Source organism: Drosophila grimshawi, unplaced genomic scaffold, assembly GCF_018153295.1.
Source record: "Drosophila grimshawi isolate 15287-2541.00 unplaced genomic scaffold, ASM1815329v1 contig_1367, whole genome shotgun sequence".
In the NCBI taxonomy this organism is placed as follows: domain Eukaryota; kingdom Metazoa; phylum Arthropoda; class Insecta; order Diptera; family Drosophilidae; genus Drosophila; species Drosophila grimshawi.
Window position 1 is genome coordinate 2,481,586 of NW_025062889.1, and position 134,315 is coordinate 2,615,900.

Sequence of the window (134,315 nt, forward strand, 5' to 3'; positions counted from 1 at the left end):
TCTGCTAGTTTAACATATACTATTTAACAGCGACTGCTCTCAACTCAAGCGCAATAAAAGCTTTCGTTAAGCTTTTACTACACTGCATACAGTTGCCGCTTTCTGGCAACGCTGTGCGCACAATTTTTATGAATGAATAAAGCACACAATGCACGCCCGGTCAGAGCTTTTACATAGCAGCAAAGCCAAAGCAAAAACAATGCAGCAATGCAGTGGCCCAGACGGATGCTACAATGAAAGCGAAGAGCGGGGAGCTGATGTTGTTAGAAGAGAGAGGCAGCTGAAGTTGTGATTTGGCAGTGTGAGTGGTGCAGAGAGCGAGAGATAGAGAGAGTGTGAGGTGAGCGGCGTGCAATTGTGCTCTGCTTTTGCATTTTGTTTTGCATTTTGTTCGGCTCGCAAGACGAGAGGATGTCGGCTGCTGTTGCTGCTGCTGCTGTTCAGTTGATGGCAGGACTTTGACGGAGCAAGTTGGCTGCACGCGCGCGCTTGACTTGGGTTTATTATACGTCGTCGTTGTTGCTGTTGTTGGGTGGCTGCTGGTGTTTGTGTTATTTGTTGCAGCGTGCGAATGTCGTGCCAAGTAGGAAGTGAGCAAGTGCAACTAAAGTGCAGTTAAAGCTACAAAGAGCGCTGCCTCATCCTCTACTAACAGTAGCCAATAGAAGCGAATACCCCAAAGTGTTTTGCATTTTTGTAAATTCAGCTAATCCTTTTTTGCCATGTGCCTACAATATTTGGATTAGTGGCAACTCCGCACTCATCCCCCGCCCGCCAGTAGCATGGCCAGCGAGCGTTTAGCCGGCGGCGGCGGGCGTCACTCACGTGTCAGTCCAACGCCGGGCCGTGGCAGCAAAATTGCCTACACTCCATGTCCCCGCTCCGAGCCACCACAGGATCTCGATCTGCCCGTGACGGGAAGGAATTGCCTGGCAATACCAATGTCCTCGCTGCAAACGGCTAACGGACCCAACAGCAACAAAGGTGAGTGAGTGAAATGCCTACATAATTAGTTCTCTGTAAATCTTAACAGTGACTGCTAGAAAAATGAGAACGCTTGAGAATTATTTGTCTCCTTGTTATTGGGTACATTAAAAGGTATTAATATGTTAAAATTACAATTTAAAATTGTGCAATATTGAAAATAATTAAAATTATTGACTTTGCTGCACATTGAAAAGAAATATTCCAATTGCTGTAAGAAATATTTTTCTAAGCGCCACTGTAATTAGTTTGCTCAATGTTAAAGAATGGTATGCGTGTTAGCCAGAGGGGGAGGGGCAAGGAGAAGTGGCACAGATAGAGAATAATTTTTGGCATGCAATTGTTGTCAATGTTGATTGTTGTCTATGTCTAGAAATCAACGCAGATAGGGCAGCTATTTGTGATTGCAGCAGTTGTGCCTGGCAATCAAACAACAGAGTTTTTTTCCCCTCTATTTGTTATTCTTATTTGTATTTGCCTTGACATGTTTCGTGTGTTGTGTTTGATGACTTTTTGTTGTATTTATTGCTCGTTCCCCAATCGCCTTTTATCTTTATCTGTATTTTGTCTTCCGCCTGCTCTTCTCAAGTGGCAATTTGCATGCGAATTTCGCAGCTGCCGATTGATGTTGTTGTTGCTGTTTGTTGTTGTTGCTGCCAACACGTGACTTTGATGGCAATTTCATTGTCAATGCGAAATGCGAAATACAAATGGTAAATCAATTCAATGTGTAAGCAGAAGAGAGAATAAAAAAAAGCGAAAGGCGAAGGGAGCAGAGTTGAGTTCTAACAGCGAGAGAGAGAGAAAGAGCACTGGTTTTTTATTGGCTTAACATAGCTTCGATCAGTGTAAGTGTCCCCTGTTATGTTGTGTGAAATATGCAATTGAGAGCATTTCATTGGGAAATTATTCAGCAGCTGCGATCGTAAGAGCTTTAAAATATTTCCCTCTTTCTGTTTGGCTCTTCTGTTAAGCTGTGATATTTGCACAGTAGCAGATTAAGAAGAAGAGGCAGAAATTAATTTGCATTTTGATAATTGTCAGCCACAATTTATTTTTAATTTAAGGCGCAATGTTAACAAAAGCGACGCTAATGCTCAAAAATGTTCATCACTCATAATTAGCCATGTTTTGTGTGCCTTCAACACACAATTCGTCCCTTTTCCACCTCCCTTCACCTGTTTTGTTTGACAGAGATAATAAAAGAAAGTGGCGAAAAAGCGCCGACGGGCAAAATGCAACAATATTTAAAATTTATGGTGTCGCTTGGTGGCACGAGCAAGCAAAGCAGCCCCGTTGCAAGTGGAAACTGTGAAGTGACCCACAAAATGCTACTTAAGACTTGTAGTCGCAATTTTGACCCACTGATCGATGTTGCAAATGTTGCAGACGACCCACAAAGCACAGCTATTTAATTTGAATTTATGCACCACAGGCAACAGAAAAGTAATGAAAAAAATAGAGGATGAAAAAGTCAATATAGCTGACAGCGTGCAACGTGCCACATGCAACGCGGCGTATAATTTATGCAGCATTTGATGCTGTTGCATATGCATGCAAAGCGAACTGAAACTCAAATTGCGTATACGCAGCATTTACCAACAGCCAACAGCTAACAGCAAAACAAACTGCAATCAAGGATGTGCTTCTAGTCCGTGTGTCTCAGTATGTGTGTGTGTGTGCATATCCCTTCAGCAGACTGCCACTGATTGTTTTTCTAGGATGCTTAAGATAAATCTGCAAGAATATTACAAATCGATTTTTAAACCAAAATGACAATTTTTTAACAGCTAAACTTTCCTTTAAATAGCAGCACTTCAACCATAAACTATCTTGCATTATGTTAAGCTTATGCTAACTGTTAGCATGAATATTTAGCATTGTGCTGTTAAAAGCTAAATAGTTTAAGTGCATTAATATCTATAATGTGAAAGTAGCTGTCTTGGAACTACCTAGCAGTTATAGCGTTTAGCTTCAAACTTCAGGCTTTATCTTCATTATCACATCTATAAACTACTTAAAATTACAGTTTGCCCACTTTGCAGAGCCACACACCTTTAACATGATCCTCATCTCAGCAGCACATAACATTATGTTAACTGTTGTATTAAACTGTTAAGCTCTTTTGAGCACATCACTAGCACTGATCTGTGGAATGCAATAACAGCAGCACGTAAATAATATGTCGACTGTTAATCAATCAACTTCTGGTAAACAAAAAGGAAAAAGCAGAGAGATGTTTAAACAGAATTAAATAAGCACTGTTCTATTTAATTGTCACTCAGTTAATTTGCTTACAGCACCTTAATTAAACAATTTCATTTCTCTTTTTATAGCACTCACTATGCAGGCCAAGCAAACAGACACAAAAGTTAAACTCAAAAAGCAACAGTCACCAATTTGTGTGTCTCGTTTTACTTTTTTCTTCTTTTTGGAGTATATCTGTTTGCCTCTGCTGGCTGCCTGCCAAATGTTGTAAGTTATAGTGCGGGTGGTTATTCATTCCCCCCACTGGTCACTCTCCGCTGCTTGTTGTTTGGCCAAACATTGATAAGTAGGCTGGCAACATTGGCAGCTCACTTCATTTATCACGATTTATGGCCGTGCGGACATGCCAATTGGGAAGCTGCAGGTGTTTTTTTTTCCACTATTTCTTTCTTTTTTCTCTCTTCTTCTTTTGTTACGGGTAAGTTTGTTTCGCTCGACTGCGCATTATTTGATAAATTTGTGCTTGGTTTGGCTTGGCTCCTGCACTTGGCCTTGGACTCTTTGAGGGTCAACCAATTGATTTGATTGTCCATGCCACAGATTTGGGGGTCTATCTTAAATATTAAGTTGTCAGCTCTGCCAAAAGCCAGCCGAAAATTTAGTGCTGCATCAGTGTTTGTTCTGACTTGACTTTAGTCCACTCGTCTAATCTTTGTTGCATCTTTGTCATGTCCTGTGGCTTCCCTTTGAGTCGGATAAATCAGTTTAAGTCTTACGACTGACAGCAGCTGAAAAGGCTGTTTATTAAAGTGCCTTTCATACATGACACATATTAATTTTGAGGCTTTGTACAGAAAAAGCTGATTATCCTTTTGTCATTTTGTCATTTTTGCCTTAATCAATCTTTTGCCGAATGCGCTGGAATCTTATTAAAGAAAGTTACTTTTTATCAAATTTTTTCATTGCTATTGTGCTTTATTTGATTTATAAGAACTATAAATCACATTTTCATTGTTACTGTATTCTCTCTATTTTTGTTTTTAATTTGAAAAATTTTGTTGCAAAATTGGATTATTATTCCCAGGTGGCATTAAAGCAGCGCTGTCAACAGAACGTTTACGAATCCAACACACAACAGAATTGTGAAATCAAATGCTCTCCAGAGAGGGTGTAAACATGTATGTGAGTGTGTGTGTGTGTGTGTGTGAATAGACTCGTGTTTGCCAGCAATAAAACAGTTTGAGAGTCAGTCGGGTATGAATAATATGCGAAGAAATTTACTCTGATGAAAGCTGGGAACAATAAACTAATGGAGAGATATGTGCATAAATTTTACATGTAGAATTTACAACAACTACAAGCCAAGAATAAACTAGCCGCAATCAGTTTAATTATGGTAAAATAATGACAGTTTTATGTGTGGGACGACCAGTCCTAGAGACTTTAAGACTTTTCTAGGCAAGCCGAAGATTGCATGCCCTTTCACTGGTGAGTTTTGTCATCTCGATAAGTAGTTAACCAGAAAAGTATTTTATACAAGAATTTATCGATAGTTGGCAGCTTTATGATATAGTAATCCGATTCAAATAATGCGTTACAAACTCCACGACAAAATTATAATTCCCTCCACAAGATACCCAACATATGTTGCTATATCCATGCCTGGGAATCGGAGCTACTGTTTTATACTGGCTGTTGGCTAGTTTAAATTCCCAACTAATAGAATATATAATTTTTTAATAACTGTATTTAAATGCGAACTGTATTTAGTATTTAAAATGCTCGATTGATGCTAACAGTTTGTCACTTTCCACTGCAAGAATTCTCAGATACTTTTCTCCTTTGGCTAACTTGTTAAGTGGATTCCCGCCAACCCATCCTCGGCCCTTATTTTGCCCTCTTTTTTGTGATGTTCTTATTTATTTATGCGAAATGCGCAAAATGCCATTAAAATGTTGAAAATATGCTAAAGCAGAAATTACTTTTCATATGGGCCATGAACAATAAAAATATTTAATGCATATGCGAAGCATTTCACTAATGTCATTGTTTACGGTGTACGGCATGGTTGCCCCCTCCCCCTGCCCCTGCCCCTTCCCAGCCCATCCTTCTCGTCCTGGCATGCACACACACCCCACAGTAACAATTCAAATACAAGAAGTGCTCGTAAAAACCCCTTTTTGATTTTTTTTGTTGCTTTTTGCTTGCGAAGAGCTCTATTTGTGTAGTTGATGCAAGCGAGGGGGGCTGGTGGCTGAGGGGTAAGTGGCAGTGGGTGGGTTTGTTGTGCACATACGTAAAATTTATGGGCTTGCACTTGCCAATGTGCCACGCCTATTGAGCCGCTTTTTATGCTTATCCGCAGTCCGCGGCATTATTTTTTTACTACTCGCAGCGAGCGGCGGAGCGAAGAAATTGAACAAATGCGCAAATAAAATAAATGCCAAAGATGTTGACGACGACGACGACGAGGAAGAAGTAAAAGGAGTCGTCTATAGCAGCCACCCTTGGCCCACCCCTGCTTGCACCCCTCTGTTGCAGCACCTCCTTTGTGACAGTCACGTTCTTGGCGTGGCGTGGCAAGTGGCAGTTGTCGTTTTTAAATTATTCACATTTAATTAAATATTTTCTATTTCCCGACAACAAGCTGCTTGCTTCAATTGCAACATTTAATGTGTGTGTTGCATTCGTTACAAAGCTGAAATGGACTTTTTATGTTGTAGCTAGAATAAATTTAGATGTTATTTAAATCTGCTACGAAATAAACTTTTAATAATTATACTAAAAGAAGAGAACTATCAGTTTCGAAAATATTTGTTGGACTTATTTTACTTCTACTTGACAATTTAATAAGTTAAAACGCCTGTCGAATGGCAAACTCTTTTGTCTCTATGAGTTTGGTTAATCCAACTCGGTGATTCCTTATTTAAGTATTTACTTGTGTAGTTATAAGTATTTCGCCCATGTCAAATTGAAGATATTATAATTCAGTGGGCTTTAAAAATTCGACATCAATGTGATTTCTGATCATGTGCCTGTTGATAAAGTCTATTATGCCATTGACAAATATAGAGCAGTTGGCCTTTGAACTTGTGCTAGATAGATGTGTGTTGGGCCAGGTTAGGTTTCACTGCACAGGCAACAGGCGAATTCCGTTCAATATAATCAATTACATGATAATTAATAACAAGTTTCGCCCACCTCGAAATTCAAAATAGCTTTAAGGAATGTTATAGAATCTGGGTTAAAGTGCGCATAATGTTTCCCTTCTTTGAATATTCAAATGAATTATTTGTACTAATTTGATGATAGTCTATTAGCTAGAAACTTATGCAAGTCCAACTAGAAATTCACTTATAGGAAAATCAATTTTCTATTTGCACTTGTATAAGCTGCTAATCAGATTGCAGTTGCTTTGCTGAGTTTTCCACTAAATTGACAGAACGGAAGAACAAATCGAGTGCGAAATTATTTGTGCCAAATTATTTGCAGACCATAAGTTTGGCCAATGTCAAATTGTACTTGGCCATAATTGCCAGCAATTTCCCATCGACCACAAGCATATTTATTGTCAAAACAATTTCGCAACTGGTGCATAAATAACAAGCATAATTAGCAGCAGCACAGGAGTATTGGCTATATATAAATAACATATAAATAAAATATATAAACTAATACGAGTTACAACTCAACACATGTAATGATGATCAACAGGAACTTAGCTATAAAAATAATTTATTGAATTTTATGTTGATTATTTAAATATATTATATTATATATTATATAGTTGTATTCAGTTTTTAGTTGAAAAGTTCTTAAAAATCTATCGATATTCTGAAAGTTAATCGAAACTTGTTTTAAGTATATAAAATTAATGGGATTGTAGACGTAGACTGGGATGTCAAATAAAATTAATTATTTATTGATTTCAATTCTGGTGCATAAGTTTTCGATAAAGCTTTAAAAACAGTTTCGATACATGTCTATATATACGGTCTATATATACGGTATTATATGGCCTAGTAATTTCGGTTCCCAAAGATCCTATGAACTTAAAAATATTGATGAATTTCGGCTCTGTTCTGGAGCTGACTTGCACACTTCTAGGTAAGCCTGACTATCGAGTCTTATGATGTCTCTCTCTTTAGAATATACCCTCTTAACTCATCTTTGCAAGTACAGGGTATGGCAACTATATCACACTTGAGATAAAAACTGTCAGTGGCAGACAGCGCCTGAAAATATGCATTAATAAATTAAAATTGAAATTCAGCATGATGAAAGCTGAAAATATAAATATAAATAAGTATGTAATAAGGCCAATATATATATATTTTATGCATAAATATTGCATATTTTTCAATTTGAGGGCTGTGCATGAATTATTGGGCTGATTTATTGCTATTAAAGTTTTCAATGGACGCATAATGAATAATGACTACAAAAATTAGCATGGCATTTTTCTTTTTATTCTTATTTATTTCTATGTTTATGTGAAATGTTGTGATTCCTTTTTGGCCCATTTCTTTTGTGGATGGCTTTGTTTTTTTTGTTCCGTCTCCATTGATGAGTAATTGAAAAGCTGTCGTGCAGAAAGAGATACCCAAATGCCAATTTTGATTGACATGGGAGGCATTTGATGTGGGGGGCTTATCTAACAATACGCCGATTTCAAGCAAAATTTACGACAGACGCACGAGGCAAACTTTATCACAAAAGTCACCCAAAACCAAAAACCGAAAACCAAACAAAACGTATCTTTAATGCTAGCGAACAGACTGAAGACCCAGTTCAAACTCAAGTGTCTGCCAGTTAATGTCACTTAACCAAAATGTATCGCAACGCCATGCAGAGGGCCATCCAGTTGTCCAAATGGGATGTTAGCTTCGAGTTCGAGCCAAGTGTCCTAAACTGCGAGCGGACAGACACAACGCGCAGCAAGTTGGCCCAATTGATGCACTGGCTTCATCAGCTGCACGAGAAGCCAACGGTGCCGCTGCAATGCGACTACATGGGTGAGTGAGTGGGACATAGACTCAAAGTGTATATACACTGGGGAAAAAAAACGATGTAATTGACTTTGATGAATCAGCAAAGCTAGCAAGTCTTATCTGTTGGCAAGTAGATTGTCATTTTAGACTATAAATACTTATTTATGCCTCGAAAACATAGGATAAGGCTAAAATGAAGTTGTGGGAAAGTATGTAACTGACGGAAAGAGGTAATTTCGATTCTATAGGGTATGTATATGTTAGATCAGCATTAACAGCCGAGTCTGTCTGGCCATATCTGCCTGTCGATAGCAGCTAGAGACCTTAAATTTGGAATATAAGTTCTTGTATACTTTGAGCAGATCAAGTTGATTTCATTTTATCCAAAACTGCCTCTATTTTGCGAATATCGATACATATCGATTACTTGAACATCCGTATGACTTTTTATCAATATCTGTTTCTCAACCGTCAGCAAATCGTATTTTAATATTTACCAAATTGCACAGCAACAAGGGAAAGTATTTTTCCTATACACAAAGTTAAAGACTTCAGCACAGGGTATTTTCCAGTCGATTTCTGTCAACTAGATGATTTTTACTTGTTTTCAAATATTGGCTGTAATGGATTGTCGAACTTTTGTTTATGCGGGCTTAATAAATAATGCATCAACATTTTGGGATTGTTGATTAAGGACAAAAGGGGCTCCTTTCTTATCTATGATTGATGTACACTCGTAAATGGAAATTATTGCTAATAATAAATATAATCTTTCGATTTAAATCGAATTTTAGATTAATTCACTGTAATTTTTTAGGCTTATAAATCTATCCTTTTTTTAATTCGAACCCTAAAACTGCACACACACACACACACCCAAACACACACACCAATCAAGCTTAAATTTGTCCATCTGGTTTTTGGCCACATTTTGGAATTGTTTGTTGCCGATTTTTGTCTGCGTTTGCTCTGGCTGACCTTAGGACCAAATACACAAAAATAACCACACACACACACCCACACCCATTCATACACTCCAACACACACAGAGTGGGCGGGGCTTGGACATTTATGAAAGCTTTCGGTCAGCAGGCGACAAATTATTTAGATATCAGCATATTTGCTTGCCCCCAAAAATGCTTTTTACGACAGCTTCTGTTTGCATTTCTGTGTGTGTGTGTGTGTGTGTGGTAATTGCATATGTTGAGCACTGGTTGTGCGTAACATTTATGCAAATATGCAATCTGAAATGTGCTAACAATGATTGCCAATTTGTGATTTTTCAAATAATCAGCATTTTCATAGACAACAATGTTTAAGCTGCAATAAATTATAGTTAAGCATTAAAGATTTTAGATTTTATATGTGACCATCTATTAGAAGAATCTAAATTGATGATTAGTGATGATTTATATTCATTTCATATTCAACTAGAGGCAAGCTTCGAACCGGCTCTTCCATTTTTTGGGTGTATCATTAACCAACTAGAATTTCAAGCCGGAATCGCGTTTCCAACTTTGAATGTAGTATTAATCTTGAAGTCAAACCATGATTAAGGAGCACCGGTTTGTGAAAATCGTATCACTTTTAACAAAGTTATGGCGTTGGCAAAAACTAGCACATTTCAAAACCTTTTAAAACTTTCAACAGATGCATAATTTGAAAACCAAATGGAGTTTTCCCATGCATTTTAATGGGGCATGCCACAGAAACAAGAGAAACGCGAATGGAGGCTGCATTAAATGCAGATGGTGGCTGTTATCAGTGGGTGGTGGCTATAAACATGGCCATAACAGCCATAAAAAAAATTAAATCGTATATATAATGTTCTTGTAGTTTTCCGGGCGCGAAGTTTTCATTGCGTTTTCGCTTTCCTCGTTGATATTTTTTTTTTTTGTTGGTATTACGCGTAATTTGCACAACATTTTTCAATTTTATGAAGGAAATGAATGACGTTGTAATTTATGTTGTGTCTGTGGGCGGGCGGGAGTTTGGGTGTGGCCCAAAAAAAGAGTGGAGTGGTTTTTGTTGGTGTATTTCCATTCTGCTTGTGGGCGTGGCAAAGCAATAAACTGCCCAAAAGAAAATACCAGCTGCCAACACAAAACCCAAAAAATGGACACAAACAGATTTACTTGCAGTTTCAGCACTCTCTATCCCCTTCCCCCCATCTGTACTTGAATTGCCCTGTGGCCATGAAGTGTGTACAAGAAAGGGGTACATAAACTACAAGAAATGGAACGTATACAATATGCAGAAGAATGACTCTGAGTTGGTATTTGCAGAGTAAGGTATAGGCTTGGAGATCTGCACTTGTCCGCACTTTAATGGATTAATGGGAAGTCTTCTTATTCCCTGAATCCATTCAAAATGCGACAAATGTTGTGTAAAAGTAAGCATTAGGCAGAATGATGCTTGTCGGAGTCTATGGATGATATATATACTTGATAAGTTAACTCTCAGCTAAGTTAGAAAACACAGGGTATATGCGAGTCGATCCTCCCCTAGTTCTTCAACTCGCCTTCAGTTTAGTTTGTTATTTGGCTTTGTGGTCGTTAAATTGCAAATTTGTAGCATGTGGTTTTTTAGAATTTATTTTTTACATATACATTTTTGGTAAGCAGTAAGGAAAAGTTTTTCGTTATATTTGCGTTTTACGAAATTGAAAAGTTGTCAGAAATACACAAATACTTTGAGACTTTGCTGATTGGAATAACAGAATCGAAAAGTTGAGAGGGTGAAAACCCCCCACAGCCGACTGGCGACTACAGAACTATATCGAAGAACTAATCACATGCGGAACTATAGCGCAGCTACTATCTATCTATATAAGTAACAGTTGTGACAATCGTAAGTCAATCAAATTGGCCGCTTAACTTTATCACAGCACTTTTGACAGCTGCTTGACAAGGACAGGGGCGTGGCTTACAAGTAGGAAGGGGGGGCTGCTAACTTGGCAAAGTGCTCAACCACTGTTAATAACAACTAGCAATGCCAAGCGTCAACTTCAACTTATACAAAATTCAAGCACATCGTGTGCCAAGCACTAAACTAAAAGTTATGATTATCCCGTAACCCGTACACCCCCCAACCCGCCAACCCCCCCCTTTGGTATACAAATTTATGCACACGTTAAGCAGCTCATAATGGCTAAGAGTGTAAGAGGCAAAGTTATGCTAAGCAAGCTGCCATGCGACACTTTCGGCCCCCGGCCCATAAAAACTAATTCATTTAAAATTTATGAGCCATGGCATTTCATTTAGATCATTACATGCATTCTAGCCATGGCCAAAAAGCCACTGCCACTGCCACTGCCACTTTCAGTGGCAGTCGGCGACAGTCGACAGTCGACAGTTGGCAGTCGACGCTTTTTCAAATTGTTTATGGCTGGGAATATCCCTTTGGCTTTCTGGTTGCTTAGTTACTGGCCAAGTAGTTATGTCTACTTAAACATCAAGCGTGGCCACAATGAATTTTATCATTTGCCTTGCCGGCATATTATATATAATATAGCAAGAAGGAACGGTTGTCTTTTATCGGACATATAAGCTTTACTATAAACTGTAAGCAATCTGGTCGATAAATGGATACATTGCTTTGTAGATATACCGACTCGGCTATAGATGCTGATCAAAAATATATATACTTTGTGGGATCGTAGACATCCTTCAAATAACAATTAATGTTTTCTTTAAGATTAGATTTATGTTTCTTCAAAGTGTAATTCCAAAGTCGTATTACCAATTTCTGCCAATTTCTGTTGACTACTGTCGACTACTGTCTTCACTCTGTGGCTCTACGATAAACAATTGCATGTTGCAGAGTTGCGTGTCATCAGTTGTAGTTCCTCTTGTTGTTGTTGCCACTTTGCAACTTGGCTGCGAAACTTTTGTAGTAAAACACAGCACGAGTAAAAGGCAAAACAATGCAACATGAAATAATAAAACTGAAGTTGTGTTCTGCCCGGGGCAACATTGATTTAGCTTTAACTTTAGCCTCTAAAGCTTCCCCCTCCACCCTTTGATGCATGGCACATACAAAGAAAGCGCCGCACATCCTGGCTTGCAACGTGTGTGGCAGGATTAGGTGCGGCAGCGCACAGGCTGCACAGTTTCTCAGCTGCAGCTTAGACACATGTAAATCACGTGTTGTGCCTCTGCTGCATTTAAATGTGCTTGAACAACCAACACCAGCAATGTTGTGGGATTTAAGCAAACTAGACAAAAGCGGGAATTGCATTATAAATAAGCCATGCAGTTGGATAAAACTGCAGACTTTTCTCTAGAGTGACACGATAAATATAACTCAATACGAATAGAAACAGTGAAAAATACGTTTTATTTTGCTGTAAATGCTTAAAATTGGATTAACTAAAGAGAGACATTTGTTCAACCAGCCGAAGAAGACTTAAAATATCTTAAATGCCACCAAAATGCACAGCAAAATAATGTTATCTTCAACAATAAGATGTAGAAAATGGAAAGTTAGAATGCTCTAGTCGAGACAGCTTGATATATATATGAAGTATATATCTATATACTTCATGAAGTCGCAGTTGGTTTCTACTGTTTATTACACCCTTCACTGCACAACTTCATTGTGAGCATTTTTAAATGGTTCACTATTGATAAATTTGACCAGAAGTTCCTTCTCTTCCAGTCGAGCACTCCCGACATTTACATTATTTGCCGCTTTCAGTTTTAATCATCTATAATTGTGTGCGAAAACAGAGCTTTCACAAATTTAATGAGTGCTCATCCGTTTGCTGTGCAGCTGATTTCCGTGCCAGACAAGAGACATTTGTAATTGTCATTTTGTCGCAGTTGCCATTTCGACTTGCCACAAAGTGGCGGCACGTGGCCAAATTAGCTACGAAAATGGCCAAAAACTAAGTTCAGCGGTTTCATGGCTGCAAATTAGTCAGAAACCGCAAAGCAAAAACAATACAGAGAATAAAGCAACAAAAGTAGATTAAAAGCTAGGCAAAAGGCGAATGACTTCCGCGCTAGTTCCTAGCTTCCCCTCTCATCTCCACTACACCCCCACCCCCCTCCTCGGCCCACTCCCCTCTTCAATTCAAGTTGTCGGTTAGTTAAGGCCGGGAGCTGCGGGAATTGTCAGTTGGCAGCCTGAACACGAAGGGAGGAGGCGAGGCACAGAGGCAGGCTGTAGAACATAATCAATAAAATGCTAGCAAAAGCACGCAGGGATAAAAGCAGCAAAACAAATAAAAACAACAACAACAAGAACATTGAATAAACAATAACAAAATGCTCTTAGCCTGAAATACCTGTACTTGCAATAGCTTAATATGGGGTATAAATGGCTTTGTATCCAATTTGATTAAAAGCAAATGTTATTATTAACACGCGAGTTGAATTTAGATACTCAAACTGAGTTTATTACCTAAAATCACAAATCGGACTTAATCTGAATTTTACTGTATTTTCTAATTTTACTTTTATTTATTCTTATCATGTATTTTGTTCCAAATATTAAACGTAATTTATTTAAAGACCAAGAGAGTTCCTTCAGCTTGCTTTTAGATTCGTTCGGTTCTTTTCCCAAAATATTTCATAAGAATTATGAATAGAAGAATTTGAATTTGTTGGAAACTGTTTTAACTTTCAAATACTTAAAAAAATACATTTTTTGAGTGGGGTTTGGAGAACTCTATATAAGAAATAATACCCTTTTGAAATCAACCTTAAGCCTAGATCACAGAAGGATCAATGGAAAGCAACGTTTTTTGAGAACTCTATATAGTAAACGATTATTTAAATTTTGAAATCAACCTTTACCCTTGATTACAAATCGCGTATTGAAATCATGCTGAGTATTTTGAGGTCGCACCTTTTGCTAAGCAGCATTTACACTTATTTTTTAGGTTTTGTGGTGCTCGGTATTTATTTTTGTTGTGGCTGTGGGCATATCCTGAGCTTCAGTCTAGCTGTAAATATATATACATGCATACATACATTTATATGTATATATATATATATATATACATACATCTATGTGTATTAAACTGGCGCTACAGAATTTCAATTCATTCGTCGTTAATTTGTTGCGTTGTGCGCTGCTTTTGACGGCGTCGGAATAAAAAATCCATAAACTAAAAAAATGTATCATAAATATTTAATCAGTGACAACAGAAATTCAAGTGTCTTATGTGTGTGTGTGCGTGTGTGTGCGTGTGCGGGACACACACGGCGTATGCGCAACAAGTGACAAGAAAAGCTTTTACTTTCTTCATTTTTCATTTTTGCTAAGTGCACGTTTATAACATACACACATATATATAATAATATATATATAATTTGATGTCGTCATATATATTTGACAAGAGCAACCAAAAAGAGATCCAAAAAGAGACCCAAAAACGTTGCGAAAAGCTTGGCCAACTGTCAGTTGAATTCTTACCGCAACGCAACGAAGTCGAATCGTATTCGTTAAACGTATTTATTCCAATTCATTTGACGAGTTTGTAAGCAACAAAAATAAATGAAAAAAAAAATGATAGAGAGAAAAGTCCAATTCATATATCAACATGAATTATGTATATTTAGAGAAGGGGCATGGCCTTTATCTTTATCTATGTGACAAAAAATGTGGCGTGTGAAAACTCTCAGTGTGTGTGAGTGTTTGTCGTGTGAAATGCTTAAGGCGTCCAAAGGTGTATTCCTTTTCAGTTTTCAGAATATTTAATCAGAATTGTGTATGAACTGAAAGTTCTGCTCCATTTTTATACTTTTTTTCAATAGCATTTCTATTGATTTCCTTTGTGTCAAAGTATAATGCTCAACTGTTGTCGATAATTACTGTGCTAGCTAAAAAAGAGCAGCACTTAAATATTACGTAGCCGACCCGGCAGACATCGAAATTCGCATTAAGGCCCATGTTCTTGTACGTCCTGCCGCAGGCTAAGCAGAGTAAAACAGAAAAAAATAATGAAGTCTCAATCTACACTTTTATTTCTCATAGAGACTGTGTCGAAGTTGAAAGTGCTGTAAAATTAAGTATACGTCGGAGTGTACAAGGAAAGCGTGAAAAAAGTGTATATATAAATGATATGCAAGCAATAATCATAAATATGAATAAATCATAAATCAAATAATGTATATATTAATCATAAATATAAACATAAAGTCTATGTAAAAATATTTCATATAATTCAAAATATTCTGTGCAAATAATTATGTATTAAACAACACTTTTAAAACTAATAAAAAAAAAAATATAAAATATTGCACAAATTTAAAATGCAAATGGCTTTATAATTAAAAGTGAATAATTGATTTTGATCAATTTGGACTCTTAATGGAAAATCCCGCAATCATAAGTCAACAATTTAATTTTTTCAGCTTCTAATTGGCTTAACCCTCGAGCTAAGCACATGCATCTATATGTATGTACAAGTATCTAGCTATATAGTCTATATCTATACTTTATTTGATATAAATATTTGCAAATCACATGCCAAAACAATTACAACAAAAATGCTTTAAGTGAAATGCGACAAATAAAACAAACACACACAACACACAAACACCTCTCTCACACACTCGCAACAATGAATTTGTGTCAAACGAATATAGTTCTAACCTGCCGAATCATTCAACAACACTAACACGCAAGCATACACCCCATAACACCACCCACCCACACACACACACACATATACACATCTATTCACACTCATATTGGTTGATAGTACACACGCCCACAAGGTCAAGGGCCGTCTGCCTCAGCCTAGGTCATGTACGAGTACAACTTGAATCCAACCCTCACGAATATTCAAATTTACTTTTGACATGCTCTCTTTTTATGTATACCCTGTGCTCAGTTCTATATTAAGGCGTATTTTATCGAGTAATGCTAGGTAAACTCTTTTTTTATATAGATATTTATAAATGGCAATTAAATATGGATTCTTCAATCTCAGTCAGCTTAGCATTTATTTTGAGTATTTACATATAAAGATATGGTTTATACAATACAACTCAAACTAGCTTTACAGGGTAACAAATTTGACTTCTCTGTGCATAATGTTTAACTATTAATTCATATTATACTCGATAGCTTATCTTGAATTTATACTCAAACATTTATAAGATTTCCTCAAGAACTACAGATCATAACTATCTTGCAATGGCAAATACTCAATAGGGTACAGGGTAACTTCTAGTTGACTTTCCAGTCTTGACCAGCCAGGTTACGAGATCTGTACATAGCTACAAATGCTTCTATATGTATCGGTTAAAAATATATCTATATACATATATCTATATTATTTGGGTGTTTATTTTTGGCACTGCCACGAAATGAAATCGAGGAATGAGCGAAATTTAATTTCTATGTTTAATATCTTTCGGTCTTGAGGAGAGTTTTCTTTCCGATTTGGCTTGATTGTTTCATTGTTGTTTGTTTTGATTGTTGTGCGCGATTTAACGATGAGCATTATTGCTGTAACTTGTGTCGTAAAAACAATTAATTATAGCCAACGTTCAATATCCAATGTGGCAGGCACTTGAAAATGGAATGCTGTAAAAACTTTACGACCCCATTGCTTATTACATCGCTTGGGGGTGGGTTTTTAGTGGATGACGGGGAGGGGTGTTTCTTGGCCTATGTGTGTATGTGTGTGTGTGTGTGTGTCTGGGTGTGTTTGAATGTATTAAGTGCTGTACTGACAGGCAGCATTTTGTTGATGATTGGGAAAAGTACAAGCTGGGAAATATCACTCATACGCAATTTATGTGCCCAAGATATCTATAACAAGTTCTCGATGTAATGGGTTCTATATTCTTGGATTAATTGTGTTGAGAGAACTTATTAAGAGCTGCGCTTTGTGGTTTAAGCGAGATTACACATCAAGCAAGGCATAAAAGAATACATTCTTGTAATTCACAAGAGAATCTAGCAGAAGTTTAAAATTGCTTTTATATACACTGAAACCTTTAAAAAGAGTAACGAAGATTACAATTAAGTTTTGCCAGAGTATTTTATCGTTTAATTTTGTCCTTTACCCGAAATCGATACAAAAAATGTTAACGATGTCAATAAACTGCACAATTTTAACAATTTATCATTATACTGTGTGAACTCGAAGTTTCTTACAGTTTTTTCATCACTATATATATAATAAATGAATCGTTGCTCAAACAATTTCCATTAATCTGTTTTACTTATGCCTTTTCATTGTTCATAACTTTCCGAAACAGATTTTCATAATGTGTTCAAAATGTTTATTAAATCTTTTGCCTTATTTTCAAAGTTTTGCTGAAACTTTCTACCACCCCATTAAAACGTTTATATTTATTTTAAAATTAATCCACTTTGATGGGGCACTTTTAATACCCACCCACACACACAGAGAAAACAGCCTGCGATTTATGTTATAAATGACTTTTCACAAACTTTGCAATTTGGCCATTTTTTGGCTGCTGCGATTTCGATTTCGATTTCAACGATGCTGTGGAAATTTATCGTCCAGCAGCAATCAATAAGCGGTAGTAAAACTAATTGCGTCGTGTCTTGAACTAATTAAATTCACACACTGCCATACAAATCTTTCTCTCTCTCTCTCCCTCTCTCTCTATCATGCACTCTCTTTCTCACACACACACATATATATAGAGAGTGTGGAGAACCCTTTTTAGGGCATCGACTAACTGCTGACTCTTTGCAGTTTGATTTTCCGTTTTGGTTGTTCGCGTGACTACATAAAAATAAAAGCTATGAAGGCATTATTGTTTAAGTTTGTCGATTTTCAGATACCCTGCACAACTCATAAACTAGTAGAATTGTATAATTCAAACTTATAAAATATGGAAAAACTCTTGGCTTTAAAGTTATTGTTCCTAAAACATATATAACGAGTGAAACTTTACCCAACTTTTACACACACACACACACCCATTGAACATGAACACCCCACGTCGCACTGGAGCTAGAGGGTATTTCTTAGCCAAGAAATTAACTACTTACACAGAAGGAAACTTGAGGCTCGTTGCGGAAGGGCGTGTGTTGAGTAATTTTCAACTGCTTAGCAGCGGAAATGGCGAATTTCCGCAATGGTTTCCACTAAAAAAGGAAAAACAACAACATCACACACACACACATATACACACATTTGCTTGAGCACTCTTAACTTTTTGATTGACTTTTGTTGTTGAGTTGAAGCTGAAAGAAAAACTGCAAGCTGCTTAGCATTAAATGAAAGTAGAAACACAAATATATGGTTTTTTCCGAAGGCTTTTACTGAGCACACGTTTTTGTACATAAATTAATACTTGAATTAAAGTAAAACCAAATAAATACAAAGCACTTGCTTGTAGTTTAAAATATTCACTTTACATATAATAATAATGCACTGTAAAAATGAACATTTAAAATTCTTTACTTCATATCTATATATATACAAAATATACATATTATAATTAAAATCGTCTGTAAGTTAAGCAGATAGAATACTTAACGAAAAGTTGCTTTTATGTCTGCATAATTAAATTTTGGCTTTTGCTACCAATTAAAATATATAAAAGTCGAATGCGAAACAAAATGCTATGAAAATAAGCAGGCTGCTATAAATAGAATGAAAAGAGAATCACTTAAGTGAAAACTGCGCAGCAAAAGCATTTGAAACCAAATTGTGCTTAAGACCGGTGAAAAGCTGTTTTCTACCTGTTGCGACGTGAGAAGGGAAAACTTTTGGCAATGGCAACACTTCATTATCAGCCCAACAAGTTTGGGTCAAAAGCAAATAAATGAAATTGCCTGAACCTAAGGAAAATAAAGGAAAAGCAGGCAAAACAGGCAAAGCAAATGCAAATTAATTCTTATCTCAATAGCAAAGTAAATAAGAAAATGCAAGAAAAGCAAATAAAATACACACAGACAGACACACACACACACACACAGACAACAAGAGCTACACACATGAATGCCCTACAATTTGAATTCACTAATCAATCGTAGGCGACAACAATAAAACACAGCTCAATCAAGCGGAGCAGCCACCACCAGCAACCAACCAACCAACCAACCAACCAATCAACACCACAGTCAATAGCACCACTCAATCACACAGGACATTCATAAACCTCATTGCAACAACAACAACTGCAACAACAACTGCAACAACTACAACAAAAACAACTGCAACAATATGAATTTAATGTTTCGCAAGAATTTTCGCGAGGGCGCCAGCAAATCGGGTGGCGGCGGCGGCAAACTTCAATCGAAGGCGAGTCGCACAAAGCGTTCGAGGGACATGGGCCTGGTGCAGCAGCCGGAGGAGATACACTATCGCACCCATCTCTTCTTCTCGCCCAATCGGCCCGGCTATGATGTGGGCGAAGGTAACCAAAATTTTGTCGTGCCATGCGAACAAAAGCATCTTGCATATTCTCTCTCTCTCTCTCTCTCTTTCTATCTCTTTATCTGTATCTATCTCTCTCTGTCTCTTGCTCTTACACAACCATCTCTTTTAGTCTCTCTGTCTCTCTTTTGTGTTCTTTTTTGTTTGCTTTGTGGCCTAACCACAGCCTTCGTTATTTGCGCTCCATTAACCCATTAACAGCTCCTCTCGTCTCGTCTCGTCTCGTCTTGTCTGCTCTGCTCTGCTCTTCATTTTATTTACTTTTACATTTCATTTGCAATTCACATTTCGAATTTCTTCATCCATTTTACAAACAGCATCTCTCGTCATGGACCAAAGCAGCTGAGCTGGTTAGGCTCCAATAGGCGGCAATCAATGGGCACAGTACACACACATATATATATATATATAGATACATTTACACATTTATATACTCAATTAGGCAAAAGCATATGTGGCGTATACGTAATATGCATGTGTGCATATCACGCATACGCGGCGTTTGCCACAAACTGTTCACATTTCTACAGGCAATCGAGAGGATAATTGGAATTTGGACAATTTAGGGCCAGCATGTTTGAATTGAGATTTATGTTTACCTTTACATTAAATAGATTGGTGTAAGGGCACGTGTCAGTATTAAGGATTAATATTATATGTGTTGGTTAGTCTAGGTATTTAAAGTACAAGTTTGAAGAGTCTTTTGAATAAGATATTATTTTTAGCATAGCATAAAAGTGTTAGTTAATTTACTCATTCTTAGCATTGGTATTTTATTAGAATCCCACCTTTTTTCAAATCCTTAGATCCTAATTGTAAATATTGTAATTTTAAAGAATACACATCAAGAATTATTACCATACAATCGGTCGGGTTTTAAATTTACTGGTCTGCAAGGATACATAATCTTCGGCTTGCCAAAGATATTTCATATGTTACATTTATTATATCCCAATTTTCAAATTTCATTTTCCCATATATCATTTTCTAATAAAACATCTTGTTCATATTTGCCATTGCACATTTGCCAGGCTTTGTTAAGCATGCATGAAGGATTCATTTGCAATGATAATACCTCAATATATTCTTAAAAACAAAGCAGTTTGTAGTTTTGGCAAATCTCAATTGGAATGCTCACATGTCTTTCTTCAGCTAATCTACGTATTTCCAGTTGGCTTGGCTTTTAGGGCAAAAGACGATTTGATTCTATATTTCTTCTTTTTTTTTGTATTTGGCAATGGCAATTGGCAATGGCCTTGAACGTGCATATAACAATTGCATATATATATAAATATATATATATATATGTGTATGTATGTATAGCAAAAGGTCAAGCGAATGGAACTTATGTGTGTGTATTCATATATATAAGCCAGCTAACAGTTAATTGCAGTAATGCGATGCCTACTAAAAATACGATGATGAATATGTCTAGTCTTGTGTAAATAAATATGTATAAATGTGCCTAACTGCAACAACAGAAAAACAAAGTAAACTCAAAAAAATAAATAAATAAAATATAAAAAAAAAACAAACCAATCCAAAAACCAACCCAATCCCAAAAAGAATTCAATATCTAAATGATTATTTTTGTTTTGTTGTTCTTCTTCTACTACTTCTACTACTTGTGCTACGTTTTTGTTTTTGTGTTGTGTGTATACATATCGAAAAGAAAAGAAATATATATCGAGAGAATTAATTGCAGAACGATGTAGCGCACTATCGGGCATACCGAGTACCCCGACAACGACCACGTCCTTTACACAGCCCAGCAGCAACAGCCCCTACGAAGTGGATGTGCCGCAACCGTTAGTCGATCGATCCCTGTCGCTGATGCGTTGGAACAGCAGCATCAATCACGGCACCACTAACAGTCAGATCCGACTGCAACAGTTGCAACAACAGCCAACGCAGCAACAACATGCCGCCTATCAACAACAGCAACAACAACAACAGCAGCAACAGCAGCAGCAGCAGCAGACATTAAGTGCAACAAGTTGTCTGCTTACAGCTGCCGCTGCGGCAACGCGGCAAGGTTTGAGCCCAACTTGAACTTGTTGTTGTTGCCACTGCTCAAATAAAACTCAAAAAACTAATCAAAACCAAAAACAAAAAACAAAATACGCTCACAATCAGCATCTGTTGTGCCTTAGCCACACACACACACACACACGCACACACACAATAATACTTTCACACACTTTCTCCCTAACCTTTCCTTGATCTCTTTGTGTACTTCTCCAATTTGTTGTTGTTCTTTTCCTCATCTTGTTGTTGTTGGTGCAAGTTCTTTGTTGAAAACTAGACATGTTTTTTTCTTTCTATATACTTATAGACGCTTTGGCGCTTGATTGCTTCAAAATTTGACGAAAGCTTTGAGACAAGTGTTGTTAAGTTTTTAGTATTTCTAGCGAAAGCTTTGCTGATCAGCAAAGCATGCTTCTAACACAATGCTCACAACAAAAGCTTTCGAATAACCAAACAATCAACAAGTAGTTGCAAACTATTTTTCGAATAACTTTCAGCTCTATTTTTGGGGGGGATCTGCAGCAAAAGCTTTTGTGTGTTGCCACTAAAAAGCTCTCTAGCTAACTATAATCAAAGCTCTATTTATAATGGTACCTATCGTAATATTGTTGTCTATATAACTATCAATGATTTTTCGAAATCGTTTTCAATTACTAATATTGACAATGTTTTTGCGATTTTCAGGCAACTTTGGTGGTGGCAACGCGGGAAGCACTCGTGCAGAGCCCATCTCCTTGGCAACCCTGGATCGCGACTGTTTCATCATTCCGGTGCACAGTGTCGATCGATTTCTACCCGCAGGAATACCAGTAAATCACATTCATCAACTCTTGTATTCAACAGTTTAAAGCTAATTTATTTTATGAACACTTTCAGTTGCCTGCTTTGAGTGCGGATGGGAAGACTTCAAGTCCGCTCAGCGTTTTAGAGGTATCCGATCCCAAATTATGTATTCTAGTGCATCTGATGAGTCCCCTAGAGGCCATAGATCCCGTCATGGAATCACCACTCGCACATCCGCTGCTCAAGCAACGCGCCATTGCCTCGGAGCTATTAACGGAGGTGCAACAGGCCAACACAGCAGTCGGCGGCATGATTCTAGCCAACATGGAGAAGAACTGTAAGTGTCGCAAGAAATAATAATCAAGTTAATAATAATATTAAGAGAACTTTCCTTAACGATAAATGAATCTATTTACAATAGAAATAATTGTGTTTTGTCCTCTAGAATAAAGCTTCATTTAAATTTGGAAACACATTTTTAAATAAGCTAAGCTTACCACAGCCATAACTTTAGCTGCTTGATCATAGTTTGACCCATAGAACTATACCACATTCAAAGTTAGATTCTGGGTCGAAATTCATATTGAAATTATCATCTCTTTCTTGTTTTTGCTTACAATAATGATGTATTTATGTCTTTCTTTTATTTACTGCAGCTGAATTTCCATTTATATCGTATTATCTGATCAACACGATGCAAACGGATCCATCGAATTTCTATGCCAGCCTGCGGGTCTCATCGCTCTCCAAGTTTGAGCCCAAAACACTCAAGTAAGATAATATTTACACTTGTAATACATACTATCTGTTGTCTAATGTAACTCGATAAGATATAAAGTGGCATATTTGTGTTGCGCTTAGAACGAGGATGCTTTTATTCCGATTTCCTTTGAGTCATTTGAGATATTAGGTTTACTCTATGGATTTGTATATTATATCGTAAATAAATATATTTGCCGATTGTCTATACGCTGTTGCACACATATTTTGGTCATGTTATTCAATTAAGTTGTTTAAATCCCTCCCTGTCCCCGGAACAGATACACTGCCGCCCACACGTTGGATTTGTACAGCGAGGTGGCTTCCATTTGTCGGCCGCCGCTGGTGCTGCCCTCGAATGAGGCGGGCAGCTTTAAGAAATCACAGACACCCGCCACGGGCTACATTATCAGCGTGTTCAAGGTGAGCCAGATTGAGACTCAACTCGATGAAAAATTCAAAATGTAATTTGCAGGTCTTCGAGGGCGACGATGGCGAGCGCTTTGAAAAGAACTGGTTGTACTGGACAGGAGCGCGCATGCTGTACAGGTAAGTAAAGAATACTACAATAAATATATATATATATATATATAGTGTGTGTATATATATAAATAGATATTTACCACGAGCTGCTGGACTGCGTCGGATTGCGCTGCACAAGAGCACCTCGCAGAAGGGCGACAAAATGTATCTGTTGGTCTGCGAGTGTGCGGAACTATTGAAGGATATCTCGTTGGCTGCCTTTTTGATACCGGCACTGCGTGCTCGTCTCTGCGGCTACACAGGACTCTATCGACCAATACAGACTTTCTAAGGGCGAAAATATATTATAGAATTCTATATACATATATATTTTTCTATGCTGTAAATATTGATTGGGAAAGAATAATGTTGCTGCAACAAAAGGCAGAAGGCAAAACTGTTAAGTGATTCGATTTTTAACTAATTATTAACTGAAAACCAAGCAAAAGCAACTTTTTAATTCTAATAGGCACACATACACAGAGAGATAGGCAATATATCATTAGCAAGTAGACAATATACTCAAGGTAACTCATATCGTATATGTTAGCTTTTTCTATATATATCTATAGAGACGAAACACAAATAGGACCATATCTAGTGTGAACAAATGTTACAACAAAAAACTACAACTTCCATTTATATTCAGTGCATATATAGATTTTCAATTCAATTTTAGTATATATATATATGAATATATATATATATATATGTATGTTTATATATATTTAGCCAAGTTACGCTGAATTTTAATTACAAAGATCTTCGCGCTGAAATGTAGGCTATGGAAATTACAAGTCAATTCTTAATTCATTAGTGTTGATAGTTTGTATACCGAATAGATACATATATATCACATATATATATATACTGTATACTATACTATATATATATATAGAGAGAGAGGAGAGGAGAAGGAAATCACATTTTAATGGGTTTCAGAACTAATCAATGAAAAAGTGCTACACAAAAATGTGAAAACATTGCCCAAATCTAACAAAAATCTGCCAAGCAAAAAGATGAAATAAATATTAATATATATATATAAAGCAGCTCTATTAAGGCCACTTCTTAGCCAGTTCAATAAATTGAAAAGCAAGCCAAACAACTTTTAATAACTTTAAATCAAAATTTACATAACTCTATCATTTTATTCAATAGTTTAAACAAATTGCTTAGCTGCAGCCAAAACACAATATATAATTATAATTACAATAACAATAATAATAATAATAATAATAATAATAATACAAAACAATAAGTAGCTTAGTTTTTATGCATATAAGTTAGGAGCTGTAAATAATTGAGTTTAACACGTTTTCAACATTTTTGTTCGGCATAGTTAATATATATATATATGTATTTAATTTTGCACAATAATAAAAGAAATCAAAAAGTGCTGTGATAATTAACAAGAGATTTAAATGTAATATGTGAATTATTCGATGTGAAGCATTCGAATTGCAGCAGAATCGGAATTAATTTATCAAATATTAACGTAGCTTGTGTACTCAATTTTTTTCATTTGTTTAAATATTACATTATTTTTCTGTACCCTGAATAGATTGAGTGAAGTTATACAAAAGGCAGAAGGAAGCATTTTCGATTCAATATTTCTGTCTGTCCGTCTGTATGAACAAACCGATCTCAGAGACTATAAGAACTACAGACTTCAAATTTGGAATATCGATTTCCGATAGCAATAAAAGACATAATAATAAATATAGATGATTTGCCAAGAGATCAAATCGTATTTTCATAGTGAACAAACTAATATCAGGAAATCGACTAATTATGTATTTAGCTGTTAAATTCAGGGTACCAGTCGAGCTCTCTCGACTATAGAATTATTTGTTGTTTTACGCATGTTTTCTAGATAATATAATATTGCACCATCATTATTTCGACCATTAAACATCAACTAATTAAAGACATATTCTTAAATCAACCTTCTTTTCTCAATATAACCCTTTTTTTATATTTTTGTTAAATATTTATTTATTTTCTTCGTTTATTTTTATTTTTCTATGCATATTATTTGGTTTAAAATTAATTTAGGTATTACTTAGTATAAGTAAGTTATAATATTATAAAAGTCGCTGCTAAAATGCTAAAGCCTAAAATTAATATGATTAAAATATTGCAAAACAAAACTCTGCATACAAATGTTAGTTTTTAAAAATCTTTTCATAATTCAAGCTAAAAGCTTTGAGTAAACAGCAATCAATTAAAATCAATTCAAATCTTGCGGTTTTTTGGGGTTACTTCAAAACAAAATAAAGCGTACAAAAAGTATTTTGAAAATGCAGAAACCAATCACAAACTTTTAACTAACCAAAAATGTTGTCAAAAAAGAAGTTGCCACCACGCTGCTTGGCCTCAGCCACCCGTTTGCGGTGCAGAAAGTAAGCCTGCAGCTGCTGGGGCTGACGAGGACCCCAATCCGAGGTGGTTTGCATAGCCAATTTCAGTTTCTGCAGTAGAAGAAGAGTCATGTTGTATGTGCTCCATAAAGATTACAAATTCGAAGTTGCAATATGACTTACGGCTTTGAAGCTATCTCCCGGCTGCTGATAGATGCTGTAGAGTGCCCAGAAAGGCAGCTGTGCTACGCCCAGTCCCCAAATAAGCCAGCCAGCCATATTGGCCAACGGAGGATACTCCACTCCCTTGTACGTAAGGGGCTCATAGCTGACGAGCATGTAGACGAGGACGAGGAACATCAGACCCGGCGCCACAATTGCCCAACAGATGCGCCAATAGAAACTCGTCTTGATGCCGAGCATAAACTCAATATCGCTGCACAGACGTCGCACACCATAGATCCAGCAGACGGCCAGAAGCTCGGCTATCGCCAGCACCAGAGCAATGAAAGTGCAACCATAGAAATCCACCAGATTCAAAACGAATTGTCCACCCGGCGTCATATAGACCAGGCCACACACGAAACCAATCAGTGAGGCGCCAATGGCCAGCTGCCAATGGGGCAGATGGGGAAAGCGATCCTTGACCACATTGATCACACACGAGGCCATGCCAATGTTACTCCCGATACCCAGCACCAGCAGCATGAAGAAGAAGAGCACAGCAAATAATTGTGGCAAATATTTGAACTTGGCTATGGCCTCTGGATACGAGATGAAAGCCAATCCTGCCCCACCTTTGACCACTTGCGAAATATCCGTGGTGTTTGTCTCGTAAGCCAGATTGCCCAGAATGCCAAAGATGATGCAGCCAGCCAACATGGAGGTGAAGGAATCAATAGTGGTGATAATGATGACATCCCTGTGTGGGCAGAGTATGAAGGTTATTATTATATCTAAGAAAACTAGCTCTTCTAGCTACTCCCGCAATACTCACTTGTGGACACGCTTATTGAAGTCATTGAAGGAGGCATACATGATGAGGGTGCCAAAGCAGATGGCCAACGAGAAGAACATTTGTGTGATGGCCGAGTACCAGACATGCGGATTGAGCAACTGACTCCACTGGGGCTGCACAAAGTAGAGGATGCCCTGCCAGGCACCCGGCAATGTGACCGCCCTGATCAACAAGATCAGCATGATGACATAGGGAAACAGAGCCAGGAAATAGGATGCTTTGCCCGAGCTACGTATACCCTTGAACAAGGTGATGGCAATGATGATCCATGTGGCCATCAAACACAAGATCATCTCCCAGCTGGGCGTCCCAAGGCCCCCATCCAAATTTGGGGGTTCCCTGAGCACAGTGCGACTACAAACAACAATCAAGAGGTAGCTGGGAAGATTCGAATGTGTCAATCACAACTCACGTAAAGTATAACTCTGCAGAGGATACACCATGCATGGACGTGTTGCTGCTATTTGTGGCAGTTGCAGCTGTTGCCACACACGAACTGCCCCACTCGACCAGGCAGTATGTCCAGGGTAGCACCTCCGAAAAGGAGGCCACCAAATAACGTATGGTCAACGCCATGATGCAGGCATAGTAGGTGGTAGCCAGAGCTGTGGAATACACCTGACCATAGGCAACACCTGTCAAAGATGTCAAAGGTGGAGAGGGGGCAGGTGAGTCAAGCATGATACTCTCTAATTGAAAACTTAAGCTTTGAATCAGCTTTAGAAATTGGTTTTGTTTGAAAAACTTTCTAGTTTTCAGGTCGGTTTTCTAAAATTCAGGCCGACTTTTTTCATCAGTTTCAATTTTGGTGCACATACCTTTCATGATGGGTGCCAAGTCAAAGGCGCCTATGCAGCCCCGACTGCTGAACTGTCCGATTGTAACCTCCAGATAATAAATGGGTCTGCCCACCAGTACAAGCACCACCAGATATGGTATCAGAAAAGCGCCACCACCGTTTTCCAGTGCTATAAACGGAAAACGCCAGACATTGCCTAGGCCGACGCTCAAAGCAATGCAGGAGAACAGAAACTCAATGCCCTTGCCCCATGTATCCCGAGTGCGTAAGTGCTCCTCCTCTGGCTCCTCCTCCTCCTCCCCAGCATGCTGATCGCTGTTGCTATCCACACCAAACTATAATATTGGAATACATATTAATACACTTTACTACCAGTTTCTGCTAAGTTCTTTTGACCAACCAGCTCAGTTGTGTAAATCACGCAATCTTTATCACTGGTCAGTTTTGTTTTAAGATTGCCATCCATCAATCTGTTGAGCTTATCAAATTGTGTGGCATCCATATCGATGTACGAGCGGCGCACGAAGCAAGAACTAAAGTGCATCGGCTTTTGTAATGAATGGATTTTTAATAGAGGCCCTTAAGTGTATTACACTTATAGGGTTTACGATTCCAGCTGATATCGCAACAGATTTTGATAAGCCTGGAAAGAAAGTCAACATTGCTTAACAAATCTCAGAAGTAACTGTTTTTAATATGTATCTAGTAAATGAGACAATGAATATTTCGTTATATCACTGATAGGGCAAGAACTCTATGTGTTTAGGGTAATAAACTCTTAACACACTTTTCCGAATTTGTTTGACGAATTTCAAGACAATTGATTGAAAGAGTTAAACGATATATATATAAATAAGGTCCTCAATCTTTAGTCTTCCAAATACTATCAAAATATAAAAATAACTATTTTTAGCTGAAATCCAACATTGACTTAAGAATTAAGAAAAAGCTGACCATAAACTTTGGGGTCATAATGTCTGAGTATTTAAGACTGTGTTAAGTCTTAAATGGTATACAACTAGTTAGTATCAACATTATTCTTGATAACTTAATTGAGTTACCCATCAAAAAGTAACCCAATTTCAAGTTGTAGGTGCAAATTATTTTACTTGAATTTAAATCTCACTTACTTAACTTTATCAAGGGATTGTGTTAAGTAAATCTTTGATAAAATCTTTCTTTTTTTTGTCTCATTGTGCCCAAAATGTTTTATATTTGAGCAGACAGTTTTGTTTTCCACAGCACTAAGGCAATAAAAAATGTTGGTTTGGTATGTGATAATTCTTATCATTGCTTAAGAAAATGTAGACACGTTGAGCACATATTATATATATATATATATTTTGTTATAATAGTTAAATATATTTATTGTAGTTATAATAGAAACCGTTTAAAAGACTGGATTTTTAATATGTTAATCGTCCATTTTGTTCACCTTCACAAATGTTTATAAACTTTGCCTTGTTCAGATATTTAAACAATTTAAAAAGATTGTAAAGATCTTTTTTGAACTTAAGCTGGGGCTTTCTTTCAGATCACATACACTCTTAGTAGTCATATATTTTTTAAACCTTACAAATAGGAAGTACCAAAAAGTAGAATGAAAATCGGAGTGTTGCAACTGGTTTTGACGACTTGCCCGACGCGACTGATCCAAAACTCATCTGAGAACGTTTAACGAAATCTACACGAGCACAATTCAAGATAAATTAATCTTCGTGGTCGAATCTCTGGCTAGTTGGGGGCTGTCGAATGCTTTTTAAAGATTATGCCAAAGCTACGCCCATTTCTGTATCTGTATATCTAGTTAGATCTAGTTGATTTCAGTGTATTTGTGCAGCATTAGGCGACCCTGCGCTCAAAACGCAAATCAGTTCAATTAACGACTTTTCCATTCATGTGCCGACAATGCATAAACCGAATATTAACTTCTTACAGTTATGTATATGTATATATCTATTTATGTATATATATATATATATGTATAAAAAAAAAGAATGCATTTTAGTTTACATTGACAATAATTTTGATACACAATGAGCTAGTGGAACTAATGATTAAATGTACAACATATATAACTCTAATAGTAACTGTCGACAAGTCTTGCTATAAACATGTTATTATTCCAGTTGTAATTGCGCTTCTTCCCCCTTCAATTATTTGTGACGCTTCGAGCGAAGTCTCAAGGCCTCCTCAGCTGACACTGGCTCAAAGATATTCTTGCCACCATTGCCAGTCAGTATTTTGACATACGTGCTACTGCAAAATATCTATTTTAGATAAAGTAGGAATATGTGTGTAATATGTATTATGATTTTTTCTATATAGTATAGCTCGCATGGTTCGTTAGAATCGGTCTAAAGATAAGTTCTTGTATGAAAACCATATTTGTTTAACAAACTATTATAACCAAACTCTTCATAAAACTACTGTATCATATAGCTTTCATTGGAACATTTATAGTGAACTTTAGCGATGTCGACTCCAGTCTAGAAGATGGGCCGCTAAGCCTCTACTTACGCAGTGCGACGCAGTTGGTCAAGTTGTTCCTTGAGGATGACATTCTTTTCGCACAGTTTGGTGTTGAGCATCCGGTTGCGCTCATTGCTCTCCTCCAGCAGCTTGATTTCATGCTTCTGGCAGTGCAGCGTGGACAGATTGGTGGTAAGGGTGTTGCTCAAGTTCTGGCATTGTTCATTTTTGGCGGCCAACTCGTTGGTAATCTGCTGGCAACGGAACGCATACACATAGCCATACATCAGATCAGATATGGAGGTGTTGTTTGGTTTTACCTGGGTAATCACCGTGTTTTTATCGGTAAGGATACGTCGGTTCTCCAGTTCGCGCTCCTTCAACTCTCTGTCGAGGGAACTGATCCGCTCGGCCCTTGTGGTCAGCACCTGGAGTTCGTATTCCCGCTTCTGCTCGTTGCGACATAGCCTTAACTCTGCTTGGCTTAGTTGCTCCTGCTTTTTGCTCACTTCGCTGCGCAACTTTAGCTGCACTTCCTCCTGGGCCCTCAGCAGAGTCTCTTTGCTTGCCAGCTCCGCTTGCATGGCGCTGTGTGAGGTAGTATTTCAAGAAAAGTCAATTGGCCTATAATTGATAATCTGTTACATAATCTGAGTTTTCATTGTGTTATCCGCTTCCAGCAGCAGTGAATTCTCCAGATCTTGCAGTTGTTGCTCCTGCTTGGCCAGCAGAAGATCCCTCTCCGTTATCAGCTCATATCTCTCGGTCAACTGACGATCTTTCTCGGCTATCTTCGCGGCCAGCTCTTCACATTTCTTCTTCAAGAACGGGTGATACCTCAATTGTTCCTCCTGTCTGCTGTAGGCTTCTCGAGATTGTTCCAGCTCCTCGATGCTCGCCTTCATCAGCTGCTCCATGCCAGCCTTGCTGTTGGCACAAGATTATTTACACAAGTATACTTCCTTATGTTCTCTTTAGATTAATGTTAACTTACGTTTGCTCCAGCTGGTTCATGTTTGTCTGCTGATCAGCTATGATATCGATTTTGTCCTTTAGTAATATATTTGTTTGGGTCAGTTGAGAAACTAGATCGCCCCGCTTCTCCTCCGATGCCTCCAATTGTTTCTTGAGCTGCTTGTTTTCATTCTCCAACTGCAGATGGCTGTTGGGGCGATGCAGCTCACTATTCTTATTGCCAACATCTATTTTTTCGGGGGCACCACTACACATTCTCATAATCTCAGCGTCAACGGCCAGCAATTTGTCATTCTGTAAATTAAAGACTCATTGTACAATTGCAGATAGCTCTAGAACCTAGAGTCCAGACTTACCAGCTCCTCTTGCAACGTGACGCGCAGAGTCTCGCAAACAGCGGCTCCTGTTATATCATCCTTGAACAGCTCCAAGTTCATTATCTGTTCCGAAATAGACTTCAAGGTGGACTCAAAGAACTCATGACAGAGATGCTTGAAGTCATTTGCCGACTTGGCAGCTAATAATTTAATATATATATTTCTTTATTTAATATAATACAAATATAAAGTGTAAAAGCGTTCGAACGAACATTCCTTTAAAAAAGTTTCTTAAACATCTTAATTAAAAACTATGATCTTAAAACGGTATATCTCAGGTTAAAGATTTTTCGGTGAGGAAATCAATCCAACAATCTGATTGCTTAAATGAACTCTCGATAAACTGCTCAATTTCAGACCACTTTAGAAATATAGATTTGAAAACGGGAGAAGGGGAAAACTTACGTATGTTCTTGGGCAATTCAAGGAGGTCATCAGGATGCAACAGCAGCTTGCAATTGTCCGCATGCACAATGGTAACCAGCTTGTAGGTGCATTCCTGGCCCTGCTGACGACAGCTGGATGTTCTCTGTAGAAATTGCGACTGAACGTCCTCCAGCTGCTTTTGGAGCGCCTCCAGAGTCTGTGGAGTGGATATTTCCAGCAAATTTTTCTGTTGCGCTTCTGTTGCATTGGCAAAGGTCGAGCTTCTCTTCATGGGCACTTTTCTCTTAATGGGCGGCAAGGGTGGGAAGCTCCACTTCTTGTTAGCTACATAACAATATATGAGCAACTTGCTTAACATATGTAACCAGTTTTAATCCTATACTACCTACCAATGCAAGAATAATTGTGTTGCAGACGCTGTTTAGTCAGCTGATTTAAGCGTGGCTGGGTGAACTTAGTCCTCAACTTTGGCGCCACATCCTCAGAGTCGCCTCCATCCATGGAGCGGCGCGAAGTCATGCTCGTCGTTGAGGCAACTCTCGTCAAGCGATCTTCTGGTGTCGGTGACGGTGTCGGTGGTGCTGCAGCAGCGGTCATCAATTTATTATTGTAATTATTATTATTGTTGTTCTTTGATGGCTCATCAGCCATTTTTCTGGGCAGTGGCAGCCTTGACGGAAGCTATAAATTAGAAAAGAAAAAATAATATATTCAAAGTATTTTTTTCTGTACAGCTTAAAGTGTTGCTTCGCACAGGCTGAGCCTTGGTTGCTTCATCATTCTTGCTGGTTTCATTGTTGGCGGCGTCATTCAACTTGGCAACTTCAGCCCCAGCCAGTTTTTGTGGGTTTCTCTTGCCGCCCATTTTTTGCGGTACTGTAAACAAAATATTTGTTGCATATGTTATTTAATTTGATGAGTCAATTTAATTTGAAAATAATGCCACTTACAACGCGATACAACTGGGGAATTTTGCATTTTGGGTATATCCTAATGCCCTATGTCTTATTTTAGCGTAACAAAATCTGTAAAAAAAATAGAAATAAAAAATATTAATTTCGAATTACGAAACTCAGCGTTGTAATGTTTGATGTTGAATGAATGAGAATTGTTTATGAATTTTAAGTCACATTTAAATATAAAATATCGAGAAAGCCTGCTTTATAGATGAACAATTAGTGGTTGTACTTTGTGATTGAATGAAAATAAAGGAATATTTGTATGCCTCGATAAGAAAGACTTCTGCATAAGATAGCAGAGAAATCTATTTCATATGAATTTGCTAAATTTAATTAATTACACAAAAATTGCTCTGTTTCGCCCACTGTGCAGGAAGCACACCAATCGCTCATTTCTTGCTTCCCATCCGTTTCAGTTTCGTTGTAAATTGTTTAGAATTATGCGATAAAAACAAAACACAAAACACACACGCTCAAAGCAGAAGCAAGAGCAGCAAAAGGGAGACAGCAACAACAAGAACAACAATATTCTGCTATCGCTCCCACACTCCCACGTTCTCTCTCTCTCGCTCTCTCTCTCTCTATCTTTCTCTCTTTGCCCGTTGCTCTATCTCTCACATAAATAACTGCACATCGTCGAAATGAATTTACAAATTGAGCAGCTCGTGCAATTTGCAGTTCAGTTGCGATTCGAGCGCTTGGCGAGACGGTTGTGAATATTCATTAAAATCAGATGCGGATCAAGTGAATTTTAAGTGCAAAGATAATCCGCATTTCAGCTAATTTACTAGACACATGAATATAGGACATTTTTGCTAAATGTATGCAAAAAGTTTCATCATATTGGTGATTTTTTATTGATAATACGTAAGTCGTTAGCGAGTGGATGGCAATTGACTTGAAGGTGTCGCAAAGCAAAGTGAAACACTTTTAGAAACCCTAAAAGTGATTTTAATCATGTTGTTTTTCTATTGGCATTTGAATTTGCTTTCGTTGCTGCTGCTGCTGCTGCTGCTTCTGTCGTTAAGCTCGACACTTTTTATTTTACTTATTTTGCACACTCGCCACAATTTTCAATTGAATTTAATCAGTGACGTAGTCGCCGACTGACTGATGTCCCTCCTAATAAAGTACATACTAAGTATGTGCATATGTATGGGCTTAATTCGAGAGGGTTCTCACAGTTTACTTTTTTTTTACTACAAGTTCCGCCTGACAATTGAATTGAACCAGCGAAATAGAAAGTGCAGCATGCAAAGTACTAAGGGCTTAATATATTTCTCAATTTGTAGATAAGTTATTGTATATATATGCTCTAAAAAAGAAAAAAATGTTCTATAGCAATGTCAAGTGCAATTGCAATTAATTAACATGGCCAACATTGACATTTGATACAAATATTCATTGATATGCAAAGCAATTAAAAAGCCAAACGATATTTGAATGTAAACCACAAAATGGTTTCCGCATTCAAACGAAATGCAAATTACGAATATGACATTTAAATATAGATGGATCATATAAAAATAGCATTCGTTGCTTATCAAATTACCATCAATAATTGATACAAATAATTTAATAAAATGATAATGATTTGTGCTTATAGATGCAGCATTTTAAAGCACATCTAATTCTTGAAATCATAATTATGTCGTCATAGTAAGAGAAAGTTGTTCTCATTTAAATTAATAGTAGATTAACGAAATCGGTTCATTGATTTTATTTATTTGTTGCTTTTACTTTCATATACAGCATGCACTGAAAGTGAAACGAAGTACAAATTAATTAGGTTTTTAAGCCCAACTCTTATTCGTTTACTTCAACTCCCAGCAAAGCTTTCACCTTAGCCAGATTTCACCTCAGTTGTTGATGAAAAGGAGCATGAAGAACAATTAATTCAATCGACTGCCAATACTGTGCTGTGGTGAGCTTTCAAGCTCACGTTTACAGCTATCTGTAATGTTTTGTAAGAGTAATTGCGAAATAAAACGCTTATTTCGATGCCTATTTTCGATGTATCTTTAAATCCATACTGTCCGAACTGTACGTTTAATTGAAAGCATGGCAAATATGCCAAATCTAAAAATAGATCACCTAATTAATGGCGTTTCAATTTGCAGCACCCACAAGCTGTAAAATACAGTGCAAGTGAGAGAGCGAGAGAGAGAGAGAGAGAGGGAGAGATAGGAAGAAAGAGTGCAAGCAATGTACGGATTTCTATACATCATCATTTTATTGGCAATCGGATGCGATTTACCGTTAATCCAGGCATGCAGTCGAGTGCCTCCAGGGGCAACTGCAGCCAAATCGCCAGTGGATGAGAACTTTGTGCTCTCCGTGGCAAACAATGCGCAGAGCTATGTGCCTGGCCAGAAGTACAATGGTGAGTAGAAGAGAGAGAGCTTTTAACATAAGAGAGAGAGAGATAGAGAGATACTCACCTTTCACCTCTGTCTAGTCACATTGAACGCCTATTCAGGGCTCTCTTTTGTGAGCTTTAGCCTCGCACTTGAGCTGGAGAACGGGGATGCTGAGGATGATCCGAATGCAATCGGCGCCTTTGAGATTAGTGATTTGTCGGAGACACGCTTCAGTCCACGCTGTCCCAATCTCGTTGAGAATACAAACACCAATCTCAAAACGCATGTGGATGTTGTCTGGGCAGCACCAACCACTCCAGGATTGGGCTGTGTCCTGATCCGTGCGACGGTCATGCAGCATCGCGATGTTTGGTTCATGGACGACGGACTGCTGACGAAGCGCATGTGCGAGGAGGAGGTCGATGACATCAACACTCAGCCCAGCATCGTGGATCCCTGCTGTGCCTGCGACGAGGCCAAATATGAGGTGCAAATTGTCCTATATTTTAGTAAATCGCCTTCGCTACTAAAAACTAGTGCTTTGCCTTTTCTGAGTTAATGGAACAGATTAATAACTTATTCATCTTTCAGTTAACCTTTGAGGGCAAATGGTCGCGTCATACGCATCCCAAGGACTTTCCGGCGAACAGTTGGCGCACTCGTTTCAGCGACATCATTGGCGCCTCGCACACCATCGACTATCGCTTCTGGCAGTATGGGGAGCTGGCCAGCGAGGGATTGCGCGAGGTGGCCGAGCATGGTTCGACGCGCACCCTGGAGAGCGAGCTGAAGGATCAGAGCGACCACATTCGGACCATCATTAAGGCACGTGGCATTGCCTATCCGAATGTAACGGGCAAAACATTTGCAGTATTCCGTGTGGACTCCAATCATCATTTGATCTCATTGGTCTCCATGGTGGATCCATCCCCCGATTGGATTGTCGGCGTCTCCGGACTAGAGCTGTGCTTGCCCAATTGCTCGTGGGTGGAGAACAAGGTGCATAATCTATATCCCTGGGATGCGGGCACAGATAGTGGACCTTCCTACATGGTGAGCGAAGTTTTTTGATGATTGATAGTTTCTTTTTAATACACTATCTGTTTCTTTCAGTCCGCAGACCAGCCTCAGGTGCCGCCCGATGTTGTCCGTCGAATCAAGTCCAATTTTCCCAATGATCCACGTTCGCCCTTCTATGATCCCACGGGCGCTGAGATGAAACCACTGGCTACTCTACACATTAACAGGCGTCGTCTCTATGAGAAGAATTGCGAAGCAGGCGATAGTAAGTGGAGAGTCTCTACTAAAGATTATTCCCTTAACTAACTGAAGTCTCGCTTCTCAGCGGAGCAGGTGCCGCCGGAATGCGCCACGCTCGCCTGGAGTCGGTGGGATGAGTGCAGCGCCAAGTGTGGACCCGGCAAACAGTACAGGACACGTGAATTTAAGAATCCCACACTGGCCATGGTAACTAAATCAATTGGGCAAAATGTAATATTATAATATATAATCCATTAATAATCCAACTTCCTCACAGCGTCACAGATGCAACAATGCGTTGCGCGAGGAGAAGCACTGTCAGGGCCGCAAATGTGCCACCTTCAACGAGGAGGTGCCCGAGGGCGTGCAGCCTGTGGAGGAGTTGCCCAACACCGATCCCGAATGCGGGCTGTCCGAGTGGAGTGAGTGGTCCTCGTGCACGGTGACCTGTGGCACGGGCGAGATGATACGCACCCGTCACTACCTCAACCGGCGGGCGAAGAAGAAGTGCCAGAAGGCGAGCAAAGCGCGTCTACAGGAGATGAGATCCTGCGAGGCGAGCCAATGCGGTGGCGACATTGGCAACGGAGACGAGGCGGAGGCTGATGATACCCAAACCGATGCAATGGGCGATGCTGATGGTAATGGCAATGGAGATGGCTCGACGGAGAAGCGTTCCCTCTTCCGCAACTTCCAGAGCTATAGCCAGCGCAAGGAGGATTATGTGCCAGCCGTGTGTGGTTTGTCACCCTGGTCGGACTTCTCGCCGTGTTTGGGTCCCTGTGGTGGCACTGGGATACGCAAGCGTATGCGCAAAGTGTGGAACAACAATGAAGTGTATGGCGTCCATGATCCCAATGACGATGGCACCGATCCCTGTCGCCATATCAAACTGCTCGAGGAGGTCAATTGCACGAATCCCAGCTGCGACACGATTGTGCCACACTTCTGTTTCGAGTCGCCGCGGGAGAGTCATTGTCGCGATAGCGATGTGACCAACTATTGGTATTACGATCATCCGAGTGATCAGTGTGCCATTTACTGGTCGGATCGCTGTGACACGAACCTCAACAAGTTCAAGTCGAAGGAGGAGTGCGACGAGACGTGTCGCCTGCCCCGCCACAAGCAGCAGCTGCGCAGCGAACAACGCCTCAGCTCCGAACAGCCGATGATGCAGCATCGCATCGATTGTCTCGTCTCCGAGTGGATTTCGCATCACTGCAACGCCACCTGTGGCGAGGGAGTCCAGTTGAGGACGCGTCGAGTGCTGCGCACACCCAAATATGGCGGCAAGCAGTGTCCCAAGCATCTGGTGCGTTTGGATCGCTGCTATCAGCGCTGCGACGATATGTATTCGGTGAGTGGCAGCTTTAATGATCGGCGTCATCTGCCCACAGCCAAGTTGCAGGCGCTGGAGTTGCGCGACGAATGCCGCTACTCGGAGTGGTCCGCCTGGACTCCGTGCACTGCCAGCTGTGGCAGCAACTCGGTGCGTCAACGCACTCGCACCCTGCTCAACACGGATCTGAGCTACAAGTGCAAGGATCGGGTGCGCATCGAGAAGTGCGTCATGATGCCGTGTCTCCTCAATAGCAACGACGACATCGACAAGTGGCAGTAATATCGAATTTATTTATGCATCATGTCAATTTAGTCTAGGCTCGCTTAGTATTAGCTACTCTATTTATATCTATATATATAATTATATATATATTTAATCTTGTATTGATAATACACAATCCATGTAATCTCTCGTATTTTATAAAAGACTATCATGTCTTTGATTATATATAAAATAAGCAAATAAAATATAAAACAAACAGAATTCAACACGGATTCAATCCCATTTATGCTAAGCTTTTTACCACACCACACAAGGGCGAGCGGAGCTTAAAAGCTTTGCACATCTTAATGTGAGCAGAAGGAGCATAAAGATCAAATTAATCAGCTGCTGTTTTTTGTATGCCAACAATTTTGTTTGTTTTTCCAGCGACATAATTTGCGGCACGTTTTTATTAACGAATTCGCCATTTGGGGAACTGTCTGCTGCTTATGATTGACCCACATAAAATGCTGCAGAGCACTTCGCTTCGGCACTATTATGTTTTCAAAGCAAACAGTTCAAAGAACCCAACGCGAAATAAATTAATTAATTGTCAGAGACACAAAGAAATAAATAGTCGAAGAACGTATTAAAAGGCGCCACTCGAAATATTTAAAGTAACGACTCAACTCAATTAAGATGGGAGCTCTTATATTGTAGAGAAAACGACGCCGCAACGCAGTCTGTAAAAAATAATTAAGAGTGTTCATCAATCGCTTGGAAACTTAATTTGGACAGTTTGCTTTTGGCTGCGGCTGCGTTTGGAGTCTCGGACGGATGAAAATGAGTCGAATTGTGGTCGTAATTCTGTTTGTTGTGCCCTGGATTCAGGATGTGAGTGGCGGCTGCAGTCGGATTCCCCAAGGCGCCAGTGGAGAACGTTCGGCTGTCGATGAGAATTTTAAGATATTGATCGATGGCAACCCGGAGACCTACATACCCGATCATCAGTACAATGGTGAGTCTTGAGAGACATGCTCTTTATAAAAATTAATTATTATTCGCCTTTTAGTTTCGCTGTCGTGTCCCATCAGTCTGAAGTTCATCAGCTTTACGTTGGTCGTGGAGAGCGAGGATCCTGGTGTGCCGTATAATGCACAGGATGTGACGGGACACTTTGAGCTGTACGACAGTTCCGAGACGAGATTCAGCGCTGGCTGCGAGAACATGGTCGAGAGCACAAATACAAATGCCAAGACTCGTATCGATGTCTCCTGGATGGCGCCCAAGCTGCCGGATAGTGGATGTGTCCTGATCAAAGCGGGCATCGTTCAACACCGCGATGTCTGGTTCATTGACGATGGATTCCTGACCAAGCGCATCTGCCCCGAGGAGATTGATGAGCTGAATAGCTTAACGCCTCCCCTACAAAATTGTTGTGCCTGCGATGAGGCCAAATATGAGGTGAGTAGAAATACACATCGAAAGTTGATTCATTAGCCACAACTCACCATAGATTGTGCTGGAGCGGAAGTGGGCGCGTAACACGCATGCCAAGGACTTTCCGCCGGAGGCGTGGCGCACACGTTTGGGCGAAATCATTGGGGCCTCGCATAGTTATAGCTATCGCTATTGGGCGTACGGGGGGCGAGCGAGCCAGGGCATGCGTGAGCTGGCCGAGCATGGAGCCACCCGTACACTGGAGCAGGAGATTCGAGATAATACACAGGTTCAACTACTCTAATCTTATTCACACTCGTTCGCTTTGAGTTTAGCTCATCTGTATCTTTTAGAATGGTGAGGTGAGGACTATTATCAAGGCGCCCGGCATTGGTCATCGTTTGAACGTCTTTGGCACAACCCTGGCGAATGCTCGGGTCGATCCACAGCATCATCAGATCTCGCTGGCAGCCAAAATTGATCCATCGCCCGACTGGATTGTGGGCGTGGCCGGCTTAGAGCTGTGCTTGAGCAACTGTACGTGGCTAGAGCGGAAAGTATTGAATCTATATCCCTGGGACATTGGTACCGATTCGGGTCCATCCTATATGGTGAGTTGATCTCTTGTAGTTGCTGCAGTTGACATTAATACATCTTCCATGCAGTCAGCTGATCAGCCGCAAGTGCCGCCAGATGTTATACGGCGTATTACCTCTTCGTATCCCAGCGATCCTCGTTCGCCATTCTATGATGATTCCGGTGCACCAATGAAGCCGCTTGCCACACTTTATCTGACGAGAAAGAAGTCTTATATGCGCGAGTGCGAGGAGGGTATGTGTATAAAACTTACCATATTAAAAGCATTACATTCAACGAAGAACAAAATTAGCAGAGTAATTTTCTGCCGGTCATCAATTAGCAATTTACTTCTACTGCGAGCAGTTGTTGACTAAAAGCCCAGTCGAGATCTGAGCTCAGAGAGCTGTGGTGAAATTGCGCGCAGAGCAGAGTGCTGAGGTGAGCTGCCGCTCAGAGCTGCAATGAGAGACGGGATCAAAAGCTTTACATGTTTTTACATAGTTTCGCTCAGCATTCTCAGTTAAAATTTTAAAGCTCTCTTTTTGTGCGTACGCCATTAATGAAAGCATAAGTAAAAGGAAGCTGTTGATGATTTTTCATTCCATGATTTTGCTAACAGTGTTGTTGTCATTGAAACATATAAAACAAAGTCAATGTCTCACTCTCTCTCTCTCTCTCTCTCTCTCTCTCTCTGCCTCTCTAGTACCCCAGGAGGGTCCGTTGGAGTGCGCTACTCATCCGTGGAACGATTGGAGCAACTGCAGCACACGCTGTGGTTCGGGCTACTCGCAACGTTTTCGCAGCTACAAGAATCCAGCGCTGGCCACCAGTTACAGCTGCGATCGTCGGCTGGAGGAGATGCGTCAGTGTCAGGGCACACAATGCGGCAACGAGAATGACCTGGGCAACGCCGCCTTCGACAATGGAGCATACAATAATCCGAATGGACCCGATACCATAGCCGAGTGTGAGCTGGGCACGTGGAGCGATTGGTCGCCATGCTCGAAGACATGTGGGCGTGGCATTTCGACACGGACACGTGACTACTACAATCCGCAGGCGAGATCACGTTGCCAGACAGTGATGCGAATACCGCTCGAGGAGTCGCGACAGTGCACGGGTTCTGATTGTGGTGGCACCATAGCCGACCATGGCGATTTCGATGGATTAAAGCAGCCGGAAGTATTTGGCGAGACGAGTGAGGATGGATATGACAAACCCGCCTGGGGTTTGAATGCGAATAGAAACAGGCAGGGATGGAACAATAATTTGGCAGCCGCTTCACCCACTGAATTTCCGCGTGGTCCCTTCTCCAATCGAGGCACTGAGGTCTATAATAAACCCAATAGCTACAACGACAACAGGGAGGAAAAGGTACCCAACAACTTTAATGATTATAGGCAGGAGAATAGAGGCAACAACGAGGACTACAAACAACCCAATAAATTCAATGATTACCGACAGGATAATAAGCTGAACAACTACAACAATATCGAGCAGAGTCCGGAGTACAATTTGCGACCGGGTTTCAGCACACGTGCTCCATCAACTGTACGGTACGGGAATCGACAGCCGGATGCGTCGGGTAACTACAATGTGATGCAGGACTATTGCTACGAGAAGCCATTCGCTTCGACACAGCCCTGCCTGGCCAACCCAGTGATTGTGCGCAACTATTGGTTCTACGACCATGATGATCACGAGTGCAAGATCTTCACCACGGACAACTGCGATGAGAACAACAATCGTTTTCGCACCCTGATGGCCTGCGAAGGCACTTGTCTGTTACCCCAAATTAATCTGGCACGAACCGAGGAGGGCGACACTATGAATCCTTATGGAGTAGCAGCGAATCCATATGGTGGAGCACCGACGCCAATGAATTCTTATGGAGGAGCACCGATGCAGGTGAATCCATATGGAGGAGCTCCGATGCAGGTGAATCCATATGGAGGAGCAGCGAATTCAATGAATCCTTATGCAGGAGCAGGGAGTCCGATGAATCCTTATGCAGGAGCAGGGAGTCCGATGAATCCTTATGCAGGTGATGCAGTGCGAGCAAGTGGAGGATTCGGCGAACCCATGTCGCAAACAAAAAACAAATATAACAATGCTATTGGTCGGCGAGGACGTTATGGCAGCTAAGCGCAAATTATATTTAAAGGGAGTTGTTTTAGCTGGTTTCTCTATAAATCAAGGATTTATGGAACTAAAAAAAGGCTTGATTTAAGGTTTTTAGCATTCATTACAGAAATGTATTCTTAAATAAAAGTCGTGTTATTTGCCGTAAGCCACTTTTTTTAATCTGTTGCATTTTTTGTAAATTATATTTAAATGGAGTTTTCTTAGCCGGATTCCTTACGGCATCAAGGAAGGAACCAAAGCAAACAGTGAGCACAAGCTTGATTCAAGTTTTTAGGCATTAATCAAAGAAATTTGTGCTTAAATATTGAAATCTCGTTCATTTTTTAATCCTATAAGTCTGAAACTTTTGCCTTCGCATCGTCATCTTTCCCATCTTGAGCAAAAACTGATTTTTACTATTTTAATTTCGCTCTTAGGAACAATTTTTCCTCTTTCATTTCTTTTTAATTTTCTTGCTGCTTACAGCTTAGTTTAAGTGTTAATAATCTCTTTAATTTTGCTCACTCTTTTCAATATTAATTTTGTATAGTCTATGCTTTATTTTTCCGGTTTTTCTGTCGTCTGCTGATAATTATTTGTATTTGTACCAGTGGGTCAGAAAAATAATGTTCTCTTCTGCCGAGCGACAGCTGAGCTTATCAGTCACCGACTTGGCTTTCAGCTTAGCTCACATCCAAAATTGTACGCTCAGTTCCAAGCCGTAGCTCAAACCGTAAAGAACGAGAAGAGCTAATTAAAGTAAAAAATCAATTCAATATGTGGCATTTGATGATGCTTTACATGTTGCTGTTGCCCTGGAGAGGATGGGCATTGATCTGCACACGTCATCCGAAGAATACGAATACGCTCAAATCGCCGGTGGATGAGAACTATGTGATAAGCGTGACGGGCAATCCGGAAACTTATATACTGGGACAGGAATACAACGGTGAGCTTTAATGGGTTCATTGGCATTGCGCTTGAACTTCAATAAAATACCAGATTGAGCTCAGTGTAATAAAAATGCATGATTCGACAAGTTCGATTTTCCCATCAAACAAAACAAACAAGAACAAAACATTCCGCAATGAATATAATAAACAAATCGTTGTATAAGTCTTATCAGGACCATTGCGAATTGAATTTCAAGGTCGACTCAAGATAAGCCAACTCGTGCTTTGTGTCTGTTTGTCTGTGCACGTCGAGAAAAAATCGCTCTGCATTTTAGAAAATCATCCTGAAAATAGAGTTTTTCTTGTTTTTCTAAAAATGAAAAGGGCTTGCATTAAATTGAAAATCCTTTTCCGAATTTACAAAATTCAGACCGACTTTTTCTGTGAGTGTGATTTTAGTCAAGTTATTTGAATCTCCCTCTATCTCGATCTCTAAACGACAGTTTCCCTGAATGCATTCAATGGACATCGCTACATTAGCTATATACTCGCCTTGGAGAATGAGAATGGTGACTTTAGCTATATGAACGATCTGGGGCGATTTGAGTTGAACGATTTGATCGAGACACGTTTCAGTCCGAACTGCATCAATATGGTGGAGAACACGAACACCAATCCCAAGACCCATATGCATTTGACCTGGATAGCGCCCAGTGAACCGGGCAACGGTTGCATCCTGATACGTGCCACTGTGTTGCAACATCGCGACGTGTGGCACATGGACGATGGCGGACTGACGAAACGCATCTGCGAGGAGGTCGTCGACGATGTCGAAAGCCAGCCAACGGCCAGCACCTTAAACCTGGGTCCCTGCTGTGCCTGCGATGAGGCCCGATATGAGGTGAGGTGGTATATATAAAAAATCCCATTTAGATACAAAGTCTCCTTTGTATTAGTATTAGTAACATGGCTTTCAGTCGAGCAGCTAAAAAATATATCCCTTGAAAATCAAAAGTATTTCTGAGGACTTGCGGAAGTTATAGGGAAACAAATTAAGGTCTCCAAATCTGCTTCAGGAATGACAAAAACTAGGAAGCCTGATAGCCTAAAAACCATAACATTAATAAGTTAACTTAATCCTTAATTAATACTCCGAAAACCTTTACCAATTTGAGAGAGAAGTCACCCAATTGAATCTTATTCCTTACAGCTCACATTCGAGAGCATCTGGTCGCGAAATTTGCATCCAAAGGACTTTCCCGCTCGCGGCTGGCAGACGCGCTTCTGTGAGCTGGTGGGCGCCGCACACAGTTCCGACTATCGCTTCTGGGAGTCGGGTGCGCTGGCCAGCGAGGGAGTCAAGCAGTATGCCGAGCACTGCACTTCCCGACTGCTCGAGCGCGATTTCAGCATTAATTTCCGAGTGAGCTGAGAGGGAGCCATTGTCTAAAAATAGAAAATAAATAATAATAAATATATCGTTTGCAGGATCAAAAGATACGCACCATAATCAAGGCACGCGGACCTGCATACCCCAATCTGAATAGCAAGACGACGGCATCGGTGCGCGTGGATCCCGTGCATCATATGATCTCGTTTGCCTCAAAGATTGAACCATCGCCGGATTGGATTGTTGGCGTCACCGGACTGGAGCTGTGCTTGCGCAACTGCACCTGGCTGGAGGCGAAGGTCATCAATTTGTATCCCTGGGATGTTGGCACAGATGCGGGACCCAGCTATATAGTAAGCGCAGGTAGCTATGCAGAGGGATAATATTTAAGTGATATCTTTTGCTTTGCATTGTTAGTCACCCGATCAGCCGCAGGTGCCGCCAGATGTGATAAGACGCATACGCTCAGATTTTCCAAATGATCCGCGTTCGCCCTTCTACGATGAGACGGGGGTGCCAATGAAACCAATGGCCATGCTGACGGTGCGTCGACAACGCATCTACGAGCGACGCTGTGTGGATGAGGAATGTGAGTGGAAATAGTTTATATAGATGTATATATATAAATACATTAACTGATATCCTTACTAAGCCAACAACGATATGGATGTGACGCGTGAGTGCCTTACTCATCCATGGGCCAGTTGGAGCGAGTGTTCCAGCAAGTGTGGCGAGGGCATGCAGTATCGAAGACGCGTCTACAAGCAGCCAGAACTGGCGAGGATCTACAATTGCAATGTGCCCCAATATGAGGAACGCGCCTGCGAGGGACTTGCCTGTGGTATGAGCGAACCAATGCGCAATGCCGGTGACTTCGATGATGAGTTCAACATGGGACAGATTCCGCCAGGCTACATCCAGCAGCACCAGCAGCAGCAGCAGCAGCGACGCGCCGAGTGTCAGTTGTCCAACTGGGGCAGCTGGAGTCCGTGCAGCGTTACCTGTGGCGAGGGCTATCAGACACGCCAGCGCCAGTATCTCAATCCCAATGCGGAGCTAAAATGCCAGAGTGTCCATCGACTGGAGCTGCAGGAAACGCGTCAGTGTGCGGGCCGTGCTTGCTTAGGCAATTTAAATGGTGCTGCTGCTGATTTTGAGACACCATATCAAGAGCGGGAGCGAGGACGGCTGCCTGAGCCAGAGAACGAGTTGAATATCTTCAATAGAAATAGGATGAACAACAATTTTAATCGAGAATACGATCAGGGTCAAGTCGATTATAGTCACCGTGAATCCCCATTCGATGTGGCCAACTTGAAGGGCACTCAAGGCAGCCAGTGGGGTCAGGAACAAAATCCTGCTGCACAGTGGCCACCACAACGACAAGTTCCCCAGCAGCCAATAGCCCCAAATTTTGGCCAGATTCCGCCACGGCCGGAGGATGTGGAGCAGACACCTTGGCAACGCCCCAGACCCGGAGATAACTACAGGGAGGAGCAGCAGTTGCGATACGACAACAGAGCTCCGACTGGAGCAGAAGCAAATCCATATCCAGATCAGGAACTCAATCCAGCGCGCACACCTTGGCAAAGACCAGGCAATGCCAACATTTACAACAGAGCTTTTGATGAGACAAGTGGGAATATTGGTAATGAAAATAATTACCTGTCCAAGCGTTGCTTTCAAATGCTGAGGACAATTCAGCCACGCTGCCAGAATCAAACGATTGTTGGCCACTTTTGGTTCTACAATTTCTGTGCGGATGAGTGCATGTTGTTTGCCGCCGATCCGTGTGATCGCAACGTGAACAAGTTTAGCAAGTGGGAGCAGTGCGAAGAGTGCCGCCAGCCCGAATTCCAAATGTTGCAGGAACAACGTTCCGCTTCGCAGGAATGTCATCTGATTTTGGCCTCACAGCAAGCGCAGCAGCGAAACCGGCAAGGTGAGCGACATTATTCAAACAGATGGCAAAATAACGGCAATCAGCAATGGGGATGAAATGGTTTTAAGCCTAGTCTAAATTTATTTTCAATGTTTCTTCATTCTTTCACTACCACACAACTTAAATTATGCTTCGAACTGTTAACTTCATAAATAAATCCTATCGAAATACAAGCAGCACTTTTCACTATTTACATTTAAAACGGCGCCATGTTATCGCACTCAACCGATGACGATAAGTTGTATTCGATATATGCTGAAGCACGATGACTTTCATTGACTACAAAATACACATTTATTATTAATATTTTTAAATTGATTTATAATATATTTTAGCTGGAAATGTTTTAACGTACAAAATATACTCAAAAGTGCGCGCAGCTAAATATCGATAACAATTGGCCAACGCGATATATTTGCAACTCTGATGCATTAAACGGCAAATTGACATAGAATAATAAATAAACGCACAAAACAAAGCAAATCAAAAATGCAATCCCAGCGATTAGCAACAATACACAATTTGCTGGCGCTGCGTTCGTTGGCGCTGCAAACACCCAAATATCCGAAAATACAACAACAAAAAATACAGCTCTACGCATGCTGCTTAAAGCGAAATCTTACACAAGCAACAAATACAACAACAACAAAAACAGATGAGCAAAAAGCAAAGCGGCTGCAACAAAAAATAACATTGATTGCCCAAAATCAGGCCATGAGCATCACCACACTAGAGGATGCTCAGAAGCTGGCCAAGCGACGGGATTTGCACCTGCTGCGACTGAATCAAACGGATGCCAAAACAGGGCGTCTTATGTTCAAGTTGGTTTTCTATATATACATATACAACATATAGATATAAAAGTACTTTATAATTAAACGCGACAATTTTCAGGTTGGTCACCGCTGCCGATATGCTGGCAGATGATACGGTTGAAGGCAAGGATGCATCTAGTAAGTCAGCTGCGGAGAAGGGCAGCAAGAAGACGACGGAGAAGTCGTTAACTATTGGCGCTCGCATAACAGATCATGATCTCGCCTCCCGACTGAAGAACATCGCCAAATGGCTCCATAAGCGACACGAGGTGCGCATCCTCATCCAGGGCAATCTGAGCGGTGCCGACGAAGGCAGTGCGGAGCGCATTGTCAAAACCATCGAGACCACCATCAAGGAGCCACAAGTCATTGGCAAAATCGTTCAGAGACGTCAAAAGGGTGGCTATATTAAATTTAGCATAATGCCGATGGCATCACCGACTCCAACGCCAGCTGCCCCAACTCCGGCTGAGTCGTGACAACCAAAGCGGCCTCGGACGCAACTCACTAAAAGCATGCTCAAAACGACTCCGTCTGCATTCTGCTTGAATGTAGTGCACTACTCCACGATGGAGCAGCAAGGCGATAAGGGAGATCGCCCGGAATCCACTAAAGCAATAGTTGTGGCCGCTGCATCTGTCTTATTAATTTTCATCTTAAAATACGTGTTTTGGTTGCGGGTGACCTTTAAGGGCGGCAACGATAGAAATTAAAACACTTTTTATACAGTTATACAATAAAATCGGGGAGCTTTTTTTGTCTGCTTTAAATTGTTGTTTATATTTGAAATGGATATTACACAAATTTAATAATATATAGAAATTTCAACTATAAATAATGTTAGCCTCTTAAAAGAAACTAGTTAAATAATTTTCAGCATTTTATATATGTCCTAAATTACGAAAGTTTGTCTTTGTCATGTTTAGAATTGTTTGTCGAGCAAAAGCAAAAGTTTATTAATCCCTTAAGAGAAACTAGTTAAATCCTCTTCAATATTTTAGATATCTGCTTTATTTATTTATACGCACATCATAATATAGTGGAATTTTTTTTTTTTTTAATATACATATAATATTTCTTTGTATTTTGACTGATTTTTATGCTGATGAATACATATAAATATTCCGTATAATTGTTTAAATTTCAGAAAGCAAATTTACGTATTACACATTAAAATGGTATATATATCGAATTAAGAAACAGACATTGCACACAATATTAAATAAGCTAATTAATTACACACACAACTATATAAATAAAGCTTGGTATTTTTTTTTAAATAAATTAATTAGGATGTGGAATATGATTTGTAGTAATTCAATGTTTCAAGGAATTGCACCAGTTCAAGCTTAAATAAAATGCAACTAAGCCAAAGTCTGTTGAAATTAGGAAAACTAAATATATAGACATAAATTACTTAAGCAAAAGCAAATTACAAATACGGCACAAGGAACATTTATCAAGTAAATCTACCCGAAAAATCAATTAGATTGATTGAAACAGTAAAACAAAGCAAAGCTGATAAGAAATAACTGATAAAGAAAGCCTCTAAATGATTCATCTGATTCATCAGCAAAAACAAAAGATAAAAAGAAACTCTTTTAAAACATTGAACATTTTTGGAATGAACTATGAACTAAATAAATTAACTACAGTAAATGCAAAAGCGTTTCTGTTTTTTGGGGCTTAAGCCTTGTTTGTGTTGATCTTGTTGTGGTTGTTGTTGCTGCTATTGTTGTTAGTTGTTGTTGTTGTCACTTACAAGTTGGTTTGCTTAGACACGCTGAATCTCAAAGAGCTTGACCTCCGTATCATACCAGATGGCCGGCTCCACGTTGCGCAAATAGATGACGCCCCAAATGTAGGTGCGGAACCAGGCGGTGGTGCCCGAGTTCGCCTGATATTTGCGTATGAGAATGGGATGTGGCACGGGCAACAGACCGACCAGAGTGCCATGTTGCAAGAACTTGAGTATCTCCGACTCGTCGGTCAATCCCTTGTCAATGCATATCTTCTCCACTTGTGGCACCAGCACCTGCAACAATCTCATTATCGTTTGCAGCGGCAACTTCGAGCGCCACGAGACAATCCATTCGGGTGTTGGTGTCCAACGATCCCCGTCACCGGGCACCATGCGTATGCTGGCGCGGTGTGCCACCGAGAGACGCGACTGATCTGTCGGAGATCCATCTGCTGTCGGTGATTTGGATTTCGTGGAAACGGGCGACGACGATGACGGTTTGTCATAGTCCAGATGCGCCTGTTCGCGTTCCGTCATCTGGCCAATATCGGGCGTGTCCAGCAGCGAGGTTTTCAGCGTGCCCGGCTCGGCGGGTTGGGCGCTCAGTGGCGGAGCCACTGTATCCGGCAGTTGAGTGGTGTCGCCCAACTGCGAACGTTCATGGGATTCCGTTTCCGATTCGAGATCCTCCTCGGCAATCGTTTGCTTATCCAAACGTATGCGGTTCACATTCAAGTCGTCTTCATCCTCCTCCCCCTCCTCGTCATCGTCATCCTCCACATCGTCGGCATACTCTTCGGGCGCATGAGCCGAGGGCAGCTCCTGGTTACTCATCGTCGACGTCGTCGGCATCGTCTGTTTGCGTTGCGGCACACGTGGCAAATTGAATTTGCCACCCGTTTTGCGGCCACTCAAACACTTTGAGATGCCCGCCATATCAGTGGGTAAGTTAGCCATGGCATGGAATACATGACGCTTACGTATTATCGTATAGACTAGATTCGAGTTGCCATCGAACTGATACTGAATGATGTTGTTGAAGATCTCCAGCAGAAAGAAAACCAAATGATGATTGCTCGGCGCCGAGAGCAGAAACCATGGTGTACTAAATGCCTCCAGCAGATGCAACAGCTTCACACTGGCCACCATCGAGAGTGTCTTCAGATACGGCGACACATTCACCAGAATGGTCAGCAGGCAATCAAACAACGGCTGCAAACGCTGATGACCCGTTGCGATGATCTTGTGGAACACGGTGATCAGCAGATCCGCATGGGTGCCCGTAAAAACGGGTATATCCATTGGTACCGTCGCCGAATACGCCTTGTTCAGACGTACCCCGAAATTGCGTTCACCTTAAGGAGTAATTTTCGATTGGTAATTTATATATAGTTTATATATAGATACACAACTGGAGAGTAAAAATGGGTGGGAAGACAACTGAATGTAAATATCAGGCTCAAAATACAATATATATTAATATTAATATATTAAGTAAGCTTGGCGAGACTTGAATATAGTATTAAGTTATTGTTGCTGGCCACCAAGTTATTCTACTGTCAAGTTGTATAATTATGAGTGGAGGCCTCACCCGATAGCAGCAGCAGTATAAAGACGCCAATGTGCATCAGACCCACACGCGACTGATCCGCTCGCGAATAGTTCAAATGATATAGGATGGGTATGAGGATGTCCAGCACATCGGAGCTCTTTAGAACAAAATACAAGAACTTCTTGTTGTAGTCACAGATCTTCCAGAACAGTATGAGCAGCTCCTGGTGGCAATGCAACCGTTTCGTCGAATTGGGTAAATAATTCTGGACGAGCGGATTGTTGAGCAGTCGCGTTATGCCGCGCAGCACAAAATGGAAATCCTCATCGCGATGCACGCGGGACAGATAATTGATGAAGAGATTGTCGCCGCAGCCAACCTCATCGTAGGGCGTGACCAGCACGCCACCAGCATGGGTAAGTTGCTGCTGCTGTTGGTGCTGCTGCTGCTGTGGCTGATGCTGATGTTGTTGCTGCTGCTGTTGTTGTTGGATGACCATGTCGTGGTCCAAGGTGACAATCAGCAGTTGCAGACAGGCCTCAACGAGCGGCTCTGTGGTGTCCGCGAAGAGCAGATGATTGTAGGGCACACCAAAGCCGACGGGATCATAGGAACAGACGCTGTTCAGGAACGAGGTGAACAAGGGCAACGCATGCCTGTTGTCCGCCGACGTGAAGTAGGCGATCCACTTGTTGGGCTCCTCCGATTGCTGTGGCGTCCGATACATCGGCTCCGAGAAACACGTGAGCAACAGTTTCAACAGCTCCGTGCGGCGACGCTCCATTTGCGCATTTCTCGGCGGGGACTGGGCAAATCCAACGCCCGCCTCCCAAATATATTCGCAGCTATCAATGTTGGCCAACTCCTCGGCTTTTTCGGGACCGGCGCGCCGTGTGCCCTGCACTGTGAAATCCGGGCAAAAGAGCAAATCACAAATGGCATTTAACAGGGATTGGGCCAGTGGCACCGTCTGGCCCGGATTGGTGGCATGCTCCTGGGCGGGCAGGCTGCTCCAGAAGAAATCACGCCACTTATCGTCCTCGAAAATGTAGGGCAATATGCGCACCAGCAGCCGCACACAGTTGAGCACACACTGCTGATCCGCCTGCGTCCGGCAACTGCTGTCGACGGCTTGGGCCAATTTCTCCACAGCCTTGTAGCACAGTGTGGCCAGATTGGCGGGATTATCGTTGCGAATTTGTCGTATCTCACTAGCAGTGACCAAGGCGAAGACATCCTCGAGCGTTGTTTGGTGCGCCTGCCAGAATTGCTCCCAGAACTGGTCGTCGTTGTTGTCGATTTTCTGATTCTTTTGCGTCAACTGCACAATTGCCTTGCGAAAGTTCAACTTAGAATCGGTGTTTCCCATATTGTGGCGATTTTGACGTATCTGCAGCTGCCGATCGCTCGCTTGCTATTGCCCAAAGCAAAGTGTATCCCGTTGCTATTGCACTGATTGCAGTTTTACATACAATTTGTCTTGTTCTTAATTCGAAAATTAAGAAATTCGCCTACGCACGTTAAGAAAATATAAAGTAGAGCTATGTCCGTGTGTGCGTGCGTGTGTGTGTTGTTGTGGTGTCACACCTATCGATATGTGTGGAGAGCGGTAAGTGTGGCAACGCTCATGCCATATCGATACAAGGTATCGCTTATTCGATGAATAAAAACATAGTAAGCAATCATCGACTTTCAAAAATAAACTATTTTAATTTTGATTTCCTTGACAGAGACATTAGAAAAGAAAAAATGACTTCGCTGCGCCCATTTACCTGTAATGATCTATTCAAATTTAATAATGTGAATTTCGACTCGCTGACCGAAACCTACTTTCTCTCCTTCTACACAAAACATCTGGGCCAGTGGCCAGAATACTTTCAGCTCGCTGAGTCGCCGAACGAATGCATTACGGCGTATATTATGGGCAAGTCTGAAGGTGAGGGGGCTGAGTGGCATGGTCATGTTACGGCTCTGACAGTTTCATCGGACTACAGACGCATGGGCCTGGGTGCAAAGCTGATGAAGTACGTCGAAGATATTTCGGAAAAGAAGCGCGCCTATTTTATGGATCTGTTTGTGCGACAGAGCAATAAGGTGGCCATCAATATGTATAGAAATATGGGGTATATAATTTACCGCACCATACCCGAGTATTACTGTAGTAATAATCCACGCGAGGATGCGCATGATATGCGAAAAGCACTCTCACGAGACGTGAAGCAGCAGTCAATTATACCTTATGCGAACGTATACGATTAAATATAGATATTATTTAATTTCTGCTCCAATTTGCATTTATGTTTAGCAGTACAAAATAATTGTATTATATTTAAAATTAATATTGGCGGCAATTAATGCTACCTTCTATCGATTAGTCGATATACATGCAATTTAATCTCAGCAGTTTACACGGCAAGAAGAAGAGATACCTAAGCGGAGAGAAACAGAAATGTATAATTCTATTGAAATACCCGACTCAGATGACGATATGCCAGAACCGGCAACGGCTTTAGCAAAATCAACAAACAAACGCCGGGAAGCCGACGAACACACACCAGAAAAAAAACGCAAACTTTCAGCAGAAGTGGACGAAAAAGCAGCAGCAGTAGCCACCGCAACAACATCTGATTCCGATGCAGCTGTGAACAGTTCCCCAGCAAATGTGAGCAGCAGCAGCAGTAATGCGAATGCAAATTTAACAGCAACCCAAGTACGCCACAGGCCACGAAAAACTCAACATACTGTGCGGAATGCCGCTGAAAATGAAATACAATTCGAAAGTATACCTCTAGATGATGATGACGATGAGGATGAGGGTGGTGAGGATGAGTCGCATAAGATTAATGTACATTTAAAGGCACCTGCAACTGAGCCACTGATGTATGTATATGAGGAGTATATGAAAATGCTTGACAGACCCGATGTCCAGGAAATTATCGAGCGCATTGCCATTGAACGTGTGCGTTGTAATTTCCTACTGGCCACCTATCTCGTAAGAAACTACACACTATAATTAAATGCATAATCTATTTATTAAATACCTCTTTCAGTTGCCCGATATGAACTTTAAATTGAATACGCCGAAAGAAGTGCTAAAGAATCAATTTATAGAACGTGTGCGTCGCAAAGAGCGCTTGACGGGTGCCAAAATCAAATAAATATTAATTTTTAAGAAAATAAAGTGAAATAAATAAACATATGTTTCATTTGTGAAAGCAACCAAACGAGAAGCTTTTCTTGAAAGCTTTTTGCCGCTGTGATTTGTTTGCGCATGTCTCTGAAAAGTGCGTTTTGGTTGGTGACTGACATGAACTCAACGTAGCCGTGATCGTCTAGTGGTTAGGACCCCACGTTGTGGCCGTGGTAACCCAGGTTCGAATCCTGGTCACGGCAATGCTGCAATTGCACATTGTCACGGAGTTGAGTTTACTTTTTTCTTATTTTACTTATTTTTTCGTTTTTCTATTCAATTAAATTTTTATATTTTGAATATTTAAGCAGGCTTTTATTGAACAGACAGTTGTATATATTCTTTAACGCATTTCATACTTTTGCTACTTACAAAATCAACAATGGATTTCCAAATTGAAAACGAACCTTCTGACGATAGCGAATATGCTGAGATGGATTTCAGGCAAATCGATGAAAGCATTCAAGATATATCAAAAGGTATGCGACGAGGCGATTGGGCATATTTGGGCAGACATCCAGAGGTATTTTTGAAGTTTTTCTTGTTTTTTTTTTGCTTTTAATTTCATTTGATTCTACAGATACGCGCTATCGTGCGTTTCATCATAATGGAAGCAGCGAAAAATAAGAAACAGAAATGTATTTTTCGCTTTGTTGCCGATTTATTTCAGGAAAAGAATAAGAAAATGTTGCAAAGATTGGTAAGTGAATCATCGGAAATGTATATAGCCTTAAAGCAAGCATTACTTTTGGCAGATAAATAAGCAATTGAAGTGGGTGAATAAGCAGGTGAAAAGCGGCAAATGGTCGCCAGCCGATGGAGCAATGTCCTTTACCGCAACCAGCGAAACTTCCTTGGGCGCTGTAAAGAAATCGAGTTGTGAGCATGATTTGAAAAATGCAAAAAGCGATGATGATTTGCCAAGCCAGAAGAATCAGTGCCCGGAAAATTATCAGCCAAATTGTTGAAAACAATTGGAATTTATTAAAAGTGTTTTTTTTTTGTGTAAAATAAAATCAAAATCTAATATTGAAGCTTGGGTTTCGATTTTTTAGTTTTTTTGGCCTCCTTTAACAAATTGTTAACAGCTGCAGCCGCATTCTGATCATTTTCTTGCCTCTTTTCGATTTCAATGGCGGCGGCAAATGCGTGCAACGCATTCATTTCATAATTTTCGCGTGCCTCGATAACCATATTGAAATCTTCCTCGGATCGACGGAAGTCCAACTGGAATGTGGAAAACGTTATCATTGTGTTCAAGCACTTGTCGCACAGAAAACGCGGCAAGCCCGGTATATCTTTTATCTGTATTAACAAAAACAGATATTTTTATTATTTTTTGTTTATTTGTTTAATTTGAATACATACCTCAATGTGTACGGTATTGGCTATGATGCGTGTCAGGCGCCGTCCATTGAAAAGTGGCCGCAATTTGATTCCATTTTCCTTGTTTGCCTCACATTTGCAGATCCGGCAGCTATTGGTCAAATCGATATTAAATAGATTTTTAAATTCAATTTTCCTAGTCAAGCTTTCTTCAATGGCGGACATGATGTCGCTTTAAGAATAATATTCTTTTTTTTTGTTGTGCTCCAATTACGAATTTAAAACTGTTTAAGGCAAAGCCTGCTCTAATTAATGCCAAATTCAAATTTTATTATGTTTTTTGAATTCACCGCCACTTATCACTTTTCACCACACCCTAAGTTGGCTGCAATCAATTTTGCAAGTAGCTTTAAGTTGGCTGCACGCAATTTTGCAAGTCGCATTAAGTTGGCTGCAATAAAATTTTCCCAACTAGAGTGCAAAGCACAAGACAAACACAAGCGTAAAAAATCATATTGCATAAATTTTAGCACACGCTAATTATTTGGTTAATATATTGCAAAGGTATAAATGCGTAATCCATCAAGTTTGAGTATTCGCAGCAAAAGCCCAAGCAAACTGCAGAGATTTTCGATTAAGTCTGCCATCTTTATTGGTAAGTGTCGCTTCGCTTGCCCATTCTTATGCGGCGAGACGCGCAATTCGCTGCAAGTTCTTGTTGTTTGTTTTGCTAAGCTCTTTCTGCCGCATGTTTTTATTTTATTGGCGAGCAATAACAAAAGTGCTTAGGAGATGTTCTTGAAGTTTTTTGGTGTGTGTAAGATAAAACTGTTTTGCAACTGTTATCGAATAACTACTCAACACAAACTTACAATTCGCTATTTTTCCAATCAAGAATAGCACCAACAAAAAACTGCAAAATTTCGCTGCTGTAAATTCGCTCTGCATTTATTTTTTTTTTAATTAACACCTTACAACACTTAACATTGTCAAGTGTGGCAGCCTGTCAGGCGAACAAAAAGTGGTGCAAGAATGTCAAATAACATGAGCTTAACATTGACTGAAGTTAACATCACATAACGTTAACGTTGTCTTTCAAAGTTGACGTTGTTCCTTGTTGAATTCGGAGCTCGCTGAATTTCGCTTCAGTTTGAAAACGAATAAAGAAAAAGGAAAATAATAACGAAAGCAAGCAAAACTCCAAACCGTATCTCAAATTTTTCGTAAAATGTTGCCAAATGACCGAAAGATATTAAGGTGCCGGCAACAACAACAACAACATAGAAACATACACAAATTTAATATTTAAAAAAAAACAAATTTTTTCGCACATAGGCAACACGCACGTCAGAATCAAGATCAGATTGCGCGCCGCACAAGTCAAAGACTCAACGCTGGCAAGAACAACAATAACACCAACAACAACAACAGGAAGAAGAATAACAACAGTAACCACAACAAGATGAGCAAAGCGGATCCAATTTCACTGAGCTTTCACGATTCCTGTCTGCGCATGTCCGATGTGCAACTGCTGCACGGACCACGCTGGCTTAACGATCAGGTATGCAATATCTATATATTCCACATATATATATAAAGTTATATATATAATTGAAATGTTGCAGATATTGAGCTTCTACTATGAGTACTTGTCGCATGTGAAGTACAAGAACAACAAGGATGTCTATTTTATAGCGCCCGAGGTGACGCAATGCATGAAATACATGGATGATTCCGAGCTGGAGTTGCTTTTCGAGGAGCATAATGCCAACAATAAATCGTTCATATTTTTTGCCCTGAATGATAATGGAAACACAGAGGCTGGTGGCACACATTGGTCGCTGTTGATGCTGTCGCGTCCGGAGAAGACGTTCTTTCACTTTGACTCGTATGGGAATAATAATACGGGTCCATCGCTGGAGCTGATGAATAAGGTGAAGGAGTTGCTAGGCATGCGCCAGGCCAAGTTTCGTCCGATGCGATGCATGCAGCAGGCGAATGGCTATGATTGTGGCATCCATGTCATCTGCATGACGGATCACATCGCCGACTATGTGAATCGCTATGAGGTGATTGATGGTCTGCCCTCGTTGCACATCGATACGGTCAAGGCGAAGAGAGCGGAGCTGCTCAAGCTGATCCTGTCGCTGGGTGGCAAGGATTAGGATGATTTTCCATCACTTGATATTCTTTGTAGTTTTAAGCAACACACACACAACGAATGATGTGTGTGTTAAACACGACAGCATCTCAGGGATCTTGTGGAATGCAAGAGAGAGAGAGAGATGATAATGATGACAGAGAGAGAGGGAGCTGGATGCAGTCTGATCTTCCAATGAGAATACGATATATATTCATTTTGTTAATTTTATTTTGATTTATTTAATGTTTACTCTTCTTGAGTGCCAGGCACTAAAAACAAAAAAAAAAAAAAAAACGAAAATGATTCTAGCAACATGAGCACAACAAACGCGACAACTAAACATACAAACACTTTTCAAATGGAAAAAAGGTATTTTTTTTTGCTGGTTGGATTTCAACAAAAATAAATATTTGTTTACCCAAAGAATTGCTAAAAATTCTGTTTATTATTGGTTGCATAAATTGTGGGCTCAAATCTCCTATCATATTGACAGTGGCAAGGAAATTATAACTTTAATTTCATTTGAGAAGGTAATCGCTGAAAAGCACATCAACAATTGGATCTACTAATAAACCCTCTTGCCATTTTCGTTTGACTGAACTACTCTGGAGTAGAAATATAAATAGTAAATAAATAAATATATAATATAATCGAAGCGCGCACATTATAACTGTATTGTTAGCCTTACGTACATCAATTTCATAATTCCCGAGATCTTTTTGCCAAGATAGAAGCTCATTTTATTTAATTAGTTCAACGAAAGGCAAATTTTACGAAGAAGGCACAAATAAAATGAATTTTCAGTCTGTTGACCAGGTTCATTGAAAATGGACGCAAGTCGGCTGTTGTCGTCATATCATAATTACGCCCTCATTATTGGCGTCACCTCGTATCGAAGGGTGGCCGGCAGCTATCGCCAGACTTGGCTAACACGCTCCTATGTGCTGCTCCTGAATATATTCGTGATATTGACTCTACCCTATGTATTCTACAGATCTACGCAGCATATCCAGAGGCTCAATTGGTTTCCCAATATAATCTCATACACCACCTATGTGCTCTACTCGGTCTCCTATGTGGCCATTGCCTACACGCTAATCTCCCGTGGCAGTCGGGATAAGGTTCTGCTCGAAGTGGACAGCATTGTGCGCAGATTGAAGTGCTTAAAATCGCGAGAGAATCTCCCTTCATCCACTGAACGCACATGCAACTCTTTGTATTATGTGTTCTATCTGAAGTTGGGCGCAGTTCTCTCCCTGTGCGTGTGCAGCATGATGTCATGCCTGATGCTGCCCTCCGATTTTAAAGTGACTGTCGTTCTCTACGCATTCTTCTTCAGCTGCGCCATGAATATCCCCCTCGTTGCCACCTATCGGTACTATTTGGCTTTATGGGATATTGCCTACTGCTATCAGTACATCAATGGAAAGCTGGAGCATCTGATGAAATGTGTGCGAAACAGATACCCTACACAAGTGGAGCTCGAGGAGTTGCATAGACTTTGGTCACTGCATGCTCTGCTTGGACGTTGTACATTGAAAATTAATCGTGTTTATGGATTGCTAATGTTGACAGCCCGATTTGACAATCTGGTATATTGTGTTGTTAATGGATATTGGGGTATTATATTCACATTCAGCTTTAAAACGCCATTGGGTTTTCTGCTTTATGGCTCAGCCAATTACCTTATTCGCCTTGTGGACTTTTTCCTGTTGAATTTTATGTGCGATCTGACAACTCAATACCAAAATTATGCCTATCATTCAGTTAGCGAGGGATATTGGTTCAAGGAGGTAAGAATTAAATAAGAATTATATTTTCCCTTATACTTATTGCACTCTCGTTTGCAGCTGAATGCATATTTGCTGTATGCGAGCACCTCGAAGCTGAATCTTTGGGTCTGTGGCCTCTATAAGGTGAATCGCAAGTGCTGGTATCAAATGCTGTTATCCATTTTGAATCTCACCATTTTGTTGCTTCAATTTCACTTGGTGTTGAAAAAGAAATTCATTTTGTAGAGCACCTAAATTGCAGTTCGAATGTGTCTCTTGAGAGTCTCCCTTGTCGCAGTAACCAAACTTAACTTTTAATAATTAAAAAATGACTGCAATAGATTTAATTGTGCGTTAATCATTGACTCGATGGGCTGACAAAGATAAAACCATGTTTATTAATTAGCTTAACGAAGCGAAAAAAGGACGAGGGCACAAAAATAAAACTGAGTTCGAGTTTGAATTTCAGTTTCGTGTCAGCTTTCATTGGAAATGGTCGCACCACATTGGATATTGTGGTTACATCACAACTACGCCCTGTTCTTGGGAGTCACCTCGCAACGGTGGATCTCTGAAGGATTGAAGCAGACTTGGCTAACTCGCTCCTATGCAATGCTCATCAATGTCATTCAGCTGCTGGGATTACCCTATGCCTTGTGGATAACAGCTCAGCATATGATTAAAGTTAACTTCTTCCCCGATCAAATTCCGTTCGCCAGCTATATACTCTTTTCGGCATCCTATCTGTCTATAGCCCATACCCAGATATCGCGAGGAAGTCGGGATAAGGCTCTGCTCGAGATGGATCTCATTGTGAGCCGATTTAAGCGATTGAAGTCGAGGGAGAGAATCGTATCAACTGAGCTCATTAACGGTTCTTTAAGCTATCTGTTCTATTTCAAATTGGTCACTATGACTTACATGTGTGTGTGTAGCACGATGACAGTCGTGCTGTCGCCCAGTAGCAACAATTGGAACACAGTTTGTTGCATTTTCTTCTTCAACATCTCCTCGACCATTCCCCTAATCGCCATCTATCGTTACTTTTTGGCACTATGGGATATTGCCTGCTGCTATCAGTATATCAATGGAAAGCTGGAGCATCTCATGAACTGTGTGCAAAACAGATACCCTACACAAGTGGAACTGGACGAGTTGCATAGACTATGGTCTTTACATGCTCTACTCGGACGCAGTACCCTCAAATTTAATCGTACTTATGGACTGCTAATGTTGACAGCCCGATTTGAAAATCTGGCATTTAGTGCAGTAAATGGATATTGGGGAATAGTCTTCATCTTCAGCTATAAGCGACAGTTCTCTGCGATCCTTTATGGCTTCTTTAATTATAGTATGCTTCTTGTGGACTTTTTCCTGTTGAATTTTATGTGCGATCTGACAACTCAATACCAAAATTATGCCTATCATTCAGTTAGCGAGGGATATTGGTTCAAGGAGGTAAGAATTAAATAATAATTATATTTTCCCTTATACTTATTGCACTCTCGTTTGCAGCTGAATGCGTATTTGCTGTATGCGAGCACCTCGAAGCTGAATCTCTGGGTCTGTGGCCTCTATAAGCTGAATCGCAAGTGCTGGTATCAAATGCTGTTATCCATTTTGAATTTATTAATTTTATTGCTGCAATTTCATTTGCTGTTGAAAAAGAAATTCACTTTGTATAGCACCTAAATCACAAGAATAACATCTAAGGTCTAATGAATACAATAGTTCTAGTTTTTCATTAATGATGGGCTGTCCAAGATAAAACCCCGCCTATTAATTAGCTTAACGAAGCGAAATATGGGCGAGAGCACAAAATAAAACTGGGTTTCAGTTCCGCGTCAGCTTTCATTAGAAATGGTCACACCACATTGGATATTGTGGTTATATCACAACTACGCCCTGGTCTTGGGAATCACCTCGCTTCGATGGATCTCCGGAGAAGGATTGAAGCAGACTAATCTAACTCGCTTCTATGCCCTGATCCTCAATATTGTTGAGCTGCTGACGGTGCCCTACTTTATGTGGATAACAATGGGATATATAAATAAAGCCAAGTGGTTTCCCGATCAACTTCCATATGCCACCCAAGTATTGTTCTCGGTCTCCTATGTGGCCATTGCCCATACGATAATCTCCCGCGGCAGTCGGGATGAGGCTCTGCTTGAGGTGGACAGCATTGTGAACAGATTGAAGTGCTTAAAATCGGAAAAGAATCGCCTTTCATCAACTTGCGACTCTATGAGTTATGTGTTCTATCTGAAAATGGGTGCTGTGATTTATATGTGTGTGTACGGCATGACGTCATGCCTGCTGGTGTTGAGGGAGAAGAATTTGCTTCTTTTTCTTCAAATATTTGTGTTTGGCACCGCCTTGAATTTCTCCCTAATCGCCATCTATCGTTACTTTTTGGCACTATGGGATATTGCCTGCTGCTATCAGTATATCAAGGGAAAGCTGGAGCATCTCATGAACTGTGTGCGAAACAGATACCCTACACAAGTGGAGTTGGAGGAGTTGCATCGGCTGTGGTCTCTACATGCTCTACTCGGACGCAGTACCCTCAAATTTAATCGTACTCATGGACTGCTAATGTTGACAGCCCGATTTGAAAATCTGGCATTTAGTGCAGTAAATGGATATTGGGGAATAGTCTTCATCTTCAGCTATAAGCGACTGCGATCCTTTATGGCTTCTTTAATTATAGTATGCTTCTTGTGGACTTTTTCCTGTTGAATTTTATGTGCGATCTGACAACTCAATACCAAAATTATGCCTATCATTCAGTTAGCGAGGGATATTGGTTCAAGGAGGTAAGAATTAAATAATAATTGTATTTTCATTTATTCTTATTGCACTCTCGTTTGCAGCTGAATGCGTATTTGCTGTATGCGAGCACCTCGAAGCTGAATCTCTGGGTCTGTGGCCTCTATAAGGTGAATCGCAAGTGCTGGTATCAAATGCTGTTATCCATTTTGAATTTATTAATTTTATTGCTGCAATTTCATTTGCTGTTGAGAAAGAAATTCACTTTGGATAGCACCTAAATCACAAGAATAACATATAAGGTCTAATGAATACAATAGTTCTAGTTTTTCTTGAACTCGATGGGCTGTCCAAGATAAAACCACTCCTATTAATTAGCTTAACGAAGCGAAAAAAGGACGAGGGCACAAAATAAACCTGGGTTTCAGTTCCGCGTCAGCTTTCATTGAAAATGGTCGCACCACATTGGATATTGTGGTTATATGAGAACTACGCCCTGGTCTTGGGAGTCACATCGAATCGACGGATCTATGGAGGAAGATTGAGGCAGACTTGTCTAACTCGCTCCTATGCCCTGATCCTCAACATTGTCGTGCTGCTGACGGTGCCTTACTTTATGTGGACAACAATGGAATATATGAATACAGTCAGGTGGTTTCCCAATCGAATTCCATATGCCACCCATATATTCTATTCGGTTTGCTATGTGGCCATTGCCTATACGCTAATCTCCCGTAACAGTCGGGATAAGGCTCTGCTTGAGGTGGACATCCTTGTGAGAAGATTAAAGCGATTAAAGCCGAGGGAGGGAATTGTATCAGCGGAACGCATTAACGGTTCTTTAAGCTATCTGTTCTATATCAAATTGATCACTGTGACTTATATGTGTATGTGCAACATATCGTCATGTTTGATGATGCTCACTGACAGCAATTTGGACATAGTTTATTGCACCTTTTTTGTTAACATCTCCTTGACAATTCCGCTTGTCGCCATCTATCGTTACTTTTTGGCACTATGGGATATTGCCTGCTGCTATCAGTATATCAAGGGAAAGCTGGAGCATCTCATGAACTGTGTGCGAAACAGATACCCTACACAAGTGGAGTTAGAGGAGTTGCATCGGCTGTGGTCTCTACATGCTCTACTCGGACGCAGTACCCTCAAATTTAATCGTACTTATGGACTTCTAATGTTGACAGCCCGATTTGAAAATCTGGCATTTAGTGTACTAAATTGTTATTGGGGTATTCTGCTTATCGTCACCGCGGAAGCGCCGATTGTTGTGCTCTTTTATGGCTCAACTCATTACTTTATTCGTCTTTTGGACTTTTTCCTATTGAATTTTATGTGCGATCTGACAACTCAATACCAAAATTGTGCATATCATTCAGTTAGCGAGGGATATTGGTTCAAGGAGGTAAGAATTAAATAAGAATTATATTTTTCTTTATACTTATTGAACTCTCGTTTGCAGCTGAATGCGTATTTGCTGTATGCGAGCACCTCGAAGCTGAATCTCTGGGTCTGTGGCCTCTATAAGGTGAATCGCAAGTGCTGGTATCAATTGCTGTTATCCATTTTGAATCTCACCATTTTGTTGCTGCAATTTCACTTGGTGTTGAAAAAGAAATTCATTTTGTAGAGAACCTAAATTACGATTCGACTGTCTCTCTTGAGGGTCTCTCTTATCGCAATAACGAAACTTTCATTTCTGAATTAAATAATGTATACAATGGCTTTAATTTAACTCGATGGACTGTCCCAGATAGCCGCCACATTTGTTAATTAACGTAACGAAGCGAAAAAAGGACGCGGGCACAAACTAAAACTGAGTTTCAGATTAAGCTGCACCACATTGGATATATCATAGCTACGCTCTGGTCTTGGGAGTCACGATCGATGGGTCTATGGTGGAGGATTGAGGCAGACTTGACTATTTATTTTTTGTGTTTTTATCGATTAACCCTGCAACTATAACAAGCACATCAAACAGGTTTCGATTAGATTTTGCCGCCCAGGAACAAGATCAGATTGAGCAGCTCAGACCGCTTGCCCATCACCAGCTCCACGGGTAACGTGGGCAATCCCTCGAGGAAACCATAGCGATTCAGATGATCGACAATGTGATCTGTCGTGCAGATGACATGGATGCCACAATCGAAGCCATTGGCCTGCTGCAGACAGTTCATTGCACGGAAGCGCGTCTGTTGCATGCCCAAACCATATTTCACCTTGTTCATCAGCCGCCTCGAAGCACGCACATTGCTATTGCCACACGAATCGAAGTGAAAGAACGTTTGCTGTGGCAGCGACAGCACGAGGAGTGACCAATGTGTGCCACCCTCTGACGAGGACTCATTGTCATTCAGTGCGAAGAACATGAATCGTTTGCGATACGCATTCTGTTTCTCGAAGAGCAACTCCAGCTCGGAATCATCCATGTATTTCATGCATTGCGTCACCTCGGGCGCTATAAAATAGACATCCTTGTTGTTCTTGTACTTCACATGCGACAAGTACTCATAGTAGAAGCTCAATATCTGTGAGTTATTATATTTTTATATATTATATATCAATATATTTACAAAGAGAAACTAAAGACATTTATCAGCAGTTCCTGTAATGTACTGTAATGGATGCCGATGTTCTCTTCTACGTTTAGTATTTGGAAAATTATAGTTTTTTAAATCATTTTCAGATGAGAAACAATTCATTTGTTGCTTGGCAGAATGTAATTTTACTTCATTGTGAAGATTTTGCAGAAGTCTCGATTTTTAGCACAATAAAATGTGACATATTTTAATTAAATGCTTTGAACATCAGCACTACTTTTACTTTGCCAGCAACAGTATATATAAGTCTTTTAGTTCCATACCTGATCACTCAGCCAGAAGGGTCCTTGCAACAGGTGCACATCGGACATGCGCAGACAGGAATCGTGAAAGATCATCGATATGGGATCTTTTTTGTTCATATTGTTGTTGTTGTTGTGTGTGGTTGGTGCACTGTTTGATTTTGATTTTGTTATTAAGCATACAAGTCTTTCCTGTATTTTGCAGCCATTAAATCTTGCTGTCATTTAAAAATATTTCACTAGAAATTTGTACTTTGTTCGTCTGGAGTTTAACATTGACTCAAAATTCAACGACTCCGAATACTGGCAATGTTAGTTAAGGCCATGTTATGTTAAGCTGAATGTTATTTAACATTATACTTTTAACTACTTAATCCGAAGTCTTTTAAAATTCTGCTTTATTTTTTCCCTTTTTTTTTAACAATATTTATTTGTTTTAAATGCAAAATCAAATGTTATGAGCTTACACATTATATCTAATATTATGATTAAGAACATAGATTGTATACAAAAGTTAGACAGTATAAATAGCAATTAAAACGACATCGAAATTTTGATTTTACGAGGCACTAAAAATGTTGTACATTTTCTAAATATGTATATATTTGTGGGACTTTTCACACACAACAATTACAAATTATACACACTACAATTTATAATTTAGTGGGATAGTTGTTGTTAAATTGATTTTTGCTTTGGTGGGTTAATTGCGGGGCCCCCGAATACAATAATTACTAATAAGCTAGGATACATTTATACACCTAAATGTGTATGATTGGGTATATATATATATATACATATATATTTATATATATATATATACATATATATTTATATATATAGTGTAATCCTCCTCACAATTGGACCTCGGGACGCGTCCAGCCGCCAAAGGCACGCTCCAGCTCCTCGGCGACGGCCAGACACAAGCGATCCTCATTGAAATTGGCAATAACTTGGACACCCAACGGCAATCCTTCGCTGCCCAGACCAAGTGGCACAGCTGTCGCTGGGAAACCCAACACATTCACAATGCCCGTGTAGGAGAAGTTAATCGGACGCACGATGGGCTCGTTATGATAGGGTGCCACCGTAGGATGTGTGGGATAGATGAGGACACCATTATCACCCAGCAGCTGTTGCAATGTGGCACGCAACTCATCCCGCTTGGCCACCAGATGTTTGTACTTGGACGAGCCATGCTGACACTGCGCATTGTCCATCAGTGCAGTTGTCAGGCCAATAAATGTGTGCTTCGAGGCGCCCACAAACCACTTGAGCAGCTCCAGATGTGTGTTGATGTCGTAGCGTAAATCACCCAGTTGGAAACTGAAGCCATGGCCGGAATTGTCACGCATATTCGCAAACCAAATGGCAGCCGATTGACGCATTTGTGGCAATTGAACGCGTTCCACTTGCCCATCGCCAAACTTCTTGTTCAGATGCTCGACAATGCGACGCATGGCCACCTTCAGATCCGTATCGACGTCAGAGACCAGCCGACCACCGCCATCCGACTCCTGATAGAAGAACTTTAGCTTCTCCAGTGCAACGGGTTCGTTGAGACGCAACAGCTTCGCCTGCTCACCGGCCATAATCTGGAGCATGGGTCGCAAATCCTCGGCAAACCGAGACATTGGTCCCAGACCCAAAAACGTGTTCTGCTCGGCACTGAACGGTGTGGGAAACTGGCCCTTATTCGAGACAATCAGTTTGCTGGGCTTGTGGCCGAAGATGCCATTGAAGAAGGCCGGCATCCGTATGGATCCACCAATATCGGAGCCCAGACCAAACGGTGAAGCGGCTGCGGATTGAACACAACCCTCGCCGCCGCTGGAGCCGCCAACAATGCGATTCGTGTCGTAGGCATTCCGTGTCCTGCCGTGCACCGTATTATTGCTCTCCCACCACATGCACACCTCTGAGACATTGGTCAGCGCAAAGGGAATCGCTCCAGCCTGGCGCATCAATGCCATCGCATCCGCATCCTGCTCCGCACGCACTTCCCGACGCACATACAAGCCAGACGTGTGCAGCATGCCTGCCAGAACGATATTAATAAGTTATAGTTCAGCTTATATTTAAACTGGATTGCAGAAGCTACAGGGTATCTTAGCTACACTCAAATAATTGTCCTGAAAACTGGGAAGTTATTCTTGTTTTCTTTTTTTAAATAAGGTATTTGTTGTGTTTAGCAAGTGTCGTTGGAAGTTGAAAACATACCCTTCACTGAAATACAATCCTTTGTTGTAATGGGCACGCCCAAGAATGGCTGCTGTTTGGCCAGTTGCTCCGAGGTATATTTGCCAGATTTGATGAGTTCATCCGCTGCAGTTGCCTCTTTGAGTGCCTCATCGTAGCGCTCATCGACGACACAGTTGAGCAAAGGATTCACTTCCTTGACACGCCGGATAAACGACTCCAAAACCTGAACGCTGCTGAGCTGTAAAATAAAATAAGAAAGAAATTAGAGTAGGAAATAAAGTTTTTTTTTTTCACTTACTTGTTGATTGCGAATTTTGGCTGCCAATGCTGTAGCAGATTCAAGCAGAATGGGATCCGTAATGGGCGGCATTTTTTCACCTCTCGCCCCATAAATTAAGCGGAAGAAGAAACGAAAGCAGGCCTGCAACAGGTTAAAGAAAAAGGCACCCAATTTCCGGCTTAGTGGAACGCGGCTCGCCTCCGTCAACTGCTTGTACGCCATGGTGTTATTCTGATATGGAATGTGTATGTATATATATTTTTATATATATATATTTATATTTATTTCTGTTAGCAGTGGATATTTATTATTATTGTGTTCCCCTTGCTCTGGCCCATGTGTTGTCTTCGACTGCAAAAAGGAAACAAAGCGAAAATCAAATTCAGCAAAACTAAAGAAATCTTATGAGCAGTAAAGTGTTTTTGTGGCAATCTTGTGTAAACAATTCCATAAACACAAATATTCCATATGTGTATATAAAAAATATATATATACTTATATAGATATAGTATCTGTTTTATCTGGTTATGATTATATATTAAGCCAACAGAGCATTTACAGCTTTTTAACATACATACGTTCAACGTTAAGCTAACAGAGCATTTACATCTGCTTAACAGTGTATAGAAACTTTCAAATATATTTCAAATACAACTCGAAAATGTATTGCAGCTTTAGCAGCTATATTATCTCTGAACCCGGAAATATTAAAGTCTTTTGTCAACTATAAACTGATCAACTGATCAAGCGTTATACAACTATAATTTATCTGTATAGCAAGCGGTTTTTTTATAGACTGAATTCCTGCTTATAATTGCCCATTAGAGCTGCATATAAATGAACAATCGTATGCACTTATTTATAGCTAAATGGATAGCAAGAATATTAAATAGATTTTTGAAATGCGAAAACAAATTGCTCAACGCACGCTGGATAAAGAAAAATAAAAATATCAACAACAGCAGAAGAAGAAACATTGCTCTAAGGCCTTCAATTGTTAACAGCCCACTTAAAAACCACCACGTTCCTCACACACACACACACATAGAAATATATATATGTTTGTGTGTGTAAAATGGATCGCTAAACAATACGCGTGAGTCATGACAATGTTTATCAAGTTTACGACGTCTGAAATTTGTAACATGACTAAACAGCCAGCCAGCAACGGATAACGGATATCGGATAGGAGAGGCGCCAACTATCAAACGATTTTCGCAAAAAATAAACAAATAAATCATAATAGATTAGTTATTGAGTGTGCTTGATCGACGGCCAAGTACCCCTTAACACATTTAATGCACTCCATTTTATAATGCATTTAATTATAATTGTAATTAATTATATGATAATTATTGTTTAGAAGTGGCTTGCTTGACTCAAGCACTCCTTGTATTCTACAAGTGTGCAATGTCCATTTCGCCATTAAATTTACAACTGCCTTTGTTTGTGGATAATTAAAAAAAAACGAATATTTTGAGCTTAATATATAGTGGATTATTGATAATGTAGGTATTTGGCTTTTTAAGTGGACATAGATCTGAGATAAGCACAACAACACAAAAAATCAAACACAACGGACAAGGTTCATCATACGCATATCTATACAGATTATTATTTTTGTTGCCATATGCAGAGCTGTAATCGTATTTCTTTATCTTATCGTCTACCGAGGTTTAACTTAGCAGAGCAACCAAAGTCAACGGCACAGTACGAAGAGTTAACAGTCAATAGTACAAACAAGCAAAAAATAAAAATAAATAAATATAGGAAATTCAACAGCAACGATTTGATGTGTTTGAAACGATAACAAATGAGTCATTGACTCACATAGTTTACGATACGTAGCAGCTGCAGTTGTCATGCCTCAAAAGCAACAAATGAAACTAATCATAATATTTAACATTGAGCATGCGTAACAAAGCAATCTATATTGAACATGTTTTAAATAAAATATACAGGGTATTTTCACGCGTCTGCATTCGAAAGGATTAACTCAAAGCTTTCGCTCTCTCTGTCTCTCTCGCTCGCTCTCACTGCAAGTGAGCAAGTCTCCGTCAAGTTGAAGGTCGCCGGCTGAGTTTTTGTCTTGTTCTCTTTGCTCTCTTTATTCTTATCTCGTTTTGCGTAGTTTTGTCTGTCACTGCCATGACTTGAAACATGTCCATTGTTGTTGTTGTCACACTTTTTCAGATGTTGGAAGCATATCGCAATTTTGTTGAAGCAATGTTTGTTTTCTTAATAAGTTTAATTGAATTGCCAGTCTTGGGAAATGGGCCCGCATCAATTTACACATGGCAACAAATAAGTTGAGCAAACACATACAAGCACATATGTATAAAGAAATCAACAATAAATAGTCGTATTAGACAAGTTCAAAATATTATCATTGCCAGCATAATGGGCAAAGAAAAACGGATTGTTGGAAACGATAAGATTGCCGACAAAATGAGCAATTTGAAATTTGGGAGTAATTTGCATCTACGATTGTGATTTATGAAAGGCGCGTTTTACAACATTATTATTAACACTTGTTGCATGTGTGAAGGAAGGAAGAGAGCGAGAGAGAGAGAGAGGGTGAGAGCTTTTAACTTTGCGTGCCAAAGAGAAATAAAATGTGAATTTGCGTGCGTAGCTAATTAATTGTCCAGTTCGTAAAACAGCGAGATGGGGTGGGAGCAAAAGTGAAATGAATAACTGTCTGTGTGGGAGTGTTTGTGTGGCGGAAAGGTGGCAGAAAGCAAACGAAACGACCGGCAAGCTGAATTCTGAAAGAATGGCCAATGACGTCATGCAATAAAAGAAATATGTTTCCAATAAGAATTATACATTTCAATGCCATATGTAATATAACAGGAACTACGATAATAATCTGCCGTCGTTAAGGTCAGCTGCAGCAATGCACACACACACAGCACCAAACACACACATATACACAACTGCTGTTTAAGTTGTCATAATTATGTATTGCATAAAAACATTAGATTTCGCACGCTGTTCAAATGGGAACCGGTTCAACTAAAGCGCCAATTTATACTTATCATTCGATTCTACACTCTACATACACGCTCACACACACGACACACACATAAATAGACACACACTTGTTTGACAAGAGCACACAATTTCCTAGATTTGAGGTAATAGCTATTGGAAATGCATACACAGGAAAATTAGATACAAATCAGACACATCGCGTGTAAGAATTTTTACCCGCAAAAACGCAATGATCCAATCAGCTGACCGACTCGTTGTAAACTGAACAAATTGCCGCTCGCTTGCCAGCAGGCACTTGAGTGTAGGCCAGTATGCATCTCACTTGAAATGTTAATAAAATGTTGATGCTTGATGAAATAAACAAAAGCGATTGCTGATTTATATAATTAAATAATATATGTAATGAAATGATATTATAAATATATATTAAGGTTTATTATTATTACACAAGATTTTATTTTATCTATTTTGTAAATATTAGTTTTAGCCGCTGTATCGATGGCATAAACAGCTGTTTAACAGCAGTAATCGATATGCGCCATTGATCAGCTGTTTCAGCTTGCAAACAATAACAATTAAAAATATGGGCGATTCCACTCTAAAACTACCAGGAGCAGCGGCAGCTCCACTCAAACCACCTGCTGTAGCAGCTTTATCCGTGAGCAGCCTGCAGCTGCCCAGTTCAGCGCCTCAGAAATTAACATCCGCTGCCAGCAATGGCAATGTCTCTGGTTCGGCAACAGGTAATCCTCGTAATAAATGCGCCCTCAAACCGGGCTATTCCCTGATGAGCTGGATACGCTTGTGCAATTCGGGTGCGGATCTTTCAGGCACGGCGGGTCGTGTTGTGCCCGTGAGCAGAACGGAGCTGGCCCGGCACAATCAGGTGAATGATGCCTGGATGGCAATAAGAGGCAAGGTTTTCAATGTGACACGCTACATGGACTATCATCCGGGCGGAGTGGATGAACTGATGCGTGGCGTTGGACGCGATGCCACCAAACTATTCGATGAGGTGCACGCCTGGGTAAACTATCCCCAGTTGCTGGGCAAGTGTTATGTGGGTCCACTCAAGGACACAGTGGCCAGCAAAAAGGCAACAGACGCGGAGCTCCTTCGACTGCCGCCGCCGTCGGCTCCAGCGGAGCTAAAGCCACGCTTCGATTGGATACAACAGCGACGGGAATTGACGCTCTATTTTTATACGCGTCGCTGGGCCAATCCTGGTGTACTCCTTAAGCGCAAAACGGCTGAGGAGCTGGAGGTGCGTGTGCAGCTGGCAGAGATTTGGCATCTCTACAACTTTAAGCTCCATAGTGGCATCATTTGGCCACCAAAAGCTTTACGTGTGAGTCCAGAAACTGGAAAAATTGAACTGGTGCTCAGCAAGCAAGAGGAGCAGCCTTGGAGTAGCTATGGCAGCCATGAGGCCAGCAAGACGAGCGGAGCGCCGGAGGAGGAGCTTTTGGATTTCATGGTGCAGCACTGCAGCCACTTTAATCACGACTCGTTTGAGCTGTGTTTGGAGAGCGTTGAGCAAGAGTTGCTGCTCCATCTGCCAGTTGGCTATCACCTCGATATTGAGGTGCCCCATAATGGAGAGCGAGTGCAGCGCAGCTATACACCAGTGCCACACAACTGCCTGCTGGCTGAGGCATACTCATCCTCATCCTCTCCAAACAGTCAACGATTTCTCATCAAGCACTATGAAAACGGCATCGTTTCTAGTCAACTAAATCAACTTGAAAGCGGTGGCAATTTGCAATTGACCCTGCCACGTGGCAACTTTAATTTAGCCCAGCTGGAGGCACATCGTCATATTCTGCTCTTGGCCGCTGGCAGTGGTCTGACGCCCATGCTGAGCCTGCTACGACCGCTGCTCGAGCGGCACACAAATCGAATGTGAGTTGCTCTTAAATTAAATTAAATTCTAATATTTTTTTTAAATATTTCATATTTATATTTATATACCCACAGTGAACGCCTGCAGCTGCTGTACTTTAACAAAACCCAAGCGGACATTTGGTGGAAGGATAAACTGCTTGCCTTGCAGTCCAGCGATGAACGTTTCCTTTGCCAGCACATTTTGTCCCAGGAGGTCGAGGAACAGCCTCCAACTCCAAATCAAAATACTCGCATTTGTCCGGAGCTGTTGGCGCCACTGTTTGAGCAGCAGCAGCCGCTGGGCGAACGTTTCAGCTATGTGGCTATTTGTGGACCTACTGGTTTCAATACAGCTGCCCTGGACTCCTTGAGGAGATTAGAATTTAAGCTGACGAATGTGCATGTTTTTCAAGGCTAAAAATTAAGTATTTGTTTATATTAGTTTACAGTGGCATAACAGAATCGTTGGCAACAGCCGTTTAACAGCGATTATCGATAAGTGATTTCGATTACAGCTGTTGAGCCGCCAAACAATAACATTTAAATTAGGTATTTGTTTATCCGGATTTTTCTGCATATATTTGTTTTGCTTGCAGGTTAATCAAAAATTATTTTTTTTTTTCATTTTTAGCACATTGTTTTTTATTTAGTTTTTATTATATATATTTTTTTACATATTTTTCTTTCAATAATTTAATAAGTTTAACAAATACTAAAAATTGTTATTCCTGAAGTTTTTTTTTTTTGTTGTTTTTGTTGATTTTTATACAGAAAACGCGTCGTTGCCACTGTCGCAAATTCCATTTGACTAAAATTCGCACAAAAATGTCGTTTTAGGATTGAAGTTTAAACAATATCAAATAACATTGTAAAATATATATGATTTGTATAATTATTGTGGAGAGCGTTGGTAAGCGTACAAATTCAAAATATATAGATATATATATGTATATATATCAATTATTAAACATTGTTCATTTTGGGTACATCAAATCGGAGAAAGCGACAGCAAACGAGTTGAAAAGGATTTGTTTTAAGTATTGCAGCACTTCAATTTGCGACTTGAATTTTCAACAGACACCGACAGACACAGCAGTTAAGTAAACTCGCGAGTGTGTATGTGTGAGAGTGTAAGTGTGTGTGTGTATGTGTGTGTGTGTAGTTGTTAGCCATTGGTTTAATAGGAGCGAATTGCTGGCGGCACCGTTTCCACCTCCTGATCGAGCGTTGAATCGATGACAGGTCTGTATTTGAGGTCGATATCACCCTGCTCGTTGGTAACCCAGGCTAGGGTATGCTTGCGCCAGTGCTGCTCAACGGGCTTCTTCGTTTGGCCATCCACGGGCTTGCTGTAATCCTGCATAATTGGTAAAAGATAAATATTTATTGTAGTTATGTAGTTAACAGCTGCAGAACTAAAGACTGTAATAACAAACGTAACATAACATATACAGCACTGTACATAACATACGATACCGATATCGATAACTGCTTACAGTAGATGAGTTCAAATTGTGTGTTTGCAACGATGATTCAAATTTAAATTTTCAACTCACATATTCATCGATGCGCGTCTTGAAATCTTCGCGAGCATGTGCGCCACGCGACTCCTTGCGCGCCTCGGCGCCAACAATGGTCATCTGTGCATTGGCCAGCAGATTCTGCAGCTCCAGTGTCTCAATCAGATCCGAGTTCCACACAAGCGATCTACAATGTAATTGATTAACATCTGATATTTATATACATATAATATTTAGAGCATTTCTACGCACTTGTCGATCACTTTGACGTCCTGGAATTGCTTGTAGATCTTTTTCATTTCTGCGACGCCCTTTTGGAGGATGGGTCCATCGCGGAATACGGCGGCATGGTTCTGCATGCAACGCTGCATCTTGAGGCGCAGATCGGCTGTGCTTATTTGACCATTGGCATGGCGCAACTTATCCAAATTGGCCACCGAGAACTCGCCGGCATTCTGCAATGGAATTGGAAATGAATTGGATTTCTAATTGAAGCTCATATTAGTTTAGACTTACATCCTTGATCGTTGGCGCCGGTGCACCGGGTTTGTTCTCCTCGGCAATGGTTTTTGCGCAGGCACGTCCAAAGACAACCAGATCCAGCAGGGAATTGGCACCCAAACGATTGGCACCATGCACCGAGCTGCAGGCAGCCTCACCGGCAGCATACAAACCAGGCACAATTTTATCTTCACCGTTCGCACCGATGGTGAGCACCTGGCCACGATAGTTGGTGGGTATGCCACCCATATTGTAATGGACCGTGGGCAGCACAGGAATCGGTTCACGGGTCACATCCACACCGGCAAAGATCATGGCCGTCTCGGAGATGCCGGGCAAACGTTCCGCCAGCTGTTTGGGTGGCAAATGATGCAGTTGCAAGAAGACATGATCCTTATCGGGTCCAACGCCACGACCCTCCATAATCTCAATAGTAATCGAGCGTGAGACGACGTCACGAGAGGCCAAATCCTTGGCAACTGGCGCATAGCGTTCCATGAAGCGTTCACCCTTCGAATTGATGAGATAACCGCCCTCACCACGGCAACCCTCGGTAATCAGACAGCCAGCTCCATAAATGCCCGTCGGATGGAACTGGACAAATTCCAAATCCTGCGAGGGCAGACCTTGACGGGCCACAAGAGCAGTACCATCACCGGTGCACGTATGCGCCGAGGTGCACGAGAAGAAGGCGCGTCCATAGCCACCGGTAGCAATTACCGTATTCTGTGCACGGAACCTATGCAAACTGCCATCCTCCAGATTAATGGCCAAAACGCCACGACACTCGCCCTCCTCAAAGATTAGATCCAGCGCGAAATACTCGACAAAATAATTGCAATCGTAACTGAGGGATTGACCGTAGAGGGTGTGCAACAGGGAGTGACCTGTGCGATCGGCGACGGCACAACATCTGTGCGCCTGTCCACCCTTGCCAAACTTCAGACTCTGACCGCCAAACGCACGCTGATAGATCTTGCCGTCCTGGGTGCGGGAGAAGGGCATGCCGTAGTTCTCCAGCTCGATGACGGCCTTGGGCGCCTCGCGTGTCATATAATGGATGGCATCCTGATCGCCCAGCCAATCGCTACCCTTCACCGTATCGTACATATGCCATTTCCAATCGTCCTGCTCCATATTACCCAGTGCCGCATTAATGCCGCCCTGGGCGGCTATCGTATGTGAACGTGTTGGGAATAGTTTCGTGATGACAGCCGTGCGAAAGCCTTCGGCGACCAATCCGAATGCAGCACGCAATCCTGAACCGCCGGCGCCGACAACGATTGCATCGTAAGCATGATCGATAACCGGATATTGCTTGGAGATCGCATCCGGATTGGCGGATTTCGTCTGCTGCTGCTGGCCGGGCGTTATGTGATAGCTGCGCTGCTGCGACTGCGTCGATGCGGCAATTGTTGCCACACGCTGCTGCAATTTGACAAATTGTACAAACTTGATTAGTTTCAATTACGAGAGATTTTCTACTACTATGTTTTAAAGTTTGACAGGTCTTATGACTGTCTAATATATTGTATAATTGTTTTCCTTATTTTTTGCTTATTCGCTAATCAAGCTAATAAAAAATAATTATATTCTATAACTACTAATCAAAAGAGTAGCAAAACTTTATATCAAGCCAAAATGTGCCTATGTAGCTAAAGTATACACGGCAACACTTATTCATATAGAGTGGCAAATTATAGTTTTAACTGCGAGAGATAAGTACACACAAGATATTTACTCCCCTAATGCATGATGAGAAAGCACAGTAAGCACTTAAAAGATTGTATAGTCGTTTCTTCTCGTTTTGTTTTGTGTTTTAATAAACACAATGTACTCTTTCACTGCAGCTCGCTCTTAGTCCAACTTTATCTGCATCATAACTGTGCCAATTTTATGTAAGAACGGCAACACTTAACTTATTTTGGCAATATATACAGTGTTAACATAAAAGTAGCAAAACTTTATCGCATGACTGAGTCTTAGTTTATTTATGTATACACGGCAACACTTATTTAGACAACTTGACTAATTGCAAGTTGATTAATTTCAATTGCGTGATAAGCACGCAAAAGATCATAATAATATATAATGCTAAAAGCGGCTTCAGGTTTTATAATTGTTTTTCTTTATTCCATAATCAAGGTAATAAACAATAAATATACCTATATAAATGCAGCTGGTTTCTAGTCAAAAGAGTAGTAAGAGTTAGTACCCAGTCTACAATATGTATTTTGTGTACACACAGCAACACTAAATTTATTTTGACAATTCGACAAATTGCAAGTTGATTAGTTTCAATTTCCAGAGATAAGCACGCACAAGATCATAATAATATATATGTATGTACAATACTAAAGCAATTTACTTTTCTATTGCATGTCAGGTTTGATGATTGCGGAATTGTTTTTTGCCCTAATCAAGCTAACAAATACAATAAATATGTTATATAACTGTTAGTCAAAAGAGTAGGAATAATTTGGCCTAAGCTTAATTGTGCAAAATATGTTTAGTGCTTATATGCACAGCTGGCCATTTTAATCAAGAGCAGCAAAACTTAATCCCACGCCTAACTGTGCTTTAGTTATTAAAGTATGTTGTAGTGCATGTATTTTATCTAAACACGGCAACACTTAACTTATTTTGGCAATTTGCACAGTTAGGCGCGTGTCAATACATATAGATTTTAATACATCAAATGCGATAAGATGACTTTCGCTTTATTTTGTTTTGCCCAAATGTTTCCATTAACACATGCACAATTCTACATGACACACACGCTACACTCACATTTGAATATGTATGTGTGCATGTGCAGTATACAGAGAGAGAGAGAGAGAAGAGAGAGCCGCTCACATCTGGGAATATTTGCGATTTGTGTTACCTTACTTATTATTAGCGTAAAGCGGCGCTTTTGAAAAACGCACCGACCACAAGCAATTCGATGGGTTATGTAATAGTAATAGTAAGTAGTAGTTGTAGTAGTTGGCATCAGCATTAGATCAGATCAGTTATTTTTTTCCAATTGTATAATCAGCTGTAGAACAGCAGACGCGCCTCTCTTCCACACTTGGGCATTTGTGTGGAATGTTGTCTGGGGGCCTTATCAGCTAAGGCAGGCGCATTAGTAGCACATTAGTGGGAAACACTGACACAAAGATTAGCACAAACTTTTTTTTCGGCTGCCCAAAACTAGTTGAATAGAGCGAGGGGACGGGGGAATCGCAGCGGGTGTGTTTGTCTACGTGCAACATAACCTCTGATAGTCAGCTTATTGCTTACTGCACTTTTGCCCTCAATGGTTCTGTTAATGACGACACAGATGCAGTCAATTATTGCATGAGTTCAGTTTACGCAATGTTGCTGTTGCTGATTCTGCTGTTTCCATATCGTGAGGTACAAAATTTATCAAATTACATAACACTGCCAGCGGTAGCGGAATTTTTTTTGTCGGGCGCTTCTTGTTGGGTTTTTTGTTTGCTCAAAGAACGACAGCTTATTTGAGTGGAGTTGGTTATTTAGTCACACTAATGGACATCTTCGTCGATTGCATTATTATTATTTGTTGTGGGGACCGACCTGGCTACCTACCATGGAGTTGACCGCATTTTTGGCCAAAATCGATGGCACTCGCGTAATTTTGTACATTTTGTAGGCTGTTCTTGCTGGGTCTGCAATGAAAGATGCACTTTAGATGAATTTAATTAGAACGCGCGCCACACGGTTGAGTTACAATTGATTAGAATAGAAAACGAAAACCAGTACGTGTTTGTGCCAATGTGATTAAAATGAAAAGTTTACAAACTTTTAAAAGTTATATGTCGACTGCAGTGTGGCCCGAGTTAGGAAAACTGGTAAATACATTCGATAACAGGGTTGCATTAAATCATCGCACGCGTTGCGCTTATCGATATTTTGTATGTCAGCTGTTTGAAACAATAATAAATGCCTTGCGTATAAGATTTATCACTCTCCCCAAGCTCATTATTAAGAGTTCTAAGCGTTTACCACTATAACAATGCTTATAAATATAGAAAAATAGCAATAAATGCAGAAATAAATCAACAGTTGCCAATTCATAGTGTGACCAAATCAAAGGATTGCTTTATACAGCTGTTTATTTGTATTATCGGCGTGGGTAAAAAATTACATACAAAATATACATGATTAAAATATTTTACGAGATTCGTTTAAATGCATTCAATTATTTCTTCCTCGAGCCACACATCATCTCGTATTCCTCCTTGGTAAAGTCCGACATATGATTAATGCCCATTGTCCATGTAACCTCGCCGCTTTCATATTTCTTATTATGCTCCTCGACTTTGGCCTTGGCCTTCTCGTACAGCGAACGACGTATTTGATCCTCGTCTTTATCGTAGCTCTTCTTGTGCTCAGTCTAGAAACAACAAAGGGCGTTAATCATCATGATATTGCGTATTTGGTTTTTTCCATATCAATATCAATATTACCTTATACTGAGCCCACTCATCGTCTGTTACGAGCGACATGTTTGCAGCTTTAATTTTTAGATGAGACTAATAAAAGTAATGCACAATTTCAAATTCAATTTCGATAAGGTTCAATGTGATTCACCAATATATACTATATAAGCCAAACACAGCAAAACAATGCAATATCAAACAATGTTAACTGCACTGGCGTGAAGTTGGCTGCATGTTATTTAACATACATTCAGCCGACTGTAAATGCTTAACAGTGATGTGGTGAATATATATTTTCAATTTACTTTGGTGTCATTTTTATGTGAGACTAATCGAATAAATCTATAATATTTTTCAATGTGATTTATTAAGTTTTTAAGCAACACAATTCAATATCAAGCTCAGTTAACTGCACTGTCGTGAAGTTGGCTGCAAATCTCTAATCATTTTAACTTTTATTTTGCTGTCAATTTTCGACAAAATCATTAATTGTTTTAGGGAGCTGAAGCGCACTTCACCTTAGCATCGGACAAAGCGAGATCATTTTATTTATTTCAGCAAATAAATGTTTGTTTATTTTTTTCAAAATTGTTTTCTACATATGTCGCTTGGAATAATTTTCCATTTTGTCGAAATTCCAAGTTTAAAAAAGTAGCCAGAAGATGGGCGTGATAAAGCAATATATTGCCGGCCTATCAGCAGCGTTTGGTGCCTTCTGCTTGGGCGCCTCGATTGGATGGTCGGGACCCATGGAGCAGCCTATCGTTTCGGGTGACGCATACAAATTTTCGGTTAGCGGCGATGATTGGGGCTGGATCACTTCGATGTTGACATTTGGCGCTGCCTGTATGTGCATCCCAGTTGGCATTCTGATTGCCGCCTTTGGACGCAAGCTGATCATGTTAATACTGGTCATACCATATATGATCGGATGGATATGCATCTTTGCCGCCAGAAAGGTGTTCATGCTGTACTTGGGGCGATTCATAGTTGGCGCCTGTGGCGGCGCCTTCTGTGTCACAGCGCCCATGTACACCACAGAGATTGCCCAATTGGAAGTGCGTGGCGTTATGGGTTGTTTCTTCCAGCTGCTGATTGTGCATGGCATCCTTTATGGTTTTATTGTGGGCGGACTCTTTTCTCCAATTCTCGTCAACATCTTGTGCGGCATATTGCCAGTGATATTCTTTCTGATATTCATGTGGATGCCCGAATCACCCGTTTATCTCGTCCTGAAGGGCAAAACCGACTTGGCAGAGAATTCAATGAAATGGTTGCGTGGCAAGGATGCGGATATCAGTGGAGAGATGTCCGCCATGGCTGCGGAGGGTAAAAAGGAGAAGGCCACCGTTAAGGAAGCATTCTCCCGTAAGACCACACTCATTGGACTATTTATAGCCATAGTGCTGATGTTGCTGCAACAATTGACGGGCATCAATGCGATACTCTTCTATGTGACCAGTATTTTTGAGCAGGCCGGCACAGGATTATCGCCATCGGCGTGTACAATTCTAATTGGAGTTGTTCAAGTGTTTGCAACAATTGTCGCAATATTGCTTATCGAGAAAGCTGGACGCAAACTGTTGCTACTGATATCGGCTGCAGTCATGGCTATCACCACCTTTGTGATGGGTCTCTATTTTCAGATTCTAATGGAAAAGAATGTTGGCTGGTTGCCCGTGTTGGCCATTAGTTTATTCATCATTGGCTTCTCGCTGGGATTTGGTCCAGTGCCTTGGCTAATTATGGCCGAACTCTTTGCAGAGGATGTGAAGCCGGTTTGTGGTGCTGTCGTTGGCACGAGCAGTTGGCTCTTTGCTTTCTGTGTGACGAAATTGTTTCCGACTTGTCTGGATGTTTTCGGTCCCGCCGCATCATTTTGGATATTTACCGCTTTTGCAGTTGCCGCCTGTGCCTTCATTTTATTCTTTGTGCCGGAGACAAAGGGTAAAACATTGGATGAAATCCAGGGCTTACTTGGCGGTTAGCTAATTCAGATGATTGCAGCATTATATATATCGTATGGTATGTATGAGAAGCACGACTCGACATTTTATTTGAATTTATGCTCTCTTCCACAGATATATATGTGTATATATTGGAAAGGATCCATATGTGATGCACGAATTGATGTAATGCGAGTAGTTGTGTGAGAGAAGGGACTTGAGCAGTATTGCAGATATTATATACAGATAATTCTAATGTTAACGAGATGTGTAAAGATGAGTAAATGTGCTGATTTCAGATTTATTGGTAAGGTCATTGTTGCCGTTATTGTTGTTGTTGTTCCCGCAGGGTAATAAAATAATGGAATAATTAAAGAACCGGAAAGAGAAGCTGATCTAAGCTTGAACATCGAAATTCAAGCAGTTTGATATCGATAAGTGGATGGCTACAGAAAATGAGTAAAGATAATTGAATTTAATTGATTAAGAAAATCTATATGTAATTATAAGTAAATGCGCTGAGTTCAGGCAAGAAGAATGTGCAATCAATCGATTAATTCTATTTATTTATAATGAGAAAATGGAGAATATTGGAAGAGCATTTGCTGAGCTCAAGCTGGAATGACTAGCAGTTATCAAGTACAAAAAAATTAATTTTGTGCCTTTTTTAGGATAAGTAAACAAAATTTTTGTGTCGAACTCGAACGTTCTTTTTGACACTATTTAAATATATGTATATATATATATAGCCGGAAATGGGCATCATAAAACAATATGTGGCGGGCACAGCGGCATCCCTTGGTGCCTTCTGTTTGGGCACCTCGATGGGATGGTCGGGACCCGTGCAGCTGTCCATCCTCTCGGGTGAGGCATACAGGTTTCCGGTCAGTGCCGATGAATGGAGTTGGACGGCCTCGTTGTTAACCCTTGGAGCTGGTTGCATCTGTGTTCCAATTGGATTCCTGATTACGGCATTTGGTCGAAAGATGATAATGCTGGTGCTGGTGTTTCCCTACCTGTTGGGCTGGTCCCTTATCATAGGAGCCTATTCCGTAGGTATGCTAATGGCTGGACGCTTCCTAATGGGCTTTTCGGGTGGCTCCGCTTGTGTCACAGTTCCCATCTACACAACCGAAATTGCCGAGATTAAGTCCCGTGGAATTATGGGCTGTTTTTTTCAATTATTTTTTGTGCTTGGCGTTTTGTATAGCTTCATCTTTGGCAGCCTGCTCGAGATGAAAACCTTTAATATCCTGTGCGCCATAGTGCCAATGATCTTCTTTGTGGTATTCCTGTGGATGCCCGAATCACCCGTTTATCTGGTGCAAATGGGCAAATCCGACAAGGCGGAGAAAGCATTGAAATGGCTACATGGCAATGATGCGGATATCAGTGGAGAGATGTCCGCCATGGCAGCTATGGGCAAAAAGGAGAATGTATCCTTCTTACAGGCTCTGTCCAGGAAGACGACACTCAAAGGATTATTTATAGCAATAATGCTGTTGGTATTCCAACAGTTTACGGGCATCAATGCGATTCTCTTTTATGTGACCAGTATTTTCGAGAATGCCGGCACCGGATTATCACCCTCAACATACACAATCATTATTGGACTGGTCGCAGTTGTGGCCACAATTCCATCGATGGTGCTTGTGGAGAAAGTTGGTCGCAGCATTTTACTAATTATTTCGGGTGGATTGATGTGCCTGACCACCTTCACAATGGGTGTATATTTTAGGTGGCTCAAGGATTCAAATGTCGGCTGGCTGCCTGTGTTGGCCATCTGTTTGTTCATCATTGGATTGCAGTTGGGTTATGCCCCTGTTCCCTGGCTAATTATGGCCGAGCTCTTTGCGGAGGATGTGAAGCCAATTTGTGGTGCAATTGTTGGCACCTGCAGCTGGCTGTTTGCCTTCTGTGTGACCAAATTGTTTCCCATGTGTTTGCATCATTTAGGTTCCGCTGCCACCTTTTGGGGATTCGCATTCGTCTCTTTGTTATCTTGTGTCTTTGTTATTTTTGTGCCGGAGACAAAGGGCAAAACTTTGGATGAAGTTCAACGAATGCTCGGAGGAAACTGATCTTGAGAAATTATATATGTAAAATGATGATAAATCCTGCTTTTAGAGATTATTATTAAGGGAGCGCTATATTGACTATATTCACCTTTTATGGAAGGACTAGAAACATTTGTAGGATGTGTATTCAATATAATAAGAAAACGGATAACAATTCCGTTATTGAAATAATGTTCGTTTGGATTACTTCTCATGATATATATTTGAACTACACTCGTAAGTATGTGGAGAGATGGCCTGCAATGGAATGTATAAAGGAGAAAGAAGTCTTTGGCGAGCGGAATATATTTTTATGTGTCAATAATCGTTCTTATCTCGGATTTAACTATCACCTCGAAAATATTGATTGCTTTTGGTGTCTATTAACGGAAATTATATTTTAATCTGGTGGTATTATAGATAGATAATAGGTTATCATAATGTTTTATTGATCTATACAAGCAGCAAATATAATTTAACAGAATTAACAATTGATGTGCAGTTATCGTGATAAGTATGGAAAACTTGATTAATATCGATAACAGCCGCATGGCGCTCTCTCTGCAGACAATGATGGTTTTGTTTTAGAGAGAGGGAGAGTGTAATTGCCGTTAAAAATCCAATCCAACAAGCGTAAAATAAATGCAGATAAGATAATAAAAGTATGAAAAGGCTGTCTTTTATTGTATTGCTACCTTCTCTTCCATTTGAGCAGGTGAGTCCAATTACCTTTAGCGTTATTTTTGATTACCGTTCGTCTGCCATCGATTTATCGATTAGATTTGTTAATAAACAAAAGCACTTCACTTGTTTCCACCTTAAATGACAAAATACACACATTCCCATCACTTCAAGGTCAACGGTTATTAAAACAATGCAGAGAGGGGGCAGGGCGCTGCAGGGAGATGTGCAGCGAGGGTCTGTTAATATTCGTTCAATGTCGAAAATGTGAATCATTGCTGCATTTGAACTAATTCGATATTGCTGCATTGCTCAATTGTTGTTGTTGTTCATTGTCCATTGTCCATTGTCGACGTCGACGTCGTCGCTGACGTTGTATAACTGTAGTTGTTAATGTTATGGTTCTCTTTTTGTCTTCTTTAGTATACGCTTAATTACAGTTATGTGTGCGCCGTTGCCTGTCGCGGACGCTAACGGTAAAATCGACGTCAGATTTGTTTAGATTTAAAAACTCAACGAGGTAAATAAATAAATAATAATTAATATTTATTTGAAAGAGATTTGTAAAAATATATTATTAAATCTAATTATTATGTGTAAAACATATATTTGACTATATATAAATTATTAATTAATTTTTCTTATAATTTACAATCGCGAAAGCTTTTCTCGTCAGATCATCGTGTTTTTTGTACGTTCGTGTTCGTATTTTGTGTGTACTTATAATCCAATTTGTGGTTGTCGCATTATATTATACTATACTATATATGAACGCATTTATCTGCATGCATTCATTCACCACTTGTGTACTTGTTTTGAGCAATAATCAGCACAGAGTCCAATTATGCGTCCAACTTATCAGCAAAAGGAGAATCAAGAACATTGCACTATATAATATATGTAATCTACTTACATTTAAAGAACTACGAGTTCAAAAGTTGTTTAATACCTCTAGTGGTAAGATTTACCAATGATCAGTGCCGAATTTGTATGGTGAGTTTGTTCGTTTGTTTGCTGTAAAATTATAATTCCACCACGCTGCTCCTTGCTATGAACTGATGCTTTACATTCATGTCATTTGTTTGTATGTGTATATATGTGTGTTAAGCTTTCACATAGATTAAGTTTTTGACAACTGTTCTTCGTCTGAGCAAAATAGCATTCTCCATATGTTTACTACAGTCGCTACTCATGCATTGTTTTGGCGCCAAATTGCCAGCAGCCGCTGCTTTTCTGAAAGTTCTCATGTGAGAGCAAAAAGTGTGTGAGTGTGCGAGAGAGCGAGAGTAAGTAAAATGGCTGCGCAAGCGAGCGCTGCTGTGGTGAACTAGAACCAAATATATGGTGAATGTAATTGTATTGTAATTGTAAGGACAAGTCATTGGGGCAACATGATTTAAGTTTTTAGTTTTAAATTAATTGTTTATCATAAACATTTAAAGTACAGTTTCAATCAGACTGGGATTTATTTCATATTTTATTTTACAAGCCAAAATATTAAAAAAAAATCTTAGCAAATTGCTTTGACAATTCAAAATGCCCGACAAGAAAGGAGTCAAAATAACAAAACAGAATAAGTGCCGGAAACAACCCCCAGGTCCCAGTGGAGGATAAAAACAGAGTCCGTTAGTGCGTCCGTCAGTCAGTGAGAGTCGCAGCCGCATTCGCAGTTGACGTCGCGGCGCGTTTTTATTTTAAGCTCAAAATACAATTTCTATTTTTTCCTCCACACACGAGACAATTTCGCAATGGGCATTTCATAAGTGAGCATAAATATATAAATAAATCAAGAATATATGTCGCATATATAATCAAAACAAACAAAAAATTGTGCATTTTGCGATGGCTATAGTGAAAATTACGAGAATTTTTTTTAAATGTCGCGTTGAGCGTTGAATGGGAAACCACGTGAATCTGCTGAACTTACACTGAAAGTGAGCTATAATTAAATACAAGTGCATATATATTTATGTTATATATATGAACATATAAATATTTCATGAGATTATTGATTTTATTTGAATTAAACTGCACATATTGAAAAATCGAATTAGAAATGGCTGCTGCTTGGCGTGGCGCCCTCTGCCGTACAACTGCGGCAAACAGCTGACAAAACAGCAGCGCTTCAGCAAGGCCAGTGTTGCCCCTCCCACGCCGCTCACCAATCGCTCTATCTCCCTCTCCCTCTCTCCTGCGTGCTCTTGACAATGAAAAGCTCAATCGTTGTCTGTTTGCATGTGTGAGCTGCATATTTGCATGAGTGTGTGTGTGTGCGCTGTAAAGTAGGCTTTAAAAGATTTAACATTGGAATAGTTATTTATGTATATGGATTTATTTTTAGTTGTTTGTCCAAGCCAAAATGGTAGACTGCGCTCTCCTTGGGCGTTTTGGGATCTGGCACACACTAACACACTCACACAGCCTGGGCAACGTGCCAAGTTTAGTCGCAACTGCGGCATCTGTCAACGTTTTGACAACAATTCATTGCGATATATACACAGACACACACACACACACACACATTTATATATGTATTTGTGTAGCAGCTGACCTTTTTTGTTATTTTCCTGTTTGCTGCCCAAGAAAAGATAAAAAAAACAGAGAAATTCAACAAGCTGGCCACACAATGCGCATGCCACGCCCACCCCGCCTACTCCTACAAATTTGACAGCTGGTCAATCAAAAAAAATGGGGTGGCGGGGTGTGGTGTGGTGTATTTGGTCTGCCTGTGCACCTGTGCCGCATTAACTGTAGTTGCTATTTGCTTATCGTTGCATGATTTCCGGTAAAACAGCCACCAAAATAAACAAAACAAAAGAAAAAGTGTCTGCTTCACAACGAAGCTTCTATACTCTTTTTCAAAGGTTGAAACTAACATTATACTCTCCGAAAAAATGGCCTTAAAATCTACTTAAAGGGAAAATTGCACTTACAACTAGAAATTTTTTCTTTTACATATATGTAATCCACAATACATAATTCTTAAAGTTCAGTTACATAAGTATATATTTAAAATAAAATGAGAAACAAAATGCTATATAAAATTATTTTCAAATTCAAATTACTTGAGCTTTAATTTTTAAAATATAATATTATACTTTAAGCTTTAAGCTACCCAACGTTTTTTAAACAAACACAAATTTAATTTTGTGAATATATATTTATCTTTTGGGTTCTGTTCCTTTGTCGATTACATCAAGGTGTATTTAGGGTTTGTTGGGGTTTTACTTAAACTGCAAAGCCTGGAAAGGAGTGGGCGGAGGAGAATAAGGAGTAAGAGGCATGCGCCAGTAAAACAAACAAACAAAAAAACAAATTTATTTTTCGGGTTGTTAGCAGCACGCAATGCGGTTAATTTTTAATATAGAAGAATAAGTACAAAAGTTTTAGTTTAACCGTAAAAAGTTTCTTTACATTTCCAGAGTCAATCGAAAACTTGAGTTAAACGAAAGACAAGCAAAAGAAACTGATTTGTTATAATCAATATGGACTGGGATTGGGCAGTTGGCGGCATCACGGATGATATACCCCGTACAACGGGTGCGGAGTGCATCAATTATATGACGGATCGACGTCGCTGGACAGAATCGGCGCTACTCTGCGCCCTATTCGTCTACATCATGCACAGTTCGTGGAAACAACTGGCACCCATCCGTTTGCCGTCGCCACATGAGATACAGAAATCACACAGTCCGATGAGATTATTCCTGCTGATCAGCATGTCCATCGTCTTTGGCATCGAGATGGGCTTCAAGCTGGCGGGTCGCTCAATGATCTTCACCCTGAATCCGTGCCATGTGCAAACCTGCCTCCAGGTTAGTTTTTTTTTTTTAAATTATTTATGTATCTATATGGCTAATGGTATTCTCTTGGCTTAGATCTATTTGCTGGCTGCCAAACCGACGAGGACGACAACTGCCTTGTTTCGCATTCAGATGAGCAACTTGAATGGACCCTTTCTGGCATTTATCTTTCCCGAGGTCGAGGGACGCACCTATCCCTTTGAGCAGGCCGCCTATTGGATACAGCACGCCCTGCTCTACATCATACCCATTTACATCTTGAGAAGCGGTAGGTGATTCTATTCTACTCAAGGAAGCTGTCTGTCTGTGTAAGCAAGCTGATCTCAGAGAGATTATAATAACCAGAGGCTTAAAGTTTGGTATATAAGTTCTCGTATACCCTACGCAGTTCAAGTTTATTTCATTTCATCGATAACTGCACCCGTTTCAGTACTTTGATAGAAATCGATTAACGATAGCTTAAAATACACAATTGTAAAGTTATAGGGAAATATAGATATATAATATACCTAAACTTATCGTAGATAAACATCACAAATTTTCTTGATATCTCATAAGAAACACATATGTTGTTTCTTATTTGCATGTTGAAACCAACTGAAATCAAGTCGAGCACTCTCGACTGCATTATTCCAAATGTATTTTGAAATAAGATTTTTATACTTTTAGGTGCCTATACAGTTGAGGATTTGGGTGACTTCAAGTGGTCCAAAATCGGCACCGCCTTCATGCTCTTCTATCATTTTGCGTTGCTCTCCCCGCTATCCATAGTAAGTGCCGATCAGCAGTAATTGCTATTTATATATATATATATATATATACATTTTGTATCTCTTTAACAGCTTACTGGCATTAATCTGGATCATATGCTGTGTGCGGCGATGTCGGATCCGTTTCAGGGTCAAAACTATAGACTCTTTGCGTGTTGCCATCAGGCGATGCTTTGTCCGCTGCTCAGCAAGGGAACTGCTCTGATCTTTGGCTCCAGGAAGAGCAGATCCAATGAGAATGGCATACACAATAATGTTGCGCTTAGCAGCGAGAACTATGCCCCAATATCGGATGCCATCTATCATCAGTTGCAGCAACAGCAGCAGCAACAGCTACAGCAGCAACAGTTGCAACAACATCAGGATTATGTTTCTGCGGAATCGTTGGCGGGAGAATATCGGATGCCGACAACTAAGATTGACTAGTATAGCGCCAATTTGTGGCAAATTTTATTTATATTCGATGCGACAAGTCAATTTCTAGTTTATTACACAATTTGCCTGAATTTCGTCAATGATTTATGAAGATTTCGATTGCTCCCCCAAAGCAAATTTGTAGTTAGAAGCGTAGCAAAAGAAAAATGGGGGGAGGGGTATGTTAAGTGTACATACAATAAATATATAATATTTACAATATTATAATAAATTTAAGGCTAATTGATTTATGCTCATCGAGGTTCTACTTCTAATTAATGGCAACAGTTCGAAATGTTCTTGTTCAATTATTGTACTATTACTATTTAACAATTAGTTTGTCGTATAAAATCAAAATATTTATTAACGTTTAACTAAACTTATTACAATGTGTACAATTTTTTAAATATAAGCGCCCAAAAACCAATAAATAATCAGACTCAAAGCAAAGTTTTGAACGGGGCGCCATTTGCAGGCTTGTCCGGTCACCTTAATCTACTTAAAAGCTTGCTGGCAATGCTCTCGATAACTAAAATGTTAAGTAACAGCAGCTGTTAAATTTTCTTGGGGTGCCCATAAATGTGCAGCTCTGTTAACGCTGCACAGCTGTTCAATGTTGTTCTTACAAAGTTATCGTGCCCGTAGCAACGCTCGAGCTTCTGTCCGCTCGCGAAAAAAAGTATAGGAAAGCAAAAACGTGTTTAAAACAGCAACAAAACTTATACAACTGCAACACATATAAATACATATGTGTATACGCTAGAAAATGCAACATGAGAAGTGATTAATACAAAAATAAAACGTTAGAAAGAAAAGCCGCGCAATAAAATTTTATGCGACGCAGCCGTGCAAAAATACCAAAAAGGGCAAAGAAAGCCAAGCATGCGGCAAAAAAAAAACAGTGCTGAAGCAAGTGATAATTATAAAAATACACGCTGAATAGAATTTTGTGCGTGTCTGTAGTTGCTGTGTGTGTGTGAGTGTGCTTTTATTCATGTTAATTTGATAACAATACAACAACAACCACAATAACAACAAATATAAATGCACATAAAGTGAATGTGTGCGAGGAGAGCAGCTGTCTGTGTGTGAACAAGATGCGCAAAAATGTCAATTAATTAAAACAAAAAAATATCAACTAGAAACGCGACAGCGCAAAAAAGGTGCGAATGAAGCGCAAGAAAAAAAGCAAAAAATCAATAGGCAAAACAGAATGCGAAAATGTGTCGATATTGTTATTGTTTTTATTATTATTGTTGTTATGATTATTGTGAAAATCAATGCGATAGAACAATGCTATTAATAAATAAATATTCACAGTTGCCGCGCTGACGTGTTGCCTACGCAAATGATGCGTTGCTGCATGTGCGAAATTGCGTAATTTTTTGTTGGTATTGGGAAACGTTTGCAAAAGCCGCAAATCAAAGTTTACCCTTTAGAATCAACGCTTCAAACTTCACCACACTTTACACATTCTTTTTCCCCACCACTCTCTTACGCTCGCGCTCTCTCTCTCTCGCGCTTTTGTATATTCCGGTCGCCCGTTCCCTCTCTTTTTCTCTCTCGCTCGCTCACTCGCGTGTGATCAAAGGTGTTTGGCATGGCAGCCGCAACAGATGGCTCTGCCAAAACGGCAGCATCGCTGCCATTAACAGCGAATGGCAATGTTAAAGCAACGCCAAAGCTTAAACTCAATTCACCGCAACCAGCATCATCATCATCATCAGCATCACCAACGGCAGCCAAAGTGGCGACTGCTTCGTCAGCGGCCACTGCTTCGTCTTCTTCGTCGTCCGCATCCGGTTTGCCGGCTTCGGTGTCGCATTTCTACTACAAGCACGGCTTGTTTCTCTCAAGCTATCCAACATGCGCCTCCAGCATTGCCCTCATGGCCATTTTGCTTTCGTGGTAAGTTTATCTACTACGTACGTTGGCTGTGAAGGGACTGCGTTATACCGGATTAAAAAGATGAGTATAGCGCTACATCTCACACTTAAATATGTATAATTATTTTTGTAGTAATTTTCACTTCTTTTTAGACTATTTTGACATAGAGTATTGCATAGTCGATATTGCTCCATTTGAACTATTTTATTCATTTTTTTGGCTACTTTACATATAGAATTTGCTGTTTTGCTTTCTGATTTATCGCTTTGCCAATTCTCAAAATTATGCACAACTAAAAATCCAAAATTTTTTAGCAAGTTCTTTTTTTTTTTTTTTGTGCTGCCACGAAATGAAATTATGTATGCTTTGTACGTGTGTGTGTGTGTTTTTTTCCTGTTCCCCACTATCCTACAGGATAAACGACCCCTTTGGGAATTCGCATGTCTACGGTACATTAATTTTAATCGTAGTTCTGATCAAGCAAACGTGACTCAGCATGTCTGTATTATGAAATAGTTAAGTCTAAAGATAAAAACAAGTTGAAGCATTTAAGTTTATAAATACGAACTGAGTATACCTTATGGAATCGTAAAAAACTACTTTAATTTGCACTTAAAGAGTATTTCAAATACAGCTTTTACATATTTGAGATACTTTAAACTTTTTGTAAGCACTGAGATAGGCTTCTTTGCACAGATAGACAGATGCCAGATTGCTGATCAAGAATATATATACTTTATGGCCGCAGGTGCTTCCTGCTGACTTTTACGTACTTTTACGCAACTACATTTGAACATTTTTTCAGAAAAAATTGAAAAAGTTGCGATTACATTTTAGCTTGACTTGCGGTTAGATAATAAAATTGATAATCAGCAAAAATTATTGAACCCAGCTAGCATGCCAAAGCATGCGTCAATCGAGTTATTCTACACAATATAGTATATAAATATATATAATAATAATAATATTTATATTTATTTGTGCTTTGCCATTGCTTGTATTCGTGATAAGACAAAATACAAAGCGCGTTAATGCATAAATATTTATGAATATTGCAAATTAAATCAAAGGGTCAACCATTTATCTTTTTATTTATACATAAATATATATATAAAAATATTAGGCAGACTGCAACTTGATCCTTTTCAATTAACGAGTTTTCAACTTGAACTGAAATTTATTTTTAGCTTATATACAAATTTATATATATATATTTATTTTTATTTGATTTTAAAGAGCGCCACGCGCACAAAGATGTTTATCAATTTCGAACGATGAACAAATAAATAATTTCTAGACCTCAGATTGCCCAAAAAAAAAAAAAAAAAATGAATATGGATGGCACAGTGTCTAATATATAATTGAAATTATTTAATAATACATACAATCAGACATGTCTGTAGTGTGTGTGTGTGCGTGTTTCCAACACATGCGGTGCTTGTTCCATTTCATGCACGAAATTCTCAATAGGTAGAATTCCAGACAGCCTTATAGAGGAGGCGTTTCCGCAGCCAGCAAATGAATAAGCGGGTAAACCACAAAATATTCACATATATTCGTGTGGGCATATTCATTGTGTCATGGTTGTTGTTAGATCCATGTGAGGTAATAATTAGTCAACATATAATTATATACATACGATGGATTGTGGTCAATACTTATTGGGATAACTTTCTGAGAACTAATCAAATGGTGTATGGACAAAATTATACATGAACTTATTTAAAATAGGTTCAATAGGTAATCAATTTGTGGAATATTTTATAACAAGCAGAAGCAAGCATCTGTGATTCCATAAAGCATATATATTCTCGATCAGCAACAAAAGTCGAGTCGATTCACCTAGGTTCATCTATCTGTCTGATTGAAGAAGCTGATGTCAGAGTCTATAAGAGCTGGAGACTTTAAATTGAGTATACAAGGTTAATGCATTTTATCGATTTGTTTGCCCATTTTGCAAATGTCGATAAAAATCCATTTCCGATAATAATAAAATACACACTTTCATTTGCGATATGTATATATACCATGACATATTGATGATATTGATCAGTCTTTTTTTTAAATTTCATCAATATCAATTCAGAAATGAGCATGAAAATCGTATTTCCATAATTATCAAATTACAGAGTAGCAAACGCAGTAATTTTCTTATTAAATATATACACTTATCAGTGAGTTGGTTTGATTCTCTATAACTTGTTCGCCTTACGATAGGTATAAACTTGCTTAGAGAGTATCTCATAGTCTCTCCCGACTAGTGTATTCTTAATTGTTGTAATAATTATTGTAACGTCTTGTTAACTTTCTCCCAACAGTTTGAAACCCTTTTCCTTTCACACAATAAATCTTTTAACTCTTAGCTAAACTACCCATCTTATAGATTTTATCACCATTTTGGTTATTTGGTTTTTTGAAATCTTAAACGTCAATAAAATAAACTTTGCTAGTCCTAGAATACCGTGCCTTTAGTTGAAGAAGTCAATATCTACTTCTCCAGTTCTCCCTTTCTCTATATAAATCTCTCTCGCTCTCAAATCAAACTGGGATTAAATGAAAACCTGTTTAGTTGCCAACTGAGCTCTCATTCTGATTCTGGATTATCAGTAGTAAATAGTTTAGTGCAGCAAAAATGATTTATATTCGGCAAAGGCGCCAAATCTCTTATCACTAATCACATTTTGCCTCGTTTTGACTGCTGCTGTTTCTTCTTCTGTTGCTTCTGCTTGCTGTGGCCCGCTAACCTTGAATATATACAAATGTTAGGTGACAAACTGATTTGAATCGTTGATAAATCAAATACTCTAATATATATATGTATATATATATATATATATATGCACAAGTGTTGATGTTGATGTTTCGGGAAATCGTTGGAGGCGCACGCGTTAGATTACAAACTATACAAACGCTGATAGTAATAACAACAAAAATGGGGAATGGCAAAATAAGTAAGGATGAGATTGATTCCACGACTATGTGGTTACCCTGTAATAGAATGAAAATGGAAACATAAGTAGCAATATTTGTCTGTATTAGTTGTATAAAATGGATACTTGAATAACCACTGCATTCATTATTTGAGATATGTGTAAGCCATATAGAGGGGAATAAGTAAGAGTATAGGAGTTACCCTGAATCCCTATCTGTTAAATAGGCTTGATGATGGTAACTTTTACAATATGAAAATACCTTTAAATTTTGTACAGCTTAACAATTATTTGTCTGCTTCTATTATATATCAATTATAAGTCTATATCTTTACAATTGTGTCTTGTATAGCTGTCGGAAATTTGTATCGATATACGCGAACAGGGGGCAGTTATCGATAAAATAAAATGAACTTGATCTAAGTATGTTATACGAAAACTTATATACCAAATTCGAAGTCTCTGCGATAAGATGGCTAATGCAGACTGTCAGACTGTTATTGCTGATCAAGAAAATATAACGTTATTGGTTTGGAAATGCTTCCTTCTGCTTGTTACACACACACACAGCGAAATAACAAACAATTATATCCATTAAATTTTCATACACCCTTCCATCATTTTTATGACCACAGGGTATAATTGAATCAAGCACGCGAAGCTTGGCCAAAAGTAGCAAACTTAAAAAGCATTTCATTTAATGGACCAATTAAAAACTAACTCAATATCTACCTCTCCCATTCTTTCACTATCTCTCTCTCTCTCTTTCCCACTTAGTTATCCACTGATTAATATACCATTGCCGGGCACAATACCCACTAAAATTGTGCTACCCTACGATGGACGCTACACGCCGCTTTTTGGCGAAACGGAATCCACAACAACAACAACAACATCATCGACAACAGCTGCTTATAATCAAAGTGGAGCCAGTGGAGCAACAGTCAATGGCAGCAGAGGGAGTGGAGATAACGGAGCTGGGGGTGGAGAACGTGGCAGTCTGCCCTGGGCACAGAGCAGCCCGGCGCTGTACGTGCAACAGATAACGTTGCGGGCGAGCGTTCTGCCCTGGACCGATGAGATGCAGTTAATGGATGCGTTCCGAGCGCCGCTCTACGAAGTTTTTAAATTGCTCGAAATTGTGCGCAATCATCAGAGCAGCGAGAAGTAAGTACACACAAACGATACCTATATCTATATATATAGTATATAGTATATAGTAGTATACACATGACATTGCCTTTAATTGAATCAAATTCCCTTTTTGTAGTCAGCGCACATTGGAGCAAAATTGCCTGCATGTGGACAATGTTAAACGGGGCGCTCACGGTCAACTCGATCAGATCTTTCCCGAATATGGCTGCCTTTTGTTATCGCCAGCGAATTTATGGACACAGAATGCACAGAATTTTACCAGAGATACAAATATATTAAACACTATCTTTCAATATCATGTAAGTGTGAAAAATATACCTTCAAGTGGGTTTTATGTTTGTGTTTCTTTTTTTTTCGCTAATGGATCATGCCGCTAATTGTATTTGCCCAAGCACTTGTCGAGGCTATTAAATTTGGACTGCACTTTGACTGTCTCCGATTCGCATTTAGTTGGAGCTATTGTAAACTTTGATAATTAACAGTCTAAAGTTTAGTTTGAAAAGGTTGGCAGTTGTATTGATTGGTTGGCATTGATTATAACTTAATAGCTTTTTAAGCAACTAAGTTAAAGATGAGCTTGAAACGATAGCCAGTTGTAGCATTGATGCGCTCACGATTTGCTAGCTAAATCGAAGACTTACATTTTTAGGGGGGAGTGTACTTTATCTAATCTCCAAGTAGTTATATATTTTAATATATATATAGCCTTTGAATAGTTGTAAACCTTGCGATTTTGAATATTCTGATTGTGATTGTGATCACCCTTTGTGAATAAGGACTGGAAAACTTAATAGTTTTTATAAGAGTTTAAATTCCAATCGATCGAATAGACCTAATGCTATTTCTGAATTTCTACTCTTTTGAGTGTCCGCTTGCAAATGCTTGCTGTCTGCATTTGAAAAAGCTCATTGGGTCGATTACTGAACGCAATTGCAATAGTTTTGAATGTGTAAATATTTATGGGTATTTTATGCATTTGCTTTCGATTCGAAAGCGAAACGCGGCGCGGACCTTTGCCATGTTTTTTCTCCCCGTTAACCCACCCAACTCATTTACACGAACTTTGTGATAATGTTAAGCCCATATGCTCATGTGTGTATATTTGTTTATAAATATTTATATATATGTATATATATGTGTATTCAGTTACTTATCTATCAAACACTTTGGCTTCCTCTGAGTCATTAATTGTGTTTGTTTAGCGCTTTGTGAGAATCGATTCCGTAATATTAGCTCTATTTTTGCTTTCTTTTTTTATTGCCAAGGGCCTTGAACTTGTGGCAACTATAATTTAGATACATATAGCGTGTATATCTGCTCTAATCTAATACGTAACAGTTTCCTGCACAGATTGAATCCACAAATCTGTTTAATAACAGGGAAGTGTTCTAATTTATTAAGATAAGCTTCATATTGGTATAATTATTTACCAGAAATTTATAGCTGCAATATGATAATCGAAACGTCTTGTTTAGATAATGTTATTTGCCAGGAAAAATAAAAACAAGTAGCTTCAGTGTTAAGAGTGCTTCAATTTACTATATGCTGATTGGCATATAAAGAAAAAATGTTGAGATTAGTAATATGATTTCTTCGTAACTGAAATTATAGAGAAATCATAGGTTTCTACAAGTATGCTTGGGAATTTTACAAATTGTTATACTCTTGCAGAGAGTATTATACTTTTGCTGTGAAGTGTGCAACGCTTTAAGCGGAACGTGTCCGAACCCATAAAATATATATATTTTTGATCAGTGTTACTAGCTGAGACGAAAGAATGAAATACTTTTATATTTAACATTACACCCACACCAAATTTAGTCAATATGCGTATTATTATGCTTTTAATATTTATTAAACAAATATCTCCGGTCTGCAAGGGTATTTAATATTTGACATAACAAAAATAAAAGATATTTCTTGGTGTTTTTTATCTGCTGGAATATTATGGGGCTATAATGAGATAGGAGCTCAGGGAAAATTTTCAACATTAGATAAGACAAAAATTAATTTTATTTTGGTCTCTTTTTATAATTTAAATATGTATTTGCTGTGTTTTTATTTTTAGTCCAATATATTTGGCAACTCAATTACGATTTGTGTTCAGGGAATGATTCACACGTTAAAAATTAATATTCAAAAATGTTGAATAAAAGTAAGCGTCGCAGTTCGAATATGATTGATAAGCTGCAATCATTGATTGATATGAAATCCCCTTCTTGTTGTACCTGCGTGAGTCTGTGTGTGTTCATTCATTGAGGAATTAGTGGTCTTACAGAGAATCAAAGTGCAGGTGGTGCAGTTATCAGTTATCAATAACCTCCAATCATTGTCAATAAATTTTAAATCGCTATAATCTTTTTATTTTGTTTAACATTTTCAGAATCTGCAAAAATCGAAAGTTTCGACGGCGGAAATGTTATTCGGATTGCCCATGCAGGATACGGGATTCAAGCGTTATCCACTCCGAGCACGCTCCCGCATTATACAATATGCAATGACGCTGATCCTGAATAAGAATGATGCCGAGTATTTGGAGACGTTGAAGGAGAAATTATTGCGTTATTATCCACCACTGACGGGAGCTGGAAAAGCAAATGTGCCGCAGCAGCAGGAGCAGGATGAGGAGGAGGACGAACCGGCCACAATAACATACATCTTTTATCCGGGCGAATTTAAAATCTGGGAATTTTTACCCTTATCGCTGGCCTTCGTTGTGGTCTTCATTTATGTGTATTTCTCGGTGCGAAAAATCGACGTATTCCGTTCGAGAGTGTTGCTGGCGCTGTGCAGCGTTTTTACCACCTTGGGCAGCCTGGCCATGTCCCTGGGACTTTGTTTCTTCTTTGGCTTGACCATCTCACTGCAGTCCAAGGATATATTCCCGTATCTGGTTATACTGGTGGGCCTGGAGAACAGTTTGGTCATCACGAAGAGTGTCGTCTCCATGGATGAGACTTTTGATGTGAAGATACGCGTGGCACAGGCTCTGAGTAAGGAAGGCTGGCACATCTCGAAGACGCTGCTTACAGAGATTACCATATTGACCATTGGACTGGCCACCTTTGTACCAGTGATCCAAGAGTTTTGTGTATTTGCCATTGTAGGATTACTCTCGGATTTTATGCTACAAATGCTGCTCTTCTCGACCATACTGGCAATGAATATAAAGCGGGCGGAATACACAACGGAAGCGAAGCATTTGCCCAAAATGATGCTGAGCTGCACGCTGGGCAATAATACAAATGCGGCTGCTCGACAGGATTTTCGTTTCTTTGGCGCTGCACCCTTTGTGCCCGGCACCTTTCAACGCTCCCAATCCCACCCCAAGCTCTGTTTTGCGGACACCGTGACAGTGGGTGGGGAACGCAGTCCACTGGTCAATGGACATGGAGGCGGTCATTCGGCGCAGGAGGCACGCATCCCCAAGCGCATTAAGATTGTGAATTTCTGGGCACGCACACGTTTCTTTCAGCGCGCCTTCATGATCTGGATGAGTGTGTGGATCTGCTCGATCCTCTATAACTCTGGCTGCCTGGAGCAGTTGTTCAGTCTACAGAGTAATGGCACCATGAGCACCTCTTATGAGTTGCAACGTCATCTGCAGGCGACTCGCGGTGCCGTCTCCAGTTTCTTGAAAGGATTCAAGCCAGCTGGCGAACGGCACAATTATGTGCAGTCAACAACTGAACAGCCACCACATGATTTCAATGAGACGGCGGCGGAATTGTTGCGTCTACGTTATCCTAATTTTGAGCTCAACTATTTTCTGTCCAATTTCCATTGGTCGACGATCATGAAGCAGTACAATGTCTCGCTGAGTGGACAATATGTTACGCTCCTGCCCACGATTCGACTCACCCATGCCATCTCACCAGAGTTGGCAACGTTGTTGCGTAATCCGCAGGAGCAACTGCAACAGAATTTCCAATGGAAAGCTTTGGCGGCCGCCTTGGATCCACTCGACTTCAATGATGATGATGCGCGTCGGGAATCGCCAATGGTTATGCCTGGTGGCACACCACTGGTGCCCAAGAGTCCCATGGAGATCTTCTTCGCCATTATGCTGTGCTGCATCAGCATCTTTGTGCTGTGCTACACCATGGTCGTTTTCTATCGCTGCATCTGCACCCGCAACTATGCCGAATGGCGTTCCAGTTGGCATGAATCCGAGGCGCCGTATAAACAAACCGAACACATTTTGGAGGGCGTTCCGACACAGATTGCAGGGCATAAGCATCGCATCGAGTGCTTGGTGTCTGATGGCAATTACATCATCAGTTGCTGTCTCAAGGGACAGATACGCGTCTGGGATGGACGCAGTGGGGAGCAGTTGGCCAGCATTGGACGCAGCGATATGCAAATTGCCCAGCCACGTCAGGATGGGCAAACGCTGTTGCGCAAGTTGCACACATCGCCGGTATGGTGTCTGGACTATTTCGATAATCTCATTGCGGTCGGGTGTGCCAATGGTCGGGTGGAACTGTGGGAGGCACCCGCCGGTGTCCTCAAGTGTGCCTATCAGGAGGATGCGAAACGGAATCAAGGCATTACTCACATCCATTTAAATGGGGATCGTGTGATTGTCGCTCGCCTCAATGGTCGACTCGATTTCTATCGCCTGGAGACATACTACAAGGGCAAACAAATCGATTGGGGCTTCACCTCGGCTTACAGACGCAGTAAGTTTGCCAAATTTAAAAAGACCGCCTAATCCGTTAGCGTGCTGCTATCGATGAAACAAAAGCTTGCGTTTGTTATTGCTGTTAAGATGCCGCTTCTGTTATTGTCGTGCTGTATGTGTAGCAGCTCGATTGGCGCTGTTAATCCAGTGGCTAATTGGATGCAGATCTCGAATCGCTGTTAATATGCATGTCTGTTATTCTAGTTCAATTTGTTATTTTTGCCTCCACTCTACTATTTTAAAATGAGCAGTTATTGAAGTGTCTGGTTGATAATTATATTTTGAATGTATTTTAAACACGTTTTTTGTTTTTATGCTATTTTTATTTAAAATAGCACATGTTCGCACCGGTTCGACGGGCAGCATTGGGCTGATGCAGCAGCCGCATCAGCAGCGTGGCCCACAGACCACCAAGGAGGAAATGAAGATAACGCTGGAAGGGGTGCGCTTAGCGCATCAGCAGCCCATCACCTGCATGCAGGTGGTCAACGATATGGTCTTCACCGGTAGTAAAGATCACACACTAAAGGCAAGCAACCTTTACCTCCATTTCAAACTGAATCTTATATTAAAGTCCCCTTTTGCATTCAGGTATATTGCCTTAACAAGTCGGATATGGAGTATACGTTACATGGACATTGTGGTCCTGTCACCTGCCTCTTTGTCGATCGCTGGCAGCCGGGCACTGGTGGCTCTGGTTCGCAGGATGGGTTGCTTTGTGTCTGGGATCTCTTTACGGGCGCCTGTTTGTACAACATTCAGGCGCACGATGGCGCCGTCAGCTGCTTGGCCTGTGCGCCCAGCTATGTCATCTCCCTGGGCACAGACGAGCGAATCTGCGTCTGGGAGCGCTTTCAGGGCAACCTGCTCACCACCATCAACATCTCGAATGCATATTCGAGCCTATTAATGCTAACGCCGTCGCTGCTAGTCACCAGCAAGATGGGTAAGATGCCGCCCAGAAGTAATAGTAATATTTCTCTTGTACAAATGTTGTGGAACAGTTAGTAGTAGAGTTAGCCAAGTTAGTTTTTGACGAAATATTCTAAGCATTGAAAGACTTGGTTCTTAGAAATCTGAAATCGTTTTCGATAAAGTTATGGTTCTAGAACGTATTTAACCTTCTGGAGATAAAAGCCCTAATTATATTTAACAATTTTTGTTTATGCTGCATGCAGGTTCTCTGATTGTGTGGGATGTGCGAACTGGACAGCCGGCACGCGAGGTTAAGCTGGACTTTGCCAATCTGCAGCTGTGCCCCAAGATAATGATGCTTGCCTGCGACTCGGTTGTCTGCGATTACGGCAATGAGATACGCGTTGTGCGCTTTCCCATTGTGGCCGATAAGTGCCACTAATGATTAAAATTGAAGACATGAATTTAATTTGTAGTACAGTGTAATATTTAAGTCCATCTGTTTGAATTAATTTTAAAAATTGTAATCTTACTGACGCATTCATTAATTTAATTTATAACTTGTTAGGGTTATTTTGTATATCTCCATATATATATATATATATATATATATAATTTATCACTATTCACCAGTGGCGTTGTGTTTATTCCTTTATATACTGCTATGTAATTATAGCACCTAAGTCTATATATATATACATATATGATATAGATATATTTTAATAATGTACATCTGTCTGATAACACTTACTATCTGGAATGTCGAAACTAAATGGAACACATATTATATATTTTTGCATAGTATCATATAGTGTCTTAAAGCGCCTCAGCATAACATTGAATGACTAAACATCATATATATTTTATATATTTATTAGACTCATGTACGCTTAATTTTTTATGTGAAAAGTAAAACTGCAAAGAAAAATGCTTCTCAAAATATCAATTTGTTTTTTTCCTTTACATAATTTTATTAATAAAACTTCTCATTTTTTTAGCTTGATAAATTTGGAGGCAAACTCATAAATGCCGACGGAGTTTTTGTTCTTCTGATCGTATTCGACCCAATCGTCTTCGGACAGATCAACATCCTCAAATGTCTGTCCATTTTCCGAGGATTTCACTTTCCAGCCGATGCGTGGTGAAAATTCCACTGGTTCCACGCCGCGACAATCGAACACAATAATTGTCTTGAATTTGCCAGCATCGTCGGCGGTGTATGCAACTGTAAATTGACAGATAACGGTAATATAAACATTTCTTAGTGGATTTGCTGAACTCACCACTGGACTTTTCCACCACATCGATGCTGTTTTCGCGTCCGCACATTTTGCATTTCATGTAGAAATTAAAACCGGCCGCATTTCGTGTGTCGTGCTGCACGCGTTCAGTTTCGCTGATATCGTGCCATTTATCTGATGTTTCGCCACAATTGCTGCAGGTTAACTTGAAGAAATACGAATACTCTCCATCCGTTTCCAGGCTATCAACATTCTCGAACGTGGCGGATATTTGCAGACCTACACGAACCATTTTATTTTGTAGACTATACAAAATTAGCCGGAATATGAACAGCTGTTTGACGATGAGAGTGTTGCCAGATGTTGAGAGACGGTCACATTAATTACAAGAAGGTGGCAGCACTGGTTTTTTGGCAGAGAGCAAAGCGTAAACAACTTTTGTTAAATTCGTCTAAAACGTAGAAAAAAGAGCATAAAACATAATGGATTTAAATATGAAACCATCGTTGGCCGTTGACGAGATGTTTTCGGAGGGCGCCGGTTACATGGACATGGAGGAGGTAAGCAAATGTAAATTGCATTGAGTGATGCAAAATTACAGCAAATGTATGCATTTTACTTCTAGTCTGGCAGCGCCACTGGAATGATGATGGACCATTTGCCTGCACCCACCAATGAGAAACATGTCCACGCTGACTTTTACAACGATTTCGATGACTTATTCGATGATGATGATAACTGGGCCAAAATTAAACGCACTGGCGATAATCCCAGACAGTAATTTGTAAAGAATGTTTACTTCTATTTTATTTGGCTACGCTTAGCATATGTAATATGAGTCTTAAAACTTAGAACTTGGAAAATAACGTTTAATTTTGAATAGCTTCGTTTTGGGTCGATTTCCAGTCACAATTATTAACTGCAAAGTGTCAGCTGCACAAATTCAACTCAGCACGTTCGGCATCTGTCATTGGTTCCACAACCTGCAAGCATGCATTGGCAAATTCAACAAATAACGGTTCTTGCATGGCGGCCATCATTGTCAGATTTGCATTGTGAGCGACGTCAATTTGCTGGAGCAGAGCACGTAAATGGGGATTATAAAGCAGTTGACGCAACGGTTCACAGTTATCTAGAAGCAAATGGAATTAAAAATTGCTGATCAGAGAGAGCGAGAGAGGACATACTCAGCTGCTGCAATCGGGAAAGCGGCACAGTGTCTTCTGTGCTGAATGGTGCATAAATGGTGGGTTCCGTTTCCATTTGCTGCGCCGCTGTCGCTGCTTTTGCTGTTGCTGCTGCGATGTCGCCACATTCTGGCAACTGTTTATGCTTTTTGTAACATTCGACGGAACAGCTGTGAAAAGTACAAGTTGTATTACACATAATTATAATTATGTTATGTTACATACTAGGGTGCCAAGCATTTGCTGCATTTGTATTTATTTGTGTTTACGGAGCAGCTGACACACGCCATTCTATTCTCTTTAAACACAAATCTCGTGGGACAATCAACAACAGCTGTTCAATGTTCTAAGGCACGATATTTTCGTTTCGAACGGCGTGTGAAAAAGACGCTTCGCTATTTTTATGCCGGCGTCGATCATTGCATGGCTTCGTTGTTCATACCGTTTTCAATTTCGAGTTTGCGACGATAAAGTCTAATGAACTTTAGTGCGAATTGCATTAGAGATATGAAAATCAAAAGTAAAATATCACACTTTTTCATAATTTGTGTTAAGTGATTGAAAAGTAAAACGTAGAAGAAAAGATGTTAGTAAATTAAAAACTTTTGCTATGTTATCTTTATGTGTTCTTACTTATGTATATTGGACTATTTATTATGGCTTATATAGGAGAGAGCTTGTTTAAAGTGGACAGCATGTTTTGTAATAATTAAAGGAAGTTTTGAATTTGTTTGAAATATTTCCGATTGCTTTGCACCGTTGCCACCTGGTTGTACGACGCGCTGCCAACTATTCATATTTTGATGGGGTAGCTATGGCGAAGGGTTCGCGTCTTGGATAACTCGCTTTTGGTGTGACATTGCGTTGCCACTTGGTTGTAAGACGGGAAGCCAAACAGTGTGCTGCCAAATTTTTGAGACCCAACTAAGGTTGATGTCCAGGCTAAATCACCTTGTTTGGTTGAAATTGGTGAGTTTTTTGTTTTGTTGGCATATCAACGTTTTTTGTTGCTTGTTTTGGGCTTCTTTGGGCTACTTGCTACTTGCTGCTCTTCTGCTTGCTACTTGCATGTCAGCACTGAAAGTCATTTAATTTTGATTGTCTCTGAAGACCTCGCGCCTCAAATGTCACTGCGAAATAGATAAATTGGCCCACATATGTATACTATATATGTATATATATATATGTTTATATATATATATGTTTATATATATATATGTATATATATTTGTCTATGGCATGCTTGCCTTGGCAACTTTTTTATGGATGTCACGATATGCCCATACGAAAGAAGCAGAGAAACAAAAAAATGAACACGAGACGACGTTAAATATCGCGTGGCATTAAAAAACAAACAATTTGGCTTATCAGCTGCTGTCTATAAGAATATATAGACAAAAAAAAAATAAATAGGCTAAAAAAAAATAGTTTATATTTTTGGAAGAATCAGAACTAAAATTGTCCTACTGTTTAAGTGGTATTATTCTTATTGCCATTTTAGATACTTTGAGCCTACTTCTTTGTCTATAGTTCTTCTATAAAACTCTAATTCTTTGACTTGCTTAGAGTTTTTTTTTGTTTATCGAGCTTAAAACATGTTCATTGCAATCGCAATCTGGGTTCTTGAAAGTGCAATCTCTCTTACAGTGCAGATTAAGCACGTTAAAACCACTTTATAAAAAATGCATAGTTAATTCAAAGCTTTTTTATATGCAATTCGCATTTAATTAACAGGAAAAAAGAAGCGAAACACAATAAAAAACGCAAAGAAAAAGCGTACAACAATATATATTATAAATATATATATATTTACAAAAAAAATATATTTATATATGTATAAATTCGACAAAAACAGGAACAACAACAGCAATAAAATGGACACATCCTGCACACGAAACGGTCAGCACTTGCCTTTGACCAGGCGTGCTATCAACACACACACACACACACACACACAACACACACAACACACACCTAAATAATAAAAAACGTAGCACAGTTATTCGAGCAAAAACAGCGTACAACATTGGTGGCAATAAATGACTTCAATGACTGACTGACTGCCTAGCTGCAACTAACAGTCCCTCCAGGGGTGTGTGGGGGGATGGGTGTGTTAAGTTTGGGTCATATTTTGGGACAACAGCAACAACAACCAGAACGACTTGCTTTTTTTTTAGTTATGCGCTTTGTGGAAAGGGTATTTTACTTGAGCGATGGCAGTTGTAACACTTGGATGATATTTTGGATGTTGAGTATATCTTGATCAGCCTTACTAGCCAAATGGATATGGCCATGTCTACGTGTCCGCTTGTCTGCCTCTGGCCTCTTACTTTTGAAGCTATCCTCGTAAAACTTACAACATATTTGTCTCTTTTCTGTAGTCACTAAAAGTATATATATAATTATTATTGCACTGCTGTCTCTTGGAACTGTTATGCCTCGCTTTTGAGCCTACTTCTTCTTCTATAAAACCTAAATTTTTGTCTTGTTTCTATGTCTTTTCGAGTTTCTGCTATGATGTGTCCTAAGAATTCCTCCTCATTACTACAATCGACTTTAGCTTATGGGAAATCGATCCCAGCAATATTACTTTTCTGGGATTTCCATGTGATTCTGTGAACACTCCTTGATGAAATGGGGTTAACTCCCAATAAGCAAAGTTAGGATTAAGTCCGATGTATATTTTGAATTGTTGTGCTGCTAAAACTGAAAGCGAAATTGAAACTTAGACCCATCAGCATATATTAAATAATAATAATAATAATAAAATGATGCTGTTATATAAATGATCTTTTAGGGTAGTTCTTATTTCGACAATCGAAAACAAAACTCTGACTTCCTGTTTTCCCTTTTGTTGTTGTTGTTAACAATTGCAATGCACAAAAAGATGCCAGCAAACAAAACAATGAGGAACGTTTTTTTGGCTAGGGGGGGTTGAGGGGAGCGTGAGCAGAGGGAAGAGTTGAACATGATGGCGCCTCTGCCGCTTCCGCTGTTCGTGCCACATAAGCGCGATAATTGCCAGCGTTATCCGCTCGGCCTGCCAGTCAAATAGGCGCTGCGAGCTTTGTTGCCTCAGCTTTTGCCACGCTGCAACTGAAACGAGGCCTGCAGCCAGAAAAGCAGTCCAGAAAACCTGAACCTGAGCCTTTCGTGTGACTCGCCTACATTTGATTTACAACATTCGTGCAACAGCAGCAGCAGCAGCAACAACAACAGCAACAACAACAGCAACAGCAAGTGGCAGCAACAATTTTGGTGTATCGCAAAAGAAAAAAGAAGTAGAAAAAAACAACGAAAATGGAGCAAAAAATTAAACAACAAATGCAAACAAGAAACAGAAGAAGAAGAAGCGGCAGCAGCAGCACAAAAATGCGGCACACGCTACGTGTTGCAAGGGTGCAGAGAGAGAGGGGATGGGGGTGGGGGTGGTTCCTCCTGCAGGTGTCGTTCGTTAGTAGTTTTCAGCCAAAAAGCCAAAAAGCGATATAAATAGATAACGGCACTTTTCGCGCAATTCCTTTTGTGCTCCTTTTTTTCTCTTTTTGTTGATTGTTCTTCTCCGCCCACTCCTCCCACTCCTGCTCCTCCTCTTTGCCAATTGCAGTAGATTGACAGATCATGCAAACATAATGGCAGCATTTATTTATATATATGTATATTGTGCATATTATAAATATTAAATTACATCCAACAAACTGGCATTTAATACGCTAAAAAAAAGAAGAAAACAAAAGAAGAAAATTGCTAAACATCGAATTATTCTATGTCAGAGCGCCATCTAGCGGTGTTTGTGTGCATGTGCAAATCTGTCAACTGTAAATATGATGTGCGCCATTTTTTTTTCAGGCATTGATTAAATAACGGTGTATGGAGATGGGATATAGAAAAAAATATATATAATAAAATTATATCTATTATTTATTAATAGAAGAAGAAGTAACAGAAAATGTGAAAATTGTGGAAATGCATCATTCATATATATTCCTGAATAGCCTGAACAGTCGAGTCAATTGAGCCATATTCATCTATCTGTCTGTGTAAATAATCCAATCTCCGAGCCAAAAAGAGCTGAGGATTTGAAATTTACAGTTGTAAGTTCTCGAATACTTAACGCATATAAATTTGACAGAATTTTATCGATAACTGCCACCATTTGGGGAATATCGTACAGATTGATTGAAAGAGAGAGAGGATAGAAAAATGCGCAGAGCAAGACAGAGTAAGAGAACGAAACTCAAGAGTCCAGAGTCCAGTGAGTGTTAATTGCAAATGAGGCAACAAAATATTGTTGCATATTTATTTGTCTCCTTATGGATATATTTATTTATTATATTTACTGCCGACAGAGGACAAACGACAAATGCTGTGACCGCAAAATGTTTGCAGTCAAGAAGTCAATGTCCATTTTATGGGGCTGCCAGTTTATTATTACGTACTTAAATCTGGAACGATGGCTCAATGGCTCAATGGCTGCTACCCATTTATATACATATATATATATATGTATTTCTATGGCCCATCTATGCGTAATACTTTTACGTTTCTTTTTCTGCTCTTCCCCCATTTTTTTTTATGTTTTTTTGTTTTCTTTTAAGTTTTTATATACATTTATGTGCTTTTTTTTTGTTTTTTTGGCGCAACGTCGCCGCATTGAAGTAATCACATAAATCACACGCTTCGACTACGACTCCAAGTCCGGCTGCAGGAGCAAGGACTCCATTATGACGCGACTCGCAGATAAAACTCTCGCAAAACCGATGCATAGATAAAAATACAAAAATACCAACAGAAACAAAAAAAAAATAAACGAGTAAAGAAAATGGCAGCTTTATTAAGCATAATATGGCCATAAAGCTCGAGTCGAGTCGAGTCGAGTCATAAGTGCCCCGAAAGGATTACAACAGGCATCAAAAAGGTGGTTGCCTCATTCTCACTCCCTCGTTCAGCGTCCAGCGTCCTTCGTCCTTCGTCCTTGTGCCCCGCCATATGATTGATGAGCCATTGCGGCTAATTCTTGGCGCTCGCCTTTGTTTGCTCCCTCCTTCTCTCTCTCTCTCTCTCCTTCTCGCACTCTCTCTCTCTCTATCTCTCTCTCGGCTTAAACTGTAAATCATGTTGCTCTGCTGCGTGCCAACTCATAAATACAAGTACTGCCGCTATTTTGCAACAGCCTCTCCCCCTTTTTACCCCTGCCTCCCGCTGCAAATCCTTCTATGAGCGCACTGTTGATCAAAAACTGCTCCACTCAAAGAGTGTTGCAAAACGGCGTGCAGCTTTTTAATTAAGGCGCCGCATTGCAATCGCAAATAACAATAAAAGTAGTAAAGCTAGCAATACTCAGGACGTGCACAAGTTTTGAATGCTCTACGATTTGTGGGTCTTTGAAGAATAATTATAGACTATATATATTATATATTGCCTCTGTAACATTCTTGCCTCCAATATTAATCAGAAAATCCCTTGTACTTTATCTAAATACTAAAAACTACTTTCTTACTACTAGTTATACTCGTTATTTTGACTATTTTTGCAGCCAAATTACTGATATAGAATGAACTTATAGTTAAGGCTATCATATTCCACTCTAAGTAAGCTTTTTAACTGCAACTTGATTAGAACAAATTCTAAGTACTTCAAATTGGTCTGTGAGCTTGCTTTATTGAAGCTGATCAAGAAAACACATATCTTTTGCGGTCAGAGATGCCTCCTACCTCTTACAAATTTGTACATAACTTTAATCTACAATTTTTCCTATTTTTAATGGCCTCAGACTTAAAAAATAGTTCTAGATATTTTAACCTGGCTATCTCTTGGAATTTATAAATATTTCCCGTCAGGCACAGTGCATACAAAAGCGTCTATACTTCTCCAAGTGAAAGTAACACAAAAATAACTAAAAAGTAGGAGACAAATGGCCAAGGCGCGAAAATGTTTGACAACAAAACGTTGGACGCTGAACGTTGAACGTTGAACAACGGGTTGTCGCCCATCGATCAAAGTGTGCCTGGCAGCTGGCAAATTGAAATGGCAGCCATTGCAATTATCACAACAGGAGCGAGAAGAAAAAGAAGCAGAAGCCGTTGTGAATGCGTCAAATTGGCTTTTGATCATTTGTTTTTAGCCACTAGATTAGGCACAACTGACAATATATAACTGAATTAGCGGCGCAGGACATGCATAACATATATATACATATTCATGCGATATATATGAGGTTGAGTTTTTATCAAGGACTCTGCACAAATAAAGCAAGCCATTTTTAAGTGCTCTTTTTGGAAGTCGTGCATCATTTCAGGCTGTAATTTTGGGGTAGTCCTCGTCTCTCGTCTCTCTAACTCTCTGCATCTTTTCGTCATGCCGTTAGATTTATGAACAACGCCGACAAGTCGCACCCCTTTTTTCAACTATCACCCCTCCCCGCCACCCTCTCCGCTCCGCACCGCTACCACCCCTTTCACTGTCTGTCTGCGCCTGTGTGCAATATTGTAAATCATTTCCAAATTATTTAGTCGCTCTCTATTCATATTTTTGGCGCCTTTGCAAAAGGCACAAGCCCACGTGAGTGCGTTATAAATTATGCACCACCAAAAAATCCATTATGTGTCAGTTTCCATTTTTTTAGAGCTTGTCACTAAAGTATTCTTCTCTTTTATATCTAAAGTAAAAAAGTGTTTCTATGCAATATTTATACTTTAAATAGTTATGTGAGGTCGCCAAACTTATCGATATTTGAAGTTTGACTAACAGTTTGAAATGCCTTGAAAAATGACTCAAAAACAAATCCAACAAACTCAGCGACTTTAAAAGTTAGATTAAAGAAACTTCGCAAAAAGTATATCTTTCAAAAACTATTTAATTAGTAGAAACTGTCATACAAAGTATATTCTTATAAAAAAAATGAAATATTTAATTTTAATTTTAAGCTAAAGAAATTTCATATCAAGTATCTGCAGACAATATAACCTATTTAATTAGCAATTCATATTTGTTATAAGCTCAACAGCTAGACTAAATAAGCATTGCAGCTCATTAAGCCGACTTATTTAGTTGTAATTCTTAATATTTATATATTATCTGCCCAATCGAGTGCATGCAGCATTGATAAAAATACCGAAAATTGTCGAATTATTAAACTGCAGGCCCCTCAATAAATGCCGTGCAAATATTTTAACATAGCTGGCATCTTTTCGTTGCAAAATATGATATGCATGCTCATATATATGTATAATCTATATATATATATATATATATATATATATAAATATATATATATGTATTATATCAAGAGCTGGCTGCGTGTTGTGTGCTTAATGGCATTTTATTATTTGGTGGTTGGGCAGTTGGCAAGCATGTAAGTATGAAAGTATTGCTCGCAAATGCAGCTGTTAAAATTTTTAATGGCTTTTATTGACTTGCGCCAAAAAGCAGGCAACACTTTTTGGCCAACCACTAATGAGCAACGCGATGCGACGCGATTTAACGCGATTCGATGCGATGGAAAGCGATGGAAAGCGATTCGAGGCAATTTCCCCGCAGTTGATTTTCAATTTATTTTTAAGGCACACGAAATGCGCACATTTATTATATTTTGTGTGGGGCTATATAAATATACATATATATATAGGATAAACATATACTTTATGGTTAATTTTATACCCTTTTTGTGATTTGGGATGGGATTACTTCAATGCGTAAATCAATGTATATATAAATGCTGGCCTTTGCCAATGAAATATGTATATATTTATATCTATCTTCTATATTGGAAGTATCTAGCTCTTATAGTCTCTGAGATGTTTATACAGGATTTATTATATCGGCTCAGTTAATGCTCATTCAAAGTATATATTCCTTGTGTCTTTTTAACTACTTTTAAACAACTTCATGAAATGTGTATATTTATTTAAATTATATATTAATCTATTTTAAATTGAAACATTTCTGTAGACTGTTGACTTTACAACGATGCTTGATGTGGATTCTAGGATAGCTTCTAGTCGAGTATTTCGCTGATTTGTTTTACTTTTTGCTTCTTATTATGGTTTTGTTAATTTTTGCTATATGTATTTTTATGTATTTATTTTATTTCCTTTGCCGCAGTGGCACAAAATCATTTTCCCCAATTGGGCATAAGTCCTGCGGCTTTCTCTCCCTTCCCACCCCCTCCCCCCTCCCCTCTCACGCTTTCGTTGAGTGTGCAAATTGAAACACTCGCAGTCGTTACGCGTTTCTCTCTCTTTTGGCCAAGTCGTCATCGCATTCATTGCTGCCACGGTTGCTGCCACGGTTGCTGCCACTGTTGCTGCCACTGTTGCTGCTTTTGTGGCACTTATGCAGTTCACTCATTCATGAATGCATTTAACATGGCTCGAGTGTAGAGGGTGTAGAGGGCTATAGCCAGAGTAGGTTGCCACCGTGGGGGGGAGGGCTGGACAATTTAACAGCATTTACTGTAACACGTGTAATTATTTCATGAGATTTATCTGCAGCACAACATTGGCCACAAGCTGCCACCATTCTCTTTTCGCTTGCCTCGTTTCGTTTCGTTTCGTGTCCCGTTGCACTTTGGGTAAATGCGACAAAAATTCCAATTGCCAGCGCAACGCGACCGCAGCGCAAACAAAAGTAAACCTGACCGGTAGCCAACAGAAGACGAGGAGAGGGGAAAGGGGGGGAGGGGGAATCGGTGGCATGCCACAAGTGACCGCAGTTCCAGCAGGCAGCATACATAAACCAGACCATCTTAGCTGTGTGCCACACGTCTGCTTGCATTGTTGTTGCTGTGGCTGCTGTTATTGTTGCAGTTGTTGCTGCTGTTGCACATATTGTTGCTGCCGCGTGTTGTTGCTGCTGTTGTGATAAGCTGCCACGCGGTCCGCGCATGCATCCATTATTGTGACCAGGTTGCGCTGCTGCCGCCTACTTTGTATACCCTGTACTCTCTGTAAAGTTTATAGAGATAAAAACTTTGTTGAATTAAAGTTTTTCATAAAGTTTTCAATACACAAAAGTTAAGTCTAACAAATTTTACAATTTCTTTGTCGAGAAATGTGTTGAACAAGTAAAATAAGATATTGTAATCGATTTTCTACGGCTGACTGATCTTCACTTAAAAAGTTGAGGCTAACAGTCAACTATTCAAAGCATTGATCAACCGAAACCGCAACTTAACCAGATTGGAATCCAGCACTTGAAGCGTAACTCAAAATTTGATTTCTCAAGAACCAATCAAATCTTTCTGTATATTTATGCCATAGAGTTTCAAACTATGTCATTCTTCCGTCTCTATTTTAAAATATGTTACGTATACGTCAAGAGGTATATATATATATTTTATTATTATATCTCTTCTTTAAAGTCTGGCGAAGATGGTCGAAGCAAACAAACGTATAAAGAAGTCTAGCTGGCCGCTTAATTCACAGCTGCTTACAGGGTATAACTTCAGTCGTTCAACCTCGACTCGAGCAGTCTTAACATGTTCAAAGTTGTCAGGCATTTTGTTGTTGTTGTTGTTGGCTGAGTTGTTCGCTCTGCATTGGCATATTTTGAAATGGGTGTGGGTTGGGGCAGGGATTGCTTGGGGGTGGTTTGGTGAGGGTCAGCCGTGCGTCAACTTACAAGGCGCACGCAGCAGCGCCATCTGTTGTGGTTTATTTGCGTTAAAATGATTGGATGCCCGTCATATCTGCGACTGCTGCAACCACCTCCGCACTCACCCCCACTGCCCCCTCGCCAACCCTCTACCAACCCTCTGCCAGCCCTCTACCAACCCGTTTGCACCTGCTGCTTCTGCTGGCTGACGTTGCCAGCTCGTAAATTCTTTTGCCGTGCAGCTGCTGCGATAGGCTGCATTTCTCTTGTTGCTGTTGTTGCAGTTGCAGTCGCTATTGTTGCTGTTGCTGTTGCTCGGGCAGACATTTCCAGGTGCTTTATGGGCCTTGTCGTGGCTGAAACATGTTTGGGGCAAGGGAGGCACTACGCGTGCGGCTGTTGCATATTTAATATGCAAAACCATGAGCCAGCCCCAAAATGGGCTTGCAGACGCTGCAACAGCAACAGCAACGGCAACAGTAACGGCAACGGCAAAAATAAAAAGACACCTTTCAAGCCTCGAGTCCGGTGTTGTGTATGTGTGTGTCCCTTGCCCAGCTCGACAGTGTGTTATCAGTTTTCGCTAGCTCTCACATCCATATATATATATAGCTTCCATATGTGTGTAGTTCTCGTATGCAGATATGCAGTTGCTGTTGTTGTTACTGTTGCTGTTGTTATTGTTAGTGGCAGTTGCTGCTGCCTTGCTGTCCGCTCGTGCGTTGACAAAATGTACACTGCCAGAAAGTTTGCATTCATATTTATGAGCAAGTAACTCTAGAATATTACAGAGTGGAATCAACTGGCTGACATCCAAAGATCACCATAAATTCGAAAAACTAACAGATGATTTCTAAGCTATAAGATATAGATAGTAGTCCCATCCTAATGATATTTTGGCCAAATGTGAGAAGCACAATAGAAGTCGTAGCTGGTGAGTTCGATAGCTTTGTAAAGTCATTGAGCGTATTCAAAATTGCAAATTAAAATATATTACTGTATAATTACTTAGCCATAGCTAGTAAATGAAGCAGTTGCCATTCATCACAAGGACCTCAAGATCTCGAGCTAAGATCGGTTCTGTACTTTTTTTCTATACCTTTTATATAGCTGAAAAATATTAATTCTTTTGCTCTTTGCAGGAAATTGCTTGTCATTATCTTATCATTTCCATTTAATTTCTCTCTGTGCAATTAGGCAGCTCATCAAGGCTGGCTGTCTGGTTGGCTTGGTTGGCTGGTTGGTTGGTTGGCACGCGTTCGCATGCATAAGTTGGCTCATCTCGCTAAGCTGGCCAACAAGTTGTGCAGCTGTAGCTGTCAGTTCTGGCCGTTCCTCTATCTACCTGCATGTCACCAAAACGGAAAGAGATTCCAACTCTATCTGTCTCTCTCTCTCTCGCTCTCTATCTCTCTTTCTCTCTATCTGTCTTGCTCTGTGCAATGCCCGAGAGGATTTTCAATTTTACTGCATCATAAATTAAATTACCTCTTTCGATGTGCAATGTGCGAGAGACTCGGGGCCCATATTTCGTTTTTGGGGTTGTGTCCCGGCCAACATTTTATGACCGCAAAAGAAACGCAACAAGAAAGCGGTCAGAGTGGCACTCGAGAGGGGGGTAGTGGATGGGGGGGAGGGATGCGGCGGGGGGAGTTGCAGGACCTTTGACTTTGCCAAAAACTGCCAAAGGTATGCGCAAAAATGCACACACAAAACAAGTGGGGTGAAGTTGGTTTTGAGCAGGGGTTGAGTTTAGGGGTTGAGCTTGGGGTTGAGGTCTGCGTTTGGGGTTGAGGGTTGAGGGTCTGGTGCTGAGGCAATTCCCAAACTGCAGCAGAAATGTACAACAAGAGCCGCAGACAACGAGGACAACTGGACGACGACGACAAGCAGAGCAACGAGCGACGACTGCGACGAGCACTAAAAATGCAACATTACGTATACGCAGTGGTGCACCGCCGAAAAACAGCCAACAACCAAAAACCCAAGTTTAACCCCCCCAACAAGCCCCTACCCTCTCTCCCCATTTCAATGCTCCATGGCTTCTAATGAAATCAGTAATGTACCAAAATCGCGTGTGTTCTTTTTTTATGCGCTTTTTGTATATCCCCTGCAAACCAAAAAGTGTGTGAAAGGGAGGCTATATTACAGACAGCAAGCGGTTCGGTTCTGGTTCCGGTGAAGGCTAAGAATTGGTTCAGCATTTGTGGTTATTCGGTTCCATTATGCAACTATCTGAGCTAAAAACATCTGTTCTTGTGATAGGATCTTAAAAAATGTTTAATTTGTGTTCTTCAATCGATTAGGTTTGCGGTTCCGGTTCGATATCCTAGGGTACACCGTCAGGCATGCTAGCTGCAGCATTACTGCCCTGCAGGGTATACCATAGTCTATCATCCATATTAGATTCTCTCTATTTTTTCCGCCTTGCCACAATATCACGTATTCGACGTTTTTCGTTCCATTTGTTGTTGTCTGTTTCCTATTAGGTTTTACCCTTTTTTTTTGGGTGCGTTTTTCTTTTGAACTTTACACAGGAGTCCATTAAATTTGTGGCAGCGCTCTGATTTAGACCAACAACAAAAAAAAAGGGGGAAAGAAGTGAAACACGCGACTAATTTATGTAATTTGGCTAAGAGGCAAATGCGTTGCGTCTGCGGCAGAGTGCTGAGAGCAGAGTGGGCAACCAAAGCAATTGGCGCGCATCCATAACGAGCAACGGCAATTCGATACGGTTACCGTTAGGACTACCGTTAGCGTTACTGTTACTGCTACCGTTACCGTTACCAATTGCGAATTTCGAATTGCGAACAAACGCCGCCCGTTAGGAAAACGTCGGCAAATGTCTGCTGCCAAACAAGGACGCCGTCGGCATGCTGATGAATCAAGCTATTGGTACCAGCATTTGGGCCATTATTTCTCTTTTTTTTTGTTTATTTTTATTTTTTTTGAGGGTGGCTCTATTGTGGCCATAATTAAAATTACCTCGTTCAGCTGACACATGTGTGGCTCTCTCTACACTTGGCAAACAATTTTCGAATCATTTTCTGTAGTCAGATATTTTTGAAAATTATCCATGGCAAACAATAGTTAATTTAAGAAGGATTTGAAAATATTTCTGAAAAAATGGAAATGTTTTTTCAAAAAATGCAGAGAAATTAAAGATTTTGCTTAAAGCTCCTTTTGCGCTTGGACATGGAAGATAAATATAAGAACGATTTTATAAAGGTACTTCTGAAAAGTGGAAATGAAAGTCGCTAAAGAAACCTTTTTTTAAAGATATTTCTGCAAATGTATAAAAAATTTAAAGATTTTATACAAAGCCATTTCTACGCTTGTGTATTAAATGTTTATTTATATTCTTGCACGAAATATGAATTTAGAAATTGTTTTGTGTTTTCAAATCTTTCTGAGCTCAGAGTCGCATTCTTTTTTCTGCAGTGTATCTCTGTGTGTTTTTTTGGTTTTATGGTTTTGTTGTTGACGTATTTTTGGTTTATTACCTTGCATTGCGGATGCGGACTCAACACACACACACACACACCTGACCCGTCTGCCCGCACCTTGGGTCCTGGCCAAATTGTTTGACCACTCCACAAAAAAAAAAAAAAAAAAAAAAAGAAATGGGCTTTAGATTTAGCCAGCACGCAGTCCCCAAACGAGTCTCTTACTTTTTTGTTGTAGTTGTTGTCTTTTATTTTATTGCGATCTATTTTGTCTATTTTGTCGTTGTGGGACTTTTGTTTGATGAAATATGATTGAGTTGCAGTCCTTCAGGTCGCAATAGCTGAAATGTAGACAGAACTGCGTGAGGGGTAGAAATTGAACTAATTGTATAGAGATTTGGCCTGTGGACTGAGATAACCCTGAATTGAGATGAGCTTTAATTACGAAATTGTGGCAGCCATTTGAAAAATGGACATCTGAAAATAGAACAATGTATAAAACTAATTTGAATTATTGGTTTTATTTTCTAATCTTTTGCGTTCATCCGTGTCAGCTTTTTCTTTGTTTCGTCTTCTGCTAATCGCATTAAAAACTTAAGGCAGCCATACCTTTGTCAAAATTGATCCGACTTTCAAAAGCCTGTGCTTTTTGTCATGCCTCAAAATCTAGAATAATACCATACATAAAGTTCGAAACGTGATACAAAAGTTGATGTCCAAATTCACTTCCAAAACACCAATAAGCCATAACTTTATCAAAAGAGATTCGATTCTAAAAAGAAAGGTTTCCTAAGCATGGCTTGACGTCTAGAATAATTCCTCATTAAGGTTAGAAACTTTACACTTTAAAGCTTAGAAACTTTAGAGTTTAAAGTTTACAAACTTTAAGAACAACAAAGTTTTAGGGAACAGCAACTTTCTCACATGTACTTATTTTGCTGCTTTTTCCGCTTGAAGCCTGGCTCAGGCTCACTTGAGCATCTTATGAGACACCTATAAAGACTTTACTTAACAGTTTTTACAAAATTCACCCAACAAGTTTTGAGTATTCAAAGTATGCAAAAAAAATGCAATTTTGAAAAGTATTTTCATAATAAATTTGGCTTGGTATTTTGCAATATAAGCAGCACATAAATCACATGCATTTTATAGTTTTCTAAAATGACGTACATTAAAAATAATCGGAAGGCCCAGCTATATTTTTGGGGGCACAAACGAGAGCAGGCATTTTAAATGCCATTTGCAATGTGACACAAGTATTTTTTCTAGAGGTGGAGCTGTGGGGATGAGATCATGTGAAAAAGGAGAAGAGCTTCAGTTTTTGCCAGGTTAAAATCAACGCTAGGTTTTTTTTTTAGATAGTGGGCCGAAAAATGGGGGGCGTGTTTGGTAGAAAATCGTGAGCCATGCAGCTAAACGATTTACTGGGCCATGGGTCTAGAGTCTAGAGTCTCTGTGTGTCTCTCTCTCTGGTTGCCCAACAGCTGGCCTGGGCTGGTTGGGCTTGCTGGCCATGTTCGAAGCCTTGGGCGACGTTGCTAATGTTGTTGTTGTTGTTGTTGTTGGTCGGTTGGGTTTTTGTGCAGTGCGTCCGCAGCTGCAGCTATTTGCAACAAAATGGAATGGAATATGGGTCAAAGTGCAGTTGAATGTCCTGAACATCCGCAATGCTGTAGTTTGACTTTTTCCACACAGAACTCTGTGTGTGTGTGTGTGTGTGCTCTCTCTATATGTGTGTATGTGTGTGTGTGTTGGTATGCATGGGAATTGCATTCAGGAATATTTTACGTTTTACGTTACATTTGCCATGTGCAGCTTAATGTGTGTGACTGGTGTGTGTGTGTGTCTAGTGTGTGTCTACTGTATGTGTGTGTGTGTGTGTGTGCAGACTTTGCTTTACTTATTTGCAGCCCTGGTTTTTTTATTTTTAGGCCTGGGATTTTGCGATTTGGTGCAAGAGTTGTGCTTTGTTGCCTGTCAGCCGATTCGAGTCTGAGCCCCGATCCGTCTGGATCTGGATCGTCGGCGCATAAACTCAACTTTAACTATATGCACATACACATAAATATATACATATTTATACATATATTTTCTATACACAGCTTACAAATTTAGTTCTGACTTGGTTATCGAAGTTTTGCTCTCAGATTGTTGACAGATTATTTTGATGCTATTTTTATTGCGACAAGCTTTTCAATTTATTAGCTGAATTTCACTTTTAAGGAATGGAAATGTTGAGAAATTGAGGTGGAAAAAATGGTATGTGGCAAAAATATGAGGCACTTGCAACTTATACACTTCTTACATATTACAATAAAATGCCTCAAAATGTCTGTTGCATTTCAATTTAGAAACTTATTTTAATTTTAGAAAGTTCTAATTATGATTTTTGGCTGCGAATTTGACAACTTTGGCTGCATTATTTTTGTCGAATGTACAAGAAATCTAGAAGAGTTCTGATTGAAATGGCTTTGAAGTCATAGAAGAACTTTTGATGGCATTTTTGTATATATATTTTTGTAAGAAATTGTCATTGGCATTACGTGCTGCGACGCCCCGTTATTGACTCAGCCTCTGTCTCAGGCTGAGTCTCAGCCTCAATTTGATTGCTTTATGTTGGCCTTCAATTAGTGTTTTGGCCAGAACTTGAAGTTTCGATGTAGACACAAACAATTTGAAGATAGCAAATTGCCAACGACATGTGCTGAGAACAATTTTGGCCCTCCAGTATTTGCCACAGTTGCGACTTGGCCAATCAGTTACAAAATAGCCGTTTTTCTATTATACCCTGTGAGCGTAGTTGTCTCGCAGAAGGGTTTCATGACGTTTGACAAGTCTGTAAAAAAGTGTGAGAGACTGAGAGAGAGTGAGAGAGAGTCAGAGAGAAAGTGAGAGAGATGGAGTTGGCCTTAATGTTCCCTTATTGTGAACTTATTCATTTGGGTGTTTTTGGTTACTCTATAAATGAGTACACTGAGTACGTACTACGTACAACATTTTTCTCTGAGTGTATTTACTTTGCCACATCAATAAACTGAATTTAGCCTACTCTATACTCGATTACAGAGTATTCTCTCAGCTAAAAACATATATCTGCCGCATTTACTGTTCGTATCATATCCTATGTTCTCAACAAACAATTACAGGGTATTCTTGCAGTCAAAAGCAACATGCATCTGTCGCATAAGCTGTTTACTATTTTGTTGGCCTTTGATCAAATATGAAACTACAAATTAGCCAAGACTTCTTCTTTTGGTTAGAGACTGACGCCAGTTGGCCTAAGTTACTGGCTACTGCTTGCAACATGCTACTGACTACTGACTACTTGCTACTTGCTGCTGCTGCTACTACTGCTGCATCCATGTCGTCTAATTTCAAAGTTTTACCGGGGTAATTTTAAAGATTTGTGTGCCGCAATCCATTAGCGAGCAGAAGGACGATGACAGGACGCCGTATTGCCATGAATTGTGAACTGGTAACTGTTTGTGGGCTTCTATATGCCACTTGACTTGGCGGTTTTGGCCTTTCCTTTGTCGGCTCTCTGAAATGCGACCCATAAATAAGACGATAAAAGAATAGTTGTCTCTCCCCTCTGCCCATCAATTTGAGATTCCCTTGCGCTACTTGGAACAAACAAGCGCATAAATTTAAGCCCCCTCCCCCTCCATGTGGCAATATGTCGCCTGTTATGGTGCTTCTTATTATGATGACCCTTAAACCAACCCTCCCCCCAAACCAGCCCCGCCCCGTCCCGCCTTTGACCTGCCTGTCATTTGTCATTGAGTGAAATGAAGTGCGTCAATGGATGGCGAGCAGAGAGCACTCTCTTTGGAGTATGCCAGGATATATTGCCAATTCGATATTGATAGAGGCATTGACAGTGCTTTGCTTTGATTCATCAAATGAATCGCTTGCGATGCCAGTTACGGATTTGTCTTGAATTGAAAGTAAATTATTATTGAAGTCAGTGCAGTCTGAACTGAAAGATGGTAAAGGGGTGAAAGAGTATGTAACAATGAGAAGCAAATACCTTCGACCCCATAATGTATATATTCTTGATTAGACTAGTCGATATAGCCATGTAAGTCCAGCTCTTTCAACTAAAACATTCTCAATTATTTAACGTGAAAATATATTCTTTTCAGCTGCCAAAGATTTGTTGAACAAACCATCAGAATGCTGCCCCAATGGATTCTTTTACTTTCTCTCTAGAGAACATCGATTACAAAGATAGTTTTTATGAGGTTCTTAAACGTTTTACTGGCATTGCTGCTAAAGATAATGGTAGCTTATAAACTTGCCAAACTAGCCACATAACAAATGAAGAGCAAAATGCAATCAAATTGCAAGTGAAGTTTGGAAAACAAAAATTAAAAAAAAAAATGTTTGATATCTCAAATGAACATTTAAACGGTTCTCAATTAGACGAGAAGAGCCACAAGTCTCCACCCTCCTCGCTCCCGCTCTCTCCTTGTCTTTCCCTCTCTCTCTCTCTGTTTTGCTACTCTTTCCGGTTGGGAATCTATTAACGCGGCAACTTGCTGCACACAAAACTTTCCACATCCACTAACAGAACTTGCATCAGTTCAGTTTGGTATTTTTTTCTCCGCTTTTCATCCTTTTTGTTTTTACACTTTGCTAAATAGAATATTTGGAGAGGGGTGCAGGATGCGGGTGTCAGAATGTCGCCCATGGTCAGTTGATGCTGGTCAGCATATGGGGCAGATTAAAAGTCGATTTGACTAGCAGCTGCTAGGCAAAAGGTGGCAGCTAGAAGGGGGCAGCATGGTCTTAAAGCGTTCCACTCGGTGTGGCATGTGTGAGTAAGATTTATGTGGCAAGGGTTAAGCGTTGGCAGCCAATTAAAAGCCACTCAATGCTAGTCGAGGCAAACAGTAGGAGACGAAGTGAGCGAGAGCGAGAGAGAAAGAGAGGGGGAGGGGGAGACAAGAGACAAGTATTAAGAATTACGCATACGCAATGTTAGCCAGCAACAAAAAAGAGCTAAGCGAGAATGACAACATGCACGTAATTCACACCAAGCAAATGTCAACAAACATTTTGCTGAATACTCTTTGTGTCAAAAGGTGTTTTTAAAGCATAAAATGTTTGCAAAATAGATCAATATAGGAGAACATATTCCATTAATAAAAAGAGTTCCCCAAGCAATAAACAATCATTTAAAAAACAATTATCTTCTTGAGACTTTACATCTACTGCAATTAAAAGAAATACATTTTTTAATTAATATTCAACTTTAATTATGAACAGCTAGCGAAAGGTTGTTTTTCTTAAAGCTCTCTTTCTTTTCTTAAGTTAAAAAATAAACTAAAAATTCAGTTTTTACTATTTAGTATTTCTAAGATATTTAAATTACAAATATGAGCACCGAGCAAGTGTGCTTAAGCCTCGGCTTGTTGTGTTGATGCTGTCTATTTTTTGCTTGCCAAAAAAAAAGAAGAGAAAATGATTGCAGCTGCAGCAAAAGCCGTGTGGCTAGAGGCGTGGCTAGGGGCGTGGTCATGGGCATGACCCAGGGTCAGTGCGGACGTCTGTCAAGCGGCTTATGGCAGTTACTTTGCACCTTTTAGACGGCTTATGGACGCAGCTAGCTGGCTGGCCAGCTCGTTGAAGCCAAGTCAGTGCCAAGCAGCAACAACTTGCAACTTTGCCACTTGCCACATTTGGACGCTGCGTGGAACGCTGCCAGCGTTGCGAATTTAAGCCGTGCTGAGTAATTGCGCGCAAAAAATGCGCAAATTGAGCGCAAGAACGGCAAACCAAGCAAACCAAGTCGACCCTTAAAACAACCCCCCCCTCAATCCCAACCATTCTGACACCCTTACCCCCACTTGCAACCAGCGATTCTCCACTTTTTGGGGCCAAAGTTTCGTTGTGGAGTGTATTTACTTTACGAGCTGCGTTTTGCGTGCGAAAACTTTTACTTACAACTTGGGCACAAATGCAGCAACTGCAACGCGGATCCTCCTTTCCCTTACCCCCTTCCCCGACAGTTTACAGATTGGCATGTAAAATCTGCTAAAAGCATGCCATTTGATTGGGTTGGCAAGGGGTTGGGGTGGGTTGTGGTGGGTTGTGGTGCTGGTGGTGGTGGTGGTGCTGTTGGTGGTGTTGGGTGCGTCAAGGCGACGCGACACTTTGTCGCGTTGTCAGATTTTTGTCAATGTGCGCCAAGCCAGGCGGCATCATTTGCTCGCCTGTGGCAGTCTGTGGCATGCCCCAACATTTGTGTCCATTGCTGTGCGGCATTGCTGCAGCATTTGCACTTTAGTTCAATTCTCAAAGTTTCACTAGAAAATAAATGACGAAAGTTGCGTATTGTTTTACTTTATGATTAATTTTTTAAATATCAACTTTTCAGCTTTCTGAGCTGCGACTTTTGTAAATATATCTTTACTTTGCAATTTTACACTGCTAGACAGCTGGACATGGCTAAATTCACATTGATTTTGATGCAGATCAAGAATATATTTACTTTCAGCGTTTGTTTAAGACTAATACAAATTTGTAATTTTCTTTTTTTAGTTTTGAATTGTAATTTGTCTAATTGATTGTCAATCTTATTTTTCTCTCTCAATATTTTGATAAAATGCTTATTTAAGAATTGCTTTTCTGTAGACTAACTTTTAGTCGTAAATTGTTTTTAAGCGGGGGTTGCTTTATTAGTTGGCTTACAAATTGCAGCCAGTTTAAATGACTGCGATGCGCCAGAAATGTAATTTGCCAACGAAATCTATTGTTAATTTTAAGCGCAAGCGAAGTATCCGAAACTATCAAGAAGTTGCAAGTGGCAAGTTGCAAGTAGCAAAATGCATAGCACACTTTGCGGCATTGCGCTCGATAATGGCAAGGAGCGAAGAAGAGGCACATGAGGAGAACTGAGTGGAGGCAACTTTAAAGCCAAACAAACTATTTATAAATTCTGCAAAACTTACAAACCAACAACAAACTTGAAGTTGGTGTGGGACAGGAGTAAGGGGTGTTTTTTGGGGGTTTGTGTTGCAAGTGCCAGCTGCCAAGTTGTTGCTGCAGCAGAGCCGGCAATTCGTTTAAGCCGCTTTACAGTCCGGCAATTTATGTGCCATGACCAACAAAGGCAAAAAAAAAAGAAGGAAAATAACGCGAAAAAAATAACAAAACCATTTTGCCTTAAACTATGCAATGGCAATGCTCAAGTTGCAACACACCAAGTCCCGCAAAAGCAAAACGCATTTTGGCAGCCTCGCCTGGCATCGATGATGCCCCAAACACAAAAACTTTTGCTGGGGCGCTAAATGGTGGCGACTCGATAGCAGCGCGTGTGCCACAAAAACTTAAGTGGCTTATGCGTTGGCCAACCAAAAAAAGGAAACCAAACCAACAACTATCGACCAACTAACTGGCATCAACAGCCACAACAACAAGTTGGAGTCTCTCAAACATGAACTACTCAAATATATCCTGGAAAACACAAAATATTCAAATTCAAAATTATTTTTCTATCTTTCTCTCTGTGCAATAATTTGCTAAGTTGATTCTTATTAATCTGAAAAGAGTTGCTGATCAAGAATATATATATAACTCTCTCCTTTAATGCGATATACATATCACCTCAGAATAATATTGCCCTTTGCAATGACTCACAAATATTACGTATACGCAACATAAAATAATCAAATTTGAATGAAAATACCTTATTAATTATTTTTTATTTTATTTACTGCTCAAACTAAGCAGAAGTGAATATAATATGTACAATTTATCCTTTTACATTCAGGCATATTTGTAGAAAAGTATCTCAAGTGCTAAATAGAAAGGTTTTGAATCAGCAAATAAATTGAATCTGTTTTGAATTGCTCTTCAATAAAGGACCCCTTTTTAGGAAGCGTTAAAATTGCTGAATTATTTAGTTTAGCATTGCAAATTCTCCTTTTCTAGGTAAAGACTCAGACTGCTTGTTATCCTAATTGAGTATTGTTAAATCCTTTGACTCAGTTGCTGCTGCCTCTTGCCCAAAATGTATGCACATGTCTAGCCTACTTTTGTCCAATTTGTGTATTGGGTACAGGGTATGCAGAGCAGTTCGCGCCTCTGAATAAAGCATAGCGAAATAAAAAAAATAAAAACAAAAAGAAAAAAATGGGAGAAATGTCTGAAGTGCGTTTGTGCATGGCAGAAATAATGGGGCGCAAACGCTTGAGTTTAGCGTCACAAAGTCTGCGCCACAAAAAGTCCTTGGACTGAACTGAAACTAAACTGTGGCAAGCATTTGATGTGCGGCATATGCGGCAAGCGGCAAGCGGCAAGTGGCACACGCAGCGCGCCAATCAATCAGCTAAACACAAGTGCCATCCATTCATCGATGAGCTCATAACATAAATTTTCATAAAATGTGCGAGAAGCAGCAGCAGCAGCAGCGGCAGCAAGAAGAAGAAGAAATAGTCTGCCTGCGTTTCTCATGTGTGATAATTAGGTGCACGGAGCGCTCGGTGTCCTGTGTTTGGTCCTGTTTGGCACTGTATGCCTGCATTGTTAATCGTCGAGGCATTGTAATTACTTAAGCATTAACCATTGTTGCCACACTTGAGCGCTTCCTGGCGCCAGTCACAATGGCTGGCAACGTTGCGTACTTCTCCATCCTTGGCCCTCTAGCTTGCCTCACTTCCACTTCCGGTTTGTCGTCCTGGCTTAATTAGGTTTTTGGCCAGTGGTTTGCTGCTCCAGCTGCTGCTGCTGCTGCTGCTGCAAGCGAGGTGTTTGCCATTTTAGCCAGGCGTCGCTCTGCCATTTACCACTTGCCACTTGCCACTTGCTGCTTGCTGGCTGGCTGCCGGCTGGTTGCCACCGTTTCTGTCTGCCTTCGGCAGCATCGTCACATCATAATTTATGATCGAAAACGCGTTTTGGGTTGCGGTTTTCCACTCAGCTTACAGATTTGTTGTCGTTGTTGGATTTCGACTTGTTGTTGTTGTTGTTGCTGTTGCTGTTGTTGTTGTTGCTGTTGCTGTTGTTGTTGTTGTGCCCAACCAGGCATTAAAACCAATTGATTTATGGCTATGCGATCTATGCAACGCTCCAATGTTGCCACCCAACCCCCTTGTTGCCACCACACCTCTCTTAACTGCCCCATATCCGAAAATTCTCTAATTTCAAACTTAAATTTGTGTTTAAGTCACAGAGATGAGAGATTAAAGATTGAAGTTATGCTTAATTTAATTGATATTCAATTAACCAATTATGATTAACTCATAAATACAAATGCAATGTAATATTTCATCCCAAAACAAACAAGAAAATTAATTCTAAAGTTAATTGCTATTTATTTAAATTACACAAATCTGCATTCTAGTTTTCATTTAGCCACAAATCACTTATCTCCAAGCAAGCATTGTGTTTAGTGTATTTAAGCTTCGATCTGTCTAAGTTGAGGTTTCTCGTTTCACTTCAGTTGTTGGCCAAATTGTGATGTGCTCATTATGCAATTTGTATTCAAGATTAAGCGCTATTGAGAGGCAGACAAGTCAACAGATAGAGAGAGAGAGAGAGACGGAGAAAGAGACAGAGGGAGACAGAGACAGAGACAGTAAATTGGAATTTCAATTTGTGCATTAATCAAAAAAAAAAAGAGAAAAAAAAGGAAAGGAAAATTTCATTCATGGCACAAAAAAATTGCAATTGAAAGTCAACTGAGTTTTCAACTCGACGGCTTGCGAGGCTGATTGATTTGAGTAGGCAACACACACACACAGAGACACACACACACACACAGAGAGGCACACTTGTAGTTACTGCCATCAAGTGCTGCAGTTAACGAAGAGTCGGTTCACACACGCACACACACACACACACACATAGGCACACTTAAAACGCCAGCAGCTATAATTGTTACTCAGGTGACAGATTTGCTGAATGGAAATGGCAGGACGAAGGACGAGAAAACGTAGCACAAGCATGTCAACGATATATGCAAGAGGGGAGTAGGCAGGAAGGGGAGGGGGGACGGGGAGAACTCTGTAAGCCAAACAAGCAATGGCCTGGCAATCTCGGCCAAAAGCCACAATGAGCGACAAGCGGAGACATCGTCAGTTATGTGTGCGATAGAGTCAGAGATAGAGAGAGAGAGAAAGAGAGGGAAACAGAGAGAGAGAGAGAGAGAGAGAGAGAGAGAGAGAGACGAATGTGCGACAAGTCAGACAAATTATCACGTTACAGTCGAGTGCGTGAGGCGTGTGGCACAACTAACGTGCCGCATGCCCCACCCAACCAGTCAGTCAGTGGCAACTGCTTCTGCTGCTTCTGTTGCTGCTGCTGCTGTCTTGCAAGTTGTCGCCATGTGTCGCCTCGCAATGTGTGCAATCCAGGAAATGACAACGGCAACTGCATTGGCAACGCCAAAAGTCAATTTGCGCACTCCAGGGCGGCTGAGGATTGCCCCGCCCCACACCGCCCCACCAACCCGCCACGCCGTCCTCTTCTGCCTGCCTGCGCGGCAAGTGATATTTTAAGTGTGTACACATTGCAAAATAACACGGATAGTCAACAATGCTGTGCCTGCAAATTTAAAAAAAAAACTCTTTAAATTAATAAAACTGTTTTAATTGATTCTAAAATGTTAATATTTCATGGACTCGTTGAAAATGGATGTTTGTCTGTCTGTTCATCAGTCTGTCTCAATGTGGCTTCTACGAGACTTCATATTCGGCATATAAAATCTGATAAACCATTCACAAATCAAGTCGATTACCGATCAAAATAAAATCGAATCTTTAAAAGAAATCGCATATTCATATTAAGATCAACTAAGAGTCTCGAGTAAAACTTTTGAGGCTTGTGTTAAGGATATCTGCCAGTCGAGCTCTCTCTATTAAACCATCTATTGATTAAATTGAATAATATATTGAATATTATTATACTTGCCGATATTTGATGAGTATTAAATGGTAATCGAACTAGAAAAGTTTGCAACTCATTTAATTCGAAACTAGAACTGGAACCACAAACGTTAACCGAAACTATCCAATTCAAATTCAAATGAATTTGGCCTTGGTTTGATTCTCCTTTAAGTTTATTTGATGACTTTCCTGATGCTTCAAATAATTCAATTATTAGCAAACTTTGCACAATGAATTATTCATCAAAGAGTTAAGAATTGAATACTCCATAAAAAGAATGTGAAAATCCTTGCCATGCTTTATTATTGCTCTGATTGGCCACATTCTTTTTCTGCAGTGCATAGATGCCTGTGTGTATTTGTATTTGTGTATGTGTGTGTGTGTGTGTGTGTGTGTGTGTGTGTGTGTCGTTGGTTACCGCAAAATGATAACTCTGCACATGCCATGGGCCGTGTCGGCTTGCATACCATGCTGAGGGGCTCTGACTGTGCCACGGCCTGACTACTGACTGCCTGCCTGCCTGCCTCATGATCCTTCCCTCTATCAGTAAGTTCGTCCCTGCGTCCTTCCGTGCTTCCATCCGTTCGGTTCGTTTGTGTGTTCCGCCTTGCTTGCATTCCTTTCAGCCATCAGCCATCAGCCACCGTCTGCTGCCTGTTCTGTTTTATTATCTGTTTAAACATTGAGCTGGGGCCCCGTTAGTGCCAGCCCTTTATTTGCCGTTGATTGACACACCGTGGGCTATCGGCGCTTAATTGCATTTCGCTCAATGATAACATAATTTAAAAACGGCACGGCTCAACCGGAAATGCGAGTTCGCCGGCAAAAGACGACGAGCCAAAAGTCCGAGCAGTTCAGCTCAGCTCAACTCAACTCAGCTCAGCTCGTCGATATCGATATCTCTGCTGTTGCCTCACGCACACCTTGATTTACGATTTGCGACTTTTACTTCTTTCACCTGAACACTCTACCTCTCTCTCCCTCCCCCTCTCTCTCTCTCTCTCTCTCTCTCTGTCTGAGTCAGCTTTGGCTTCAACGAAGATTTCCTGCCACAGCTGATTGCTCAACGGTGCGTATGCGTAATTGCGTATATGCAGTGTAATTTATCGGTTTGGCTTGCTCTGTTGTTTAAATCCAATTTAAATATGTATTTGTGCGTATATGTTTTTGCGATTGTTTTAAATTGGCGTGTAAGCTTCTGTTTGTCTTCGGCCATAATGTTATTGTTGAGCTTGTCTTGTGTTGGTAAACGGATTAGTCAGTGATTGAGATATGTTTTAAAATTGACGTGAAGTCAGGATTTGGCTTCTGATCTTAATGTTTTCAATTAGTTTTACTTTGTTCGGCAGTTGGTTTCGTACTTATGTACTAAGAATATTGATTCTTGTAATTGATTCTCACTACAAAAATTTGATTTCATTTCGTTTCTGAATTTCAATCGTTGAAGTTGCAGCTTAGTTTCCTGTTCTGGTTTTTATTCTTCTTTATATCTTATTTGTTAGTGGAAATTTATACAGCTTTAAAGAAGCTCAGAGAAATTTAAATTTAATTGCTCAATCATTTCAATGCACTTTATAGACTCTTCGCTGCTGTTTTATAACCCATTCAGGGTCACAATCGTTTTTATCTTCCAAGTTTCCCAGTTGGACTATCAAAACTGTTACGGAGCAAGAACTTCAGCTCTGCTATAAATTATAGATTTTTATATTTTGCTGTAAAGCAGCGTCAATTAACTAATTTCTTCGGGCCAAAAACAACAACAACAACAACAACAACGTCTGCATTGGCTTATTACAAATGCAATTTGCCAGCAAATTTTCCACAACATGCCACAAAATAAACTGCATTTTTAATTGGCACAGAGAACAACGAAACGAAAAATGTACAAAAATATTTGACTTGTTTATCTCTTGTTGCTGTTGGCCCGAATTTAATGACCAAAACTGAAACTGCAATTGGTAAAACGATTTTCGCGCCAATTTCATTTGATAGCGCTGCAGTCTACGGCAATTGGTGCTCCACTCCCCTCCACACTTGCTGCCCACAATTTGGCTAAAACGCGCTAAGCGGCATGATGGCACCAATCACGGCTTGCCACCATCAATTAAGTGTCAACGCGGCTGCAACAACAACAAAAAGAACAACAGCAGCAGCAAACAGAAATTGTAATAAAAGTTGACAACATTTTTGTGTTGCATGCAACATTAAAAAAGCCCAGCAAGCGATATGAATAATAAAAAAATAAATAAATAAAAAGAGACGAAAATGTTTTGCCCGATTCTTCTTATTTGTGCACAAATTTTTAATTTGGCCCGAACAGCAAGGGAATAGCCCAGCTTTTGTCAGCAGCGCAGGGAATATCCCAAATAGCTCTCAATTGCTTTTTTTTTTTTTTTTTGTTTTTGCTTGATTTGCTGTTGCAAGCATCAGTTTAGCAATAACAAAAGAATTAAACAATAAACTGCCTGTCAACATCTTTGACTGTCTGTATATCAAGCTTACCCCGCTCTCCCCTCTCTCTCACTCCCTGTGTCTGTCTGTCTGTCTGTTTGTTTCTGGTCTAGGCAAAAGTAAACAATTGACGGCTTGTCGCGATTTTTGGTGACTGTAAAACTGTCAGCGAGTTGTGTGTGACAAGCCCCAAAAACAACAACAACAGCAAATTGTTAACTGAACGCCAACTGACAACTTTAGAACTTGTCGCGACTTGTCTCGACTTGTCCAGACTTGTGTGCGACTATGCAAATTTAATAGCAATATTACATACATATATACACATATATATATAGGTGTATATATATCGAGATGGCAGCAAGCACTCCTCGCTTGTCTCAGTCATTACATAATGACAGTCATTAATGTGGCTAATAGAGGGGGTGGGGGTAGGGGTGAGGGGTTGTGGGTTGTAGGCCAAAAGTGTTGCGGTCATAATATAACGAGAACAGCAACAACAACAACAACAATAACAACAGCAACAACAACATTTGAAATTAGCATAATCAATTTGCGCCACGCTGCGTCGCCTTCGTCTCGCTTGATAAATGGTTGCGGCAAGTGCCCCAAAATGGGACACAGCCAAAGTAGGCGCAACAGGAGCAGCTGTAGGTGTAGCTAGGCAGCGAAAGAAGAATAAGAACAGCAACAGGAGCTGTGGAAATGTGGCAGCTGTGGAAGACAGGTGAGAAAAACGTGGCAGGCAACCAGAAGGAGACACAGAGAAGGAGCGAAAAGGAGCAGTAGGAGCAGGTTTGTAGTATAAAGATCAAAGGCAGTTATAAATAAATGTGCTAATAGCGTAGCAGGAAACAGCAGGAGAAATTGACGTTAATGATATCGTTATCATCCGCAAAGGGAGTAGAATATCAAAAGTTTGTTGCAAATAATATCAATATCGAAAAATAAATAAGCTAAAATCGAAATAAGACACAGAGCGTATTATAAATTTACTGTGAAGAATATAATTTTATTTAGTATCTAAATAAATATATAAATCACTATTACTACTAGTTGCAAGTGCCCATAATTGTTTTATTAATTGTCATATTATTCATATAAATAAATCTATTTTACTTCATACTCATAAATAAATAATTGCGATGGGCGTTCTTTATTTTTACTGTATATATAATTTATATTGGCCACATTGATTTGCCTGTTAAATCGTTTGCAATAATTTCAAATTAATTAGCATAGCAATAAAATTATAAATTATAAATAAATTATAGGTAAATCTTGGGTCGCTATTCAACTGCGATTATAATTATCAAATTCAACATAATTTTAATACAATTTTAGCTGTCTCAAAATCCAGCAAGAAGGATTTGGAATTGTAAGGAGTGTAAAATTGTAAGTGGTAGCCAAGGCAGCTGCAGATGAAGGAGCAGCTCTGTGAGAGGAGGAGGAGGAGCAGCAGCAGCAGCAGCTACTGGGGACACTTCGAAATGGGAAGCAGCTGACGCAGCAGACGCAGCAGACACTCAAGCACAGATTTCTATTTCTCTTTTTCTTCATTTCAATTTTTGGCTTTTCTGCTTTTATTTTCTATTTTTTGTATGGCTAATGGACAACGCAAAAGTCGCATCTTAACGGCTGATTGGGCCTGGTTAACGTGACTGGGCCAAAAGGCAGAACTGAGTGTGTTCACAGTTCGTGTGCTGGCCCTGCCTTTGGCGACCCACTTAGCGCTGCAGATATGCCGAACATTTTTGCATGCAGCAGGCTGCAGTTAGTTGTTGCTGTTGTTGTTGCTGTTGTTGCTGTTGCTGTTGAGCCATTTGCGTGGCGCATGTCGCACGTAGAGGCGCAAAATTTAGCGGCAAGGACAAGACACACACACACATACACACACACACGGAAAATGCTTCTGCTTGGGCAACTCGTCTTGCAACTGCAACTCCTGCTACTGTTCAAATTTGCCACCCATTCGTTTCGTGTTTTGCTTTGGCAGTTTTTAGTGCATCTGCAGCACATAACTAAAAAGAAGTGCAAAGAACGAAAGGAAAGAAACGAAAAAAAAAAATTAATAAAAAAAACACAGCAAAAGGCAAAAGGCAAAAGCAACAAGCAAACAACAATCAACAACAAGAACAAGAACAAAGTTGCTGCTGTTTCTCAGTTGCCCGTAAACTGGCCAAATAGTCATAGTTCGAGTTGTGCCGGGACGCCCGACTCTTAACTGTTAACTGTAAGCTGTTAACTGTTAACTCTTAACTCTCCAATCGTCGACTGTCGACGGCCGACTGTGGACTGTGGGCTGTGGGCTGTGGGCCGTCGAGTGTGGACTGTTTGTTTCTTTAGCCAAATGCATTTTGCACTCGTGCAAATTTATTACATTTGCCTTTTGATTGGCTTCTACATGTAACAAACAGGCAAGAATGCGCCAGTCGAGAGAGCTCGACTGGGAGATACCCTATATGTTCGTAGATAGGTATATTGTCAAGTATATATATATATATTTGTATATTTGTGGAGTCGGAGTTGCTTATAACGTTTAGCTTCAATTCAAAGTTTAAAGATATGTTAAGATATACTAATATATATAAATCTACCAAACTACAGATGAATGGAACTAAAAGACTTAAGTAGACTAAACTAAAGAAGATTATTCTATTCTTTTCCTTTCAAGTATAGATTACCAATACTCAATTTAAGGCTTAAACTAGTTTTATTTCATTAAAAGCCCATAAGAAGCCTGTTCTTTGATTTGAAGGCTTTGCTTTTTGACAGAATTGCTACGCACTTTTTCATCAATTTTATATTTATTTTTTATCATTTAAATATGTTCTCTTTTTGTTTTTTATACACTCCGATATATTTTGAATGCCATCGGTTCCATTCATCTGCCATTGCTAAATACCTCTCAATCCCCCAGCTGCCAGCGAGGGTATCAATAGAGACTATTGCCTGGCCATTTATTTTGCACTCTGCTCACACAGAGTCGACATTTGAGAGCCAGTTCGAGGCAGTTTTCGATATGAAATATGCAGAGGACAAGCGACTTCATTTGCATAAATAACAAATATCGCTCATACGCCGCATTGTGCGCGGCTGCTGTTGTTACTGCTGCTGCTGCTACTGTCGGTGGCGCAACTGATGCTGCCATTGCCACTGCCACTGCTAAAGTGGTATACAACAAAAATTATGATAAATCGTGCGTGGCGTTGCGACATGCCACAAAGTATGCTAGAGGATTCCAATGTGGAGTGAGGTGTGCAGCAGTGGTGGGAAATGGGTGCTGTGTCTGCCCATTTTTTTTGTAGGTGCTTTGGCAATACGAAATAAGATAATACGCCTTTTTTACAGATAAAGAAATGTTTATATTTAAAAGTTGCTTAAAAAGGTATATGAAGATAGGTAAACATAGATAAAGATACATTTTAAATACATTTTTAATTTTGATGCAAAAAATTGTTTGAGTCCATGAAATTGGACAAACAGTCGCTTTCTCTGTCTCTCTTCTAGCCCCTCTCTCTCTCTCTCTCTCTTTCACGCTCGCTGTCTCATTCGCATCGAGCAATTTATGAAGTTTTGCGCCTGGTTTGTGGCACGTTGCCTACTTTCAGGCGCGACAAGACAAATTGTGCTGAAAAGTCAACAGCAAACTGCTCGCTAATTGCAAACTCCTAAACAGACAAAGATAGAGACAGCGACAGAGAGAGAGAGAGAGAGAGAGAGAGAGAGAGATAGAGATAGATAGAGAGAGAGAGAGAGAGAGATAGCGACAGGCAGAACGAGTGCGAATTGTCACGTGAAAAATTGCCAGTCATTTGAAAAATGGCCGCGTGACAAACTTTTTAATAAATGAAACTTTTCGCTGATACCCCCAATTGAGAGAGCCCCACTCGCCCCTTCCCTGCCTTGTTGACCACTCTTAACCGCAACAAACATTTCTTGCTTTTTGCAACTACATACACACACACACACACAATTGCGAAAATTGGCCAAAAAGCTTAAACAAGCTGCCAATGTTTTGTGTCCATTTCCGCAACAATTCCTTCACCATTCCCAACCCGCTCCTCTCGCTGCTCTTCATTTTGCCCATTGTCGTTAGTTACACTTTATTGGGTTTTGTGTTTTGTAATGTTTCTATTCTCAACTCTTGTCTATATTTTGTACAGTATAATTTCTTTTTATACTTTGATGCCGCAATACGATAAAGTGTATATTGAGTTTATACATTATTTTGGCAACAACTTGGCCTCATTTCATGAACTTAATTTATTTCTATTTAGATTTTAGATTTCTTACGAATATTCATCTAGAAAGAATGCATATAACAATAGTTTCAATTTGAATTTTAACTGTAGAATAATACTACAATTAAAGTTGAAAACGCGATTCTGGCTTGATTTTCATGTTGAAAATATTCACTCAAAAAATTTCACTTTTGGCCTGGTTCATTGTCTCCAGGTTAGAGTATTACAGAGTCGGATACACCAAAGCACAACATTCTTACTTGTGTGTATTTTTTGTACCTCTTTTCAAGCCATTTGTTCTTTTTTCCGGTTTTTTTTCTTCTGTTGGGCTTAGAGAACAAAAAATGTGGGAAATACGAGGGAGAGATATGTATAAATAAAACACATTTATGTCTGTGCTCATGTTTATTGTCGCACATAAAGCAAGCGAACAACCAACAACCAAGAACTAAATTCACTATTTTTACGGCCAAGTTGGCAAAATGTGTGCCCGATCTCTGCCAGCCGCTGACACTCTGACCCCTGACTCCCGACCCCTTTTCGCAGTTGGCTTTAAATTCTATTAAATTCGAGCCATGGGGAACAGCAACAGCGGCAGCAGCAGCGAGTATATCCTTTGCGCACAGGACATGACTAAAAACGCTTACGACAACAAGAAAAACTGAAAAACCAAGTGACAACCACACCACCAACAATAACAATAACAACAACAACAGCAACAACAACATCAAGACTAATAACAACAATAGCCATAACAGCAACCACAACAAAAACATGCTCAAACAAATAAGAATGATATGCAAGGTGTGTGCTGCACTGCGAGATACTCTATACTTAGTTTTGTGGGAAAAGTATATTTGATATTGAATATTTGATATTTGAAAAGTGTTTGGTATTCAATAACTTAAGCTAAAACTTACTGTGTATTAGAAGGAGACTGTCAAACCGGAAACGGAACAGCAAATGCAATTTTACTGTTCGAAATACAGAAAAGCAACCAAAATATCAAATTTTCTTAAGTAAATTGGTCTCAGCATTCAATGTAATTAGTCCTCATAGTACAATTCAAAAGAGAAAGTTATTTGGTTAGAAATGTTACCATTTTATTATGGATTTTTCAAACGTTTGCAAATATTGATAGATTCTTTTAACGAAAACTTACAAACTAAAAACTTTATTTAAACTTATCAAAATTTTTAATACTATGCAAGTTTATAAAAACTGAATTCAATCAATTTCTAGCAAGTTACAGTTAAAAAATACGATGAAAAAATGTACACAATTTAGGCTCAAAGAATTGGTTTATATTCTTCTTTAACAACAGGTATAGCTGACCTTTTAAGCCTTCTTGTCTGTCTACAGGGCAGAACAATCTACCCCACTCTGTTCTCCATTATTTATTATAAAATTTAACTGCTTCAGCTGTTATATAAGCAGAGTTAATAAATTTCTAGCTAGTTGGAGTTAAGAAAACTACGACTAGCA

The 134,315-nt window shown here is 39.9% G+C and overlaps 29 protein-coding genes and 1 non-coding gene across 45 annotated transcripts; 20 read left to right on the forward strand and 10 right to left on the reverse strand.

Moving 5' to 3' along the window:
• The first annotated feature begins 447 nt into the window (after nt 1-447).
• Nucleotides 448-23,976, forward strand: LOC6568742. 7 transcript variants are annotated; one of them, XM_032741113.2, is made up of 9 exons: nt 14,655-14,670; nt 19,164-19,546; nt 21,272-21,601; nt 22,279-22,403; nt 22,471-22,714; nt 23,034-23,148; nt 23,418-23,559; nt 23,612-23,685; nt 23,752-23,976. In XM_032741113.2, the coding sequence occupies exons 2-9, from the start codon at nt 19,354-19,356 to the stop codon at nt 23,948-23,950; spliced, it is 1,422 nt and encodes a 473-aa protein (XP_032597004.1). In that variant the 5' UTR covers nt 14,655-14,670; nt 19,164-19,353; the 3' UTR covers nt 23,951-23,976. The 7 variants fall into 7 exon arrangements, with proteins under 7 accessions (XP_032597005.1, XP_032597003.1, XP_032597007.1 ...); XM_001995090.3 differs by lacking the exon at nt 14,655-14,670 and adding an exon at nt 15,556-15,591 and having other exon boundaries at nt 19,375-19,546; XM_032741112.2 differs by lacking the exons at nt 14,655-14,670; nt 19,164-19,546 and adding an exon at nt 465-984.
• A 1,855-nt stretch (nt 23,977-25,831) lies between these two features.
• Nucleotides 25,832-28,481, reverse strand: LOC116805880 (sodium-dependent nutrient amino acid transporter 1). The gene is made up of 6 exons (XM_032740854.2): nt 28,239-28,481; nt 27,858-28,173; nt 27,452-27,674; nt 27,019-27,393; nt 26,205-26,943; nt 25,832-26,132 (listed from the first exon to the last, which is right to left on the reverse strand). The coding sequence occupies exons 1-6, from the start codon at nt 28,380-28,382 to the stop codon at nt 25,989-25,991; spliced, it is 1,941 nt and encodes a 646-aa protein (XP_032596745.1). The 5' UTR covers nt 28,383-28,481; the 3' UTR covers nt 25,832-25,988.
• A 1,340-nt stretch (nt 28,482-29,821) lies between these two features.
• On the reverse strand, nt 29,822-33,076 carry LOC6568741 (golgin subfamily A member 6-like protein 7). Its single transcript, XM_032740853.2, has 10 exons — nt 33,000-33,076; nt 32,804-32,925; nt 32,439-32,730; nt 32,068-32,373; nt 31,642-31,802; nt 31,305-31,579; nt 30,956-31,237; nt 30,631-30,898; nt 30,359-30,561; nt 29,822-30,097 (listed from the first exon to the last, which is right to left on the reverse strand). The coding sequence occupies exons 1-10, from the start codon at nt 33,025-33,027 to the stop codon at nt 29,995-29,997; spliced, it is 2,040 nt and encodes a 679-aa protein (XP_032596744.2). The 5' UTR covers nt 33,028-33,076; the 3' UTR covers nt 29,822-29,994.
• A 648-nt stretch (nt 33,077-33,724) lies between these two features.
• Nucleotides 33,725-38,474, forward strand: LOC6568740 (spondin-1). Its single transcript, XM_001995088.3, has 7 exons — nt 33,725-33,875; nt 35,129-35,391; nt 35,467-35,855; nt 35,960-36,421; nt 36,482-36,653; nt 36,714-36,835; nt 36,906-38,474. Exons 2-7 carry the CDS (start codon nt 35,214-35,216, stop codon nt 38,247-38,249), a joined length of 2,667 nt encoding a protein of 888 aa, XP_001995124.1. The 5' UTR covers nt 33,725-33,875; nt 35,129-35,213; the 3' UTR covers nt 38,250-38,474.
• Nucleotides 38,475-39,008: 534 nt separating this feature from the next.
• LOC6568739 (spondin-1) lies at nt 39,009-42,480 on the forward strand. Its single transcript, XM_001995087.3, has 6 exons — nt 39,009-39,189; nt 39,244-39,635; nt 39,688-39,900; nt 39,965-40,222; nt 40,277-40,442; nt 40,894-42,480. Exons 1-6 carry the CDS (start codon nt 39,009-39,011, stop codon nt 42,333-42,335), a joined length of 2,652 nt encoding a protein of 883 aa, XP_001995123.2. The 3' UTR covers nt 42,336-42,480.
• Nucleotides 42,481-43,062: 582 nt separating this feature from the next.
• On the forward strand, nt 43,063-46,991 carry LOC6568738 (spondin-1). 2 transcript variants are annotated; one of them, XM_032740875.2, is made up of 7 exons: nt 43,063-43,263; nt 43,711-44,108; nt 44,418-44,630; nt 44,696-44,950; nt 45,015-45,186; nt 45,250-46,539; nt 46,875-46,991. In XM_032740875.2, the coding sequence occupies exons 1-7, from the start codon at nt 43,092-43,094 to the stop codon at nt 46,931-46,933; spliced, it is 2,559 nt and encodes an 852-aa protein (XP_032596766.1). In that variant the 5' UTR covers nt 43,063-43,091; the 3' UTR covers nt 46,934-46,991. The 2 variants fall into 2 exon arrangements, with proteins under 2 accessions (XP_032596766.1, XP_001995122.1); XM_001995086.2 differs by lacking the exon at nt 46,875-46,991 and having other exon boundaries at nt 43,064-43,263; nt 45,250-46,712.
• On the forward strand, nt 46,978-48,124 carry LOC6568721 (translation initiation factor IF-3, mitochondrial). Its single transcript, XM_001995085.2, has 2 exons — nt 46,978-47,360; nt 47,434-48,124. Exons 1-2 carry the CDS (start codon nt 47,029-47,031, stop codon nt 47,831-47,833), a joined length of 732 nt encoding a protein of 243 aa, XP_001995121.2. The 5' UTR covers nt 46,978-47,028; the 3' UTR covers nt 47,834-48,124.
• On the reverse strand, nt 48,112-52,180 carry LOC6568720 (protein HID1). The gene is made up of 2 exons (XM_001995084.3): nt 50,687-52,180; nt 48,112-50,450 (listed from the first exon to the last, which is right to left on the reverse strand). The coding sequence occupies exons 1-2, from the start codon at nt 52,014-52,016 to the stop codon at nt 49,129-49,131; spliced, it is 2,652 nt and encodes an 883-aa protein (XP_001995120.1). The 5' UTR covers nt 52,017-52,180; the 3' UTR covers nt 48,112-49,128.
• A 201-nt stretch (nt 52,181-52,381) lies between these two features.
• LOC6568719 (N-alpha-acetyltransferase 20) lies at nt 52,382-52,925 on the forward strand. The gene has a single exon (XM_001995083.3). The coding sequence runs from the start codon at nt 52,397-52,399 to the stop codon at nt 52,904-52,906; it is 510 nt and encodes a 169-aa protein (XP_001995119.1). The 5' UTR covers nt 52,382-52,396; the 3' UTR covers nt 52,907-52,925.
• Nucleotides 52,926-53,081: 156 nt separating this feature from the next.
• On the forward strand, nt 53,082-53,842 carry LOC6568718. Its single transcript, XM_001995082.2, has 2 exons — nt 53,082-53,639; nt 53,698-53,842. Exons 1-2 carry the CDS (start codon nt 53,097-53,099, stop codon nt 53,803-53,805), a joined length of 651 nt encoding a protein of 216 aa, XP_001995118.1. The 5' UTR covers nt 53,082-53,096; the 3' UTR covers nt 53,806-53,842.
• A 126-nt stretch (nt 53,843-53,968) lies between these two features.
• Trnah-gug lies at nt 53,969-54,040 on the forward strand. Its single transcript has one exon. It is a non-coding gene; the product is annotated as a tRNA-His (tRNA).
• Nucleotides 54,041-54,211: 171 nt separating this feature from the next.
• Nucleotides 54,212-54,837, forward strand: LOC6568716. The gene is made up of 3 exons (XM_001995081.2): nt 54,212-54,360; nt 54,418-54,537; nt 54,593-54,837. The coding sequence occupies exons 1-3, from the start codon at nt 54,220-54,222 to the stop codon at nt 54,803-54,805; spliced, it is 474 nt and encodes a 157-aa protein (XP_001995117.1). The 5' UTR covers nt 54,212-54,219; the 3' UTR covers nt 54,806-54,837.
• On the reverse strand, nt 54,820-55,449 carry LOC116805893. Of its 2 annotated transcripts, none has more exons than XM_032741024.2 (2): nt 55,206-55,449; nt 54,820-55,064 (listed from the first exon to the last, which is right to left on the reverse strand). In XM_032741024.2, exons 1-2 carry the CDS (start codon nt 55,386-55,388, stop codon nt 54,861-54,863), a joined length of 387 nt encoding a protein of 128 aa, XP_032596915.1. In that variant the 5' UTR covers nt 55,389-55,449; the 3' UTR covers nt 54,820-54,860. The 2 variants fall into 2 exon arrangements, with proteins under 2 accessions (XP_032596915.1, XP_032596914.1); XM_032741023.2 differs by having other exon boundaries at nt 54,820-55,142; nt 55,206-55,432.
• Nucleotides 55,450-56,349: 900 nt separating this feature from the next.
• LOC6568715 (sentrin-specific protease 8) lies at nt 56,350-57,698 on the forward strand. Its single transcript, XM_001995080.3, has 3 exons — nt 56,350-56,420; nt 56,499-56,724; nt 56,789-57,698. Exons 1-3 carry the CDS (start codon nt 56,392-56,394, stop codon nt 57,326-57,328), a joined length of 795 nt encoding a protein of 264 aa, XP_001995116.2. The 5' UTR covers nt 56,350-56,391; the 3' UTR covers nt 57,329-57,698.
• Nucleotides 57,699-58,133: 435 nt separating this feature from the next.
• Nucleotides 58,134-58,891, forward strand: LOC116805910 (putative gustatory receptor 59b). Its single transcript, XM_043215393.1, has 2 exons — nt 58,134-58,810; nt 58,882-58,891. The coding sequence occupies exons 1-2, from the start codon at nt 58,134-58,136 to the stop codon at nt 58,889-58,891; spliced, it is 687 nt and encodes a 228-aa protein (XP_043071328.1).
• Nucleotides 58,892-59,570: 679 nt separating this feature from the next.
• On the forward strand, nt 59,571-60,770 carry LOC116805909 (putative gustatory receptor 59b). The gene is made up of 3 exons (XM_043215395.1): nt 59,571-60,536; nt 60,594-60,676; nt 60,764-60,770. The coding sequence occupies exons 1-3, from the start codon at nt 59,571-59,573 to the stop codon at nt 60,768-60,770; spliced, it is 1,056 nt and encodes a 351-aa protein (XP_043071330.1).
• A 168-nt stretch (nt 60,771-60,938) lies between these two features.
• Nucleotides 60,939-62,128, forward strand: LOC6568714 (putative gustatory receptor 59b). Its single transcript, XM_043215398.1, has 3 exons — nt 60,939-61,675; nt 61,789-61,894; nt 61,952-62,128. Exons 1-3 carry the CDS (start codon nt 60,939-60,941, stop codon nt 62,126-62,128), a joined length of 1,020 nt encoding a protein of 339 aa, XP_043071333.1.
• Nucleotides 62,129-62,298: 170 nt separating this feature from the next.
• LOC6568713 (putative gustatory receptor 59b) lies at nt 62,299-63,492 on the forward strand. Its single transcript, XM_001995078.1, has 2 exons — nt 62,299-63,267; nt 63,325-63,492. Exons 1-2 carry the CDS (start codon nt 62,299-62,301, stop codon nt 63,490-63,492), a joined length of 1,137 nt encoding a protein of 378 aa, XP_001995114.1.
• Nucleotides 63,493-63,756: 264 nt separating this feature from the next.
• On the reverse strand, nt 63,757-64,932 carry LOC6568712 (sentrin-specific protease 8). Its single transcript, XM_001995077.3, has 2 exons — nt 64,726-64,932; nt 63,757-64,390 (listed from the first exon to the last, which is right to left on the reverse strand). Exons 1-2 carry the CDS (start codon nt 64,927-64,929, stop codon nt 63,851-63,853), a joined length of 744 nt encoding a protein of 247 aa, XP_001995113.2. The 5' UTR covers nt 64,930-64,932; the 3' UTR covers nt 63,757-63,850.
• Nucleotides 64,933-65,351: 419 nt separating this feature from the next.
• LOC6568682 (fatty-acid amide hydrolase 2) lies at nt 65,352-67,531 on the reverse strand. Its single transcript, XM_043215698.1, has 4 exons — nt 67,205-67,531; nt 66,925-67,144; nt 65,546-66,742; nt 65,352-65,493 (listed from the first exon to the last, which is right to left on the reverse strand). Exons 1-3 carry the CDS (start codon nt 67,406-67,408, stop codon nt 65,559-65,561), a joined length of 1,608 nt encoding a protein of 535 aa, XP_043071633.1. The 5' UTR covers nt 67,409-67,531; the 3' UTR covers nt 65,352-65,493; nt 65,546-65,558.
• Nucleotides 67,532-70,736: 3,205 nt separating this feature from the next.
• Nucleotides 70,737-72,676, forward strand: LOC6568681 (cytochrome b5 reductase 4). The gene is made up of 2 exons (XM_001995075.3): nt 70,737-72,085; nt 72,161-72,676. The coding sequence occupies exons 1-2, from the start codon at nt 70,767-70,769 to the stop codon at nt 72,483-72,485; spliced, it is 1,644 nt and encodes a 547-aa protein (XP_001995111.1). The 5' UTR covers nt 70,737-70,766; the 3' UTR covers nt 72,486-72,676.
• A 252-nt stretch (nt 72,677-72,928) lies between these two features.
• Nucleotides 72,929-77,937, reverse strand: LOC6568680 (succinate dehydrogenase [ubiquinone] flavoprotein subunit, mitochondrial). 3 transcript variants are annotated; one of them, XM_032740874.1, is made up of 6 exons: nt 77,894-77,937; nt 77,680-77,759; nt 74,104-75,516; nt 73,840-74,042; nt 73,624-73,774; nt 72,929-73,424 (listed from the first exon to the last, which is right to left on the reverse strand). In XM_032740874.1, exons 2-6 carry the CDS (start codon nt 77,734-77,736, stop codon nt 73,245-73,247), a joined length of 2,004 nt encoding a protein of 667 aa, XP_032596765.1. In that variant the 5' UTR covers nt 77,737-77,759; nt 77,894-77,937; the 3' UTR covers nt 72,929-73,244. The 3 variants fall into 3 exon arrangements, with proteins under 3 accessions (XP_032596765.1, XP_001995110.1, XP_043070684.1); XM_001995074.2 differs by having other exon boundaries at nt 77,822-77,912; XM_043214749.1 differs by lacking the exon at nt 77,894-77,937 and adding an exon at nt 77,854-77,876.
• A 226-nt stretch (nt 77,938-78,163) lies between these two features.
• LOC6571974 (protein CTLA-2-beta) lies at nt 78,164-78,645 on the reverse strand. The gene is made up of 2 exons (XM_001998096.3): nt 78,561-78,645; nt 78,164-78,487 (listed from the first exon to the last, which is right to left on the reverse strand). Exons 1-2 carry the CDS (start codon nt 78,597-78,599, stop codon nt 78,293-78,295), a joined length of 234 nt encoding a protein of 77 aa, XP_001998132.1. The 5' UTR covers nt 78,600-78,645; the 3' UTR covers nt 78,164-78,292.
• A 397-nt stretch (nt 78,646-79,042) lies between these two features.
• On the forward strand, nt 79,043-80,795 carry LOC6568678 (facilitated trehalose transporter Tret1). The gene is made up of 2 exons (XM_001995072.3): nt 79,043-80,558; nt 80,615-80,795. Exon 1 carries the CDS (start codon nt 79,196-79,198, stop codon nt 80,519-80,521), a length of 1,326 nt encoding a protein of 441 aa, XP_001995108.1. The 5' UTR covers nt 79,043-79,195; the 3' UTR covers nt 80,522-80,558; nt 80,615-80,795.
• A 341-nt stretch (nt 80,796-81,136) lies between these two features.
• On the forward strand, nt 81,137-83,110 carry LOC6568677 (facilitated trehalose transporter Tret1). 2 transcript variants are annotated; one of them, XM_032741016.2, is made up of 2 exons: nt 81,314-81,535; nt 81,705-83,109. In XM_032741016.2, the coding sequence occupies exons 1-2, from the start codon at nt 81,378-81,380 to the stop codon at nt 82,558-82,560; spliced, it is 1,014 nt and encodes a 337-aa protein (XP_032596907.2). In that variant the 5' UTR covers nt 81,314-81,377; the 3' UTR covers nt 82,561-83,109. The 2 variants fall into 2 exon arrangements, with proteins under 2 accessions (XP_043072296.1, XP_032596907.2); XM_043216361.1 differs by having other exon boundaries at nt 81,137-83,110.
• Nucleotides 83,111-83,234: 124 nt separating this feature from the next.
• Nucleotides 83,235-88,578, forward strand: LOC6568676 (transmembrane protein 164). 5 transcript variants are annotated; one of them, XM_043216362.1, is made up of 5 exons: nt 83,235-83,251; nt 86,640-87,032; nt 87,096-87,288; nt 87,690-87,790; nt 87,863-88,578. In XM_043216362.1, the coding sequence occupies exons 2-5, from the start codon at nt 86,703-86,705 to the stop codon at nt 88,214-88,216; spliced, it is 978 nt and encodes a 325-aa protein (XP_043072297.1). In that variant the 5' UTR covers nt 83,235-83,251; nt 86,640-86,702; the 3' UTR covers nt 88,217-88,578. The 5 variants fall into 5 exon arrangements, with proteins under 5 accessions (XP_043072297.1, XP_032596906.1, XP_032596904.1 ...); XM_032741015.2 differs by lacking the exon at nt 83,235-83,251 and adding an exon at nt 83,654-83,737 and having other exon boundaries at nt 86,623-87,032; XM_032741013.1 differs by lacking the exon at nt 83,235-83,251 and adding an exon at nt 83,654-83,737.
• Nucleotides 88,579-88,819: 241 nt separating this feature from the next.
• On the forward strand, nt 88,820-100,302 carry LOC6568675 (sterol regulatory element-binding protein cleavage-activating protein). Its single transcript, XM_032741189.1, has 7 exons — nt 88,820-90,112; nt 93,799-94,188; nt 94,292-94,475; nt 96,560-98,858; nt 99,196-99,389; nt 99,452-99,806; nt 100,039-100,302. The coding sequence occupies exons 1-7, from the start codon at nt 89,805-89,807 to the stop codon at nt 100,215-100,217; spliced, it is 3,909 nt and encodes a 1,302-aa protein (XP_032597080.1). The 5' UTR covers nt 88,820-89,804; the 3' UTR covers nt 100,218-100,302.
• A 400-nt stretch (nt 100,303-100,702) lies between these two features.
• On the reverse strand, nt 100,703-101,354 carry LOC6568674 (UPF0587 protein GA18326). Its single transcript, XM_001995068.3, has 2 exons — nt 101,059-101,354; nt 100,703-101,000 (listed from the first exon to the last, which is right to left on the reverse strand). The coding sequence occupies exons 1-2, from the start codon at nt 101,306-101,308 to the stop codon at nt 100,762-100,764; spliced, it is 489 nt and encodes a 162-aa protein (XP_001995104.1). The 5' UTR covers nt 101,309-101,354; the 3' UTR covers nt 100,703-100,761.
• A 58-nt stretch (nt 101,355-101,412) lies between these two features.
• On the forward strand, nt 101,413-101,879 carry LOC6569164 (COP9 signalosome complex subunit 9 homolog). The gene is made up of 2 exons (XM_001995067.3): nt 101,413-101,576; nt 101,642-101,879. The coding sequence occupies exons 1-2, from the start codon at nt 101,499-101,501 to the stop codon at nt 101,795-101,797; spliced, it is 234 nt and encodes a 77-aa protein (XP_001995103.1). The 5' UTR covers nt 101,413-101,498; the 3' UTR covers nt 101,798-101,879.
• LOC6569163 (zinc finger HIT domain-containing protein 3) lies at nt 101,795-102,705 on the reverse strand. Its single transcript, XM_001995066.3, has 3 exons — nt 102,429-102,705; nt 102,204-102,373; nt 101,795-102,148 (listed from the first exon to the last, which is right to left on the reverse strand). The coding sequence occupies exons 1-3, from the start codon at nt 102,491-102,493 to the stop codon at nt 101,946-101,948; spliced, it is 438 nt and encodes a 145-aa protein (XP_001995102.1). The 5' UTR covers nt 102,494-102,705; the 3' UTR covers nt 101,795-101,945.
• Between the last annotated feature and the right edge of the window lie 31,610 nt (nt 102,706-134,315).

Coding starts and splice junctions, on each gene's coding strand:
- LOC6568742 (XM_032741112.2), top strand. CDS start 783: ATGGCCAGCGAGCGTTTAGCCGGCGGCGGCGGGCGTCACTCACGTGTC. Junction 22,715..23,033: donor AGCCAACATGGAGAAGAACT/GTAAGTGTCGCA, acceptor TATTTACTGCAG/CTGAATTTCCATTTATATCG. Junction 23,686..23,751: donor GGAGCGCGCATGCTGTACAG/GTAAGTAAAGAA, acceptor ATATATAAATAG/ATATTTACCACGAGCTGCTG.
- LOC116805880 (XM_032740854.2), bottom strand. CDS start 28,382: ATGCACTTTAGTTCTTGCTTCGTGCGCCGCTCGTACATCGATATGGAT. Junction 27,675..27,857: donor CTTGGCACCCATCATGAAAG/GTATGTGCACCA, acceptor CATCTTTGACAG/GTGTTGCCTATGGTCAGGTG. Junction 26,133..26,204: donor CGGGAGATAGCTTCAAAGCC/GTAAGTCATATT, acceptor CTTCTACTGCAG/AAACTGAAATTGGCTATGCA.
- LOC6568741 (XM_032740853.2), bottom strand. CDS start 33,027: ATGCAAAATTCCCCAGTTGTATCGCGTT. Junction 31,803..32,067: donor TGAATTGCCCAAGAACATAC/GTAAGTTTTCCC, acceptor TTAAATTATTAG/CTGCCAAGTCGGCAAATGAC. Junction 31,580..31,641: donor TCACGTTGCAAGAGGAGCTG/GTAAGTCTGGAC, acceptor TTTAATTTACAG/AATGACAAATTGCTGGCCGT.
- LOC6568740 (XM_001995088.3), top strand. CDS start 35,214: ATGTACGGATTTCTATACATCATCATTTTATTGGCAATCGGATGCGAT. Junction 36,422..36,481: donor ATAGTGGACCTTCCTACATG/GTGAGCGAAGTT, acceptor TGTTTCTTTCAG/TCCGCAGACCAGCCTCAGGT. Junction 36,654..36,713: donor GAATTGCGAAGCAGGCGATA/GTAAGTGGAGAG, acceptor CTCGCTTCTCAG/CGGAGCAGGTGCCGCCGGAA.
- LOC6568739 (XM_001995087.3), top strand. CDS start 39,009: ATGAAAATGAGTCGAATTGTGGTCGTAATTCTGTTTGTTGTGCCCTGG. Junction 39,190..39,243: donor ACCCGATCATCAGTACAATG/GTGAGTCTTGAG, acceptor TTCGCCTTTTAG/TTTCGCTGTCGTGTCCCATC. Junction 40,223..40,276: donor ATTCGGGTCCATCCTATATG/GTGAGTTGATCT, acceptor TCTTCCATGCAG/TCAGCTGATCAGCCGCAAGT.
- LOC6568738 (XM_032740875.2), top strand. CDS start 43,092: ATGTGGCATTTGATGATGCTTTACATGTTGCTGTTGCCCTGGAGAGGA. Junction 43,264..43,710: donor ACTGGGACAGGAATACAACG/GTGAGCTTTAAT, acceptor TCTAAACGACAG/TTTCCCTGAATGCATTCAAT. Junction 44,631..44,695: donor ATTTCAGCATTAATTTCCGA/GTGAGCTGAGAG, acceptor TATCGTTTGCAG/GATCAAAAGATACGCACCAT.
- LOC6568721 (XM_001995085.2), top strand. CDS start 47,029: ATGCAATCCCAGCGATTAGCAACAATACACAATTTGCTGGCGCTGCGT. Junction 47,361..47,433: donor ACAGGGCGTCTTATGTTCAA/GTTGGTTTTCTA, acceptor GACAATTTTCAG/GTTGGTCACCGCTGCCGATA.
- LOC6568720 (XM_001995084.3), bottom strand. CDS start 52,016: ATGGGAAACACCGATTCTAAGTTGAACTTTCGCAAGGCAATTGTGCAG. Junction 50,451..50,686: donor TATACTGCTGCTGCTATCGG/GTGAGGCCTCCA, acceptor TTACTCCTTAAG/GTGAACGCAATTTCGGGGTA.
- LOC6568719 (XM_001995083.3), top strand. CDS start 52,397: ATGACTTCGCTGCGCCCATTTACCTGTAATGATCTATTCAAATTTAAT.
- LOC6568718 (XM_001995082.2), top strand. CDS start 53,097: ATGTATAATTCTATTGAAATACCCGACTCAGATGACGATATGCCAGAA. Junction 53,640..53,697: donor TCCTACTGGCCACCTATCTC/GTAAGAAACTAC, acceptor TACCTCTTTCAG/TTGCCCGATATGAACTTTAA.
- LOC6568716 (XM_001995081.2), top strand. CDS start 54,220: ATGGATTTCCAAATTGAAAACGAACCTTCTGACGATAGCGAATATGCT. Junction 54,361..54,417: donor ATTTGGGCAGACATCCAGAG/GTATTTTTGAAG, acceptor TTGATTCTACAG/ATACGCGCTATCGTGCGTTT. Junction 54,538..54,592: donor AGAAAATGTTGCAAAGATTG/GTAAGTGAATCA, acceptor TACTTTTGGCAG/ATAAATAAGCAATTGAAGTG.
- LOC116805893 (XM_032741023.2), bottom strand. CDS start 55,388: ATGTCCGCCATTGAAGAAAGCTTGACTAGGAAAATTGAATTTAAAAAT. Junction 55,143..55,205: donor CCAATACCGTACACATTGAG/GTATGTATTCAA, acceptor TTGTTAATACAG/ATAAAAGATATACCGGGCTT.
- LOC6568715 (XM_001995080.3), top strand. CDS start 56,392: ATGTTGCCAAATGACCGAAAGATATTAAG. Junction 56,421..56,498: donor AATGACCGAAAGATATTAAG/GTGCCGGCAACA, acceptor TTTCGCACATAG/GCAACACGCACGTCAGAATC. Junction 56,725..56,788: donor CACGCTGGCTTAACGATCAG/GTATGCAATATC, acceptor GAAATGTTGCAG/ATATTGAGCTTCTACTATGA.
- LOC116805910 (XM_043215393.1), top strand. CDS start 58,134: ATGGACGCAAGTCGGCTGTTGTCGTCATATCATAATTACGCCCTCATT.
- LOC116805909 (XM_043215395.1), top strand. CDS start 59,571: ATGGTCGCACCACATTGGATATTGTGGTTACATCACAACTACGCCCTG. Junction 60,537..60,593: donor AGGGATATTGGTTCAAGGAG/GTAAGAATTAAA, acceptor TCTCGTTTGCAG/CTGAATGCGTATTTGCTGTA.
- LOC6568714 (XM_043215398.1), top strand. CDS start 60,939: ATGGTCACACCACATTGGATATTGTGGTTATATCACAACTACGCCCTG. Junction 61,676..61,788: donor CGTACTCATGGACTGCTAAT/GTTGACAGCCCG, acceptor CTTTAATTATAG/TATGCTTCTTGTGGACTTTT. Junction 61,895..61,951: donor AGGGATATTGGTTCAAGGAG/GTAAGAATTAAA, acceptor TCTCGTTTGCAG/CTGAATGCGTATTTGCTGTA.
- LOC6568713 (XM_001995078.1), top strand. CDS start 62,299: ATGGTCGCACCACATTGGATATTGTGGTTATATGAGAACTACGCCCTG. Junction 63,268..63,324: donor AGGGATATTGGTTCAAGGAG/GTAAGAATTAAA, acceptor TCTCGTTTGCAG/CTGAATGCGTATTTGCTGTA.
- LOC6568712 (XM_001995077.3), bottom strand. CDS start 64,929: ATGACAGCAAGATTTAATGGCTGCAAAATACAGGAAAGACTTGTATGC. Junction 64,391..64,725: donor CCTTCTGGCTGAGTGATCAG/GTATGGAACTAA, acceptor AATAACTCACAG/ATATTGAGCTTCTACTATGA.
- LOC6568682 (XM_043215698.1), bottom strand. CDS start 67,408: ATGGCGTACAAGCAGTTGACGGAGGCGAGCCGCGTTCCACTAAGCCGG. Junction 67,145..67,204: donor CCAAAATTCGCAATCAACAA/GTAAGTGAAAAA, acceptor TTTATTTTACAG/CTCAGCAGCGTTCAGGTTTT. Junction 66,743..66,924: donor GGATTGTATTTCAGTGAAGG/GTATGTTTTCAA, acceptor TCGTTCTGGCAG/GCATGCTGCACACGTCTGGC.
- LOC6568681 (XM_001995075.3), top strand. CDS start 70,767: ATGGGCGATTCCACTCTAAAACTACCAGGAGCAGCGGCAGCTCCACTC. Junction 72,086..72,160: donor GAGCGGCACACAAATCGAAT/GTGAGTTGCTCT, acceptor ATATACCCACAG/TGAACGCCTGCAGCTGCTGT.
- LOC6568680 (XM_032740874.1), bottom strand. CDS start 77,736: ATGTACAAAATTACGCGAGTGCCATCGATTTTGGCCAAAAATGCGGTC. Junction 75,517..77,679: donor AAAATGCGGTCAACTCCATG/GTAGGTAGCCAG, acceptor GTCAAATTGCAG/CAGCGTGTGGCAACAATTGC. Junction 74,043..74,103: donor CGGCGCCAACGATCAAGGAT/GTAAGTCTAAAC, acceptor ATTCCATTGCAG/AATGCCGGCGAGTTCTCGGT.
- LOC6571974 (XM_001998096.3), bottom strand. CDS start 78,599: ATGTCGCTCGTAACAGACGATGAGTGGGCTCAGTATAAG. Junction 78,488..78,560: donor ATGAGTGGGCTCAGTATAAG/GTAATATTGATA, acceptor TGTTGTTTCTAG/ACTGAGCACAAGAAGAGCTA.
- LOC6568678 (XM_001995072.3), top strand. CDS start 79,196: ATGGGCGTGATAAAGCAATATATTGCCGGCCTATCAGCAGCGTTTGGT.
- LOC6568677 (XM_043216361.1), top strand. CDS start 81,235: ATGGGCATCATAAAACAATATGTGGCGGGCACAGCGGCATCCCTTGGT.
- LOC6568676 (XM_043216362.1), top strand. CDS start 86,703: ATGGACTGGGATTGGGCAGTTGGCGGCATCACGGATGATATACCCCGT. Junction 87,033..87,095: donor ATGTGCAAACCTGCCTCCAG/GTTAGTTTTTTT, acceptor CTCTTGGCTTAG/ATCTATTTGCTGGCTGCCAA. Junction 87,289..87,689: donor CATTTACATCTTGAGAAGCG/GTAGGTGATTCT, acceptor TTATACTTTTAG/GTGCCTATACAGTTGAGGAT.
- LOC6568675 (XM_032741189.1), top strand. CDS start 89,805: ATGGCAGCCGCAACAGATGGCTCTGCCAAAACGGCAGCATCGCTGCCA. Junction 90,113..93,798: donor ATGGCCATTTTGCTTTCGTG/GTAAGTTTATCT, acceptor TTTCCCACTTAG/TTATCCACTGATTAATATAC. Junction 98,859..99,195: donor CACCTCGGCTTACAGACGCA/GTAAGTTTGCCA, acceptor TATTTAAAATAG/CACATGTTCGCACCGGTTCG.
- LOC6568674 (XM_001995068.3), bottom strand. CDS start 101,308: ATGGTTCGTGTAGGTCTGCAAATATCCGCCACGTTCGAGAATGTTGAT. Junction 101,001..101,058: donor TGTGGTGGAAAAGTCCAGTG/GTGAGTTCAGCA, acceptor GTCAATTTACAG/TTGCATACACCGCCGACGAT.
- LOC6569164 (XM_001995067.3), top strand. CDS start 101,499: ATGGATTTAAATATGAAACCATCGTTGGCCGTTGACGAGATGTTTTCG. Junction 101,577..101,641: donor GTTACATGGACATGGAGGAG/GTAAGCAAATGT, acceptor TTTTACTTCTAG/TCTGGCAGCGCCACTGGAAT.
- LOC6569163 (XM_001995066.3), bottom strand. CDS start 102,493: ATGGCGTGTGTCAGCTGCTCCGTAAACACAAATAAATACAAATGCAGC. Junction 102,374..102,428: donor AGCAAATGCTTGGCACCCTA/GTATGTAACATA, acceptor TACTTTTCACAG/CTGTTCCGTCGAATGTTACA. Junction 102,149..102,203: donor TTCCCGATTGCAGCAGCTGA/GTATGTCCTCTC, acceptor ATTTGCTTCTAG/ATAACTGTGAACCGTTGCGT.